Source organism: Bos taurus, chromosome 5 (assembly GCF_002263795.3).
Source record: "Bos taurus isolate L1 Dominette 01449 registration number 42190680 breed Hereford chromosome 5, ARS-UCD2.0, whole genome shotgun sequence".
Taxonomy (NCBI): domain Eukaryota; kingdom Metazoa; phylum Chordata; class Mammalia; order Artiodactyla; family Bovidae; genus Bos; species Bos taurus.
In genome coordinates, this window is record NC_037332.1 from 102,209,192 (window position 1) to 102,348,344 (window position 139,153).

Below are 139,153 nucleotides of genomic sequence, written 5' to 3' on the forward strand. Positions count from 1 at the left end.
TGTGCCCTCAGTCCACCTTGGCTTCCATTCTTGCTGCCACCTTTCCTCTTAAACTCAGAATGAATGAACCGTCTTCTCTTTTCTGCTTCATTCGCCTCTTCTTTGCCCCTTGCCTGCAGCCACTGTGCAGCAGAATACTTTCTATTTATCCTTCTGTCTGGGGGCAGTTCTGTTAAATAATATTTTGCATCTACTTTAGCTATGGCTTATAATACAAGTGGGTTCTGAATCCTATCAAACCAAACTCTCAATATCCAAAGGGGAAAAATGTGAAGTTTAGAAAATGTTAATCTTTCTAAGCTACATATTTTCTTCTAGAGATCCCCACTCCTATTTTGGAGGGCTAGAGTTGAATAATGACTACTACTTTTTCTTTGTTTCCTATAACAGCAATCTCTTTCTCTCCTGAAGCATCATTTGTTGAATAGCTGAAAGGGGTATTTCACATAAAATGAAATTCAGTAAACAGAAAGGGATTTAGCATGTGTGAAAATCCCTTATAGGGCTTCCCAGGTGGTTCAGCAATAAAGAACCCGCCTGCCAATGCAGGAGGCACAGGAGACCCCTGGGTTGGGAAGATACCCTCGAGAAGGAAATGGCAACACACTCCAGTATTCTTGCCTGTGAAAGCCTACGGACAGGAGAGCCTGGTGGGTTACAGTCCAGGGGTCACAAAGAGTAGGACACAATTAAGCACACATGCATCTTCTCCAGGACCCAGTGTACAGATCATTCTGAAAAGAGACCTACAATCTCATCCCTTTAACTTAGCGGTTTCCATTTTACCCTCTCCATGGTCTGTGACTTTCTGCAATCCTTGTCCTCATTTTCTTCTGCCCTGACAAGTATTCTTGTATTTCAAACCTTCTTCTAGTACTTGGCTTCCACCCTGAGCTCAGTACTTGGAAGATCAGTGCTTGATTCCATTAGAGTTATTCCCTGCGGGCCAATTGATTCCACAACCTGACTCTGAAATCTCACAGTCCTTGAGGATCAGCCAGGGTGATCAGAGGAAAGAAAGGTAGTCATAGTTTTCTACGCTAGCCCTGATTATGGGGCCTGGCTCTCAGGACCACGGAAGCAGGAGGTCAAAGGACCGTGTTGCTCATATAAGGAGATGTTGAAGATTCAGAAGCTCATTGGTGTCTGAGCTGCAGAAAGAGGCAGATGCAGCCTTCGATAGTGCCTGAAATGGTGAGAGGTGTCGCTATTGGCTCGCAGGAGGGAGAGTGTAAGGGGTGGTCTATATAGACCCCGGTCGGTACCCTGATGCCTCCTCACAGGCTGATCCTGCAGCTGGGACTGTGACCTTGAGGATGTGGGGTCAGGATGGCTCTGGGCAGACACCTCTCCCTGTGGGGAATCTGTGTCCTCCTCCTCGGCACCGTGGTGAGTGGTCAAGGTAAGAGCTGCCCCTCTGTCCTGGATCCACACCATGCAGTGGATGCCTATGTGAAGGGAAAGGTTTCTGGAGTTCTGGAACTAAGCCTCAGTGTTTTTGACTAAAAAGAAGCCACACTGACTGTGAATATTGGTCCCTCTCTTGTGGGTGGTCCACTGGTCATAGTGGCAGATTTTACGGAGCAGTGAGGTTTGGTCTGGACTGAGCTGGGTCAGCCTGAGTCCCTCCACTGTCTCCCTTGTTCTCAGGAAGCTTCTAGAGTCCCAGTGGCTCCCAGTGTGAGGAAGTTCCAGCGACTGACCTCAGCTGGGACTCTGGGCTGTTCCCACACACTCCATGTGCCTGGTGTGTGAGCATTGCCCCTGTGTCCCTGTGTTTCTTGTCTATGCTCCTGTGGGCTTTGTGCTTGTATGAGTGTATGTGAGGGTGAGTGAGGAGTGTGTAAGGGTGTGTTTGTGTGAAGGTGTGTGAGAGTGTGTGTGTGGGGTGTGTGAGAGTGTGTGTGAGGGGGTGTGTGAGAGTGTGTGTGTGAGGGTGTGTGTGTGTGTGTGTGTGTGTCTCAGGGTGTGTGAAGCCTGTCTATGTGAGAGGACTGGGGCTGCTGAGCAGAAACTGAGTCTGTTAGTCTGTGAAGCACACAGGGTCCCACAGGGCTGGGTTACTGCATGTTACCAGATCAGAGACAATCGTGCACCTGCCTGCCTCTCTAGCTCCTCTTCCCCATCCCCCAGGCTCCGCTTTGCTTGTTGCCCTGTCTGCCCAGCACTGGGCTCTGTAAGAGGCTCTGCCTGCTAGCCTCACCTGTTCCTACCAGGTGTCCATTGTGGAGCAGAGGAGCCAGCAGCCAGGAGAGGGGACCTCTTGTCTGTAGAGATCAGTTGATGTGCAGCCCCAAGTGTATACGTTCCCGAGTCTCTGCCTCGGTTCCCGTTACTTGTTTCCTGATGTGCTGGGGGCCTGGGATCGTTCTTTGCTTCCCTCCCAGAATCTTCTGTGACTCTGTAGGGAATACTTTCTCATGCCCTCTCCGGTCTCTTGCTGGAGCTGGTTTCCCTGAGTGAGAGAATGTTGCGTGTCAGGGCTGGGGCTGCAGAGAATCTGGTCTCCAGCCTGGAGGAGGTGGCTCTCTCAGATGTGGGTGCTGGTCCGCTGAAACTCAGTGCAGCCCTGTCTCATCCCAGTCTGCAACTCTCCTTGGGAAACCCCCTCCTTCTTTGTCTCTGCTCCTTGAGTGCTGGGTGCTGGGCAGATGCTGGTGAAGCATCTCTTCCTGAGGGCTCTGGAAGACAGAGGTGAATTTTGTACCCCTGAAAGGGGAGACAACTTGTGTTCTTTGCAAGGCATCCACTCTTACTAGGAAACTAGGAAATTTCTTTAGAAGTTATTTATGAAGCAAGACAGTTTTGCCAAAGGAAGTGTTCTTCTCATTTTGTTGTTTCAGTGAAACAACACTGTTCAGTATTATTCTACCGAGAATTTATTCTTATTCTACTTCATACGACATTGGTCTTGTATAACAGTGGTCTCCTTGTATAACAATATTCCTGGCTTCTGTGAGCATTTGATGATTTCTGGGTTTGGCACACATTATAGGAGTCTCCACCATGAAATCCATGATGGGCATTGGTGGAAAATGGTCCCTTCAAGCACAACTGATGTCCTTATACACAATAACATAGACCCTCAAGATTAGGTAATTCAGTATATATTATTTTGTAACCTGGTTTTAAAAGTTAACAATATATTTTGCACATATTTCTATATCATTATGGGCTTCCCTGGTGGTTCAAATGTTAAAGAATCTGCCTGCAGCCAGAGACCAGGCTTCAACCCCTGGGTCAGGAATATTCCCTGGAGAAGGGAATGACTACCCACTCCAGTGCGCTTGCCTGGAGAATCCCATGGACAGAGGAGGCTGTCAGGCTACACAGTTCATGGGGTGGTAAAGAGCTGGGCACGACTGAATGACTAACACTTTTATATCATTAAGTATTCTTTCACTCAATAAAAATGTTTAATCATAGTATTACAAAAATATAAGATATTCCAGGGAAAATATGGAAATTTTAAATTTCCTCCAATTATTTTGCTACATAATTGAAATGCAATATACTCACCTAATCACCTGTATTACACATATCAAAAAAAATTCAATTAACAATCAAGTTATGGAGGGAAAAAAAGAATTTTATTCCACCCACACTGAAGCTAATAATCTTGGAAGCAGATATTTGGAAAAACTCTGGGTAATCTTCATGTTAGAAGATGAAGGTATAGTCATATACAGTTTTGAGACAAAGTATCATACTGATATTTTGCATAAAGTTCACCAAGGATATATATGTTAGTTAAGCATCAAGTCACCATGACCCCCAACAGAACTGAGTAAGAATGCTATTCTTTTAACAAGTTACTATTGTTATTATGCTATTATCATTAGAAATGTGCTATTATCAGAAGAAAAAAAATAATTCATCTTCAAGGCCGAGAAGGCACTCCCATACTTGAGAAGTCCTGGTTACTCTGCAATACAGATGCACACTGCACATTAGGAGGAGGACCAAATAAACATACAGAGACAATTTTATTTAATGTTTTTTGTCCTGCCTTAAAAGATAAATTTTGTTTTGTCAGGCATTTAGTAGTTCCCGACATTTCTGCCATCATGAAAAAAGTTGCTCTGAACTTTTCTGTATTTAAATATAAGGACCATTCATAATTATTTCTCAACAATATTTTCTGGCTGGAATTGCTGTTTTATAGGCTATGAATATCTTCAAGCCTTTTGGTACATAGAGATTAAGTGCCTTTTGAAATGTTTGCACTGAATTTTATTTCCACTATTATTGTGTGAGCCTATTAGATTCCACTTATCCCCACTAACATTTGCTTTTTACCAAGTTTTAAAATCTTACCCAGTTTCATAGGCAAAAACTAGTGTGTATTCACTAATTTAATGGTTCATGTACTCCTTCATTGCTTGCTCACAACATTTGTGCTTTTTAAGTTGTGATGTTTGTCATTTTGTTATATGGGAGCTCTTTACACTATCACTGTGACTACTACGCTACCAGGTGCCTATATGAACTTGACTGTGCAACAGTCCTACTAGGCAGGATATCTTTATCTCAAAAAATATTTCAGGAAACTAAGGCAAAGCAAAGTTAAATCACTTGCCTAAATAATACAGGTAAGGCAATGTCAAAGAATGTTCAAACTACCACACAATTGCACTCATCTCACATGCTAGTAAAGTAACGCTCAAAATTCTCCAAGCCAGGCTTCAGCAATACATGAACTGTGAACTTCCAGATGTTCAAGCTGGTCTTAGAAAAGGTAGAGGAACCAGAGATCAAATTGCCAACATCCGCTGGATCATGGAAAAAGCAAGAGAGTTCCAGAAAAACATCTATTTCTGCTTTATTGACTATGCCAAAGCCTTTGACTGTGTGGGTCACAATAAACTGTGGAAAATTCTGAAAGAGATGGGAATACCAGACCACCTGACCTGCCTCTTGAGAAACATATAGGTCAGGAAGCTTGAGAAAGCAGGTCAGGAAGCAACAATTAAAACTGGACATGGAACAACAGACTGGTTCCAAATAGGAAAAGGAGTAAGTCAAGGCTGTATATTGTCACCCTGTTTATTTAACTTCTATGCAGAGTACATCATGAGAAATGCTGAGCTGGAAGAAGCACAATCTGGAATCAAGATTGCCAGGAGAAATATCAGCCTCAGATATGCAGATGACACCATCTTTATGGCAGAAAGTGAAGAGGAACTAAAAAGCCTCTTGATGAAAGTTAAAGAGGAGAGTGAAAAAGTTGGCTTAAAGCTCAACATTCAGAAAACGAAGATCATGGCATCTGGTCCCATCACTTTCAAGAGTCTTCTCCAACACCACAGCTCAAAAGCATCAATTCTTCAGTGCTCAGCTTTCTTTGTAGTTCAACTCTCACATCCATACATGACTACTGGAAAAATCATAGCTTTGACTAGATGGACCTTTGTTGGTAAAGTAATGTTCTTGCTTTTTAATATGCTGTCTAGGTTGGTCATAACTTCTCTTCCAAGGAGCAAGCTTTAATTTCATGGCCTGCAGTCACCATCTGCAGTGATTTTGGAGCCCCCCAAAATAAAGTCTGACATTGTTTCCCCATCTATTTGCCATGAAGTGATGGGACCAGATGCCATGATCTTCATTTTCTGAATGTTGAGCTTTAAGCCAACATTTTCACTCTCCTCTTTTACTTTCATCAAGAGGCTCTTTAGTTCTTCTTCACTTTCTGACATAAGGGTGGTGTCATCTGAATATCTGAAGTTATTGATATTTCTCCCAGCAATCTTGATTCTAGCTTCTGCTTTATCCAGTCCAACATTTCTCATGATGTATTCTGCATATAAGTTAAATTAGCAGGGTGATAATATACAGCCTTGACATACTCCTTTCCTTATTTGGAACCAGTCTGTTGTTACATGTCCAGTTCTAACTGCTGCTTCCTGACCTGGATGCAGATTTCTCAAGAGGCAGGTCAGCTGGTCTGGTATTTCCATCTCTTTCAGAATTTTCCACAGTTTGTTGTGGTCCACACAGTCAGAGGCTTTGGCATAGTCAATAAAGCAGAAATAGATGTTTCTCTGGAACTCTCTAACTTTTTTGATTATCCAACGGACAACGCCCCTTTTCCCTAGGCAACATAATTCTCCTAAAAGAAAAGGGGGGGATGAGAAGGTAACAGGCAGGAAGGCCAGGGGTCTCCAAACGGAGGAAATAGCCTTGAAGCGTCAGACATTTTTATCTCTCTTAAGCAGCAGGAGGAAACAACTAGGGATATTTTTTCCTTCTCTATACAAATTTAAAAGGAGTTTTCTCTTAAAATACTGTGTTGCCATAATGACATCTGGTTTGGCCTGAAGTTAATTGTTCTCAAACCTAGAGATAACCAATGTCTTTTTCTTATGTAAATGTTTGTCTTAAGCTATGCTAATGTACTATGCATTAACCCCAAACTTTGTCTTCAAAGTCCTTTCCACTTCTTGGCTCAGAACCTACTTGACAAACCAGTATGTTATACTCAGATATTGTTCCCCTAATCTATGTAAATGAAACTATTTGTATGGTGGTCTGCCCTTCTTCAAGATTCAAGTTAATCATTTTATGGCCCAGGATAAACCATTTGGTGCCAAGATTATCCCCAAAGCATCTTATGGGTGAGGGGCCTGGTGCCATTCTGAATTTTAAGACATTCCTTTCCTTCATTAACAGACTGCTAGTGACTATATAACATCCAGCTAAAGACTAGCAGGGGCAGGGCAGGGGGGTGGTATTCTTCTGACCCCTTCTGATGCCTATGTCAGAAGCTTTCTCTATCTCCTTTATACTTTAATAAAACTTTATTACACAAATGCTCTGAGCGATCAAGCCTCGTCTCTGGCCCGGGATTGAATTCTTCTCCTCCGGGGGCCAAGAATCCCAGTGTCTTTGCGTGATTCAACAACAACCTTTCACAATGGATATTGGCAATTTAATCTCTGGTTCCTCTGCCTTTTCTAAATCCAGCTTGAACATCTGGAAATTCATGGTTCATGTACTGTTGAAGCCTGGCTTGGAGAATTTTGAGCATTACTTTACTAGCATGTGAGATGAATGCAATTGTGCAGTAGTTTGAGCATTCTTTGGCATTGCCTTTCTTTAGGACTGGAATGAAAACTGACCTTTTCCAGTCCTGTGGCCACTGCTGAGTTTTCCAAATTTGCTGGCATAATGAGTGCAGCACTTTCACAGCATCATCTTTCAGAATTTGAAATAGCTCAACTGAAATTTTGTCACCTCCCCTAGCTTCGTTTGTAGTGATGCTTCCTAAGGCCCACTTGACTTCGCATTCCAGGATGTCTGGCTCTAGGTTAGTGATCACACCACTGTGATTATCTGGCTCATGAAGATCTTTGTTGTATAGTTCTTCTGTGTATTCTTCCCACATCTTCTTAATATCTTCTGCTTCTGTTAGGTCCATACTATTTCTGTCCTTTATTGTACCCATCTTTGTTTTTTTTTGTTTGTTTTTTTGATCTTATCTTTTCCAAGACATTACACTAACATAGTCCAGATCTCCTTGTTTTTACCCCACACCATACCCTTTTGGGCTAGTCTCAGGAACAATCAGCACGTGCATAGGCAGCATTCATGCCTGATGCTTACCCTATGTTCCAAGGTCCATGCTTTCATGATCCCAGTCATACTCCCTTCTGGGTCTGGCCTTGGGGTTTCTAACAAGGAGATTATTCTTAAAAAACACAGTTTCTTAATATATGCTGTTTTTCCAGGTGCAATTTCTGTGAAATTTCTCAAGGCTGTGAAAGTACATTATTAGGAATTCCCACTACACTGAACAATGAGCATAGCCAATTAACAATGTTATGACAGTTTCAGGTGAACAGCAAAGAAACTCAGCCATACAGATCCGTGTATCCATTCTCTTCTAAATTACCCTCCCATCCAGGCTGCCACATAACACTCAGTAGAGTTCCTTGTGCTGTATAGTAGGTCCTTGTTGATTATCCACTTTAAATATAGCAGTGTGTAGGAGTTGATCCCAAATTCCCTAACTCTCCCTTCACCCTATTATTTCCCCTTAACAAACACAGGTTCAGTTCTCTAGATCTGTGAGTCTGTTTCTCTTTTGTAAATAAGTTCACTTTTTTTCATTTCTTTTTAGATTCATATATAAGGGATGTCATATGATATTTCTACTTTTCTGATGGTCAAGACTGTTTTTGATGCTCTGTACTGAATTCTTCAGTTCACTAATTTATTATTCATCTCCAGAATTTCTGGTTAGTTTTACTTTCTTTCTTTCTTTTTTTATGTTTTCTATCTCTTTGAATCTCAGAGAATTTACATGTTCCCTTCAGAGTTGGCCCAATTTTCCCTTTCTACTTTATCAGGTCTTTAATGCTTTTAAGATAATTTTTAGTAAATTACTTATACTTTTTTAAAAGAAGAAATATCCTCAATAAGCAAGCCCACCATTACTGAGAAAATCTAGAACTTTTCACAGTAATGAAATCATCTCATTGTTTGTGTCATGAACTAGATAAACTACATGTAGGCAAGGACATTGTCTTATTATATTCTGTATTTACAGTACTTAAAAAAACCTGGACCTCTCCAGGTCTATGGACTGAACTGTGATGCTCCATAATTAATATGTTGAATCCTAGCCCCTAGTTTGACCCCATTGGAAATAGGGTCTTTAGGAAGTCAGTTCAGTTCACTCGCTCAGTTGTGTCTGATTCTTTGCCACCCCATGAATTGCAGCACGCCAGGCCTCCCTGTCTATCACCAACTCCCCGAGTTCACTCAGACTCATGTCCATTGAGTCAGTGATGCCATCCAGCCATCTCATCCTCTGTCGTTCCCTTCTCCTCCTGCTCCCAACCCCTCCCAGCATCAGAGTCCTTTCCAATGAGTCAACTCTGCATGAGGTGGCCAAAGTACTGGAGTTTCAGCTTTAGCATCATTCCTTCCAAAGAAATTCCAGGGCTGATCTCCTTCAGAATGGACTGGTTGGATCTCCTTGCAGTCCAAGGGACTCTCAAGAGTTTTCTCCAACACCACAGTTGAAAAGCATCCATTCTTCGGCTCTCAGCCTTCTTCACAGTCCAACTCTCACATCTATACATGACCACAGGAAAAACCATAGCCTTGACTAGACGGACCTTTGTTGGCAAAGTAATGTCTCTGCTTTTGAATATGCTATCTAGGTTGGTCATAACGTTCCTTCCAAGGAGTAAACATCTTTTAATTTCATGGCTGCAGTCACCATCTGCAGTGATTTTGGAGCCCAGAAAAATAAAGTCTGACACTGTTTCCAATGTTTCCCCATCTATTCCCATGAAGTGATGGGACCAAATGCCATGATCTTCGTTTTCTGAATGTTGAGCTTTAAGCCAACTTTTTCACTCTCCACTTTCACTTTCATCAAGAGGCTTTTGAGTTCCTCTTCACTTTCTGCCATAAGGGTGGTGTCATCTGCATATCTAAGGTTATTGACATTTCTCCCAGCAATCTTGATTCCAGCTTGTGCTTCTTCCAGCTCAGCGTTTGTCATGATGTACTCTGCATAGAAGTTAAATAAGTAGATGACAATATACAGCCTTGACGTACTCCTTTTCCTATTTGGAACCAGTCTGTTGTTCCATGTCCAATTCTAACTGTGGCTTCCTGACCTGCATACAGGTTTCTCAAGAGGCAGGTCAGGTGATCTGGTATTCCCATCTCTTTCAGAATTTTCCACAGTGTATTGTGATCCACACAGTCAAAGGCTTTGGCATAGTCAATAAAGCAGAAATAGATGTTTTTCTGGAACTCTCTTGCTTTTTCCATGATCCAGCGGATGTTGGCAATTTGATCTCTGGTTCCTCTACCTTTTCTAAGACCAGCTTGAACATCTGGAAGTTCACGGTTCACGTATTACTGAAGCCTGGCTTGGAGAATTTTGAGCATTACTTTACTAGCGTGTGAGATGAGTGTAATTGTGTGGTAGTTTGAACATTCTTTGGCATAGGATTGGGATTGGAATTAAAACTGACCTTTTCCAGTCCTGTGGCCACTCCTGAGTTTTCCAAATTTGCTGGCATATTCAGTGCAGCACTTTCACAGCATCATCTTTCAGGATTTGTAATAGCTCTACTGGAATTCCATCACCTCCACTAGCTTTGTTCATAGTGATGCTTTCTAAGGCCCACTTGACTTCACATTCCAGGATGTCTGGCTCTAGGTGAGTGATCACACCATCATGATTATCTGGGTTGTGAAAATCTGTTTTGTACAGTTCTTCTGTGTATTCTTGCCACCTCTTCGGCTTCCCTGGTGGCTCAGTGATAAAGAATCCTCTTTTCAATGCAGGAGAGGTGAGTTTGATCCCTGGGTTGGAGAGATCCCCTGGAGAAGGAAATGGCTATCCACTCCAGTATTCTTGCCTGGGAAATTCCATGGTCAGAGGAGCCTGGCAGGCCATGAGGTCACAAGAGCTGGACATGACTTAGTAACTAAACCACCACCAACAACGTTAAATAAGATCATAAGGATGTGGCCCTAATCTAATAGGTGACTTTATAAGAAGAAGAAGAGACAGATCTCCCTCCCTCTTTTACAGATCTCTCTCCCTCTCTCCCTGCGTACAAGTCCTGAGGAAAGACCAGTTAAGCACACAGTGAGGGAGCCATGGCCTGCAAGCCAAGAGCAGAAGTCTCATAATGAACAGAGCCTTGCAAGCACCTTGATCTTGACTTACCAGCCTCCAGAACTGTGATAAGATAAATGCATTTCTGTTGTTTAACCAGTCAGGTTGTGATATCTTGCTGTGGCCACCTGCTTGAGCCGACTACACACCAGGATCTCCAGTTCAGCATTTCCCCAGATGTTCCCTCTGTGATACATCACTTCTGTTTCCAGGGTGAGAGCACATGGGGTGGATCATATACCTGAGCAGTGTGAATCGTATGCCAGGGACCACTTCTCCTTAGACTATAAGAAAGATTCTCATTTTCTGACCCAAGTTAAAAGCTAATGGAGCTGATTCATGGAAACTCACTTCTCAGTTCCCAGCAGGAAGGCAGGAGTCTGGGACATGGGGTGAAACCTGATGTGACAGAGAGAAATGGTTTGGGTCCCAGTTACAGGTGGGACCAAGCAGCAGACCTGCTCACACGGAAAGAAGTCTCATCTGGGTGAGGCAGTGAGGGCTCATGTATAACCCCCCAGCTTGTTGACCCCTGTCTTCTGACTATGGAGGGAAGCCATGCATTAGTTATATGTCGTTGAGCAAAAAATTAGTTCTGAAGTTGGCAGCTGAAGTCAGCAAATGCCTAGTTACCGGGGTCCAGCCCCAGTTGGATCCAGGGATTCCCTCAGGAGGATGGCGTTGGTGACTGAGAGAAATAAAGAAAGAGATAAGGAAAGAATTTTGCAGTTAAGAACATAGAGGAGAGAAAAGAGGCTGATATTCCTTGGTTTACACAAAAATCCAATAAAACCCAGCACGGGATTTGCTCTGTTCATGTAGGCTGCAGGTGCCCTCTCAAATAGCTGAAGGTGCCCCACCTTAGGCACCTTCACGAGTGGGTCTTAGAAGCCCAGGCAGGAAAGTGAATGCAGAGGGCCCCTGTGCTCCAGGGAATCAGCCTGAAAAGGAAAAGGAAAGAGAAAGAGCAACATGGGGAGACCAAGCTTCGGTGAGCAAGACCCACATTTTATTTTCCGAAGTGGTAAAAATCCTTATACACCTTAAGGTATAAAAACTTATACCTTAAGGTATAAAAATCCTTATCGAAGCCAGGCTTTCTTTATGCAAACTTATCATATGCACAAGTTTTAGGTGATTTACATCATCTTCTGGCCAGGAGGCCTGTTAACATTTTATGACCCTTTTCCAGAAAACTTATTTTTCTATAAAGGTGATTATTCTAAAGTCAGGCGCCACCCTCCGAAAGCATTAGATAACGTTGAATTCCTATAGGGCAAAAGTGTGGTGGGCTATAACAAGAAAAAATTAACTCAAGAGTCCAAGGTTACAAACATTAAAGCTACTACTTACATTTCTATACACCAACTATATTAATCAATACACTCCCAGGGACACAGTAGGTAAGGGATATGGAAACTTGGCAGCAAGCATTAGCTCAACAAAGAAATCCTCTACTAGTTCTATTTTACCAATTTTAACTCTCTGAGAAGCTGTGCATTGTTAGAATATCTTAAGCTTCCCGTGCCTCTCATGGTTGGGAGGCTGTGAATCTGAACAAACCTGTCAGGCAAGCTAGAAAGTCATCAGAGGGGTTTGAATTGAAACACTCCTATTATGCCCAGGAGACTTATTAACTAGAGTTTTAAGTTGATTTTCTTGCAAAGAAAGGTGGTTGGGGATAGCTCCCCATTAATATCAGAAGAGTTGGTGAAAATCGTGAAATAGTAAAATGGGGTAGATGCTCAGGCAGGTCCGGGAGCAGCGAGGGGAACCCTCGAGTCCTAACTCACCTTTGCATATCAGGCCTCTCCTCATGACCTTTGTGATGGGTGGGAACTCCTGAACTGGCTCCCGGCATCTAGTATCTCATGCTTTCTGTGAGCCAGGAATTGACATGTCCTGTCTGGGTTCTCTGACTCATTTCGTATCTTGCAAGGATGCAGTCATCTGAAGGTTCAACTAGGCATTGTTATCGCCCAAGAATACTCACCTGGATTTTGGCAGCATCCAGACCTTGGTGGACTGTTGAACTGAGAGACTTAGTCCCTTGCTGATTGCTGGCTAGGGGCCTGCCTCCTTTCCTTGTCACTAGGGTCTCTCAACAAGTAGTTCACATGTGGCAGTTGGCTTATTCAGAGCAAGAGAGAGAGAGCAAGATAGGTCACCAAAGGAAAAACCAGAGTCATCTTGAAGCATAATCTCTTCAGTGATATATCATTTTTGCCATATTCTATTTGTTACGTGCATGTTACTATATGCCAGGGTCCAGCCCGGGTGGATCCAGGGAATTTGAAGTGGGGATGGCGTGGACGAACTGGATACAATAGCTTTAATTAAATATTAATTAGAGGTATAAAGAGTAATAGAATAAGGATAACTCAGTAGGAAAATTCAGTGGAGAAAAGAGGCTGAATAACTTGGTTTATGTGGAAAGCTAATAAAATTCCAGGACAAGGAATTTGCATCACCTACGTAGGCTGCAGGTGTCCTCCTGTTCTCCCGAAGGAGAGGAGTCACTAAGGCCTCCCTGGTCAGATCTTAGAAGCCCAGGCATAATTAGTAGGCTTGACGAGCCTCCACATTCCAGATGGGAATTCAGCCAGAAAGTGAGAGAAAGAACGACATGGGGAGACCAGTCTTTCTAGGAACTGATCCCATTCTTCATTTTCCAGGGTCTGCTTTTATACACAGAGATATAATACAAAAGTCACGTGGGGTCAGCAGTCCTGACTTTTATCAAAATCAGGTGCTTCATACAAATGTATACAAAGGTCTTAGGGGTGTTACATCATCTTCTGGCCAGGGGGCCTGCTGACAATTTATGACCCTCTCCTTGTGACAGTGGTCAGTCAACCAGAACACTTATTTTCAGGAGTGATTATTCTTAAAACAGACGCCACCTTCCGAAAGCACCAGATAAGGTTACATTCTTATAGGGTGAGGGTGTAGTGGGTTTTAATTTAAAAAAGAATTTGCCTAGCCTAAGGTCTAACGTGATTAATATCAAAGGTTAATACTTATTTCTTCTATATATTCATTAATGTGTATAAGGGCAGGGGATGTGGAGACTTAGCAGCAAACGTTGGCCCAACCAATGAAAGCCCTTCACTAATACAATTTCTAATCAGCCCACTATACTACACTAATAATTTCCTAACTTCTCAAAAGAATCTGTTTTTAGAAGGTTTAAAGCATCTCGTGCCTCTCACGGTTGGGAGGCTGTGAACAATCACATGTGGCTGGACAAACCTGTCAGGCAGGCTAGAAAACCTTCAGAGGAGTCTGTAGATTAAAACACTCCTGTCACGCCCAGAAATTATTATTAACTGGAGCTCTAAGCTAACTCCTTTCTCCAAGAGAGGTGATGGGGGATAGCCCCCCTTAAAGTCAGAGGTGTAGGTGATAGCACAAAGCAGTAAAGTAGGCAGACTCTGGTTTTGGGAGTAGATGCTCGAAAATTTCCAGGGGGACTTCTGAGGCTTGATCCCACCTTTGCATATGCCGAGCCTCCTTCCTCATGACCTTTGCCACGGGCGGAGGTCCTCACGCTGGCTCCCGGCAACTATGTACATTCCAGTGTGGGGATTACACAAGGACGTGAACACCAGGCAACAGGAATAACTGGGACACTTTAGAGCCTGTTACCAAGCCCTCTGTTCCTAGGCTGGGTGAGATGCTCCCTATGGACAGGGAATGAGAGGGAGGATTCCTCCTTAGATTCTGGGCCATGAGCTGTAACTGAGATGGGGAAGCTTGGCCCTTGTAACCTTGAGCACATCTATAGGGAGGGCAGCATCCAGAGTCTGTGAAGGCCTCTCCTTGGTGGTGTCCCTGGAGCTGGTTCTGCAGGCTCATGAGAAATACCTGATGCCTCCTTTCCTGCTCCAGGTTCAGTGATAGCACATTGGGAGCTTTGAGTTGGCCATTGTAGGAATATTTATACCACAGAAATCAAGAAATGCTATTCACAAGGATTTTCTTTTTCAGAGATCAGAGTATTCATTTTTTTAATTACTTGCCAGTATACTACTGTGGTATCCTAAAATCTCTCCTGTGTCTCTGTCTCTTACAGCTGCAAGTCTGAGGCTGAAGAATGGAGGTCGCCGCTGTGAGGGGAGAGTGGAAGTGAAACACCAAGGAAAATGGGGCACAGTGAATGATCACAAGTGGAGCTTAGAAGAGGCATCTGTGGTGTGCAGACGGCTGGGGTGTGGAGCTGCTATTGATGCTCCCCAAGGATCTTATTTTGGACCAGCATTTGGCCCCATTTGGTTTTCTTATATTTCCTGCAGAGGGACAGAGTCAGCTCTCAAGCAGTGTAGGAGTTCTACATTGAAAGACTATTGTCCTCAGGGTTACTCCCATGCCCATGATGCTGGAGCAGTTTGCTCAGGTAAGTCCTGTCTGATATAGGATGGGATAACCAGCAAGAAAAGCCTCAGTCTTATTCCCAAAGTAACTATAAGAATACAGATCACAGCCTTTAGTACATTCTTGGGTGAAGATTCCAGTCACACAGTTATTCCTAGAGCATTAGGAGTTGAAGGGAGCATAAGGGCTTGTTTGCCCCTGGAAGTAAAGGCTCCAGATCTGATCCATTGGTCACTAGGCCCTTCAGGTCTAGGTGATATGTCACAGGAGGCAGGGAGGTGAGGCCAAATATTTCATACAGGTACAGCTGCCTGGTTGAACCTACATTAATTATGTTCATCATGGTAGCTTGTTGTATTCTTTCATGGGATGGTCAGACAAGTGCCGCTATAAGAGGGGATATAGGAAAGGTGCAGGCAAGGAGAGGTGTGAGTTTATTATACTCACAGCTCCTAGAGAGACAAAGTATTAGCAAGTGAGTACTTGGGAGAGTTGCCAATAGAACCTGCTGATCCAAGCAGTGGTGCCCTCCAAATGAGGTGTTAAGACCCATGGACAAGTGACAATACATATATATGGGTCTTGTTTTTGTTTTCATCCAGCCAGTCTGTCTTTTGGTTGGAGTACTGAATCAGTTTAAATTTAAGGTAATTATAGATATGTGTGTTCTTACTGACATTGTTAATTGCTTTGTATTTTTTTAGTAGGTCTTTTTTTCCTCTCTTCCTCTTTGATTCTCTTCTCTTATGATTTGATAGCTATTTTAATACTGTGTTTGGATTCCTTTTCTTTTTTGTGTGAATATATATTGTAGATTTTTGGTTTGTGGTTTCCATGAGGTTTTGATATGCAGCCTATTGTAAGTTGCTGGTCTTCTAATTTCCAAAGCATTTCCAATAGTTTGCATTTTAACTCTCCTCCTGATTGCTAGTTTTGGTATCGTATTTATGTGTGAATGTTTTTCTACCTTTACTGTATGTTTGCCCTTACTGGTATGCTTTCTCATTCATAATTTTTTTTTTCTTCTATGTCTTTATTTTCTTCCTAGAGAAGTTCCTTTAGAATTTTTTGTAAGCTGGTTTAGTGATGTTGGATTCTTTTAGCTTTTTCTTGTCTGTAAAGCTTTTGATTTCTTCATAGAAACTGAACAAGAGCCTTGCTGGGTAGAGGATTTTTGATGGCAGGTTCCCCCTTTTATCAGTTTAAATATATCATGCCACTCTCTTTTGGCCTGCAAAGTTTCTGCTGAAAATCAGCTGATAAACATATGAGGATTCCTTGTAAGCTATTTGTTGCTTTTAATAGTTTGTCTTTAGATTTTGTCAGTTTGATTAATGTGTGTCTTGACATGTGCCTTGTTGGGTTTCCACTGGACTTCAGTGGCTATTTCCCTTCCCATATTAGGAAAACTTTCAGCTATTATCTCTTTAAATATTTTCTCAGGCCTCTTCTCCTTCAGGAGCCCCTAAAATGTGCATGTTTGTGCATTTAATGTTGTCCCAGAGGTTTCTTAATGTTGTCCCAATGATTGTCCTCACATTTTTACATTCTTTTTTCTGTCCTACAACAGTGATATTCACCATTCTGTCTTCTAGCTCACTTATCTGTTTTTCTGCCTCATTTATTCTGCTTTTGATTCCTACTAGCATATTTTTCATTTCTTTTACTGCATTCTTCAACTTTGTTCTGTGTATCTTCTAGTGCTGTTAAATATTTCTTGTATCATCTCATTCCATGCCTCCATTCTTTTTCCAAAATCTTGGATCATCTTTACTATCATTACTCTGCATTCTTTTTCAGGCAGATTGCCTATTTCAACTTCACTTAGTTGTTCTTCTGGGATTTTATTTTGTATCTTTGTCTGGAATATTTTCTTCTGCTATCTCATTTTCTGTAACTTTCTGTGTTTATGGTCACTCTTCCACAGGCTGGAGGATTGTCCTTCTTCTTCCTTTTGGTGTCTGTCCCCTGGTGGGTGAGATCATCTAGAGGCTTGTGCAGACTTCCTGGTGGGAGTGACTGGTGTCTGATGACTAGTGGGTGGAGCTAGTTCTTGATCTTCTGTGGGCAGGGTCATGTTAAAAGGTGTTCATAGAGGCAGCTGTGAGGTCAGGAAGAGTTTCAGTTCAGTTCAGTCACTCATTCATGTCAGACTCTTTGTGACCTCATGGACTGCAGCACAACAGGCCTCCCTGTCCATCACCAACTCCTGGAATTTACTCAAACTCATGTCCATTGAGTCAGTGATGCCATCCAACCATCTCATCCTCTGTTGTCCCCTTCTCCTCCTGCCTTCAATCTTTCTCAGCATCAGGGTCTCTTCAAATGAGTCAGCTCTTCACATGAGGTGGCCAAAGTATTGGAGTTTCAGCTTCAACATTAGTCCTTCCAATGAATCTCAGGACTTATTTCCTTTAGGATGGACTGGTTTTATCTCCTTGCAGTCCAAGGGACTCTGAGGAGTCTTCTCCAACACCACAGCTCAAAAGCATCAATTCTTTTGTGCTCAGATTTCTTTATAGTCCAACTCTCACATCCATACATGACTACTGTAAAAACCATAGCCTTGACTAGATGGACCTTTGTTGGCAAAGGAATGTCTCTGCTTTTTAATATGCTGTCTAGGTTGGTCACAACTTTTCTTCCAAGAAGTAAGCGTCTTTTACTTTCTTTTACTTTATCATTTGAAGCCCCCCCCCCCCCCCCAAAATAAAGATTTTAGAGCCCCCCAAAATAAAGTCTGTCACTGTTTCCACTGTTTCCCCATCTATTTGTCATGAAGTGATGGGACCAGATGCCATGATCTTAGTTTTCAGAATGTTGAGTTTTAAGCCAACTTTTTCACTCTCCTCTTTCACTTTTATCAAGAAGTTCTTTAGTTCTTCTTTGCTTTCTGCCATAAGGGTGGTATCATGTGCATACCTGAGGTTACTGATTCCAGAACAAGCTGGAATCAAGATTGCTGAGAGAAATATCAATAACCTCAGGAAGAGCTATGGGCTTCCCTCATAGCTCAGTCGGTAAAGCATCTGCCTGCAATGCTTTACCCCTTGATCCCTGGGTCGGGAAGATCCTCTGGAGAAGGAAATGGCAATTGACTCCAGTATTCTTGCCTGGAAAATCCCATTGACAGAGGAGCCTGGTGGGCTACAGTCCATGGGGCCACAAGAGTTGGACATGACTTAGTGACTAAACCACCACCACAGGAAGAGTTTAGACTGCCTATCTGCTAATGGGCAGGGCTGTGTTCCTGCCCTTTGGGTTGTTTGACCTGAGGCATCCCAGCACTGGAGCCTGCAGGCTGTTGGGTGGGGCCAGATCTTTGTTATAAAATGGCAGCATCCAGGGGATCTCACACCAATGAATACACCCTGGTACCTCTACCACCAATGTCCTTGTCTCTGCAGTGAGCCACAGCTGCCCCCACCTCCCCAGAAGACCCTATAAGACAAGCAGGTAGGTCTGGTCTTCACTTCTGTGAAGTCATGACTTTTTCCCTGGGCCCCAGTGGGCTTCCATGGGAGCTAGCTGGTAAAGAATCTGCCTACCATGCAGGAGATCCTGGTTCCATTCCTGGGTTGGGAAGATCTGCTGGAGAAGGGATAGGTTACCCACTCCAGTATTCTTGGGCTTACCTGGTGGCTCAGACAGTAAAGAATCTGCCTGCAGTGCGTGAGACCTGGGTTCAATCCCTGGGTTGAGAAGATCCCTTGGAGGAGAGAAAGGCTATCCACTCCAGTATTCTGGCCTGAAGAGTTCCATGGACAGAGGAGCCTGGCAGGCTACAGTTCATGGGGTCACAAAGAGTTGGACATGACTGAGTGACTTTCACTTCCCTTCCCTTCCCTTCCCTTCCCTTCCCTTCCCTTCCCTTGTTCCTGTGGAGTTCCTATGATCAAGCCCCCTGTCCTTCAAAATCAAGTGCTCTCAGGGCTGCTCTTCCTTATGCCAGACCGCCAGGGTGGGGAGCTTGACCTGAGTTTCAGAAACATTCTGTGGGGAATCTGTCATATAATTATTTTCCAGTTTGTGGACCACTCACCTGGTGGGTATGAGATTTCATTATATTGTAAATTCACCCCTCTTACCATCTTATTGTGGCTTCTTTGTCTTTGGATGTAGAGTATCTTTTTTGATAGGTTACATGCTTTTTTAACTGCTGTTTATCAGTTAGTTATGATTTTGGTGCTTTTGTAAGAGGAGGTGAGCTCAAGTCCTTATACTGATCCATCTTGCACATTTTACCTTAACATGATAAGTGAAAACTGAAAATCACTCAGTCATGTCCAACTCTTTGTGAACCCACGGACTATATAGTCCATGGAATTCTCCAGGCCAGAACACTGGAGTGCGTTAGCCTTTCCCTTCTCCAGGGGATCTTCCCAACCCAGTGATCAAAACCAGGTCTCCTGCGTAGCAGGTGGATTCTTTACAATTCTAAGAAGGGAAGCCTAAGAATACTGAAGTGGGTAGCCTATCCTTTCTCCATCAGATCTTCCCAACTCAGGAATCGAATCAGGGTCTTCTGCATTGCAGGTATATTCTTTACCAACTGAACAATCAAGGAAGCCCTTAAAATAATAGCTTGTCACTTAACAAATAATGAAACAAATTAATAAATCTTATAAAATGTTGTGGCTATTTTTGCCTTAAATATTCTATTATTTAAAAAACGTGCAATAGTTTTTGTATTTACCCATAGAATTATCATTTAGAGCAGTCTTCATAGCTTTGGGCATTTTCCTTTAGTTTGAATGGCTTACTGTAACATTTTTTTGTGTAGTGATGGTCTGGTGGTCTCAAACTCTATCACCTTTTTAATATTAAAACATTTTAACTATTAATAATTTTTAAAAATATTTTCACCAGTGACTGAATTCTAGTTTAGAAAATTTCACCACACTACCTTAAATATGCTTTTACATTGGCCTATGAAAAGTTGCTGCTGCTGCTAAGTTGCTTCAGTCATGCCCGACTCTGTGCAACCCCATAGATGGCAGCCCACCAGGCTCCCTCATCCCTGGGATTCTCCAGGCAAGAACACTGGAGTGGGTTGCCATTTCCTTCTCCAATGCATGAAAGTGAAAAGTGAAAGTGAAGTCGCTCAGTTGTATCCGACTCTTAGTGACCACATGGACTGCAGCCTACCAGGCTCCTGCGTCCATGGGATTTTCCAGGCAAGAATACTGGAGTGGGGTGCCATGTTAGGAACAACCTAGATAGTAGATTGAAAAACAGAGACATTACTTTGTCAACAAAGGTCGGTCTAGTCAAGGCTATAATGTTTCCAGTGGTCATGTATGGATGTTAGAGTTGGACTGTGAAGAAAGCTGAGCACTGAAGAATTGATGCTTTTGAACTGTGGTGTTGGAGAAGACTCCTGAGAGTCCCTTGGACTGCAAGGAGATCCAGCCAGTCCATTCTGAAGGAGATCAGCTCTGGGATTTCTTTGGAAGGAATGATGCTAAAGCTGAAACTCCAGTACTTTGGCCACCTCATGTGAAGGGTTGACTCATTGGAAAAGACTCTGATGCTGGGAGGGATTGGGGGCAGGAGGAGAAGGGGACGACAAAGAATGAGATGGCTGGATGGCATCATTGATTCGATGCATGTGAGTCTGAGTGAACTCTAGGAGTTGGTGATGGACAGGGAGGCCTGGCATGCTATGATTCATTGGGTCGCAAAGAGTCGGACACGACTGAGCGACTGAACTGAACTGATATGTATATGTGTGTATATATATATATATATATATATATATATATATATATTGCTTGTGGTATCCCATATGCAGTATGTATTCTGTTCACTGTATTTTCGTTTTGTTTTTCTAACTTGATAATTTCAAATGGAATGTCTTCAAGCTTACTGATTCTTTGATTTCCATGATAGAGTTTGCTTGATGCTTTCCTTTGGATTTTTAATTCAATTATTGAATCCTTAAGCTCCAGAATTTCTGTTTGGTTCTTTTTTTTTTTTTTTTTAATTGTTTTCTAGTTCTTTATGAAGCTCCTCATTTTCTCATTTTTATAGTTTTGTCTATAATTGTTCATGTATACTTGTGTTTATTTGTCTCTCTTCATTCTCTTGTAGGCCATTGAGCTTCGAAACAATGAATTTGAATTTTGTATCAAGCAGTTCACAGATCTCTATTTTCTTAGGATCAGTTTTGTCGCTGGGGGTACCCTGTTTCTGTGAGACAATGAGAGAAGGGGAATCTCCTTTTCTGTCATCTTGATGTCAAATATAAATACAGAATAAGCACAATAACAGAATTAAAATCAGTTAAATATCACCCCTTATCATTTTCTATGATTCCTGTCTCAGAAGAAAAATCTGTAACAGGAACTGTTTGGCAAACTCACAGTCCTGAAACTTCCAATCAGAACTCTCTCCCAAGTTCATTGACAAATCCTGGGGTTTCAAAAGAGATGGTTAGGACCACACCACCTCTTCTATGATTCTCAGAGCTTTCTCAACTCATGTTCTTTCCCACTGAAGTCACCTGAGAAATTCCTGGAATTTTTGCCATTAAAAATTATCAGAAAAATATAATACAAAAACCATAAAAGTTGATTATTTACAATGTCTATATTTCTTCTCTCAGACAACCTCTCTACAGAGTGGCATACACTCATGGATCCTCCTTCATGATTTTCCTTACCTAAGTCACTTGAAGACTAGCTCCTGGGAGAGAAATCTATTCAAAATAATAGCCTCACAAGTCTCAGGAAGGTTTTCTAACTTTGTCTGGATGACAGATCTGTATACTGATATAGTCCATGTCTCTCTGGGGTGGTTCTGTTTTTCATATCTCTGCATTCATGTTTGAGCACCAAAACATTATGCAATTTCCTTGAGCTCTGTAGTCCTGGGCTCCTAAAGGTGAAATTCACTTCTCCAATCAATGATAAATTATATGTTCCTGGTATTCAGTCATTTCTGATGATATGTCTTGGGCTCTGTAGTTTCCAGGCCTGTAGATAAGGAATTCATATTTCTAAACAATCTCAGAGTATCCATTGTTGGGATACAGTCATCCCAAACTGATCCTGCAAATTCTTCTGAATTTCTCTTCAGATTCTTGCTCATGAAAAGGCAATTCTGACACCAACTATCAAATTCTCTCTCCATGTCCACTCCTGGAAAAGAAAAGCATTCACATCGTTGCCTGTGATGTGTTGTTTCCATTTGTCAAGTCAGGATCAAGAACACTCACTGGGTTTCATTGTTTGTTTCTCTTAGGATTTATGCGTCTAGCTGAAGGAGATGGACCCTGCTCAGGGCGAGTAGAAGTTCATTCTGGAGAAGACTGGACCACAGTGTCTGATAGAAACTTTACATTCCCCACTGCCCAGGTCATCTGTGCAGAGCTGGGATGTGGCAAGGTTGTGTCTGTCCTGGGACACGTGCCCTTCGGAGAGTCAGGTGGCCAGGTCTGGGCTGAAGAGTTCAGGTGTAAAGGGGAGGAGCCTGAGCTCTGGTCCTGCCCGAGAGTGCCCTGTCCAGGAGGCACTTGTCACCACAGTGGAGTTGCCCAGGTTGTCTGTTCAGGTGAGATGTAGATCAGGTTTATAACCTCTCTGCTTACCTTGTTCAGGTGAGAAAATCAGACTTTGTTGAAACCCTGTCTTCTTCTACCAATGTACACAGAAGTCCGACTCATGAAAAATGGCTCCTCTCAGTGTGAGGGGCAAGTGGAGATGAATATTTCTGGACGATGGAGAGCACTCTGTGCCTCCCACTGGAGTCTGGCCAATGCCAATGTTGTCTGTCGTCAGCTCGGCTGTGGAGTCGCCATCTCCACCCCCAGAGGACCACACTTTGTGGAAGGAGGTGATCAGATCTCAACAGCCCGGTTTCACTGCTCAGGGGCTGAGTCCTTCCTGTGGAGTTGCCCTGTGACTGCCCTGGGTGGTTTTGACTGTTCTTATGGAAACACGGCCTCTGTGATCTGCTCAGGTAAGAGAGGGTGAAGGGCTACTGGTACTCAGGATGCTCCTGGAGTGAAATGTCCTGTAGAGCAGAGTGACAGGAAACTGGCATCAAAAGTCAGATATTTCATGGTGAAATGTGGTTCTCTCATTGTTCATTCATTTTCCAAGTCAGGACAAGAAGTAGAAAGGGAAATATGTATTTTTAAGCAACAATATTATTTGTATCATTTAAATATAATAATTGAAAACAATGTATAAGCATTAAGTGGAGACTTCAGTCATGTACTCAGATCAGCAAAGAGAACATTCCCAGAACCACAGTCACTGTTGTCTCCCCATAACTGTGTCTCCCTCTTCTCCAGTTAAGACTGCTCACCTAACTTCTTCTACCATAGAGTGTTTTATCGTTTGAACTGTATATAAAATTATGCAGTATATTTTCTTTTGTGTATAACTTTGAGTCACCATTATATTTGAGATTCACTCATGATGCTGCTTAAAGAAGCATTTTATTCATTTTTATTTCTGTAGAGTAGATCTTTGAATGATCACATGACCATGAGTTGATCCATTCCACAATAGATAGTAGAGATTTGAGTTGTTTCCTATTCTTGACTAATGCAAATATGATGCTACAACTTACCATGACAATGACTCTGGGTACAAAGATGTTATTTATCTAGTGTGTTTAACCTTTGGTCTTTCATTTTCATTTTTTTAATGGTATGGTGTCTTTTGGTGAGCCAAGTTCTTAATCTTAAGAAATTATAACTTACCAACTTCTTTCTTTACTTTTAACACTTCTTATATCCTTTAAAAAGAACTTTGTCTACTCCAAGACCATAAAAGCATTCTCAAAGAGTATCTCATAGAAGGTTAATAATTTTTCTCTTGCATAGAATTGTGCATCCCTTTTGCAATTGATATCTGTGTAAGATAAGATCAAGTTTCATATGACATCCAATTGACTCAGAATCTTTTTCTGAAAAGACTCTTTTCCCCACTGCAGTGCCACCTTTGTCATAAGAAGAAAAGCATATGTCTGAGTGTTTTTTAAGACTCTCTATTTTATTCCATTGTTTCATTGTCTATCCTTGCACCAATACTGCATTTTCTTAATTATTATAATGTCCGTCCTGGGTGTTCTTTGGAAGGAATGATGCTAAAGCTGAAACTCCAGTATTTTGGCCACCTCATGCGAAGAGTTGACTCATTGGAAAAGACTCTGATGCTGGGAGGGATTGGGGGTAGGAGGAGAAGGGGGCGACAGAGGATGAGATGGCTGGATGGCATCACTGACTCAATGGACATGAGTTTGAGTGAACTCCGGGAGTTGGTGATGGACAGGGAGGCCAGGCGTGCTGCAATTCATGGGGTTGCAAAGAGTTGGACACGACTGAGTGACTGAACTGAATTGAAGTCTGGATAATTTTAATGTAAAGAGTTTATATTATTAACTCTTCTACCTTTGTTGTTTTTTTTGGTCAACTGTGTTGGTCATTCTTGTTCTTTTGTACTGTATTTCAATTTTGGAATCAGCTTTTCATTTTCTTAAAAATATTACATATTTACTGTGTTGGGTGTTAGTTGCAGCATATGGATCTTCATTATGTCTTGTGGGATCTTCTGTTATGACACATGGAGTGCCTAGTTGTGAGGTTCCAGCTCAGATGCTCTGTGGCATGTGGGATCTTAGTTCTCACATCAGGGATCGAACCTGAGTCCTCTGCATTGCATGGCTGATTCTCAACCATTGGACCAGGAGAGAAATCCCCCAGCTTGTCATTTTTCACCAAAAAAAAAAAAAAAAGAGAGAGCATAAACATATTTTGTTTGAGAAGAGTTAATCTTCACAGAAATTGGAGGTGATTGACTGACAATGTTGAGTTTTCCGATTTATTGACATTATATATGTTTATCCCTCCATTCAGTTAGGTCTCCAATTTCTCTCAGAGGTTTTGCTCATCTTCTGCTAGATTTTTCTCCTAGACATTTATGTTTTTGATGTCATAAGCATTTCTTTTAGTGGAAGTGTCCTAGGAATGATTTATCTCTGACTTGTTTTTACCTTTCCTTTTTTTAATTTTGATGTAATTTGAGACTAAAAGCTGTAAGAATAATATAAAAATCCAGAATACCTTTAGCTCGATTTCCCAATGTTAGTATTCTGCTTTAATCTCTCCCTCCAGTTGACATTTCTCTCTATCTCTGTTTCGGTCTTTCCTTCTTTGTCCCTCTCCCACCACATTTCTCTATGAATATGTAAAATCCTTCTGAATTAGATTGCAGACATGATGTCTCTTTACCTCTAAAATGCTTCAAGGGATTTCCTTATGTAACCACACTTCAGTCAAGTCATCAGACTGCTTCAGCCCCAGATGATATCTAAGTGCAACCACTGAAAGACTCTAAGACAGAACTGCCAAGTAGGATCTTTCGGAAATTATTTACCCAGGAAGTCTTAAGCAAAATGAGGTATATATTTTTTTGCTTAAGTGGCTAAGCTTTATGGGCAAATTTATTATACAGCAAATAACCAGGACACGCTTCCCTGGTGGCTCAGTGGTAAAGAACCCACCTGCCAAGTCAGGAAACCTGAGTTCCACCTGGGGGACTTGACAATCCCCTGGAGAAAAAAATGGAAACCCACTCCAATATTATTGCCTGAGAAATCCCATGAACAGAGGAACCTGGTGGGCTACAGTCCATATGATCGCCAAAAAAATCAGACATGATTGTTTGACTAAACAACAACTATAGCAACCAGGACACTTATTACGTGACCTGCATCTCTGAATAGAAGACCATTTGTCCTCTGATCTTCTATTTACTGTTTCTACCTTATGCCGAGCTAATGTGCTGAAACGCTCATCCTTTACTTAATATCGGCTGTTAAGTTTTTCAGCTCTATAATTTTTATCTGTTGTTATTTTGTCAATTTCTTTTGTCAGTTAATTCCATGAGGCCTTCAATAGTGCTGAGTTAAATTCTCCATCAGATAACTCTAGCAACTGAATAACTTGGGAAATTCTTTCTAATGTCTTTTTCTTCCTGGTTTTCCATGAGATCTCTATGTGTATTGTTTTTATTTTTTGAAATTTTTTAAAAATTTTATTTTATTTTTAAACTTTATGTAATTGTATTAGTTTTGCCAAATATCAAAATGAATCCACCGCAGGTATACATGTGTTCCCCATCCTGAACCCTCCTCCCTCCTCCCTCCCCATACCATCCCTCTGGGTCGTCCCAGTGCACTAGCCCCAAGCATCCAGTATCGTGCATTGAACCTGGACTGGCATCTGGTTTCATACATGATATTTTACATGTTTCAATGCCATTCTCCCAAATCTTCCCACCCTCTCCCTCTCCCATAGAGTCCATAAGACTGTTCTATACATCAGTGTCTCTTTTGCTGTCTCGTACACAGGGTTATTGTTACCATCTTTCTAAATTCCATATATATGCGTTAGTATACTGTATTGGTGTTTTTCCTTCTGGCTTACTTCACTCTGTATAATAGGCTCCAGTTTCATCCACCTCATTAGAACTGATTCAAATGTTTTCTTTTTAATGGCTGAGTAATACTCCATTGTGTATATGTACCACAGCTTTCTTATCCAGTCATCTGCTGATGGACATCTAGGTTGCTTCCATGTCCTGGCTATTATAAACAGTGCTGTGATGAACATTGGGGTACACGTGTCTCTTTCCCTTCTGGTTTCCTCAGTGTGTATGCCCAGCAGTGGGATTGCTGGATCATAAGGCAGTTCTATTTCCAGGTTTTTAAGGAATCTCCACACTGTTCTCCATAGTGGCTGTACTAGTTTGCATTCCCACCAACAGTGTAGGAGGGTTCCCTTTTCTCCACACCCTCTCCAGCATTTATTGCTTGTAGACTTTTGGATCGCAGCCATTCTGACTGGTGTGAAATGGTACCTCATTGTGGTTTTGATTTGCATTTCTCTGATAATGAGTGATGTTGAGCATCTTTTCATGTGTTTGTTAGCCATCTGTATGTCTTCTTTGGAGAAATGTCTGTTTAGTTCTTTGGCCCATTTTTTGATTGGGCCATTTATTTTTCTGGAATTGAGCTGTAGGAGTTGCTTGTATATTTTTGAGATTAGTTGTTTGTCAGTTGCTTCATTTGCTATTATTTTCTCCCATTCTGAAGGCTGTCTTTTCACCTTGCTAATAGTTTCCTTTGATGTGCAGAAGCTTTTAAGGTTAATTAGGTCCCATTTGTTTATTTTTGCTTTTATTTCCAATATTCTTGGAGGTGGGTCATAGAGGATCCTGCTGTGATGTATGTCAGAGAGTGTTTTGCCTATGTTCTCCTCTAGGAATTTTATAGTTTCTGGTCTTAAGTTTAGATCTTTAATCCATTTTGAGTTTATTTTTGTGTATGGTGTTAGAAAGTGTTCTAGTTTCATTCTTTTACAAGTGGTTGACCAGATTTCCCAGCACCACTTGTTAAAGAGATTGTCTTTAATGCACTGTATATTCTTGCTTCCTTTGTCAAAGATAAGTGTATTGTTTTTAATAACAGACATTGTAGATTAAAAAGTGGTAGAATCCCTTTGGAAAAGATTTTATTCTGCTTTTCCCATTTACGCATAGATTTAGAAACAAAACAGCTTACTTAACTCACTCTTAGTGCAATGGTTAACTGAAAACAATTGTGGCACTGTCAGAAGAACTCTCCCTGCTGTTGCTGCTGCTAAGTTGCTTCAGTCGTGTCCGACTCTGTGCGACCCCATGGATGGCAGCCCACAAGGCTCCCCCATCCCTGGGGTTCTCCAGGCAAGAGTACTGGAGTGGGTTGCCATTGTCTTCTCCACAGAACTCTCCCTAGAGAAGGTGAATCCTAAGATTATGATAACCTTACTGTTATGTTAACATTGTTTATCTTAGACTTCATCACTAGGTCATTATTTAACTTAATTCAATTTATTGTTCTTCAACCCACAAACCCTCTGATCACTGCTGTTTCTGCAGGAAACCAGACCCAGGTGCTGCCCCAGTGCAACGACTCCCGCTCGGAACCAGCAGGCTCTGCAGCCTCAGATGAGAGCGCCCCCTACTGCTCAGGTAAGGGTCCCACAAGACAGAAGACCATTCTCATCCCCCAGGTCAACGCCCAATTGTTCCTTTTCTCTCTTCTCAGACAGCAGACAGCTCCGCCTGGTGGAAGGAGGCGGTCCCTGCGCCGGGAGAGTGGAGATCCTTGACCAGGGCTCCTGGGGCACCATCTGTGATGATGGCTGGGACCTAGACGATGCCCGCGTGGTGTGCAGGCAGCTGGGCTGTGGAGAAGCCCTCAATGCCCCAGGGTCTGCTCACTTTGGGGCAGGATCAGGACCCATCTGGCTGGGCGACCTGAACTGTACAGGAAATGAGTCTCATGTGTGGAGGTGCCCTTCCCAGGGTTGGGGGCGGCACAACTGCAGACACAAGCAGGATGCGGGGGTCATCTGCTCAGGTCTGTGCTGCACACTGTCCACAGTCTAGGGGAGGGGTGATAGCCCTGGAGAAGGGGTGGTCTGAACCCTGAGGAAAAGGTGTTGGAAGGACTACAGAAGGAAGCTTCCTCCCATGGAGCCTGTCTTTCCAGCAGATGTGAAGACGAGGTGCTTTCATTTCCTCCTGCAGCAGCTGATGTTCTAGTCCTTTCTTCTCAGCAGTGTTTCCTGACAGAGCCAGTTCTTACAACTCCAGTTGAAAGTTGGGCTTACCTTGCCTTACATATGGGACGAAAATCTTAAGTCCATGGTACTAGTTCCTGTTTGCTTCTGTAACAAATTGCCACATAGTGGTTTAAAACAACATCTATTTATTTCCTTAAAGTTCTCTAGGTTCGATGTTCAGCAGTATCTCCCTGGGTTGGAATCAAGGTTTCAGCAGGGACACATCACTTCGGAGGCTTTGGTGAAGAATCCCATTTCTTATATCAAGTTTCTTTTCAAACCACCTTAATTCCTTGGCTCATAGACCCCCTTCATCCATCATCAAACCAGCAATGCTGCACATCTTTAATCATTATCCAGAGTCACATCTCTCTCTAGTCAGAGCCAAGAAAGAGTGCTTCTATTGGTTTGGCCAAAAGTTTCCTTCATTTTTTCTGTAAGATGGTCTAGTAATACTTAGCTGTCTTTCACTTCATTTGAAACAATTATGTTAGATTGTATTTTGGCAGCTATCATATCAGCACACATATATATTTTTTGAACGATCAAAATTAGTGAATTTTTATGTAGCCACTTTAACATTGAAAATGGAATAAAAAAAGCAACATTTTCTTCCTATCATTCTTTATTATTTCAAGAAAAGTTAGAAACACAACCGAAATGCAAAACAAATTTGTGGAGTGTATGGAAGTACGGTGAGTGAAAAAACTCATCAAAAGTGGTTTATGAAGTTTTGTGTTGGAGATTTCTCACTGGACAGTACTGCAGAGTAGGGTAGACAAGATGAAGTTGATCACAGTCAAACTGAAATATTATTTGAAGACAATGTTATACAATGCAGGAGATAGGCAACATACTCAAAATATCCAAAGCAAGCATTGAAAGTCATTTGTACCAGTTCGGTTAAATTAATTGCTTTGATGTTTGAGTTTCACATAAGTGAAAAAAACCTTCACGGTAGTATTTCTACATGAGATTCTCTACTTAAACATAAAGAAAACATTTTGCTTTTGAAACAAATTGTGATGGGTGATGAAAAGTGGATATTTCACAATAATGTGGAATGGAAGAGATTGTGGGGCATGTGAAATGAACCACCACCAACCACACCAAAGGCCAGTCTTCTTCCAAAGAAGGTGATGTTGTATATGTGGTGGTATTGGAAGGGAGTCCTCTCTTAAGGGAGTACCTTCCAGAAAATTGAATGATAATTCCAACAAGTACTGTTCCCCATTAGACCAACTGAAAATAGCACTTGATGAAAAGCATTCAGAATTAATCCAAAAAAATGCATAATCTTCCATCAGGATAATGCAATACCACATATTTCTTTGCAAGCTAGGCAAAAACTGCCACAGTTTGGCTAGTTCTGATTCATCAGCTGTGTTTACCAGACATTGCAGTTTTGGATTTCCATTTATTTAGATTTTTAAAAAATTCTCTTAATGGAAAAAATTTAAATTCACTGTAAGACTATAAAATGCACTTGGATTAGTTCTTTGCTTAGAAAGATAAAAGTTTTGGGAAGAGGGAATTATGAAGTTGCCTGAAAATGGCACAAGGTAGTAGAACAAAATGATGAATATGCTGTTCAATAAAGTTCTGAGTGAACATGAAAAATGTCTTTTATTTTGACTTAAAACCCAAAGAAACTTTCTGGCCAACCAAATAAGAATGTGATTAGACTGAGTTCACATAGTTAATCCACAATAGTTCAACTTAATTTCACCATCCCATGATTCTTACCTTAATCATATCTGTGAAATCCCTTTTGCCAGGCTAGGTAACATATTCATGGTTCCAGGGACTTGGATGAGACTTCTGTGTGTTCATTATCCTGCCACTGCCCCAATATCCATATCACATCCCTTTCACATTCTCTTAGAGGTTTGGTCAGGAAAAAGAATTCAGCTCTCCTCCCTGAAGGTGCCCAGGTTGCTCTTCCTCTCTGCTCATATTCACTACATCATGGTGGTAGAAACGTTTAAAAAGATAGACACAAATGGACAAAGTCAGGTAAAAGGGAGACAACTTTCACTCATATTACCTAATGGGTATCTCTTCAGCTGGTTGAGGGATGAATGGGCACTATTTCTAGGAGAGAGGAAAACCCAGAGCACTGAGTGAAGTTCTCACCAGTCCTGATTTCTCCCTTTCAATCTTACAGTTCCTGGCCCTCAGAATTGTGAGTGAGGATAAGCAGTGTGCTGGGTGGCTGGAAGTTTTCTACAACGGGACCTGGGGCAGTGTCTGCCGAAGCTCCATGAAAGACATCACTGTGTCCATCATCTGCAGTCAGCTTGGCTGTGGGGACAGTGGAAGTCTCAACTCTTCTGTTGCTCTTAGAGAAGGTTCTAGACCCCGGTGGGTAGATGGAATCCAGTGTCGGAACACTGATACCTCTCTCTGGCAGTGTCCTTCTGACCCTTGGAATTGCAGTTCATGCTCTCCAAAGGAGGAAGCCTACATCTCATGTGCAGGTGAATTACTGTCTGTTTCTGTGTCTGTCTTAAACCTGTAGAATGTTAATAATGATACTTTATATTTTCATAATTAACTAATGAATTTAACATTGGTCCACAAAATGAAGTTAAGACCAGCTCAGTTCAGTCGATCAGCTGTGACCAACTCCTTGCAATCCCATGGACTGCAGCATGCCAAGCTCCCCTGTCCAACACCAACTCCAGGAGCCTACTTAAAATCATGTCCATCGCATTGGTGATGCCATCCAACCATCTCATCCACTGCCATCCCCTTCTCCTCTTGCCTTCAGTCTTTCCCAGCATCAGTGTCTTTTCCAATGAGTCCGTTCTTCCCAAAAGGTGGCCAAAGTATTGGAGTTTCTGCTTCAGCATCAGTCCTTCCAGTGAGTATTCAGGACTGATTTCCTTTAGAATTGACTGGATTTATCTCCTTGCAGTTTAAGGGACTCTCAAGAGTCTTCTCAAATGCAACAGTTCAAAAGCATCAATTCTTTGGTGCTCAGCTTTCTTTATAGTCCATCTCTCACATTCATACTGGACTAATGGGAAAACCATAGCTTTGAGTAGATGAACCTTTTTTGGTAAAGTAATGTCTCTGCTTTTTAATATGCTGTCTAGTTGGTCACAGATTTTCTTCCAAGGAGCAAGTTTCTTTCAATTTCATGACTGAAACCACTATCTGCAGTGATTTTAGAGGCCCCCCAAATAAAGTCTATCATCTATTTGCCATGAAGTGATGGGACTGGATGCCATGATCTTAGTTTTCTGAATGTTGAGTTTTAAGCCAAACTCAAACTCAAATGTTGAGTTTTAAGAGAGTTTTATCACTCTCTTCTTTCACTTCCATCAAAAGGCTCTTTAGTTCTTCTTTGCTTTCTGCAATAAGGGTGGTGTCATCTGTGTATCTGAGGTTACTGATATTTTTCCTGGCAATCTTGATTCCAGCTTGTGCTTCATCCAGCCTGGCATTTCACATGATGATGTACTCTGCAATAAGTTAAATAAGCAGGGTGACAATATACAGCCTTGGTGTACTCCTTTCCCAATTTGGAATCTGTCTGTTGTCCCATGTCCAGTTCTAACTGTTGCTTCTTGACCTGCATTACAGATTTCTCAAGAGGCACATCAGGTGGTCTGGTATTCCCAAGTCTTTCAGAATTTTCCACAGTTTGTTGTGATCCACACAGTCAAGGCTTTGGCATAGTCAGTAAAGCGAAAATAGCCATTTTTCTGGAACTCTCTTGCTTTTTCAATGATCCAGCAGATGTTGGCAATGTGATCTCTGGTTCCTCTGCCTTCTCTAAATACAGCTTGAACATCTGGAAGTTCACGGTTCACATATTGCTGAAGCCTAGCTTGGAGGATTTTGAGCATTACTTTGCTAACTTGTGAGATGAGTCCAATTGTGCTCTAGTTTGAACATTCTTTGGCATTGCCTTTCTTTGGGATTGGAATGAAAACTGACCTTTTCCAGTCCTATGGCCACTGCTGAGTTTTCCAAATTCGCTGGCATATTGAGTGCAGCACTTTCACAGCATCATATTTTAGAATTTGAAATAGCTCAACTGGAATTTCATCACCTCCACTAGCTTTGTTTGTAGTGATGCTTTCTAAGGCCGACTTGACTTCACATTCCAGGATGTCTGGCTCTAGGTGAGTGATCACACCATTGTGGTTTTCTGGGTCATCAAGATCTTTTTCTTATAGTTCTTCTGTGTATTCTTGCCACCTCTTCTTAATATCTTCTGCTTCTGTTAGGTCCATGCCATTTCTGTCCTTTATTGTGCTCATCTTTGCATGAAACATTCCCTTAGTGTCTCTAATTTTCTTGAAGAGATCTCTAGTCTTTCCCATTCTTTGTTTTCATCTATTTTTTTTTTTTTTTGCATTGATTGCTGATAAAGGCTTTCTGATCTCTCCTTGCTACTCTTTGGAACCCTGCATTCAAATGGGTATATCTTTCCTTTTCTCCTTTGCCTTTAGCTTCTCTTCTTTTCTCGGCTATTTGTAAGGCCTCCTCAGACAACCATTTTGCCTTTTTGCATTTCTTTTTCTTGAGGACTGTCTTGATCACTGCCTCCTGTAGAATGTCACAAACCTCCATCCATAGTTCTTCAGGCACTCTGTCTGTCAGGTCTAATCCCTTGAATCTATTTGTCACTTCCACTGTATAATGATAAGGGATTTGACTTAGGTCATACCTGAATGATCTAGTGGTTTTCCCTACAGAGACTGAGCCAGAACTATGTCTGAGTGTCTCCTGTGGAGGTGTGGGTCAACAGTGGCCTGCCACAGAGGCTCTGGGTGCAGCAGACCTGGGTATAGCATAAGCCCTTTTGGAGGAGGTCGCCATTAACTCTACCATAGAACCAACAGAAATCACAAAGGACTTGGGAAACAGACTCTTGGAGGGCAGAAACAAAACCTGTGCGCACCAGGACCCAGGAGAAAGGAGCAGTGACCCCACAGGAGACTGACTCAGATATGCCCGTGAGTGTCCAGGAGCCTCTGACAGAGGTGTATGTTGGCAGTGGCTTGCTTCATATTCAGAGGCACCGAGTGCAGCAGTCAGTGAAGGGGACCTTTTGAAGGAAATCACCATTATCTTCATTACCTCCACCATAGTTTGGCCTCAGGTCAAGCATCAGGGAGGAAACAACCCCACCCATCAACAGAAAATTGGATGAAAAATTTACTGAATATGCCCCTGCCCATCAGAACAAGACCCAGTTTCCCCCTCAGTCAGTCTCTCTCATCAGGAAGCTTCCATTAGCCTCTTAACCCTATCCATCAGAGGGCAGAGAGAATGAAAACTACAGTCACAGAAAACTAACCAAACTGATCATATGGACCACAGCCTTGCCTAGCTCAATGAAACTATGAGCCATGCCGTGTAGGGCCATCCAAGACAGACAGGTCATGGCGGAGAGTTCTGACAAAATGTGGTCCACTGGAGAAAGGAATGGCAAACCACTTCAGTATTCATGCCTTGAGAACCCCATGAACAGTATGAAAAGGCAAAAAGGTATGACACTGAAAGATGATCTCCCCAGGTTGTTAGGTACCCAATACACTACTGGAGAAGTGTGGAGATATAACTCCAGAAAGAATGACGAGACAGAGACAAAGCAAAAACAACACCCAGTTGTGGATGTGAATGGGTGATGGAAGTAAAGTCCATTGCTGTAAAGAGCAATATTGCATAAGAACCTGGAATGTTAGGTCCATGAATCAAGGCAAATTGTAAGTGGTCAAACAGGACATGGCAAGAGTGAACATAAATGTTTTAAGAATCAGTGAACTAAAATGGAAGGGAATGGGTGAATTTAACTCAGAAGTTAAGATGAAGCTGATTTAATCCACATGTTCCAACACTACTTTTTAAAATTTGTAGTTGACATGTAATTCACATTACAATATTAGCATTAGTTTCAGGTGTACAACATAATGCTTATGTATTTGTTCAGTTCAGTTAAGTTCATTTCAGTCACTCAGTCGTGTCCGACTCTTTGCAACCCCATGAACCACAGCACTCCAAGCCTCCCTTTCCATCACCAACTCCCGGAGTCCACCCAAACCTATGTCCATCGAGTCGGTGATGCCATCCAACGATGTCATCCTCTGTTGTCCCCTTCTCCTCCTGCCTTCAATCTTTCCCAGAATCAGGGTCTTTTCAAATGAGTCAGTTCTTCATATGAGGTGACCAAAATATTGGAGTTTCAGCTTTAGCATCAGTCCTTCCAATGAACACCCAGGACTGATCTCCTTTAGGATGGACTGGTTGGATCTCCTTGCAGCCCAAGGGACTCTCAGGAGTCTTCTCCAACACCACAGTTCAAAAGCATCAGTTCTTTGGTGCTCAGCTTTCTTCACAGTCCAACTCTCATATCCGTACATGACCACTGGAAAAACCATAACCTTGACTAGACAGACCTTTGTTGGGAAAGTAATGTCTCTGCTTTTGAATATGCTGTCTAGGTGTCTTTTAAGTTCATGGCTGCAGTCACCATCTGCAGTGATTTTGGAGCACAGAAAAATAAAGTCAGCCACTGTTGCCACTGTTTCCCTATCTATTTCCCATGAAGTGATGGGACCAGATGCCATGATCTTAGTTTTCTGAATGTTGAGCTTTAAGCCAACTTTTTCACTCTCCTGTTTCACTTTCATCAAGAGGCTTTTGAGTTCCTCTTCACTTTCTGCCATAAGGGTGGTGTCATCTGCATATCTGAAGTTATTGATATTTCTCCTGGCAATCTTGATTCCAGCTTGTGCTTTCTCCAGCCCAGCGTTTCTCATGATGTGCTCTGCATATAAGTTAAATAAGTGATAAAGAATCCCCATTGCCAATGCAGGAGACATAAGAGATGTGGGTTCCCTCCCTGGGTTGTGAAGATCCCCTGGAGGGGGAAATGGCAACCGTACTCCAGTATTCTTGCCTGGGAAATCCCATGGATAGAGAAGCCTCTCAGGCTACAGTCCATAGAGTCACAAACAGATGGACAGGACTGAGCACACACACCCACACCCACATTAACTGTACGCCCCATACTGTACACTACATCCTCATGACATTAATTTTAGTGCTGGAAGTTTACACCTTTTGACTACCTTCATCCATTTTGCCCACATCAACCCCAACCCACCTCTGGCAACCACCGAATTGCTCTTTGCATCTCTGAAAGCTTTAAAAAAAAATCTATTTTAAGATTCCACATATAAATGAGATCATATGATATTTTTCTTTAACCATCTGGTTTAGCTCACTTAACATAATGCCTTCAAGGTACATTCATGTGTTGCAAATGATGGGAATTTCTATTTTTGGTGACTGTATGTATATATAAAGATTATATATATAAATATAAACATTATATATAATTTTATATATTATTTATATATAATATATATTATATCTTATATATAATATAATATAATATAATATATATTTACATATAAATATATATTATGTATAAACATTATATGCTGCTGCTAAGTCGCTTCAGTCGTGTCCAACTCTGTGCGACCCCAAAGACAGCAGCCCATCAGGCTCCACCGTCCCTGGGATTCTCCAGGCAAGAACACTGGAGTGGGTTGCCATTTCCTTCTCCAATGCATGAAAGTGAAAAGTGAAAGTGAAGTCGCTCAGTCGTGTCCGACTCTTAGCGACCCCATGGACTGCAGCCTACTGGATTCCTCCATCCATGGGATTTTCCAGGCAAGAGTGCTGGAGTGGGGTGCCATCACCTTCTCCTATATATATATATATATATATATATATATATATATATATAAACTATTTCTTTATCCATTCATCAGTCAATGAAGGCTTACATTATCTGATTATTGTAAATAATTCTGCAGTGAACATTGGGTTGCACATATATTTTCAAGTTAGTGTTTTCATTTCCTTCAGATAAATACTCGAAAGGAAAATTTCTAAATCATACAGCAGTTCTGTTTTTAATTTTTTGGAAACCTCAAAACTTTTCCATAGGGGATGCTCAACTTACATTCCCTGCAACTGTGTATAAACTTTTTCTTCTCTTCACATTATCACCAACTCTTGTTATTTCTTGTCTTTTTGATAAAAGCAATTCTGTGAGGTGATATCTTATTGTGGTTTTGATTTACATTGACCTGGTGACTAGTAATATTGTGCACCTTTTCATGTACCTATTGGCCAAATGGATGTTTTCTGTGAAAAACATGTCTATTCAGGTCCTCTGTCCATTTTGAAATCAGACTTTTTTTTTTTTCTGCTATTGAGTTGTGTGCATTCTTTAAATATTAATAGTTTGGATATTAACCTTTTTCAGGTACATATAATTTACTAATATCTTCTCTAATTCCACAGATAGTCTCTTCATTCTTCATATCATTTCCTTTGTTGTGAAGAAGTTTTTAAGTTTTATGTAGTTTCACTTGGCTATTTTGGTCTTCTTGCCTTTGTTTTTGGCATCAAATCCAAAATATCATCACAAAGACTGAGGTCAAGGACATTTTTCCCTTACTTTTTCTTCTAGGATTTTTATGACTTCAGTACTTATGATTAAGTCTTTAATCCATTTTGAGTTGAGTTTTGTGAATGGTGTATGGACAGTGATGCCATTGCATCTTTTGCATGTAGCAGTCTAATTTTTATAACACCGTTCATTGAAGAGACTGTCATTTCCCCATTGTAGATTCTTGGCTCCTTTGTCAAAAGCTAATTGACTGTATATATTTGGATTTATTTCTGGGCTGTCTATTCTGTTATGTTGATCTCTGTGTCCATTTTTATATGAATACCATACTGTTTTGATTAGTATAACTTTGTAATATAGTTTGAAATCAGGATGCATGACACCTCCAGCATTGTTCTTCTTTCTCAAGATTGATTTTGATATTCAGGGTCTTTTGTGGTTCCATAGAAACTTTAGGATTGTTTATTCCATATGTGTGAAAATTTCCACTTGGATTTTGTTAAGGATTACAGTGGATCTGTAGATTTCTTTGTGTAGCATGAGCATTTTAACAATATAAGGTCTTCCAACCCATGATCACAGATTATCTTTCCATTTATTTGTGTTTTCTTCAATATCATTCATCAGTGTCCTATAGCTTTCACCATTCAAGATTTTTACCTCCTTTGTTAAATTTATCCCCAAGTATTTTATTGGTTTTGTACAGTTGCCCACGTTTCATACTGAATAATAGATAAGAGTAGCTTAGAATCTATTTAATAATTTTCCTTTAACATTATGTAAGTGAAATTTTGAATATAAATTAATTCTGTACTTAGAGACAAACTAATTTTGTGTTGTTGTTTAGTCACTAAGTTGTGTTCAACTCTTTCCCACCCCATGGACTGTAGCCTGCCAGGCTCTTCTATCCATAGGATTTTCCAGGCAAGAATACTGGAGTGGGTTGCCATTTCCTTCTCCAGGGGATCTTCCTGACCCAGACATCAAACCTGCATCTCCTGCATTTCTAGCAGATTCCTAACCACTGAGAAACTGGGGAAACCCAACAATGCCTACCTAATAGCAATGCTGTGTGGTAAATTAAACTTATTTTTAATATGCACTATTTATTTTCACAAACCATTACTTTTAATTTACATTTACTTTACTATTAATATTTCACTGATTAGCATGAAGCTAAAGGACTTCTGTTTCACTGAATTTTATTGTCTACACATTCATTCAATAAATATTTATTAAGCAACTATCAAGGTATTTAGAAAAGGTTCTCCATCTACATACTTGTTGAATCTTGTTGAATGAGTGCATACAATATGTAGGCACTGTCCTAATAGTAGAAAAACAGGGTAAATAAGATATGGAAAGTCCTTCGTCTAGTAAAACTTTAATTCAGGTAGGGGTGTGTGTATGTGTGTGTTCACATTTGTAGATGTCTGTATGTCTGTTTTTATATTTGTTATTAGATGCAGGGAGTGATAAACAAGTAAATATTTAAAGTTATTTTAGAAGACTTTATGATAGCTTTCACTACCATTTTTATTTTTCTCTAGAATGTTTAAAATTTTCTTATTTATCAGTCAGTTCAGTCACTCAGTCATGTCTGACTCTTTATGACCCCCATGGACTGCAGCATGCCAGGCTTCCCTGTCCATCACTAACTCCCCGAGCTTGCTCAAACTCATGTCCGTTGAGTCAGTGATACCATCCAACCATCTCTTCCTCTGTCATCCCCTTCTCCTCCTGCATTCAATCTTTCCCAGCATCAAGGTCTTTTCCAACGACTCAGTTCTTCGCATCAGGTGGCCAAAGTATTTGAGTTTCAGCTTCAGCATCAGTCCTTCCAATGAATAATCAAGACTAATATCCTTTAGGATGGACTGATTGGATCTCCTTGCAGTCCAAGGCACTCTTAAGAGTCTTCTCCAACACCACAGCTCAAAAGCATCAATTCTTCAGTGCTCAGCTTTCTTTATAGTCCAACTCTCACATCCATACATGACTACAGGAAAATCCATAGCTTTGGCTAGACAGACCTTTGCTGGGTTTCCCTGGTGGCTTAGTGTTAAAGATAGATATCTATCTATCTATCTATCTTTAGATAAAGATAAAGTTAAAGATAGATAAAATCTAAAGAGAAAGTTAAAGATAGATAAAATCTATCTACCAGTGCAGGAATGCCCAGTTGCTTGATGGGTTGGGAAGATCCCCTGGAGAAGGAAATGGCAACCCACTCCAGTATTCTTGCCTGGGAAATCCCACGGACAGAGAAGCCTGCTGGACTACTGTCCATGTAGTCACAAGAGAGTTAGATACGACTTGGTGACTCAAAAACAACAATGCAGAACTCTACAAATCAGAAGGTTAATATCGATAGGACTTGGGTAACATCATATGTCTCACACTACTCAATAGAGTAATATTTCCTATTTTTGCCCATTTTCGACCTTATTATTCTCATTGCTGCTATAAGAAACCTGACCCAGATGCTTGCCGGAGTGCAAAAACCCCATTTCTCAACCAGCAGGCTCTGCAGCCTCAGAGGAGACTCAGGACCCGAAGACTCTTCTCATCCCCACCACCCGGTCCCAGGCCCCAAAGCCCGGTCAACCGCCCATTGTCTCATTTCTCTCTCCTCAGGCAGCAGACAGCTCCGCCTGGTGGACGGAGGCGGTCCCTGCGCCGGGAGAGTGGAGATCCTTGACCAGGGCGCCTGGGGCACCATCTGTGATGACGGCTGGGACTTGGAAGATGCCCATGTGGTGTGCAGGCAGCTGGGCTGTGGAGGAGCCCTCGATGCCTTGAAATCTGCTCAATTAGGTCAGGGATCAGGGCCCATCTGGCTGGATGAACTGAACTGCGGAGGAAAGGAGTCCCACGTGTGGAGGTGCCCTTCCCGGGGCTGGGGGCAGCACGACTGTGGACATGCAGAGGATGCTGGGGTCATCTGCTCAGGTACGGTCAGTGCATTGTCCATGGGCTGAGAAAGTAGAAAGTTCCAAGGAAGTTGGTGTCTGATCACCTGGGCAATAGAAGACGACTGAGTTACAGAGGTATAAGACATCTACCCATTCTCCCTGCGGGCACATTTATCTGTGAGCAATGGGCTTCAACTACTTTCCTCTTGTCAGTCTCTGATATTTCTTCTCCAATGATCTTAACTGACAGGGTTTAATCTATTATTTACATTTATAATTGATCTTCATAATTTTTTTAAATTTAATTTTATTTTTAAACTTTACAATATTGTATTAGTTTTGCCAAATATCGAAATGAATCCGCCACAGGTATACCTGTGTTCCCCATCCTGAATCCTCCTCCCTCCTCCCTCCCCTACCCTCCCTCTGGGTCGTCCCAGTGCACCAGCCCCAAGCATCCAGTATTGTGCATCGAACCTGGACTGGCGACTCGTTTCATACATGATATTATACATGTTTCAATGCCATTCTCCCAAATCTCCCCACCCTCTCCCTCTCCCACAGAGTCCATAAGACTGATCTATACATCCGTGTCTCTTTTGCTGTCTCGTACACAGGGTTATTGTTACCATCTTTCTAAATTCCATATATATGCATTAGTATACTGTATTGGAGTTTTTCTTTCTGGCTTACTTCACTCTGTATAATAAGTTCCAGTTTCATCCATCTCATTAGAACTGATTCAAATGTATTCTTTAATATAATTTTTGGAAGAGTGAAATACTTGCAAATCACCACACACAGGCCTCTTTGCACAGTGAACCCATAGGAGGGAGGGACAAGAATGAGGATGCAGCTCCCTGGGTGGAGTTGTTTCCATAGTTACCCTATGACACGCTATTTTGCACTAGGTCAGTAGGAGTGGAGGCACAGGGGACATCATTAAACAAATCAGAAAGCAATTTAGGGATTTATGCCAAATTTCAAGTCTCCTTTGCAAATTTAAATGTAAATATTTATAGCCATTTGGCTAGTAGGACCCGAGAACTATTGATAAAATGCTCTGAGTCATAGCTTCTCCTTCCATTGTTATTAGAAAAAATTCTTTGTCCATGTTTTCTTTTAAGACATCAGCATAAACCAAAACTTTGAAAGAACACTTAGCTGTGCATTGACACATCAGTGGTAGAGATAATGATAATTGATTCTGTGCTTTACAGTAAGAGATTATATAGTTTACACCTGATGATTTCAGTGATATAAGAGAATCACACTTGTGAGTTTATTTGATAGGAATAGAAGTAAGGGGACAAATATAATTTTTGAAGAAGCTGGAAGAGAGTTATCATAGCTAGGAGGGATGGAAGGGCAATGGGAGCTGACAAAGTCACCAGTGGGGTTCTCTGAGCAGCACTGAGAGCCCAGGTGTGGTGTGGAGGATGCTATGTGTGCCTAAGGACACAGAATGTCTGTATAGCAAGAAACCAGACAAGGATATATCTGACCACAGTTTCATTTTGCCTTTGTTGCAGTTGATTCATATAAATAAATGACCCTTTAGAAGGGCAATTTCCCTTTCTTTGATTATCCAAGTCTTTTAAACATTTTGGAGAGCTTTAAACGGTCTACTTGTTTTTCTCCTGTACTTCTAAGAAGATAAGGGCATTGTTTTATTGTGACTTACATTCCCAACATTGGCCAAAATTCCTGAATATAACAGACTCTAAAAAGGTGCTTGTATTTGTAATAAACCACATGAAAATAGATTCTCAATATTACCTTCAAATAACATCCTCCTAATTAAATATCAGATCTCTGCAGAGGATTCAGATATGACTCCCTTGTAGCCTCGCCTCTCTCTCCATTTCATTTCCCAATCAGAGGTTCTATTTCTGGGCCTCTAGGGACACACTCTCCTTGACCTTTCCTGCACCTTGATGGAAAGGTCACAATGATCCCCTCTGGCTTTCAGAGGGGAATGGGCAGCCCAAGGGTTGAGGCAGCTTTGGTCTTCCAGGAAAATACTTGATCTTTGTGGATCTCTGAGAGGCCACATACCTCACCCAACAAGGGTATTTCCTATACCTCAGGCCACACAATGCTCTGTTCCAGCCAAACCAGAAGGAGTCCAGAGTGATGGGTGAAGAACCAGAGGGTCCAGGGTCAGGTCAGGCTGAAGGTCAGAGGGCTGAGAGTTGGTCTGGAGGCAGATGCATCACAGCTACAAGGAGAAGAGAGGAGGCCACCTTGGTCAGAGGGAGAAAAACAAGGATGTGATCTACATGAACGATGATGAAAACCCACCAGGTCCCTCTTACTCTCGTGGTTCCCTGGATAAAATCCAGCCCCAAAGCTATAACAGTGAGATTGCCTCTGGGACAAAGGACCCTAAGCAGAAGCTGAGATACAGAAAATTGGGGCTCTCCCAGGGTCAGGCACAGGTGCAAAGAGAATCCTTTCCTGACAACCTGGCCCCTGAAGTCCCTCCTATGGCTCAGGTTGATGTCCCTTTTGTAAATGGACTAAACCTGGAAAATGGGGGCCAAAAAGTGTTTCAGCACTATTTATTGAGCAGTCTATCTTCTCTAATGATATAAAATATCATCTTCTTCAAATACTAAATTTCTCTGTGTGTATGTCTTTGTGTCTGTTAGATATTTATATTCTGCCCCATTCTCTCTATTGTTATACAAGGACATAGTTGATTTTATTATTTTTAATAACTTATCCTCTCACATCAGCATTCTCATTCATAAATTTTCTTGCAATGTTCACACACTTATTTTTCTATGTAAAATTTAAAAGCAAATATAAAGTAAAAAAGAAATAATAATTTGTCTTGGGAGACTATTCTGATGTGTATAATATTTTGTTCTGAATATATCTGAGTATCTAACATGTGTCAGGCTATCTACAGTAACACGTAAGCAATATTTATTCTTTCTAACTTCGTAATCTGGTGGGATTAATACAGAAACTAACAAGGTGTTGAGTAAAAATTATTTAATTAGAATGAGTAACCTGTGACCAAGCTCCCCATCAGACCAATTTGATCTCTTTCAGTTTTATATTCCATCCACTTCCAGTTTAATCTATCACAGATCCCACCCACATTCCACTCATACAGAAGTTCTTCCATTCCAGAGTCTCCTTTTCATCCATTTGTAGCTTTCAAGACTGTTCTCTTGTCTGCAGTGGGTAAAATGAGAAAGGGTAGCAGGGTTAGGTGGCCAGATGGGAGGAGCACAGTGGATAAAATCTGTCAAAAACTGGACAAATATTGTCCTCAAGTCTGTCTATCTTTCATCCATATTGAGGTTTTGCATTTGGAAATCTCTAAATTACAAATGGCTTGTTTGCTCTCTGCTCTCTTTCTCTCCCTCTCTCCGCCCCCTTTTTTAACTGCAGGCTGGCTATTTCTCAAGAATCCAAATAGGAAAGGAATACGCAGTTAGCATACACATAGGATTAAAATACATTGTTATCATCATTTCTTAGTATTTGCTAAGATTCCCATGTCTAGTAGAAAGTAATCAAACTCAGCTGATTTGCATAGTCCCATTTAAAACTTATTCTCTCCTTTGATAAACCCTAGTCCTAGTCCTGCATTGGAGAAGGAAACAGCAACCCACTCCAGTGTTCTTGCCTGGAGGATCCCAGGGATGGGGAAGCCTGGTGGGCTGCCATCTATGGGGTCACACAGAGTTGGACACAACCGAAGTGACTTAGCAACAGTCTTTCAAGAAAGATGGCTAGGACCAGCCCTTCCCTCTCCTATGACTTTCTGAACTTTCTTAATATTCAGACTCATCTATGGACGACTTCTTTTCACAATCAAGAAATTCTGGGATTTTTCACCATTAAGAATTATGAGAAATATATGTGAAGTCATAATAGGCTTGTTATAATATACATCAAATCATAATAGACTTGTAGACTTGGTATGATGTCTAGCTTTCCTCCTATGAGCCATAAGTCTGTCTACAATCTAGCCTGAATTAATAGATCTCCAGCCACGATGTTCCCTGTCCTCAGTGACTTGATTATTGGCTCCTGAGAGAAAACTGGCTAGAATTCTAGCTCCAGAAATCTCAGATGGCCTTCTAACCTTGTCTGGCTCTTAGTCCTCTAAACTATTGAATCCCATGGACCTACTTCACTCTGGGTTAGTTCCGCTCTGCGCTCAAGTCTGATGCCAACTGCAGTCCAGTTTCCTTGGGCCGTGTCATTTCCAGGTCCCTAGATGAGGAATTCTCATCCTAACTGACCTCAAAATATGCATTCTTGGTAATCAGCCATTGCAAACTGACCACAAATCTTTCTGGGTTTCTTTTCATAAACTTGCTCATGAAAACGCTAATACAATTCTGACACTAACTGTCAAATTCTCTCTCCATGCCCCACTCCTAGAGATGAAATGCTTTAACATCCTTGCCTATGATGTGCTGTTTCCAATGCCAAGCAAGGACTATGAACACTCACAGGGTTTGTTGCTACTGTTGACTGTTCTCCTTAGGATTTGTGCGTCTGGCTGGAGGAGAAGGACCCTGCTCAGGGCAAGTAGAAGTGCATTCTGGAGAAGACTGGACCCCAGTGTCTGATGGAAACTTCACACTTCCCACTGCCCAGGTCATCTGTGCAGAACTGGGATGTGGCAAGGCTGTGTCTGTCCTGGGACATGTGCCCTTCAGAGAGTCTGATGGCCAGGTCTGGGCTGAAGAGTTCAGGTGTAAAGGGGAGGAGCCTAAACTCTGGTCCTGCCCCAGAGTGCCCTGTCCAGGGGGTGCTTGTCACCACAGTGGAGTTGCTCAGGTTGTCTGTTCAGGTGAGATGCACATCAGGACTTAACCACCCTGCACACTCTGTTCAGGTTTTTTAAAAAAATGAGATTTTGCTGACATCCTGTCTTCTTCTACCAGTGTATGCAGAAGTCCGGCTCATGACAAACGGGACCTCTCAGTGTGAGGGGCAGGTGGAGATGAACATTTCTGGACGATGGAGAGCACTCTGTGCCTCCCACTGGACTCTGGCCAATGCCAATGTTGTCTGTCATCAGCTCGGCTGTGGAGTTGCTATCTCCACCCCTAGAGGACCACGCTTTGTAGAAGGAGGAGATCAGATCTCAACAGTCCGATTTCACTGCTCGGGGGCTGAGTCCGTCTTATGGATGTGCCCTGTGACTGCCCTGGGTGGTTTTGACTGTTCCCTTGGAAACACAGCCTATGTGATCTGCTCAGGTAAGAGAGGGGGGAAGGGCTACTGGTACTTGTGGAGTGAGATGTCCCCAAGAGCAGAAAGTGAGGGAAACCTGGCTTCAAAAATCAGATATTTCATGGTGAAATATGCTTCCTCTCATTGTTCATTCATTTTTAAGGTCAGGACAAGAAGTGTGAAGGGGAATAATATATTTTTAAGTAACATTATTATTTACAAATAATCATAGAAAACAATGTACAAACAATAAATGTAGACCTCAGTCATGATCCCCAACCCAGATAAGCCAAGAGAACATTCCCAGAACTACAGAGTCACTGTTGCCTCCCAGTAACATTCAGGAAGCTAAGATCATGTCATTACCCTGACAATGACTTTGGGTGAAAATCTATGCTATTTATTTAATCCTTGGTCTTTTATTTTCATTTTCTTAATGGTACCATGTCCTTAGATGAGCTAAGTTCTTAATCTTAAGGAAATATAACTTAGCTTTTCCCTGTATATTTAGTACTTTTTATATCCTTTTGAAAAGAACTTTGCTTATTCCAAGACCATAAAAACATTCTTCAATAGTATCTTATAGAAGTTTATTTTTCTCTTGCATAAATTGTATATTCCTCTTGAGATTGATATCTATATAAGATAAGAGTCAAGTTTCATTTGGATATCTAACTGACTCATAATCTTTTTCAGAAAAGATTTTGTTTCCACTGTGTGCCACCTTTGCCATAAGCAGAAGGGCATGTGTGTCTAAGACTTTTTGAGACTTTCTACTATATTCCATTGTACCATTTGTCTATCCTTGCACCAATAATGTATTTTATTAATTATTATAATTTTATAGTAACTTTGGGCTTCCCTGGTGGCCTAGAGGTTAAAGCGTCTGCCTCTAATGCAGGAGACCTGGGTTCAATCCCTGGGACAGGAAGATCCCCTGGAGAAGGAAATGGCAACCCACTCCAGTATTCTTGCCTGGAGAATCCCATGGACGGAGGAGCCTGGTGGGCTACAGTCCATGGGGTCGCAAAGAGTTGGACACGACTGAGCGACATAAATAACTAGCTAGTTTATAAGAGTTACTTTATATTAACTAACCATATTGCCTTTCTTGCCAACTGTGTTGGTCATTCTTGGCCTTTTATGTTTTGAAAAAAGTTTTGGAATTAATTTGTTATTTTTCAGCAAAAGAAACTTCATAAATGTGTTTTGATTGATATTATATTTAGTCTACACAGAAATTTGAGGATAATTGACTTTGACAATTTTGAGTCTCCCAATTCATTGACATGACATATCCCTCCATTCAGTTAGGTCTATCAGAGGTTTTGCCCATCTTTTACTAGGTTTTCTCCTAGGTGTTTCATGCTTTTGAAATTATTTGTAATCCTTTTAGTGCAAGTGTCCTAAGAATGAATTCTTTCTGATTTATTTTCACCTTTTAATTTTTTTTTAATTTTGACCTAATTTGAGACCTGAAAGTTGCAAAAATAATATAAAAATTCCCAGAACACTTTTACATGGATCTCCCAATATCAGTATTTTGCTTTATTTAAAAAAAAAAATTATTTATTTTTAAAATAAATATATTTAAATTGGAGGCTAATTACTTTACAATATTGTAGTGGTTTTGCCATACATTGACATGAATCTGCCACTGGTATACATGTATTCCCCATTCTGAAACCCCCTCCCACCTCCCTCCCCATACCATCCCTCTGGGTCATCCCAGTGTACCAGCCCTGAGCACCCTGTCTCATGCATCGAACCTGGACTGGTGATCCGTTTCACATACGATAATATACATGTTTCAATGCCATTCTCCCAAATCATCCCACCCTTGCCCTCTCCCACAGAATCCAAAAGACTATTCTATACATCTGTGTCTCTTTTGCTGTCTTGCATTTAGGGTTATCATTACCATCTTTCTAAATTCCATATATATGTGTTGCTGCTGCTACTGCTGCTAAGTTGCTTCAGTCATGTCCAACTGTGTGTGACCCCATAGACAACAGCCCACCAGGTTCCCCCATCCCTGAGATTCTCCAGGCAAGAATACTGGAGTGGGTTGCCATTTCCTTCTCCAATACATGAAAGTGAAAATTGAAAGTGAAGTCACTCAGTAGTGTCTGACTCTTAGTGACCCCATGGACTACAGCCTACCAGATTCCCCCATTCATGGGATTTTCCAGGCAAGAGTACTGGAGTGAGTTGCCACTGCCTTCTTAATATATATGCATTAGTATACTGTATTGGTGTTTTCCTTTCTGGCTTACTTCACTCCGTTTAATAGGCTCCAGTTTCATCCACCTCATTAGAACCGATTCAAATGTATTCTTTTTAATGTCTGAGTAATATTCCATTGTGTATATGTACCACAGCTTTCTTATCCATTCGTCTGCTGATGTACATCTAGGTTGCTTCCATGTCCTGGCTATTATAAACAGTGCTGTGATGAACATTGGAGTACACGTGTCTCTTTGAATTCTGGTTTCCTCGGTGTGTATGCCCAGCAGTGGGATTGCTGGGTCATATGCAGTATTTTGCTTTAATCTCCCTCACTTTCTCTCTCTCTGTGTCCCCTTCTGGGCTCATTTCTCCATGGATACATAAAGTATTTCTGAATTAGGTTGCAGTCATGATGCCCCTTTATCCCTAAAATACTTCAAGAAATTTCCTTATTAACCAAAGTTCAGTCAAGTCCTCAGTTGACTTCAACCCCAGATGACATCTAAGTGCAACCACATGAAAGACCCCAAGACAGAACTGCCAGGTTGGGTCTTTCTCAAATTACTGACCCAGGAAGTCTTAAGAAAATGAAGAGTGTGGATATATATATATATCAGTTCAGTTCAGTTCAGTTCAGTCGCTCAGTCATGTCTGCAACCCCATGAATCACAGCATGCCAGGCCTTCCTGTCCGTCACCAACTCCCGGAGTTCACTCAGACTCACGTCCATCGAGTCAGTGATGCCATCCAGCCATCTCATCCTCTGTTGTCCCCTTCTCCTCCTGCCCCCAATCCCTCCCAGCATCATAGTCTTTTCCAATGAGTCTACTCTTCACATGAGGTGGCCAAAGTACTGGAATTCCAGCTTCAGCATCGTTCCCTCCAAAGAAATCCCAGGGCTGATCTCCTTCAGAATGGACTGGTTGGATCTCCTTGCATTCCAAGGGACTCTCAAGAGTCTTCTCCTACAGACAGTCTCTTTAACAAGTAGTGCTGGGAAAACCGGTCAACCACTTGTAAAAGAATGAAACTAGAACACTTTCTAACACTATACACAAAAATAAACTCAAAATGGATTAAAGATCTAAACATAAGACCAGAAACTATAAAACTCCTAGAGGAGAACATAGGCAAAACACTCTCCAACATAAATAACAGCAGGATCCTCTATGATCCACCTCCAAGAATATTGGAAATAAAAGCAAAAATAAACAAATGGGACGTAATTAAACTTAAAAGCTTCTCCACCACAAAGGAAACTATCAGCAAGGTGAAAAGACAGCCTTCAGAATGGGAGAAAATAATAGCAAATGAAGCAACTGACAAACAACTAATCTCAAAAATATACAAGCAACTCCTACAGCTCAACTCCAGAAAAATAAATGGCCCAATCAAAAAATGGGCCAAAGAACTAAACAGACATTTCTCCAAAGAAGACATACAGATGGCTAACAAACACATGAAAAGATGCTCAACATCACTCATTATCAGAGAAATGCAAATCAAAACCACAATGAGGTACCATTTCATGCCAGTCAGAATGGCTGCGATCCAAAAGTCTACAAGCAATAAATGCTGGAGAGGGTGTGGAGAAAAGGGAACCCTCTTACACTGTTGGTGGGAATGCAAACTAGTACAGCCACTATGGAGAACAGTGTGGAGATTCCTTAAAAACCTGGAAATAGAACTGCCTTATGATCCAGCAATCCCACTGCTGGGCATACACACTGAGGAAACCAGAATTGAAAGAGACATGTGTACCCCAATGTTCATCACAGCACTGTTTATAATAGCCAGGACATGGAAGCAACCTAGATGCCCATCAGCAGATGAATGGATAAGAAAGCTGTGGTACATACACAATGGAGTATTACTCAGCCATTAAAAAGAATACATTTGAATCAGTTCTAATGAGGTGGATGAAACTGGAGCCCATTATACTGAGTGAGTTAAGCCAGAAAGAAAAACACCAATACAGTATACTAATGTATATATATGGAATTTAGAAAGAAGGTAACAATAACCCTGTATGTGAGACAGCAAAAGAGACATAGATGTATAGAACAGTCTTTTGGACTCTGTGGGAGAGGGTGAGGGTGGGATGATTTAGGAGAATGGCATTGAAACGTGTATAATATCATATATGAAACAAAAATAAAATAAATGCAAAAAAAAAAAAAAAAGAGTATTCTCCAACACCACAGTTCAAAAGCATCAGTTCTTCAGTGCTCAGCTTTCTTCACAGTCCAACTCTCACATCCATACACGACCACTGGAAAAACCATAGCCTTGACTAGATGGACCTTTGTTGCCAAAGTAATGTCTCTGCTTTTGAATATGCTATCTAGGTTGGTCATAACTTTCCTTCCAAGGAGTAAGCGTCTTTTAATTTCTTGGCTGCAGTCACCATATGCAGTGATTTTAGAGCCCCCAAAATAAAGTCAGCCACTGTTTCCACTGTTTCCCCATCTATTTCCCATGAAGTGATGGGACCAGATGCCATGATCTTCGTTTTCTGAATGTTGAGCTTTAAGCCAACTTTTTCACTCTCCACTTTCACTTTCATCAAGAGACTTTTTAGTTCCTCTTCACTTTCTGCCATAAGGGTGGTGTCATCTGCATATCTGAGGTTATTAATATTTCTCCTGGCAATCTTTATTCCAGCTTGTGCTTCTTACAGCCCAGCATTTCTCATGATGTACTCTGCATATAAGTTAAATAAACAGGGTGACAATATACAGCCTTGATGTACTCCTTTTCCTATTTGGAACCAGTCTGTTGTTCCATGTCCAATTCATATGTGTATATATGTATATTTATATATTGCTTTAGAGGCTAAGTTTTTTGGGATAATTTGTTATACAGCAGTGTAATCGGGGCACTTACCATGTGGCCTGCCTTTCTAAATAGAGGTGTATTTGTCCTATGATCTTCTACTTTATTGATTCTCCCTTATGCTGAGCTAATGTGCTGATATGCTCATTCTTTAGTTCTTAGTAAGTTTTTCAGCTCTAGAATTTTTATTTGTTTTTGTTGTTGTTGTTATCATTGTTTGTTTTTTTCCATCAGGGTGCACATTTTTTTTTTTTTTAAGTTTCATGCAAAGGTGAATGGTTTTATTTGTTTAATTCTAAAATTCTTTTTTTTTTTTATTCCTTTATTTCTCATGTGTTCCCCATCCTGAACCCTCCTCCCTCCTCCCTCCCCATACCATCCCTCTAGGGTGCACATTTTTGTCAGTTAATTCCATGGGCACCTTAATCAAGGCTCTGTAAATTCTGTCAAGTAACTCTAGTAGCTCAGTACTCTGGCGGATTGTTTCTAATGTCTACATGTCCTCTTGGTTTTTCATGAGATATAGTTTACATAAAAATTTTTAAAAGGACAGACACTGTAGATGAAAAATTGTAGAAATACTTCAGAAAGTGTTTTATTTTGTTTCTTCTATTTAGGGATAGATTTAGGGACATAACTTATTTAACTCATTCTTAGTGCTTGAGACAAAAACTGTGGCACTGTCAGAAGCAGAACTCTCCATAGTGAAGATGAACACTACATTTATGAAAATTTTACCTCTATGTTAACTTGGGGTTCTCTGGAGGCTCAGTGGTAAAGAATCTGCTGGCCAGTGCAGGAAATACAGGAGATGACTTTTCGATTCCTGGTTGGGAAAGATCCCCTGGAGGAGGAAAAGGCAATCCATTCCAGTATTCTTGCCTGGAGAATCCCATGGACAGAGGAGCCTGGAGTACTACAGTCCATAAGGTCACAAAGAGTTGGACGCTACTGAGCAACTAAACAACTACAAAAACTGCTATGTTACAGCTTTTTTTCTCAGACCCCACTGCTTGTCATTATTTCGTTTAATTCAGTTTCCTGTTTTTCAACCACCAACACTTTGATCATTGCTGCTTTTGCAGGAAATCAGACCCAGGCATTGCCCCAGTGCAATGACTCCCTGTCAGAACCAGCAGGCTCTGCAGCCTCAGAGGAGAGCGCCCTCTATTGCTCAGGTGAGGGTCCCAAAGGACAGAAGACCCTTTACATCTCCCCTGTCACTGCCCCATTGTTCAATATTTCTCTCCTCAGACAGCAGACTGCTCCGCCTGGTGGATGGGGGCGGTCACTGTGCTGGGAGAGTGGAGATCCTTGACCAGGGCTCCTGGGGTACCATCTGTGATGACGGCTGGGACCTGGACGATGCCCATGTGGTGTGCAGGCAGCTGGGCTGTGGAGAAGCCCTCAATGCTACGAGCTCTGCTCACTTTGGGGCAGGATCAGGGCCCATCTGGCTGGATGACCTGAACTGCACAGGAAATGAGTCTCACTTGTGGAGGTGCCCTTCCCGAGGCTGGGGGCAGCACGACTGCAGACACAAGGAAGATGCAGGGGTCATCTGCTCAGGTCTGTGCTGTACACTGTCCACAGTCTGGGAGATGGGTGGAACTCGAGTACGGGGGTCTGAGCCCTGAGGGAGAGATGCTGAAAGGACCAGAGTAGGAGGCTTCCTCCCATGGAGCCAGTCTTTCCAGCAGACGTGAAGACAAGGTGCTTTCACTTTCTCCTACAGCAGCTGAGATTCTGGTCCTATCTTCTCACCAGTATTTCCTGGCAGAGCCATTCCTTACAGTTAACACTTGAAAGCAGGGCTCATTCTGCAGTTACCTGTGGTAGTAACACCTTGAAATCCTGGGCTTCCCAAGTTACACTAGTGGTAAAGAACCTGCCTGCCAATGTAGGACATGTAAGAGATGTGGGTTCAGTCCCTGGGTTAGAAAGATCCCCTGGAGGAGGGCATGGCAACCCATTCAAGTATTCTTCCTCTTCCATGGACAGAGGAACCTGACATAGTGAAAGCTCAGATTTTTCCTTTACAGTTCTGTTTGCTAGGAGTCTGAAGAGAGTCTCCATGGGCCAACATCCCAGTGGTCACAGGGCTGTGTTCTTCCTGCAGTCTCTGGGGAGGACTCCTTTCCCAGCCTTTTGTGGTTTCTGTGTGGCCTCATTTCTTGGCTCAGGACCCTCTTTATTCTTCTTCAGACAACAGTGCCTCTTCCTGTTCTCCCTCACTCACATTTCCCTTTGACTGGAGCTGGGAAAGATGATGCATTTCTCATTGTAGTGAGTTTAAAGATGTGTTAGGTTGGGCTCACATAGTTAATCCACAATATTTGAGCTTTATCTATCCATCCCAAGGTCCTTATTAATCACATCTGTAAGATCCCTTTTGAAATGTAAGGTAACATATCACAGGTTCCAGGATTAGGCTGTGGACATCTCTGGGGGTCCATTATTCTGTTGACCACCTCACTGTCCACATCACTTTCCATTATTTTAGAAGTTTTGTCAGGAAGTAGAAAACAACTCTTGTTACTGCAGGTGCCCAAGTTGGCCATGCTCTCCATTCATATCTACATCATTGTGGTAGAAATAGGTATATAGACATTAATGGAAAAGTCAGGCGAAAGGTGAAAAGTCAGTCTTGTCATCCAGTGGGCATCTCCTCCACTGGGTCAGGGATGTATGGTCACAACTTCTGGGGGTGAGGGAAACCCCAGAGCACTGAGTGTAATGCTCACTCTGTCCTATCTCCTCCCTTTCAATCTTAGAGTTCGTGGCCTTCCGGATGGTGAGCGAGGACCAGCAGTGTGCTGGGTGGCTGGAAGTTTTCTACAACGGGACCTGGGGCAGTGTCTGCCGCAGCCCCATGGAAGACATCACTGTGTCCATCATCTGCAGACAGCTTGGCTGTGGGGACAGTGGAAGTCTCAACTCCTCTGTTGCTCTTAGGGAAGGTTCGAGACCCCACTGGGTAGATGGAATCCAGTGTCGGAAAACTGATACCTCTCTCTGGCACTGTCCTTCTGACTTTTGGAATTACAACTCATGCTCTCCAAAGGAGGAAGCCTACATCTCGTGTGCAGGTGACTTACTGTCTGTTTCTGTGTCACTCCCAACCATGTAGGATGTCGTTAGTATGATTTTATATTTTCAAATCTAATTGATAGGTTTTGGTTGAGTCTACAAAATGTAGGTGTATGTTTATATTTGTCTCTGTGTCTGTTTGTTTCCTTTTGTTATGGGATGTGGAGTCTGGTAAACTACTAATTAGATAAAGTAATTTCAGCTGCTGGTAAGATGCAGTGACCCTCTCATTCAGGTAGATGATGAAGGTTCTATTGTCTCTTGTCATTTGACTGTTACAAAAAACCTTATATACTCATGTATGGGGACAAGACCTCCCCCAGCTATCCCTGATCCAGAGCTTCCCATCATTGTTTCTTCAGGAAGAAGACCCGAGAGCTGTCCAACTGCTGCCCCCTGCACAGGTACATCAGCCCCCTCTCCTGTGGCTCCCAGGGGCTCCTTCCTCCTGCCAGGGGCAGTCACAGGAGGGGCTGCTGCCTTTTCAGACAGAGAGAAGCTCCGGCTCAGGGGAGGAGACACCGAGTGCTCTGGGCGGGTGGAGGTCTGGCACAGCGGCTCCTGGGGCACTGTGTGCGATGACTCCTGGAGCCTGGCAGAGGCTGAGGTGGTGTGTCAGCAGCTGGGCTGTGGCCAGGCCCTGGAAGCCATGCAGGCCGCGACATTCGGCCCTGGAAATGGGAGCATCTGGCTGGACGAGGTGCGGTGCAGGGGCCAGGAGTCCTCCCTGTGGGACTGTGCTTTGGAGCCCTGGGGGCAGAGCGACTGCAAGCATGAGGAGGATGCTGGTGTGAGGTGCTCTGGTGAGTGAGGGGCTCGAGGTCCACCCTGGGTGAGCTGGGGCATTGCAGGGGCAGTGAGCTTGGCTGGGAGTGGTGGGGAGTTTGTATTCAGACAGTGTCCGGGTGATAGGGCTCTGATATAGGGTGGGGGAGCTGGGAGGACTGGACACTGATGTTGTGTGGAGACTCGGGGGTGATTTCAGGCTCAGGAGGGGAAAATGGGCTGCCCTGCATTCTGACCAATCACCCTGTTCCAATCTGTTTTTGTTCTCTTTAGGTGCAAGGACAACATTGCCCCCAAGTACTGCAGGTACTGTGGTCCATCCACGGGCAGGAGAGAATACTCAAATACTGGGGACCTGTTCCATGGGCTCTTTGACAGCTCAGGAGAGGAAGAGCCTGAGGAGCCCTGGCTGGTGGGGTGGAGCCGGGGTATTACTTTGGGGAAATCCCCTGCTTTGGTTCCCGGGGTCAGAAGGTTCTTATGCCCGGGATCCAAGTGAGTCTAAGTTCCCATGGTACAGATTCTAAGGTTCTCGCACCTGCCCCTGAGTGTTGATCCTCATCTCTGAGGTGCGGGTCCTGGGACTGTTTGACACTCTGTCTCCTGAAGCCCAAGGAGAGGGGATGAGCCGGGTCCTCAAAGGCTGTCTTGGCAGGGCATCTCCTTGACAATCCCTGGCTATGCCTCAACTGGAGTGGAGTTGACTCATCTCAGGACAAGACCTGGAGAACCCCAGTCACTGTCAGTGCACTTGTATCTGAGGCTGGGACGCTGTTGTCCGGAGCTCCTTGGAAATGCTGGCACAGGGGTTTCTCTGTGCCTCTCTGTGACCTTCTCCATACCCACTTGCCTTGTTCTCCTTAGGGACAAGAACAACCTCAAATCCTCTCCCTGGCATCTTCTCCCTGCCTGGGGTCCTCTGCCTCATCCTGGGGGCCCTTCTCTTCCTGGTCCTCATCATCCTGGTGACTCAGTTGCTCAGATGGAGAGCAGAGCGCAGAGGTGGGTTGCAGGGGGAACTGGGGACCAGGGAGAGTGTGTGGAGGCAGGAGATGGGGCAGGTGTGAGGAGGGGAACCTGGGCTAGGTCTCTGTTCTGAGTTGCAGAACTCCATGTGCTCTGTGATGAGCTCTTATGGCTGAGTATACTGAGGTTCTTAGGACTGGGGTGTGAACTTTCATAAGTCATGGCCTGTCCTATGAGACTAGACAGAGTTGGAGCTGAGCTATGGATTCAGGTCAGACAGGGGAGAAGGTGCTGACACGGTGCACAGGGTGGGAGGTTAAGCCAAGGCCTTGGCAAGCCCCATGTGAGCACTGGGGAGATGAAGGTGGGCTCCTGGATGGGAGTGTTTTGGGCAGCATCTCTGACCTTCTCGGGGATCTCTCAGCCTTATCCAGCTATGAAGATGTTCTTGCTGAAGCTGTGTATGAGGAGCTCGATTACCTTGTGACTCAGAAGGAGGGTCTTCTGGGCAGCCCAGGTGGGTGTCTCTTCTGCCCTCCTGGGACCTTTGGTTGTCACCACCCACTCGCTGTGTGGGTCTTCTCAGCATCTTCAGACCCAATGCGTGCCCCACACTCACAGAGGCAGCTCCTATAAAGTGGTAGGATGGCCTCTCAGAGCCCTGAAAGCCCCCAGGCTACACTGCAGGAGCCAGGTCTGTCCCTTCCCAGCCTTAATACAGGTCCTGTGTGTGTGGGGAGGGTCATTCTGTGTGTTGTGTGATGTTTGTCTCCACATTAGCCTTCCTGTCAGATGGTGAGGACAACAATGACTCCAGATCCACTCCAGGTAATAAAGGTGGACCCGCCTCAGCTGGGCTTTGGGAAGGAGAGTTTCCCTCATAGATATGAGATGCAAGGGGGAACAGTCTTCATTTGCTGGACCAGAGGCATCCCTTGTGTCTAGATGGGGTCCGTTCTTCCCCTTCTCTGGCTGTTCTGTGATATCTCACATTGGGGCTGGGCTCTCTGTGTCCAGAATCACAACTGGCACATAATGTTTTTAAAAATGACATCTGGAAAGCACAACTTATCAAAATAGTTTAGTAATGCTCAGTGGTATGAGTTTCTTTGAGAAAGATGTGTAAAATCATGTTTTGGTTTATGGACACTTCAAACTGAAACATGATCTTAGAGAAAAAAATCTTTTGAAACAAGGTGCCTCTATTTAGTGGCTCAGAAACTCTGGGTCAGAAGGGATCTTAGTCATTTCCCAGACCAGCCCACTTACTTTGCTTTCATCTGACCCCTGCTCTGCCCTTGGAAGCCCCAGATCAGAGGATTGATGCCCCTGGTGAGGATTACGATGATGCTGAAGAGGTACCAGTGCTTGGGGTTCCTCTTGCTTCACAGGGGAGGGAAGAGGAAGAGCTCCCAGAGAAGGAAGATGGGATCAGGCCCTTTCAGACAGGTGAGTGGTGGTAGCTGATCTCCTGCAATCTTTTCTTTCTGTCCTGGAAAGGGTGAATTTGAGCTTCTCAATTCCCAGCTTCTCTAGAGTTTTAAATTTGGGTAATCTCATGCATTCAATGGCTCATACGGTAAAGAATCTGCCTGCAGTGCAGGAAACCTTGGTTTGATCACCAGATGAGAAGATCCCCTGGAGAAGGGAATGGCAACCCACTACAATATTCTTACCTGGAGAATCCCATGGACAGAGGAACCTGGTGGGCTATAGTCCATAAGGTCACAAAAAGTTGGACATGACTGAGTGACTAACACTTCACTTCTCAACAATATGCTGTCTTTAATGGTGTCATACTCCTTGACAGTGAGGACTCACTCTACTTTTGGCATTTATGTCTCCGTACTACAACATAAATTATGTGTTATGCTTGCATTAGAATTTACAGTTTAGGGCATTTCCTGACAAAACAGTGGTTAGGACTCTGCACTTTCACTGCTGAGACCTGAGTTCAATCCCTGGTCAAGCAACGAAGATCCCACAAGCATTCATTGCTCAGTGGCCAAAAGGAAAAGAAAACATAGGTTAATTGAGCCGCCGCCGCCGCCGCCAAGTTGCTTCAGTTGTGTCCGACTCTGTGCGACCCCACGGACTGCAGCCTACCAGGCTTCTCTATCCATGGGATTCTCTAGGCAAGAACACTGGAGTGGGTTGCCATTTCCTTCTCCAGATTAATTGAGCATATTTACGAAATCCAAAACTAGAACAAGTGTTTTGATAACACCTCTGTGCTGTCTTATACATGAAAGTTAGCTAGAGATTTTAAAAAATGTACTGTAGTATTGAATTTGTGAGGCATTCTGATAATCTAAGATGATCTCTGTTTATATGTCAGCATCTATGATACACAGTGGCCTTAGCATTAAGTCAATTTGGTGGGTCATGGACTCAGAGTCTGAGGTCAGCTGAAGTCTGATTTGCTCCAGACATTTCAGTAGCCTAGAGAAGACACTCATTCTCTGGAGAAAAACATTTCTCCCCATCTGAGGGCCCATGTGGTCCCTGGGGAGGGGCCTCTGTGGCTGCACCTGTGATAGCATTTGTGGACATTTGGGAACAGGAGTCAAGTTAACTAAGAGCAGAACTGGTTTGTAAGTGAGGAACTCAGGTTTTCCTTTCTCCACTCTTCCTCTCATTGTGATTTCACATCTGTCTGTTGTAAGAGGAGAACATTTAAATACATTGTTATGATCCTTACCGTTCTTGGGCATCTCCTTGCTGATTGTGTAGTTTGGAGGCAGGTCTTCCCAGAGCTCCTGTGATGCAGGATTTCCACATGAACTGAGGCCCCAGAGACCACATGGACTGGATCTGAGAGGACAGCCAGGATCTATCCTCACTGTAACTGATGAGAAATAGCCTGAGCCTCCCTCCTACCTGGGTCCCAGGGATGCTTTGTCATCACCACATGCTTAACTCACTTCCACCACACTGTCTGGTCCCCTTGTCTCAGTTCTAATTATATTTCTCTTTCCTCTTTCAGGCTCTTTTCTAAATGTCTCTAGAGAGGAAGCTAATCCTGGGGAAGGAGAAGAGAGCCCCTGGCTGCTCCAGGGGGAGAAAGGGGACCCTGGGTATGATGATGTTGAACTCAGTGTCCCGGGAACATCTTCAGTGACTTTCTCGTGATGTTGTATTAAATATGAGATGAAGCCTCAGATATTCTAATTGTTTGTATTTCAATAGAGTAATGCTGACCTGTAGTTGTGTTACATGAAAATTGCTCAAAATGAAATATTCTGAATAAAGTAACGTTTTTGCTTTGTTGATAATTTAGCAAGCTCCATGTCAGATGCTTTTAGATGATTGGTCCTCAAACACCATTTTCCTCAAAGGAAATACACGATGAGTGCACTGCCCTGTTTTCTCACATCCTTCAAAGGCTAATGAGGGCATGACTTTGCCTGGGATCACAAATCCTCCAGGTCACTCTTACTTAGAAAAAAGAGTCTAAACTTGGTCCACATTCACACCCTTCTTCCTAGCATGATGAACTTCTCAACCAAAAACTATAGTCAGAACCTGAAAGTAGCATTATTTTATTTGGTGGGAATGTTCAGGACTCCAGGCCCTGGAGACAGCATCTCAGTAACTCTGAGTAAACTGCTCCACAAAGGCAGGAAGGCAAGTCAGGCTATACATGAGTTTGCAACAACGGGAGCAGGCAGTCTGAAGATCAGGTACCAAGTTAAGGAATTTAGTATTCTATGTATGGGAAGATGCAAGCCTCTGGACTCACTGAATTCAACTCTTCCATATGCAGTTCAGCTATCTGGGGCCAACCCTGTTTCCCCATTCACCTTAAGGTGTGGCAGATGGCTGCTTCTTGCATTCCCCCAGCTCCTCAGCAATCACCATGGAGGGTGGCAGCACCCCACAATCAAAGTTTTAGGACCCCTCACTTACATTTGGAGGCCAGAAATCATTGATGACTGTGACATTTCTTGTTTATTCATATGGCAGGAAATGTTTTTTTCCATTCTTTCCTCTCCATCACTTCCTACTATTTATTCAGGATGCTGCTATTTCTTGTCTCTCTAGTTATCTCTCCTTCTAAGTGAATTATATCAGCTTACATATCTCTTCAAATTGATGCGGGAAAATTGCTGCTCACCCATACCCTGCATCCAGGTCAGACAGGAGGGCAAGAAAGACCTAAGCAGATGAGATCTAGAAGAAGAAATGTAGACAGAATGATCTCGAACATTTAGCTACTTGTTTCACAGATGTGGATGGAGGAGTCTGATATGACTAAACTCTTACAGGAAGAATTTCAGACTAATGGGCTTCTCTGAAAACATGCTGTTTCAAGATTGCCTTAATCTGACTACTACTGAAAATATAAACATGATCCTGCTGTGATTCCTCAGGGTAGAGAGAGCTGTCATGTAGGAGTGCCTAAGTAAAGATTACATTTATCCACCCACCCACACCCATTCCATTGTGGACATGTGGAGAAGCTGTTGTTCTAACATAAAACCTGAGAGTGGTGGCCTGGATGTGAGCTGAACCAACCCAGTTACTTCGTTGATGGCTTGCATGGTATCCAGGGCTCTGACATACACTCATGCCTTCAGTCCTCATAGTTCTAGGCTGTGCTTGGGGATGGGTAGATGCCCAGGACTTCACTCAGTGCAGCTCACATGGCCGTTCACCATTGAGAGTTGATGAAATAAATGACACTTGATGAAAGAAATAAATTTTATCTGTTAGGTAGTTAGAATAGGACAAAAGAGTCCAAAATCAGTTCAGTTCAGTTCAGTTCAGTTGCTCAGTAATGTCTGACTCTTTGCGACCCCATGAACAGCAGCATGCCAGGCCTCCCTGTCTATCACCAACTCCCAGAGTCCACCCAAACCCATGTCCATTGCATCCTTGATGCCATCCAACCATCTCATCCTCTGTTGTCCCCTTCTCCTCCTGCCCTCAAACACTCTCAGCATCAGGGTCTTTTCAAATGAATCAGCTCTCCGCATCAGGTGGCCAAAGAACTGGAGTTTCAGCTTCAACATCAGTCCCTCCAATGAACACCGAGGACTGATCTCCTTTAGGATGGACTGGTTAGATTTCCTTGCAGTCCAAGGGACTCTCAAGAGTCTTCTCCAACACCACAGTTCAAAAGCATCAACAATCTTCGGTGCTCAGCTTTCTTTATAGTCTCACATCCATACATGACCACTGGAAAAACCATAGCCTTGACTAGACGGACCTTTGTTGGCAAAGTAATATCTCTGCTTTTGAATATGCTATCTAGGTTGGTCATAACTTTCCTTCCAAGGAGTAAGCGTATTTTAATTTCATGGCTGCAATCACCATCCGTAGTGATTTTGGAGCCCAGAAAATAGTCAGCCACTGTTTCCCCATCTATTTCCCATGAAGTGATGGGACCAGATGCCATGATCTTCGTTTTCTGAAGGTTGAGCTTTAAGCCAATTTTTTCACTCTCCTCTTTCACTTTCATCAAGAGGCTTTTGAGTTCCTCTTCACTTTCTGCCATAAGGGTGGTGTCATCTGCATACCTGAGGTTATTGATATTTCTCCCAGCAATCTTGATTCCAGCTTGTGCTTCTTCCAGCCCAGCATTTCTCATGATGTACTCTACATAGAAGTTAAATAAGCAGGGTGACAGTATACAGCCTTGACATACTCCTTTTCCTATTTGGAACCAGTCTGTTGTTCCATGTCCAGTTCTAACTGTTGCTTCCTGACCTGTATACAGGTTTCTCAAGAGGTGGGTCAGGTGGTCTGATATCTCTTTCAGAATTTTTCACAGTTTATTGTGATCCACAGAGTCAAAGGCTTTGGCATAGCCAATAAAGCAGAAATAGATGTTTTTCTGGAACTCTCTTGCTTTTTCGATGATCCGAAGATGTTGGCAATTTGATCTCTGGTTCCTCTGCCTTTTCTAAAACCAGCTTGAACATCTGGAAATTTACATTTCGCATATTGCTGAAGCCTGGCTTGGAGAATTTTGAGCATTACTTTAGTAGCGTGTGAGATGAGTGCAATTGTGCAGTAGTTTAAGCATTCTTTGGCATTACCTTTCTTTGGGATTGGAATGAAAACTGACCTTTTCCAGTCATGAGGCCCCTGCTGAGTTTTTCATGTTTTCTGACATATTGAGTGCAGCACTTTCACAGCATCATCTTTTAGAATTTGAAATAGCTCAACTGGAATTCCATTGCGTCCACTAGCTTTGTTCATAGTGATGCTTCCTAAGGCCCACCTGGCTTTACATTCCAGGATGTCTGGCTCTAGGTGAGTGTAAATGATCACACCTTTTGTGATTATCTGGGCCCTGAAGATCTTTTTTGTACAGTTCTTCTGTGTATTCTTGCCATTTCTTCTTAATATCTTCTGCTTCTGTTAGGTCCATACCATTTCTGTCCTTTATTGACCCTATCTTTGCATGAAATGTTCCTTTGGTATATCTAATTTTCTTGAAGAAATATCTAGTCTTTCCTATTCTATTGTTTTCCTCTATTTCTTTGCATTGTTTGCTGAGGAAGGCTTTCTTATCTCTCCTTGCTATTCTTTGGAACTCAATGTTCAAATGGGTATATCTTTCAATTTCTCCTTTGCTTTTTGCTTCTCTTGTTTTTACAGCTATTTGTAAGGCCTCCCCAGACAGCCATTTTGCTTTTTTGCATTTCTTTTCCATGGGGATGGTCTTGATCCCTGTCTCCTGTACAATGTCACGAACCTCCATCCATAGTTCATCAGGCACTCTGTCTATCAGATCTAGTCCCTTAAATCTATTTCTCACTTCCACTGTATAATCATAAGGGATTTGATTTAGGTCATACCTGAATGGTCTAGTGGTTTTCCCTACTTTCTTCAATTTAAGTCCGAATTTGGCAATCAGGAGTTCATGATCTAAGCCACAGTCAGCTCCCAGTCTTGTTTTTGTTGACTGTATAGAGCTTCTCCATCTTTGGCTAAAAAGGATATAATTAGTCTGATTTTGGTGTTGACCATCTGGTGATGTCCATGTGTGGAATCTTCTCCTGTGTTGTTAGAAGAGGGTGTTTGCTATGACCAATACGTTGTCTTGGCAGAACTCTGTTAGCCTTTGCTGAGCTTCATTCTGTACTCCAAGGCCAAATTTGCCTGTTACTCCAGGTGTTTCTTGACTTCCTACTTTTGCATTCCAGTCCCGGATAATGAAAAGGACATCTTTTTTGGGTATTAGTTCCAGCAGGTCTTGTAGATCTTCATAGAACTGTTCAACTTCAGCTTCTTCAACATTACTGGTCGGGGTTTAGATTTGGATTACCGTGATATTGAATGGTTTGCCTTTGAAATGAACAGAGGTCATTCTGTCATTTTTGAGATTGCACCCAAGTGTTGCATTTCGGACTCTTTTGTTTACTATGACTATGATGTCCAGAATTGCCGAGGACCAGCCCCGGCTGATCCAGGGTATTCGAAGGGGAGACGGCGTCGGCGACTATTTATATGCTAATTAGAGATATAGAGAACAATAGAATGAGGATAGCTCAGTAGGAAAATTCAGTGGAGAAAAGAAGCTGAGTAGCTTGGTTTACGTGGGAGACCAATAAAACTTCAAGACAAGAAGTTTGCACCACTTACGTAGGTCGCAGGCGCCCTCTCGAATAGCGGAAGGTGTCTCACCCTAGACACCTTCTCGAGTGGGTCTTAGAAGCCCAGGCATGATTAGTAAGCGTGGTGGGTTCCGCGCTCCAGATGGAGACTCAGCTGGAAGTTAAAAGAAAGAATGACATGGGGAGACCAAGCGTTGGTGAGCAAGGCCCGTAGCTTTATTTTTAACAGGGGCTTTTATACCCTAAGTTACACATAGAGGATAATAGGGGATGCAAAGTCAGCAGTCTTTGATTCTTATCAAAAACCAAGGTTTCTTTCCTGCAAATTTATCGTATACAAATGGTTTAGGTGATTTACATCATCTTCTGGCCAGAAGGCCTACTAACATTTTATGACTCTTGACAAGGACTTATCAACAAAGACTTACTTTCTCTAAGAGTAATTATTTTAAGGTTTGGCACCATCTTCCAAAGATAAAATTGCATTCCTATAGGGCAGATGTGTAATGGGTTTACAACAAAGAAAGAATTTATTACCTTAAGTGTCTAAAGTTACTAACACCAAGGCCACTACTTATTTTTTCTATATACCAACTATTAATTAATACACATTCAAGGATACAATTCAGGGGATGTGAAAACTTGGCAACAAGCATTGACTCATCAATGAAATCCTTTACTAGTTTATTCTGACAGTTTTTAACTCTCTGAGAGGCTCTAAGCTATTTGAATATCTTAAGCTTCCCGTGCCTCTGGAGGCTAGGAGACTGTAAACAATCGTATGCATAGCTGCAGGAGTCCGGGTAAACTTGTCAGGCGAGTTAGAGAGCCATCTGAGGGGTTTGGATTTAAACACTCCTAATTGCCCAGGAACTTTATTAATTGGAGCTGTAAGTTAACTCTTTGACACAGAGAGAGAGAGAGATGGTGGTAGGGGACAGCCCCCAGTAAAGTCAGAGGTGAGAGCACAAAGCAATGAAGTAGGCAGACTCTGGTTTTTTGGGGGAAAATGCTCGAGAATATCCGGGGGGACTCCTGAGGCTCGATCCCGCCTTTGCGTATGCCGAGCCTCCTTCCTCATGACCTTTGTCACGAGTGGAATGCCTCACCGGCTCCCCGCACAGAATGGCGGTTGCTAAAAGACAGGTAAGGGAAAAGCCCATGAAAATAGAACAAAGGAAGGCCTGATGACCAGACTGAAGACCTCAGGTAGAAAAAACAGCACTCCTTGCTAGCCCAATTTACATAGGGCAGGCCCAGGGAGAGGAGGAAAAAAAAAAAAAAAACATATAAAAAGAGAAGCCAAAGAGCTGGGGGCCTCTCTCCTTCTCTGCCTCTCTGCCTTTCTGCCTCTCTCCCTCTCCCCCTATCTCCCTCTCTGCCTCTCTCCCATGCTCTCCCATTCTCTCTTCTGCTTTCTCCCATGCACTCTCTCTCTCTCTTCTCTTCACGTCTTTTGGGATGGCATGCCTTCATGCCTCGAGGATGTATTTTCCTTTATTTTCTAAATAAAACTGAGATGTAACACGAAGCTGTAACACTGATTTGCCCGAGAGCTGTGACACAGTCTGTCCGAGGGCTGGTCCATTGCTTCAAATTTTTGTTGCGATAAGACTGAACCAAGGAAATTACACACTCCCCCGACATCTATGGTGCAGTGACTTTGATTTAACCTGGCTGAAACAACCTCAGCGGGGCCCCCTCAAGGAGGAGGCCAAGCACTGCAGAAGCCCAACTTGGCAAAAGCTCTCAAGGTGGAAGTGGAATGCGAAGAAAACCCAGCACAGTAAAAGTGACAAGAAGCCCAGCATGCTGGAAACCAGGACAATGAAAAATGAACTCAGCAGAAAGCTCACACAGCTCAGTCTCAGATTCCAGAAGACCTTTGGTTAAGGTAGGAGGTCTTCACTCCTATGGCTGGAGGGACATATGCCTAACAAAATCTTAATTCCTTCACAATCTCTCGTTTCTTATTTCCTTGAACCCCCCGGGAGCAGGCAAGTGGCAGTGGGTGCAACTGAGGGACTCTGGAGAGGCTACTCCTTAGTATGTCCCAAAGGCTTCACAATCTGCTGAGCCCTAGTAGCTGTTACTTAAGCTGGTGAAGGTTCTTCTGTCCTTAATCTTCTTCATGTCAAGGATCAGGCCAATGAAATCTGTGAGCACAGGTCAGGTATTTAACAGATTTTCCAGCAAGCTATGAAGAGGATTCCATGGCACATTTTCCCCACTGCTTTTTCCTCCTGTTCTTCAGATCCTCTTTCCTTGGACTTGAGCCCAGACAAAACCCATGACTCCTGGCTTCAGGACCTAATGAAGGTCAGGCTCGGATGTCTCATTGCAAAAATTCAGTTAGAGATGCAGCAACCGATAAGAGATGGATTTGTTAGGATTCAGAGAGAAGCACACTCCACAGGGTGTGGGCCATTGCAGAGGGAAAGGGCTTCTGCCATAGAATGTGGTCTGGCTAGGTTTTGAAAGCTGGGTGAATTCATAGATCATCCCAACCATTGGGGAACCACCGACTCCTCCATCCTTTGACAGTGCCTTGGAGCTGTCCTGCCACTTCTGGGTACGTCATTTAGCTTACAGATTGGGGATTAAGGTTTACTTGAATTTGACTTGTCATCTTGGACCCAATTGCTTTTAATCAGTTTGTGTTATGCCTTTGTGCTATTTCATTGTTTCAAAATTTGTGCCCTGCCCTCTTCCCTCCTGTTTCATGCTCTTTTCCTGAGCTCCATCCAGGCCCACAATGTTGCCTCTACAATCCTCTGGAGGGATAACCAGAAAATAGCTGGCTCTTGGAAGGAAAATACTGTATAATATCCAATCCCTCTAGATATTCAGGCCTTCATCTTCCATGTTTCCTACAACATGTGCAATGTCAGCACCTCTCAGTGAACCTGCTAGGGTGGGGACAGGCAAACAATGCCTGCTAGAAGTCCATCTATTGGCATTCCTTCAAAGGCAATTGGGCTTCCAGAGATAATGTTTGCCACTTTGGGAGTTAGCCCTGCAGACCGTTTGGGCCCAAATCCTTACCACCCTTCTCCTAAAGTTACAAACATATCCCTGGATCAAATCTCCACTCCACTTTTATGGAACATCTGCTCTGTTGCCTCTTACCATTTTTTTCTTAAGCCAATTACTAACTCCTACAACCAGGACCCTGCCCCCTTGTAGGCAACATTGCTCCACCCAGCCTGTTATTAAATTAATGTCCCTAACAGGGCCAGATAACCCACTCCTTTGTCATTACTTCTGTTACTACTTAAAGTGGGTCTATGACAATGAAATGTTTACCTTTGGAGACACCCTAACCTGCTCTTATGGAGGGCTAGGGGAGGAAATCAGTGACTTACAATCCCTTAGAGCTGTAAGAGGAGAAGTTTCCCAGTCTCAGGGCACAGGCTTGGTTTGTTTTACATCATAATATCTATTCCCATCTGCCGGGGACCAGCCCCGGCTGATCCAGGGTATTCGAAGGAGAGACGGCATAGGCGAGGATCAGGATACAATAGCTTCAATTAGATATTAATTAAAGATATAAAGAGTAATAGAATAAGGATAGCTCAGTAGGAAAATTCAGTGGAGAAAAGAGGCTGAGTAGCTTGGTTTACGCGGGAGACCAATAAAACTTCAAGACAAGAAGTTTGCACCACTTACGTAGGCCGCAGGCGTCCTTCCGTTCTCCCGAAGGAGAGGAGACACTGAGGCCTCCCCCGTCGGATCTTAGAAGCCCAGGCATAATTAGTAAGCATGGTGGGTTCCGCGCTCCAGATGGAGACTCAGCCAGAGTGAGAGAGAGAGCGACATGGGGAGACCAGTATTTCGAGAAACTGATCCCAATTCTTTATTTTCCAGAGTCTGTTTTTATACACTAAGATGTTATACAAAAGTCACGTGGGGACAGCAGTCCTGACTTTTATTAAAGTCAGGTGCTTCACACAAATGTATACAGAGGTCTTAGGGGTGTTACATCATCTTCTGGCCAGGGCGGCCTGCTGACAATTTACGACCCTCTCCTTGTGACAGCGGTCAGTCAATCAGGACACTTATTTCTCCAGGGCTGATTATTCTCAAAACAGATGCCACCCAAGTAAAGTTACATTCCTACAGGGTGAGGGTGTAGTGGGTTTTACTTAAGGAAAGAATTTACTTAGCCTAAGGTCTAATGTGATTAATATCAAAGGTTAATTCTATATATTCATTAATGTGTGTAAGGGCAGGGGATGTGGAGACTTAGCAACAAACATTGGCTCAACAAATGAAAAACCCTTCACCAACACAATTTCTAATCAGCCCATTATACTTATACTAATAGTTTTCTACTTCTCTAAAGAACCTGTTTTTAGAGGGTTTAAAGCATCTTGTGCCTCTCACGGTTGGGAGGCTGTGAGCAATCACATGTGGCTGGACGAGCCTGTCAGGCAGGCTAGAGAACCTTCAGAGGAGTTTGTAGGTTAAAACACTCTTGTCACACCCAAGAGTTTTTATTGACTGGAGCTCTAGGTTAACTCCTTCTCCGAAAGAGGTGGTGGGGGACAGCCCCCCGTAAAGTCAGAGGTGTAGGTAAGAGCACAAAGTAGTAAAGTAGGCAGGTTCTGGTTATGGGGGTAGACGCTCGAGGATTTCCAGGGGGACTCCTGAGGCTCGATCCCGCCTTTGCGTATGTTGAGCCTCCTTCCTCATGACCTTTGCCATGGGCGGAGTACCTCACTCTGGCCCCCAACACCCATCTGCAGTGAACAAACTGGCAATGAGTTAAAATGACAATCCCTTAATCAAGCCCAGCACTGGTCATGCTGGAGACCTTGGGGATGCCCAACTCCAGTCTAGGGAGTCTAAGGAGGTCAGTCTACCTTGACCTGCATAGGGATCTGGTCCTTGAAAGGTTGTTATGCCTCAACCTGCTCAGGGATCTGCCAGTCCAGGGGTCCCAGAAGGTCATCATGCCTTGACCTGCAGGGACCCAATTCTAGGGAGGCCAACCTGCCTTGACCTGCCAGGGGATTCAATCTCCAGGAGGCTGTCATGCTTCAGCTTGCATGAGGATATGCACCCTGACCTGGGGACTCCTGGTTCTCAGGTTGCAACACTACTGGGTAGGATAAGTCTCAAAAAGACTCACCCCTAAGGAAGTTCACCCATGGAAATAGTTCAGTCATGGAAATGGAAGGAAGCCTATTACTTGTGAGACTGTGCCCAGTCTCAGCTATAACTCAGCAACCCAATGAGAACCCCATTGCCTTTTTGGAAAGGCTAAAAGAGGCCCTCCAAAAGTTTACTCAGACTCTTATGAGGGACAGGTTATTTTAAAGAAAAATTCTTGTCCCAATCCACATCAGACATCAGAATAAAGTTACAACAGTTACAGCAGCAGAACCCTGCTGCCTCTTTAGATGAGATGGTCCAGACAGCCACCAGTATCTTTTATAACAGAGAACAGGTGAGGGAGGCCAAGGCCCAGGAGAGGGAGAAAAGGGAAAAGACAAGCCATGCCAAGATGCTGGCCACCCTCCAGGGAAGCCCTATGGCAAACCCCGAGTCCTTGAAGGACAAGGAAGGAGGCAAATGCCTAATCTGTAGACAGGCGGGGCATTGGGCCAAAAAGTGTCCAAACCATGACAAGTGTCCTAAAACAGCTTGCTACAAATGCCATCAACTAGGACATTGGACGGCACTCTGTCTTGGGACCCAAGAGCCTCAAGGTCAAGTGCCAAGCCTCCCCTCGCAATGGTTCAACAGGACTGAAGTGGCCCACTCCAGCCAGCCAGCCGTCCTGTCACAGATCAGGGGCTGGAGCCAAGGGTGAAACTGAATGTGGCAGGTAGGTCTGAGATTTCTTGGTTGACACAGGGACTACCTACTCTGTCCTGACCTCCTACTCCACAGCCTTCTCTTCCCAAACCTATACCATTTTGGGTGCTACAGGACAATTACGAAAGATTCACCTGAGCACTTTGTTGCTAGGAGGGACAAATATTCTCCCACCAGTTCCTAGTGGTCCCTGACTGTCCTCCTCCCTTACTGGGAAGAAATCTCTCCCTGCCTTTGAAACCTTGCAGCTATTGCAGTCCTGATAGAACATGCTTTAAAACTCTCTTTTGGGGGCAAACTAACTATTTTTTACCAGCCACCAAGTGAAACAACTCCTAAGTAGGAGAGGCCATTTATGGATGTCTGAGCGAAGAATCCTCAGATATCAAGTAGTGCTGATGGAAAATCCAAACCTGACTATATCCTCTTGTGAGGTTCTTAACCCAGCCACCCTCTTGCCTACCTCCGAGGGCTCTCTCCCCTTTCACTCTTGCCTAGAAACCTTGGACCACTGGACAAAACCCGAAGAGGGATTTTCAGAAGATCCTCTGACCAATTCTGAGGAAATCTGGTAAACTGATGGAAGCAACTTCATCTTGGATGGAAAAAGAAGAGCTGGGTATGCAGTAGTGTCCAATTTTGAGACCATAGAGGCTAAACCTTTGCCATCAGGTCAGAAAGCTGCAACATGCAGTGCCAGTTCAACAAGGATATATAAAACTACAGCCGACCACAGAAAATATCACTCACTCTTAGATGGACACCACTATAAGGACTCTGAGGCCTGAGACTAGCAAGAGCAGGAGGCCCAATGCCCCTCACCATCCCAGTTCAGCAGGAAGTAGCCAGAAAGACCTCAACGCCCCTATTCCCAAAGAATTGGGCCTCCCATCTCTTGCGGGGGGCGGGGTGGAGGGATGTTAGGTAGTTAGAATAGGACAAAAGAGTCCAGAATGGCGGTGGCTAAAAGACAAGTAAGGGAAAAGCCCATGAAAATAGAACAAAGGAAGGTCTGAGGACCCGACTGAGGACTTCAGGTAGAACAAACAGCACTCCTGGCTAGCCCAATTTACATAAGGCAGGCTCAGGGGGAAGAGGAAAAAAACACACAAAAAGAGGAGCCAAAGGGCTGGGGGCCTCTCTCCCTTTCTGCCTCTCTGCCTCTCTCCCTCTGTCCCTCTGTCCCTCTCTCCCTCACTCCCTCTCTGCCTGTCTGCTCTCTTCCTCTCTCCCATGCTCTCCCGCTCTCTCTCTCTTTCTTCTCTTTGCGTCTTTTGGGTCGGCATGCCTTCATGCCTCAAGGATGTATTTTCCTTTATTTTCTAAATAAAACTGAGAAGTAACACGGAGCTGTAACACTGATCTGCCCGAGAGCTGTGACACAGTCTGTCCGAGGGCTGGTCCATCGCTTCAAATTTTTGTTATGATGAGACAGAATTGAGGAAATTACACACTCCCCTGACATATCCAACAAGAAATTCAGTGAACTCCAAGAAAACACAAATATGCTATTAAACAAATTCATGAAGAGACTATGTGAATAAAATAAGATTAAAAACATTACATATTATCATTATTATTGTTGTTTTTAATTTTTGGTTGCACTTGGTCTTTGTTGCTGCCACCAGCATTCTCTAGTTGTGGCAAGCAGAGGCTACTCTTCTTTGTGGCTTCTCTATACAGTGGCTTCTCTTGTTGCTAAGCACAGCTTCTAGACAAGCAGGTTTCAGTAGTTTCAGGATGCAAGCTCATATTTGTGGCTCAAAGGTCCTAGAGCATGGATTCAGTATTTGTTGTGCACAGGCTGAGTTACTCTGCAGAATAAATTCAGTTTTTTTTTTTTTCTTTACAGAGATAGAAATCATAAAAAAGGAAGCAAACAGGGAGTTTACTGATGGTTTAGTGGTTAGGATTCTATGCGTTTACTGCCGTGGCTGGGTTCAGTCCTGGTCAGGGAACTGAGATCCCTCAAGCTGTGCAGTGAGGCAAAGAAAAAAAAAAAAATAACCAAACAAAAATTCTGTTGCTTAAGATTACAGTGTATGAAATGCAACAAAATAAAAAATGCTACAGAGAGCATAAGCAACAGCAGAAGACTCTGTAAGGCTGAAGACAAGAGAATTAGATTACCCAGCCAGGGGACAAAAAAGAAAAAAAATTTTTTTGAAAGAATCTGTGTGGACAATGGGATAACATTCACAGGAACAACATTATTGGAGTCCCAGAAGAAGAAGAGAGGGAGAAAGGGACAGTGACTGTACTTAAAGAAATAATACCAGATAAGTTACACATCTGATGATATATATAAAAATATAAAGTTCATGTAGCTAATAGGTCACCTCTTGGAGTTCATTCAAAATGACTGTCTCCAATACACAGTGTTTATAATCAACACAAAGAGAGCATTTTAAAAGCATCAAGAGAAAAGCAAATGCTCACAAAAGAGAAATTACCTCAAGAATACCAGTGGACTTCTGAGAAGAAACCTGTCAAGCCAGGAGAGAAAGGGATGATATATTCAAACTTATGAAAGCAAACCTGCTAGCCAAGAATACTTTTTTTTTTTCTTCAGGAAGCTTGTCTTTCAGAAATGAAGACAAGATAAAGACGTTCCCAAACAAACAACAATTGAGGGAGTTCACCAAAACAGGTTTGCCTTACAAGATTGCTGAAGGGAGTTCTTCAACCTAAATGAAGGATGTTAATTATTATAGGAAAGAAGTGAAAATATACAACACACTTGTAAATGTAAACATGTAATCCAATTCAGAATACTCTTAACACTGTAATATGGTGTGCTAACCAATTGACTCTAGTCTAAAGGAAGTATTAAAATAACTATAGAAAAAATATTTTGTTACTGGATATACAGTATAAAGAGAGGTAAATTCTGATATCAAATACAGGAAATATAGGACGGGATAAAAATGTAGAGCTTTAGTATGAGATTGAAATTAATTTGTTATCAATATTATATAGACTGTTGTGTCTATGTGTGTTTTTCTTGCTCAGTCATGTCCAACTTTTTGCAACCCCAGGGGCTGTAACCTGCCAGCCTCCCCTGTCCATGAATTCTCCAGGCAAGAATACTGGAGTGAGTTGCCATTTCCTTCTCCAGGGATCCCAACCCAGGGATCAAACCTGGGTCTCCTGCATTGCAGGCAGACTCTTTAACTTTTGAACCACTAGTTGTGTCTACAAGATGTTTCATGTGAGCCTCATGGCAACAAAAATGTAAAAACCTACAGTAGATTCACAAAAAGTAAAGAGAAGGAATCAAAGCACGGCATTATCCAAAATTATCAGTTCACAGTTCTAACCATTGTGCAGAAAAGTTGAGTTGACCCAGTCTCTTAAAACATCATTCAATATCAGCAGAAGAGGACTTTCCTTACACAATGTGAAAAACTAATCAGGCTGTTTGTGTTTTTTTGAGCCAAAGAACTCTTTCTGCAGCTCATCTCCTTTATGTCATACAGACAGTGTGGCTGTACTTTTTTATTTTCAAATTTTCTTCCTGTGATATTCTTGGGTGGTTTTATTGAAAAACTGCCAAATGATAAATCATACGAATACCCTTTCTTCTCTGTTGGTCATGATTAAGACTTAATAAGAAGTCATATGTTAGTATGTTGTGGTTTGTCTTGTGTATCCTTAAAGATAGAGATTTGCAGAGTTCATTGTGACATGTCTGTTGGTGACAATCTCCTTCTTTTTGAAAATCAAATTTTGCCTTGATAATTGCTGAAAACATTTGCCTTTAAAACGAAAATATCAAGAAGCTAAATGATGTCTTCAAAAATATTTCTTTATATTTGTGATCAGTTCAGTTCAGTTCTGTAGCTCAGTCGTGTCCGACTCTTTGCGACCCCATGAATCACAGCACACCAGGCCTCTCTGCCCCCACCAACTCCCGGAATTTACCCAAACTCATGTCCATCGAGTCAGTGATGCCATCCAGCCATCTCATTCTCTGTCGTACACTTCTCCTCCCGCCCCCAATCCCTCCCAGCATCAGGGTTTTTTCCAATGAGTCAACTCTTCGCATAAGGTGGCCAAAGTATTGGAGTTTCAGCCTCAGCATCAGTCCTTCCAGTGAACACCCAGGAGTGATCTCCTTTAGGATGGACTGGTTGGCTCTCCTTGCAGTCCAAGGGACTCTCAAGAGTCTTCTCCAACACCACAGTTCAAAAGCATCAATTCTTCGGCACTCAGCTTTCTTCACAGTCCAACTCTCACATCCATACATGACCACTGGAAAAACAATAGCCTTGACTAGATGGACCTTTGTTGGCAAAGTAATATCTGTGCTTTTTACTAAGCTATCTAGGTTGGTCATAACTTTCTTTTTAATGAGTAAGTGTCTTTTAATTTCATGGCTGCAATCACCATCTGCAGTGGTTTTCGAGCCCCCAAAATAAAGTCTGACACTGTTTGCACTGTTTCCCCATCAATTTCCCATGAAGTGATGGGACCAGATGCCATGACCTTCATTTTCTGAATGTTGAGCTTTAAGCCAACTTTTTCAGTCTCCTCTTTCACTTTCATCAAGAAGCTTTTTAGTTCCTCTTCATTTTCTGCCATAAGGGTGGTGTCATCTGCATATCTGAGGTTGTTAATATTTCTCCCGGCAATCTTGATTCCTACAGAATTTACATATGCATAAATATAGTATTTTCTGTTTTTATAATTGATTTCATCTTGCACACTAGTAAAGGATATTTGTGCGTATTAAAAGTGTCCATAAAGTTAACACAGACTCTCTCATTTAAAATGTGTCCTTTCACTTAATTTAGTAATAATTATCTCACTAATTCTAGATTCAAGCTCCCTGCCAGAATTGGTTTTTCAGCAGATATCTTCCCTGTTTCTCTTCCGAAGATGGTGTCTGAGACAAAGTGCTTTCTTACTCTCCATTGGGAGTGGGGAAGGGTCCTTGGTCTTCATGCTCTCCATATAGATTCAGCTTATCTTTGATTTAGTAGCTTTGAGCTGTTCTGGTGTCTGGGCATCAGAAGCTGGGCCTGTGGAGAAATGAATGAAGCCAATTCAGTGCCAAGCTCTTTGTTACATGTTGCTGATCTTGTTCAGCAAAGGGCTGAACAAGAAAGATAGGCAAATGAAGCAATGGACAAACAACTAATCTCAAAAATATACAAGCAATTCCTACAGCTCAATTCCAGAAAAATAAATGACCCAATCAAAAAATGGGCCAAAGAATTAAATAGACATTTCTCCAAAGAAGACATACAGATGGCTAACAAACACATGAAAAGATGCTCAACATCACTCATTATTAGAGAAATGCAAATCAAAACCACTGTGAGGTACCATTTCACCCCAGTCAGAATGGCTGTGATCCAAGTCTACAAGCAATAAATGCTGGAGAGGGTGTGGAGAAAAGGGAACCCTCTTACACTGTTGGTGGGAATGCAAACTAGTACAGCCACTATGGAGAACAGTGTGGAGATTCCTTAAAGAACTGGAAATAGAACTGCCTTATGATCCAGCAATCCCACTGCTGGGCGTACACACTGAGGAAACCAGAAGGGAAAGAGACACGTGTACCTCAATGTTCATCGCAGCACTGTTTATAATAGCCAGGACATGGAAGCAACCTAGATGTCCATCGGCAGCTGAATGGATAAGAAAGCTGTGGTACATATACACAATGGAGTATTACTCAGCCATTAAAAAGAATACATTTGAATCAGTTCTAATGAGGTGGATGAAACTGGAGCCTATTATACAGAGTGAAGTAAGCCAGAAAGAAAAACACCAATACAGTATACTAACACATATATATGGAATTTAGAAAGATGGTAACAATAACCCTGTATATGAGACAGCAAAAGAGACACTGATGTATAGAACAGTCTTTTGGACTCTATGGGAGAGGGGGAGGGTGGGAAGATTTGGGAGAATGGCATTGAAACATGTATAATATCAGGTATGAAACGAGTTGCCAGTCCAGGTTCAATGCACGATACTGGATGCTTGGGGCTGGTGCACTGGGACGACCCAGAAGGATGGTATGGGGAGGGAGGAGGGAGGAGGGTTCAGGATGGGGAACACATGTATACCTGTGGCGGATTCATTTTGATATTTGGCAAAACCAATATTGTAAAGTTTAAAAATAAAATAAAATTAAAAAAAAAAAAAACAAGAAAGAAAGATAGGCTGGACCTCAGCGAGCTCATGACCTTGCTCTTTCCTTCATGCCTTTTTGATGAAGTGGTTGTTGGTAAAGGAGCCTTTATGAAACATTGTAATACCCATGCAAAGATGGATATGGTGAGTGAGTTTCCAATGCTTTGGTGAATCAACTTGGCAGCTCAGCAGTAAAAGTATGGAGTCCTAACCACTGGACCACCTGGGAATTCCTTAATGTTGTATAGATCAATTTTAATTCAAAACTATTTTGTATTTTAGTCACTCTGATTCATCCTAAGGAAATGCCATTTTTGCAGAGATGTTTAATTATTGATTTCCCCAGAAAACAGATTAACTAAGCCTCTTAAACCTCCATTTTCTTATTGTAAATTGAGAATAATAATGCTACCTTGCAATGCTGCTGTAATGTACTGAATTGCTTTACAATCCATAATGCCAATTAACAGTTATCCTCAGTGAAAGAATGGAATTCTTTCTGCTCTTTATTTCTGCACTTCTAATTCACTATAGAAGTTGTTGAACTTTTTTGTTTTATATTTAATTTTTGGAATTTTAATTTTTTTAATTGAAAGATAATTGATTTACAGAATTTTGTTGTTTTCTGTTAAACCTCAGCCTTAATCAGCCATAGGTATACGTATATCTCCTCCCTTTTGAACCTCCCTCCATCTCCCTCCCCATTCCACCCCTCTGGTTGCTACAGAGCCCCTGTTTCAGTGTCCTGAGCCATACAGCAAATTCCCACTGGCTATCTATTTTACAATGGTAATGTAAATTTCCATGTTATTCTCTCCATACATCTCACCCTCTTCTCCCCTCTCCCCATGTCCAGAAATCTGTTCTCTATGTATGTTTCTCCATTGCTGCCCTGCAAATAAATTCCTCAGTATCATTTTACTAGATTCTGTATATATGCATGTCTATATTTATCTTTCTCTTTCTGACTGACTTCACTCTGTCTAATGAGGTTCATCCACCTCATTAGAACTGACTCAAATGCATTCCTTTTCATGGCTGAGTAATATTCCATTGTGTATATGTACAACAACTTCTTAATCTATTCATCTGTCGATGAACATCTAGGTTGCTTCCATGTTCTAGCTATTGTAAATAGTGCTGCAGTGAACAATGGGATACATGTGTCTTTTTCAGTTTTGGTTTCGTCAGGGTATATGCCTAGGAGTGGGATTGCTGGGTCATAAGATGGTTTTATTCCTAGTTTTTAAAGGAATCTCCATACCGTCTTCCATAGTGGCTGGATCAATTTACATTCCCACCAACAGTGCAAGAGCATTCCCTTTTTTCCACACCCTCTCCAGCATTTATTGTTTGTAGACTTTTTAGTGATGGCCATTTTGACCAGTGTGAGGTTATATCTCATTGTAGTTTTGATTTGCATTTCTCTAATAATGAGCAATGTTAAGTGTCTTTTCATGTGTTTGTTAGCTATCTGCATGTCTTCCTTGGAGAAATGTCTGTTTAGGTTTTTTCCCCACTTTTTGATGGGTTGTTTTTCTGGTATTGAGTTGTATAAGCTGCTTATATATTTTGGAAATTAATCCTTTGTCAGTTGTTTCATTTGCTATTATTTTCTCCCACTCTGAGGGTTGTCTTTTCATCTTGCTTATAGTTTCCTTTGCTGTGCAAAAGCTTTTAAGTTTAATCATGTTCCACTTGTTTATTTTTGTTTTTATTTCCATTACTCTAGGAGGTGGGTTATAGAGGATTTTGCTTTGATTTATTCCATCCAGTGTTCTGCCTATATTTTCCTCTAAGAGTTTTATAGTTTCTTGTCTTACATTTAGGTCCTTAATCCATTTTGAGTTTATCTTTGTGTATGGTGTTAGAAAGTGTTCTAATTTCATTCTTTTACATGTATCTGTCCAGTTTTCCCAGCACCATTTATTGAAGAGGCTGTCTTTGCCCTATTGTATATTCTTGCTTCCTTTGTAAAAAAAAATAGGTACCCATATGTGCATGGGTTTATTTCTGGACTTTCTATCTTGTTCCACTGGTCTATATCTCTGTTTTTGTGCCAGTACCATACTGTCTCGATGACTATAGCTTTGTAGTATAATCTGAAGTCAGGAAGGTTGGTTCCTCCAGCTCCATTCTTTTTCAAGACTGCTTTGGCTATTTAGGGTCTTTCGTGTTTCCATATGAATTGTGAATTTTTTTGTTCTAGTTCTGTGAAAAATGCCATTGGTAATTTGATAGGGATCTCATTGAATCTGTAGATTGTGTTTGGTAGCACAGTCATTTTCACAATATTGATTCTTCCTACTCAGAAACATGGAACATTTCTCCATCTGTTTATATCATCTTTGATTTCTTTCATCAGTGTCTTATAATTTTCTGTATACAGTTCTTTTGTCTCCTTAGGTAAGTTTATTCCTAGATATTTTATTCTTTTTGTTGCAATGGTGAATGCAATTGAGTCCTTAATTTATTTTTCTGATTTTTCTTTGTTAGTATATAGAAGTGCAAGTGATTTCTGTGTTTTGATTTTGTATCCTGCAACTTTGCTATATTCACTGATTAGCTCTAGTAATTTTCTGATACTATCTTTAGAGTTTTCTATGTACAGTATCATGTGATCTGCAAACAGTGAGATCTTTACTTCTTTTCTGATCTGGATTCCTTTTATTTCCTTTTCTTCTCTGATTGCTGTAGCTAGGACTTCCAAAACTATGTTGAGTAATAGTGGTGAAAGTGGACATCATTGTCTTTTCCTGATCTTAATGGGAATGGTTTAAGTTTTTCACTATTGAGAATAATGTTTGTGGTAAGCTTATCATATATGGCTTTTACTATGTTGAGGTAGGCTCCTTCCATGCCCATTTTTTGAAGAGCTTTAATCATAAATGGATGCTGAATTTTGTCATAGGCTTTTTCTGCATCTATTGAGATTATCATATGGTTCTAATCTTTCAATTTGTTAATATGGTGTATCACATTTATTGACTTGCATATATTGAAGAATTCTTGCATCCATGGAATAATTCCAACTTGATCATGGTGTATGAGTTTTTTAATTTGTTGTTGAATTCTGTTTGCTAAAATTTTGTTGAGGAATTTTGCATCTATGTTCATCAGTGATATTGGCTTGCAGTTTTCTTTTTCTTTTTGCATTGTCTTTGTTTGATTTTGGTATCAGGGTGATGGTGGCCTCATAGGATTAATTTGGAAGTGTTTCTTCCTCTGCAATTTTTTGAAAGAGTTTTAGAAGGATAAGAATTAGCTCTTCTCTAAATGTTTGATAGAATTCATCCTGGGCTTTCGTTTTTTGGGGAGATTTTTTTTTATCACAGTCTCAATTTCAGTGCCTGTAATTGTGTTGTTCATAATTTCTATTTATTTCTTTTTTATTTTTAATGTAAGTTTGTTTATTTTAATTGGAGGCTAATTACTTTACAATATTGTATTGGTTTTGCCATACATCAACATGAACCTGCCACAGGTATACACGTGTTCCCCATCCTGAACACCCCTCCCTCCACCCTCCCCGTATCATCCCTCTGGGTCGTCCCAGTGCACCAGTCCCAAGCAACCAGTATCATGCATCGAACTTGGACTGGCGATTTGTTTCATATATGATATTATACATGTTTCAATGCCATTCTCCCAAAACATCCCATCCTCTCCCTCTCCCACAGAGTCCAAAAGACTGTTCTATACACCTTTGTCTCTTTTGCTGTCTCGCATACAGGGTTATTGTCTTACTGGTTCATTCTTGGAAGATTGAACTTTTCTAAGAATCTGTCCATTTCTTCCAAGTTATCCATTTTATTGCCATATAGTTGTTCTTAATAGTCTCTTATAATCCTTTGTATTTCTGCATTGTCTGTTGTAACCTCTCTTTTTTCAATTTTAATTTTGTTGATTTGATTCTTTTCTCTTTTTTTCTTGATGAGTCTGGCTAAAGGTTTGTCAATTTTCTTTATCTTCTCAAAGAACCAGCTTTAGTTTTATTAATCTTGGCTGCAACTGGTGCATTTAGTGTGGGCGGCTGTGACCGGCACTTAGCACAGCCGAGAGGAGCTACCCCACGTCCGAGATCAGGGGCAGAAGCCGGGAGGACCCCATGCCTGAGAGGAGGCGGCCAAGAGGAGCTACCCCATGTCCGAGGCTAAGGGCGGTGGCCGGGAGGAGCAACCCCACCTCCAAGGAGCGGTGGCTGCATGGGCACAGGAGGGCCTAGAGGAGCTATTCCACATTCAAGGTCAGAAGGGGTGGCAGTGAGGAGATACCCCTCATCCAAGGTAAGGAGCAGCGGCTGCACTTTGCTGGAGCAGCCGTGAAGAGATACCCTACATCCAAGGTAAGAGAAACCCAAGTAAGATGGTAGGTGTTGCAAGAGGGCATCAGAGGGCAGACACACTGAAACCATAATCACAGAAAACTAGTCAATCTAATCACTAGGACCACAGCCTTGTCTAACTCAATGAAACTAAGCCATGCCCGTGGGGCCACCCAAGACAGGCGAGTCATGGTGGAGAGGTCTGACAGAATGTGGTCCACTTGAGAAGGGAATGGCAAACCACTTCAGTATTCTTGCCTTGAGAACACCATGAACAGTATGAAAAGGCAAAATGATAGGATACAAAAGAGGAACTCCCTAGGTTGGTAAGTGCCCAATATGCTACTGGACATAAGTGGAGAAATAACTCCAGAAAGAATGAAGGGATGGAGCTAAAGCAAAAACAATACTCATTTGCGGATGTGACTAGTAATAGAAGCAAGGTCCGATGCTGTAAAGAGCAATATTGCATATGAACCTAGAATGTTAGGTCCATGAATCAAGGCAAATTGGAAGTGGTCAAACAGGAGATGGCAAGAGTGAACGTCGACATTATAGGAATCAGCGAACTAAAATGGAATGGAATGGGTGAATTTAACTCAGATGACCATTATATCTACTACTGTGGGCAGGAATCCCTCAGAAGAAATTGGAGTAGCCATCATAGTCAACAAAAGAGTCCGAAATGCAGTACTTGGATGCAATCTCAAAAACGACGGAATGATCTCTGTTTGTTTCCAAGCCATACCATTCAATATCACAGTAATCCAAGTCTATGCCCCAACCAGTAACACGGAAGAAGCTGAAGTTGAACAGTTCTATGAAGACCTACAAGGCCTTTTAGAACTAACACCCAAAAAAGATGTCCTTTTTATTATAGGGGACTGGAATGCAAAAGTAGGAAGTCAAGAAACACTTGGAGTAACAGGCAAATTTGGCCTTGGAATACAGAATGAAGCAGGGTAAAGACTAATAGAGTTTTGCCAAGAAAATGCACTGGTCATAACAAACACCCTCTTCCAACAACACAAGAGAAGACTCTACCATGGACATCACCAGATGGTCAACACTGAAATCAGATTGATTATATTCTTTGCAGCCAAAGATGGAGAAGGTCTATACAGTCAACAAAAACAAGACCAGGAGCTGACTGTGGCTCAGACCATGAACTCCTAATTGCCAAATTCAGACTTAAATTGAAGAAAGTAGGGAAAACCCCTATACCATTCACGTATGACCTAAATCAAATCCCTTATGATTATACAGTGGAAGTGAGAAATAGATTTAAGGGCTTAGATCTGATAGATAGAGTGCCTGATGAACTATGGACGGAGGTTTGTGACACTGTACAGGAGACAGGGATCAAGACCATCCCCATGGAAAAGAAATGCACAAAAGCAAAATGGCTGTCTGGGGAGGCCTTACAATTAGCTGTGAAAAGAAGAGAAGCGAAAAGCAAAGGAGAAAAGGAAAGATATAAGCATCTGAATGCAGAGTTCCAAAGAATAGCAAGGAGAGATAAGAAAGCCTTCTTTAGTGATCAATGCAAAGAAATAGAGTAAAACAAAAGAATGGGAAAGACTAGAGATCTCTTCAAGAAAATTAGAGATACCAAGGGAATATTTCATGCAAAGATGGGCTCGATAAAGCACAGAAATAGTATGGACCTAACAGAAGCAGAAGATATTAAGAAGAGGTGGCAAGAATACACAGAGAAACTGTTCAAAAAAGATCTTCACGATCCAGATAATCACTATGGTGTGATCACTGATCTAGAGCCAGACATCTTGGAATGAGAAGTCAAGTGGGCCTTAGAAAGCATCACTACAAACAAAGCTAGTGGAGGTGACGGGATTACAGTTGAGCTATTTCAAATCCTGAAAGATGATGCTGTGAAAGTGCTGCACTCAATATGCCAGCAAATTTGGAAAACTCAGCAGTGGCCACAGGACTGGAAAAGGTCAGTTTTCATTCCAATCCCAAAGAAAGGCAATGCCAAAGAATGCTCAAACTACCGCACAATTGCACTCATCTCACACACTAGTAAAGTAATGCTCAAAATTCTCCAAGCCAGGCTTCAGCAATACGTGAACCATGAACTTCCAGATTGTCAAGCTGGTTTTATAAAAGGCAGAGGAACCAGAGACCAAATTGTCAACACCCGCTGGATCATGGAAAAAGCAAGAGAGTTCCAGAAACACATCTATTTCTGCTTTATTGACTATGCCAAAGTCTTTGACTGTGTGGATCACAATAAACTGTGGAAAATTCTGAAAGAAATGGGAATACCAGACCACCTGACCTGCCTCTTGAGACACCTATATGCAGGTCAGGAAGCAACAGTTAGAATTGGACATGGAACAACAGACTAGTTCCAAATAGGAAAAGGAGTACATCAAGGCTGTATATTGTCACCCTGCTTTTTTAACTTCTATGCAGAGTACATTATGAGAAACGCTGGACTGGAAGAAGCACAAGCTGGAATCAAGATTGCTGGGAGAAATATCAATAACTTCAGATATGGATGACCCCACCGTATGGCAGAAAGTGAAGAGGAACTAAAAAGCCTCTTGATGAAGGTGAAAGAGGAGAGTGAAAAAGTTGGCTTAAAACTCAACATTCAGAAAACGAAGATCATGGCATCTGGTCCCATCACTTCATGGGAAATAGATGGGGAAACAGTGGAAACAGTGTCAGACTTTATTTTGGGGGCTCCAAAATCACTGCAGATGGTGATTGCAGCCATGAAATTAAAAGACGCTTTCTCCTTGGAAGAAAAGTTATGACCAGCCTAGATAGCATATTCAAAAGCAGAGACATTACTTTGCCAACAAAGGTCCGTCTAGTCAAGGCTACGGTTTTTCCTGTGGTCATGTATGAATGTGAGAGTTGGACTGTGAAGAAGGCTGAGCACAAAAGAATTGATACTTATGAACTGTGGTGTTGGAGAAGACTCTTGAGAGTCCCTTGGACTGCAAGGAGATCCAACCAGTCCATTCTGAAGGAGATCAGCCCTGGGATTTCTTTGGAAGGAATGATGCTAAAGCTGAAACTCCAGTACTTTGGCCACCTTATGTGAAGAGTTGACTCATTGGAAAAGACTCTGATGCTGGGAGGAATTGGGGGCAGGAGGAGAAGGGGACGACAGAGGATGAGATGGCTGGATGGCATCACTGATTCGATGGAAGTGAGTCTGGATGAACTCCGGGAGTTGGTGATGGACAGGTAGGCCTAGGGTGCTGCGATTCATGGTGTCGCAAAGAGTCGGACACGACTGAGTGACTGAACTGAACTGAACTGATTGCCATTTTCTTAATTGTTTGGGGTTTGACTTTATAGATCTTTTTCTTCTCTTATGTTTCTTGACTATATACGTCTGTTTAACATTTGTTGTAAAGCTGGTTTAGTGGTACTGAATTCTCTTTACTTTCACTTGTCTGAAAAGCTTTTGATTTCTCTATTGATTTTGAATGAGATCCTTGCTGAGTAGAGTAATCTTGGTTGTAGATTTTTCCCTGTCCGTACTTTAAATATATCCTGCCATTCCCTTCTGGCCTACAGAGTTTCTGCTGAAAGATCAGCTGTTAAATATATGGGATTTCCCTTGTATATTAATTGTTGCTTTTCCCTTGATGCTCTTAATATTTTTTCTTCGTGATTGATCTCTCTTAGCTTGATTTGTATGTGTCTTGGTGTGTTTCTTCTTGGGTTTATCCTGTATAGGACTCTGTATTTCTTGGACTTGTTTGACTATTTCCTTTTCCATGCTGGGGAAATTTTCAACTATAATCTCTTCAAAAATTTTCTCATATCCTTTCTTTTTTTCTTCTTCTTCCCAGACCCCTATAATTTGAATGTTGGTGCATTTGATACTGTCCAAAGCTCTCTGATACCATCCTCAGTTCTTTTCATTCTTTTTACTTTATTCTGCTCTTCAGAAGTTACTTTCAGCATTTGTCTTCCAGCTCACTGATTCTTTCCTCTGCTTCAGATATTCTTAATTTCAGAATTGTGTTGTTTGTCTCTGTATGTTTATTCTTTAATTCTTCTAGTTCTTTGTTGTTTGATTCTTGCATTTTCTCCATTCTGTTCTCAAGGTCTTTGATCATCTTTAGTATCATTATTCTGAATTATTTTTCAGGTAGTTTGCCAATTTCCTCTTCATTTACTTGGACTTGTGTCTTTCTAGTTTGTTCCTTCATTTGTGCAATATTTCTCCACCTTTTCATTATTATTATTATTATTTAGACTTATTGTGTTTGAGGTCTCCTTTTCCTGGGATTCAGGGTTGAAGTCTTTCTTCTTTTTGGTTTCTCCTCTCCTAAGGTTGGTGCAGTGTTTTGTATAAGCTTCATATAGTGTGAGGTTTGTGCTAATTTTGTGTGTGTGTGTGTTTTGTTTGTTTTTCCTCTGATGGGCAAGGCTGAGTGAGGTGGTAATCCTGTCTGCTGAAGATTGGATTTATATTTTTGTTTTATGTGTTGTTTAGATGAGATGTCCTGCACAGGGTGCTACTGGTGGTTGGATGATGCCGGCTCTTGTATTCAAGTGTTGCCTTTGTGGGAGTTCTCACTATTTGATACTCCCTAGGGTTAGTTCTCTGGTAGTCTAGGGTCTTGGTGTCAGTGTGCCCACTCCAAAGACTCAGAGCTTGATCTCTGGTCAGGAACAAATATTCCACAAGTGGTTTGTTGTGGCATTAATTGAGATTAAAACAAATACCCCAAAAATGAGCAACCAAAGATGAACCCCAGACAAATGGCAGTTACAAAATCAGGCAAATTATAATTAAAATAATGGAATATATGTATATACATATACACCCACAAGCAAAATCAAAACAGTCCAACAAAAATAAAGTACAACAGACTGACCCAGCAAACAAAGGAAACCAAAAATTATATCTACCAATTGAGAATAAAACTAAGTAAAACAGAAACTGGAAAACAAAGCTAAAGCATGGTGCCAAGTGGGAAATAAAGCAATGAAAACAAAACTAACAAATATGTTGAAAGGAAAGGAGAGAAAGAAAAGAAAGAAAGAATATATATGTAAAGTTAAATAGAGGTAAACAAAGATTTATATACATTAAAACTTAACTGCAAGGGGAAAAGAATCATAGGAAAAGCAAACAAAGGAATACATGTAGAAAAAAATAACAACTGTTTTTTAAATATTAAGATAAAAAGAGAGAGAAAAAAAAGAGGAAGGGAAAAAAGAACAACAAAAAAGGGAAAACTCCACAGAACTGCAAAAGCCCAATGTAGATAGAAACAGGTTTATAACAAAAATAAAAATGTGATTAAAAAAAAAAAAAACAACTAAAAAGCTTAATTAGATTTCATAGTGCTAATAAAATTGACAACTACAACAGAGGCATGGAAAAAAAGGGGGAAAAAAGGAGGGGAGGGAAATCCAAAAGAAACTACCAAACAAGTCAAACCATAAGAATAATGTGTTTTTCTTGAGTCACTGCTGTCAGGGTCTTTTCCCTCGCTCGGCGTCATGGTCCATCTCACCTCCCTAGGATGCCCTCCAACACTGTGTTGTCTCTGGACCTGCTGTCTGTGCAGCTCAGGTTCTAATCTGGTCTACTCCTCTGTGTTCTTGCCTTCAATGTCTACAACTATCAGAACTAGTATATTTTCTTTTGTGGGAGCTTTCAATGTCCTTTTCTATATTCTGTAGACTTAGGGTCTGTCTAGTTGATTGTGTGGATTTAATCTGTAGCTTGTATAGTCGGTGGGAAGGTTTTGGGTCTTCTTTCTTAGCCACACTGCCCCTGGGTTTCAATTGTGGTTTTATTTCCACCTCTGCATGTGGGTCATCCACTGGGTTTGCTCCTGAGGCTGCTCTGGAGGATTTGAATCTGCCCCAGAGAGGGCCAGGTGTGGAGGTGGTGCAGTTGCTTGGGTCACAAGGCTTCTGGCAGCACCAGGTACTCAAGGGAGTTGGCAGCTAGGGCAGCAAGAAATATAGTGATCTAGAAGGGTATGGCAACCAGTACTGGCCAATGCACTCCAGTAATCTTGCCTGGAGAGCCCCCCTGACAGAGAAGCTTGGCAGGCCACAGTCCACATGGTGCAAGGAGTTGAACATGACTGAAGTGACCCCTCATGCATAGATGCAAGACTTTTTTTTTTTTTTGCCTATGGCAGCTCTGTCCCAGTGAGGGTTGAGCATGAAGGTGGTGCAGCTGCTTGTGTCACAGGGACCCTGGCAGCACCAAGTGTGCAGGGACGTGGACTGCTGCAGCCACAGGAATTATGGCCCTGTCAAAGTCTTCTTATGAGCCTTTAGTAGCTGGTGATTAGAAGGCCTCTCTGGCTAGTCTTTCTCTGTAGCTCTGCCCTTTCAGGCACATTCAGGGCTCCCTTGCCTGGGGTCCTTCTCTGTTGTTCCGCACATCAGGCACATAGAGACCCCCCCCCCCTCCCCGCCACCGCCCTGGCTGGGGTCCTACTCTGTAGATCAGCTCATCAGGCACTTAAAGGGGCATGCTTTAAGAGTAGGGTGGGGTCCTACTCTGTAGTTTGGCATCAGGTACTTAATGGGCCAGCCTCTTTATTGTTCAGCTGCTGATGCTGGTGATGCTGGCTTGTGGAGAAAGAGAGGCTATGGTGATGACTCCACCTGCAATGCGAGACTCAGCAGTATTGCCTTGCTTCTATGGCTGCCTGGCTGCCTGGCTTTCCTCCACAGGCATTTCCCACCGCGATCTCCTCCCTCATGTCCCCTCCGTACATCTCTCCACAGTCAACAGCAACCCTCACCCTGGGATTGCTCCACAATCCCTAAGCTCCAGCTCCCAGCCGCTACACCTTCTAAGGGACCTGCAGACCTCTGCAGGGTGTGTATGGCTGCGGCAAGGACTGTCTGCTTCTCATTCTATTTAGGCTGCCACAGATCAGCTGCTTCACTTTCAGCCTTAAATGTTTCTTTGACTCAGACAGTTGCCCTGATGTGGGGATCAGACCCCTGCTTCAGTTCCCACACCCACCGAGGGCAGGTCCAGTCCTAGTAACACTGTTTTCCTCCCTAGTTCCTTTGGCCTACCGAGATTTTGCGTGTTTCTATATATTCTTTTCACTCGTCAAGTACTCCCGTCTGCTCCCAACTGGTGTTCTGCATGCACTTCTGTGTCTGAAGGTGTATTCCTGATGTATCCCTGGAGAGAGATGTACTCCATGTCCACCTATCCATCCACCATCTTATTCTCTCTCTGCTGAACTTTTTCATAACAAAATTTTCTTCCTGTTTCAGTTGTGTGTTGTTTTTATTGAAAATGTGCCTAATGATAAATATATCAACATCCTGCCCACTTTGTCATATCTGATTAAGACCAGAGCATGAGACTTCATCATCTTGACCTGTCAGTATGCTGTGGTTTTTCTTCTGTATCTTCAGATACAAGGAAATTTGCAGTATCTATACATTTTTAGAACTGGCTGTCTCAACACTGCTCTGGAAATGGCTGTGTTCCTTCCCAGATGTTGGAATTTACTGCATTCATTGCAGAAAGGTTTTGTTGTGACCCATACTTAGCTCATTTCTTTTAATAGTTTTGAAATATCTTTACAGCAAATGATGCAACTTGCATCGTGTTGTCCCCACAACAAGTTGAATTCTGTTCTCAAAACAACTCTTTTTGATAGGAATGATTTGTGTAAAACATCTACTAGAGTATTGTTCATTTATTCATTTATTTATTAGACATAGTTTGGCATTTTAAATTAGCCAGGCATTGGGGATATGGAGGTGAATTAGACACAGAACTTTTACCAAGTAAATTCCAGCTTATAAAGTAAAATTAGCAAGTAAACAATTTAATTCACTATGGTAGGGTCAAGGTTCATGAGCAGTAGAATGGGGGCACAGGGAGAAGGGGTGATGTGTGAAAGACTCACAACTCTGACTGGCACCAATGACCATCACAACATGTGGTTCCTGGGAGAGTTCTGATAGCTCCAGTCAAGGCTCCAGGTTCAGTTCAGTTCAGTTCAGTTGCTCAGTCGTGTCCGACTCTTTGCGACCCCATGAATCGCAGCACCCCAGGCCTCCCTGTCCAACACCAACTCCCGGAGTTCACTCAAACTCATGTCCATCGAGTCGGTGATGCCATCCAGCCATCTCATCCTCTGTTGTCCCCTTCTCCTCCTGCTCCCAATCCCTCCCAGCATCAGAGTCTTTTCCAATGAGTCAACTCTTCGCATGAGGTGGACAAAGTACTGGATTTTCAGCTTCAGCATCATTCCCTCCAAAGAAATCCCAGGGCTGATCTCCTTCAGAATGGACTGGTTGGATCTCCTTGCAGTCCAAGGGACTCTCAAGAGTCTTCTCCAACACCACAGTTCAAAAGCATTAATTCTTCGGCGCTCAGCCATCTTCACAGTCCAACTCTCATATCCATACATGACTGCAGGAAAAACCATAGCCTTGACTAGACGGACCTTTGTTGGCAAAGTAATGTCTCTGCTTTTGAATATGCTATCTAGGTTGGTCATAACTTTCCTTCCAAGGAGTAAGCATCTTTTAATTTCATGGCTCCAGGTAATAGAATTTAATTCGTGTTCTAGAGTGCTGTGATTCCCAGGATGAGATGGAGAGAGATGCCCTAATACTGTTTCTCTACCACTACTATGTTCTACTGCTAACTAGTGATTATAATATCACTAATGCCAACTTATGTAATCCTCACCCAAACTCTGTTATCTAGGCATGATCAACACCCTTCTTTGGTAAGAGGAAGCCACTACACAGAGAGAGTGTAAGAACCCTGTTCAAGGTTTCACACATGGTATGTGGCTGGGCTGTGAGTGAAGACAGGGCAGACTGGCTCCCAAGCCTGTTCTCCTGACCCCTGGAGTTCACTGTGAACACAGCTGGGTTAGTGTCCTCCCTAAAGCTTTTCTCCTTCAAATCTTCGATGAGATTGGACACTGAGATTTCCTTATGTGTCAGAGAAGACTTAACTTCATCAGAGGGTGAGTTGGTTGATGCTGACCCTGCATCCCAAGCTCTGGGGTATAGGGTGCTGGGTATCCCATGCCAAACCCGAGTTAGCCCCTCCTTTCCAACCCAGTCCTCCCTATAACAGAGTCTAGAGTCCTAACAGTGTCTTACCTGTGAGCTCTCCATCCTGAGGTAAGTGAAATCATGTGTACCTGGTTCACTAAATGCATCCCTGTGTCATCCTGTGGGAGGGATGACTGGACCCCAGGAAGCATGTCCTGTGTTCTAGGTGTCTGGCTGGTGGTTTCTGGTGATGCTGTGGACTCCATAACTGGGTAAGGAATGATGAACCTGGGTTCATAGGAAGTAGAGCATCAACTCTAAGTGATTCAGCAGATCCTGGTCCTACTCTAGCACCTGAGTTTAAATTCTGGTTCTGACATTGATGATCAGTTATTATCATTAATGTGTTAAAGGCCCAGATATAGAAGGAAATAAGGTTCAGGTCCAGTCACGGGGCTTGGGAGTGAGAGGACCAGATGACAAGTAAGTGATTCCTGTATAAATAATGGGTAAATAGTAGCATATTTAGAGGGAGAAAAAAAATGTGTTCAGTTATCTTTTCTCCCTTTTCATTCACTAGAGGCTCAAGTAGGAAGGATGGGCATAGCAGGACAGAGAAGCTTTGTCTGCTGACCGGAATGAGAGGTCCTTCTGGTGGAGAATGTGACAGGGCTGTGGACTAGCTCATAGCTGCCCTCCATATTGACTCCACTGAGACCTTTAGGTGTGGGAAGGGGAGGGTGTGAAGCCATCTCTGAGTTCTGGTGGGGACTCTGGGGTGTGCGTGTCAAAGATGTGTCCTTCCCATGTCAGTGCTGAAATGATGAGAGTCAGGGTGAGGGGGCTTCAGGGGGGTTTGTGTCGGCTGCAGGGTTGCATCATGGGAATCCTGAGCCTGAGGGGCCGTGTGGAGTCGGGGTAGCATGTTGGTGACCTTGAATTTTGTCACTATCTTGTATCTCCTTACTGCCTTTCTCAGTCTCTCTACTCATCCCAGGGCTACTTTCCCAGGACTATCTGGGAGCTTCTCTAATCAGTGGAAACAGAAAAAGGCTGCAATGGCCACACTGGACATCAATCCCTTCTTCTTGGATCTGTCTTCTCAACCCACCAGGGCTTCCATTCTTGCCACCATCTTTCCTCTTAAATGCATAATAGGGGAGGCGGGGTCACTGATGGTTCCAGGCAGCATGAACCCCATCTCTTTCCACTTCACGTGAATCTTCTTTGCCCCCTGCTTTCAGCCACCTTCTAGCAGAAGATTTTCTATTTCCCCTTCTGTCTGGGGAAGCTCCCTTTAATTATATTTTGCATCTTCTTTAGTTATGGTTTATAATACAATTATGTTCAGGATCTTACCAAATGAAACTTTCAAAATACAATGGGGAAAATGGGAAGTTTAGAAACTCTTCATTTTTTCTAAACTATATATTTCCTTTTTGAGATTCCAAAATCCTATCTTGGAGGGCTAGAGTTGAACAATGACTCATACCTTCCCTCAGTTTCCTGTAACAGCAATCTTTCTCTCCCTGAAACCTCATTTGGAGACTAATTGAAATACAATAAAGGGAAAGGGATTTAGCATGTTTAAAAAGACCCTTATCCATTCATCTGCTGATGGACATCTAGGTTGCTTCCATGTCCTGGCTATTGTAAACAGTGCTGTGATGAACAGTGGGGTACACATGTCTCTTTCAATTCTGGTTTCCTCAGTGTGTATGCCCAGCAGTGGGGGAAAAAATAAAAATAAATAAAAAAAGAATAATTTAAAAAAACCAAAAAGCCCCTTATTGCATTCTATATTTACTTATCTATCTATTTATCTAGCACCATCATCACTGTCATAAATCCATCATCCATCTATTTTTTTGCTGTTCAGCTACTAAACAATGTCTGACTCACTAAGACCCCATGAACTTCAGCAAGCCAGGCTTCCCTGTCCTTCACTAGCTCCTAGAGCTTGCTCAAACTTATGTCCATTGAATCAGTGACACCATCCAACCATTTCATCTTCTGCTACCCATTTCTCATGTCCTCATTTTTTCCCAGCATCAGAGTCTTTTCTGATAAGTCAGCTCTTGGCATCAGATGGCCAAAGCTTTGGAGTTTCAAATTCAGCATCAGTCCTTCCAATGAATATTCAGGGTTGATCTATTTCTTTAGTGTCTATCTATATTTCTATTTTAATTAATTTTAGTAGTTCAAACAATGACTGTTGTCTTCATCATAGGCCATTCAAATATGTTTAAATATGAAAATAATATTATTTGTGATTCTTAAAAACATAAAAAGCACTTAAACTTTACTTGACTCTTCTGTTTCTGTTGTTGTCATTGTTACTCAGTCATTAAAGTCATGTCCAACTCTTTGTGACCCTATGGACTAGAGTACCCAAGGTTTTCCCATCCTTCACTATCTGAGTTTGCTTAACCTCATAACCATTGAGTTGGTGATGCTATCCAACCATCTCACCCCCTGTCACTCCCCTCTCCTCTTGCCTTCAATCTTTCCCAGCATCAGGGTCTTTTCCAACGAGTCAGCTTTTCTCAGCAGGTGGCCAAAGTATTAGAGCTTCAGTTTCAGCATCAGTCCTTCTAATGAATATTCAGGATTTATTTCCTTTAAGATTGACTGGTTTGATCTCCTTGCAATCCAAGGGACTCTCAAGAGTCTTCTACAGCACCATAGTTTAAAAGCATAAGTTCTTCAGCCCTCAGCCTTCCTTATGGTCCAACTCTCACATCCATACTTGAGTACAGAAAAAACCACAGCTTTGACTATCCAGACATTGTCGGCAAAGTGATGTTCCTGCTTTTTAATACACTGTCTAGGTTTGTCACAGCTTTCCTTCCAAGGAGCAAGCGTCTTTTAATTTCATGGCTCAGTTGCAGTCTGCAGTGATTTTTGAGCCCAAGAAAATAAAACCTGTGGCTCCAGTTTCCAGGAATTTGTCTTTTCCAGCTCTGCCACCCTGTTGTGATTCTGTAAACTGTAAACTTACAAAGTGGAACCTGATGGTCTTAGACAACCAACATTAGTGTAGAAGTGTAAATGTTCATATGTTGGACAAGAACTCTGCCTCTGCGCAGCTGCACAGAGAGGAGGCGTTGGGAGGGTCTATAAACACAGAAGACCACATCCTCTCTCACCCTGCAGAAGGGGAGTGTAGCCCAGGTGATATGTACCTGACGGACAGAGTGGTCTTCACTTCAGTTTAGTCTCTCAGTCATGTCCGACTCTTTCAGACCCCATGGACCACAACACGCCAGGCCTCCCTGTCCATCACCAACTCCCAGAGTTTACCCAAACTCATGTCCATTGAGTCAGTGATGTCATCCAACCATCTCATCCTCTGTCATTCCCTTCTCCTCCTGCCATCAATAGTTCCCAGCATCAGGGTCTTTTCAAATGAGTCAGCTCTTCGCATCAGGTGGCCTAAGTATAGGAGTTTCAGCTTCAGCATCAGTCCTTCCAGTGAATATTCAGGACTGATTTCCTTTAGGATCTCCTTGCAGTCCAAGGGGCTCTCAAGAGTCTTCTCCAACACCACAGTTCAAAAGTATCAATTCTTCGGCGCTCAGCCTTCTTCACAGTCCAACTCTCACATCCATACATGACCACAGGAAAAACCATAGCCTTGACTAGATGGAACTTTGTTGGCAAGGTAATATCTCTGCTTTTGAATATGCTATCTAGGTTGGTCATAACTTTCCTTCCAAGGAGTAAGTGTCTTTTTAAATTTCATGGCTGTAGTCACCATCTGCAGTGATTTTGGAGCCCAAAAAATAAAGTCTGAGACTGTTTCCACTGTTGCCCCATCCATTTCCCATGAAGTGATGGGACCAGATGCCATGATCTTCGTTTTCTGAATGTTGAGCTTTAAGCCAACTTTTTCACTCTCCACTTTCACTTTCATCAAGAGGCTTTTTAGTTCCTCTTCACTTTCAGCCATAAGGGTGGTGTCATCTGCATATCTGAGGTTATTGATATTTCTCCTGGCAATCTTGATTCCAGCTTGTGCTTCTTCCAGTCCAGTGTTTCTCATAATGTACTCTACATAGAAGTTAAATAAGCAGGGTGATAATATACAGCCTTGACATACTCTTTTTCCTATTTGGAACCAGTCTGTTGTTCCATGTCCAGTTCAAACTGTTGCTTCCTGACCTGCATATAGGTTTCTCAAGAGGCAGATCAGGTGGTCTGGTATCCCCATCTCTTGAAGAATTTTCCACAATTTATTGTGATCCACACAGTCAAAGACTTTGGCATAGTCAATAAAGCAGAAATAGATGTTTTTCTGGAACTCTCTTGCTTTTTCCATGATCCAGCGGATGTTGGCAATTTGATCTCTTGTTCCTCTGCCTTTTCTAAAACTAGCTTGAACATCAGGAAGTTCACGGTTCACATATTGTTAAAGCCTGGCTTGGAGAATTTTGAGCATTACTTTACTAGAGTGTGAGATGAGTGCAACTGAGCGGTAGTTTGAGCGTTCTTTGTCATTGCCTTTCTTTGGGATTGGAATGAAAACTGATCTTTTCCAGTCCTGTGGCCACTACTGAGTTTTCCAAATTTGCTGGCATATTGAGTGCAGCACTTTCACAGCATCATCTTTCAGGGTTTGAAATAGGTCAACTGGAATTCCATCACCTCCACTAACTTTGTTCACAGTGATGCTTACTAAGGCCCACATGACTTCACATTCCAGGATGTCTGGCTCTAGGTGAGTGATCACACCATCGTGATTATCTGGGTCATGAAGATCTTTTTTGTAGAGTTCTGTATATTCTTGCCACCTCTTCTTAATATCTTCTGCTTCTGTTAGGTCCATACCATTTCTGTCCTTTATTGAGCCCATCTTTGCATGAAATGTTCCCTTGGTATCTCTAATTTTCTTGAAGAGATCTCTAGTCTTTCCCATTCTGTTTTTTTCTTCTATTTCTTTGCACTGATCACTGAGGAAGGCTTTCTTATCTCTCCTTGCTATTCTTTGGAACTGTGCATTCAGATGCTTGTATCTTTCCTTTTCTCCTTTGCTTTCACTTCTCTTCTTTCACAGCTATTTGTAAGGCCTCCCCAAACAGCCATTTTGCTTTTTTGCAATTCTTTTCCATAGGAATGGTCTTGATCCCTGTTCTTGTTCCCTGTACAATGTCACAAACCTCATTCCATAGTTCATCAGGCACTCTATCAGATCTAGTTCCTTAAATCTATTTCTCACTTCCATTGTATAATCATAAGGGATTTTATTTAGGTCATGCCTGAATGGTCTAGTGGTTTTCCCTACTTTCTTCAATTTAAGTATGAATTTGGGAATAAGGAGTTCATGATATGAGCCACAGTTAGCTCCTGGTCTTGTTTTTGTTGAGTGTATAGAGCTTCTCCATCTTTGGCTGCAAAGAATATAATCAATCAGATTTCGGTGTTGACCATCTGGTGATGTCCATGTGTAGAGTCTTCTCTTGTGTTGTTGGAAGGTGTTGATGGAAGAGTGTGTTTGCCTTGAGAACCCCATGAACAGTATGAAAAGGCAAAATGATAGGATACTGAAAGAGGAACTCCCCAGGTCAGTAGGTGCTCAATATGCTACCGGAGGTCAGTGGAGAAATAACTCCAGAAAGAATGAAAGGATGGACCCAAAGCAAAAACAATACCCAGCTGTGAATGTGACTGGTGATAGAAGCAAGGTCAAATGCTGTAAAGAGCAATATTGCATAGGAACCTGGAATGTCAGGTCCATGAATCAAGGCAAATTGGAAGTGGTCAAACAGGAGATGACAAGAGTGACTGTAGACATTCTAGGAATCAGCGAACTGAAATGGACTGGAATGGGTGAATTCAACTCAGATGACCATTATATCTACTACTGTGGGCAGGAATCCCTCAGAAGAAATGGAGTAGCCATCATAGTCAACAAAAGAGTCTGAAATCCAATACTTGGATGCAATCTCAAAAACGACAGAATGATCTCTGTTCGTTTCCAAGCCAAACCATTCAATATCACAGTAACCCAAGTCTATGCCCCAACCAGTAACGCTGAAGAAGCTGAAGTTGAACGATTCTATGAAGACCTACAAGACATTTTAGAACTAACACCCAAAAAAGATGTCCTTTTTATTATAGGGGACTGGAATGCAAAAGTAGGAAATCAAGAAACACCTGGAGTAACAGGCAAATTTGGCCTTGGAATACGGAATGAAGCAGGGTAAAGACTAATAGAGTTTTGCCAAGAAAATGCACTGGTCATAGCAAACACCCTCTTCCAACAACACAAGAAAAATATTCCCTTAGTATCTCTAATTTTCTTGAAGAGATCTCTACTCTTTCCCATTCTATTGTTTTCCTCTATTTCTTTGCACTGATCACTGAGAAAGGCTTTCTTATCTCTCCTTGCTATTCTTTGGAACTCTGCATTCCAGGGGGTATATCTTTTCTTTTCTCCTTTGCTTTTCACTTCTCTTGTTTTCACAGCTTTGTAAGGCCTCCTCAGACAGCCATTTTTCTTTTTTCTTTTTCTTTTTCTTGGGGATGGTCTTGATCCCTGTCTCCTATACAATGTCACAAACCTCCATCCATAGTCCATCAGGCATTTTGTCTATCAGATCTAGTCCCTTAAATCTATTTCTCACTTCCACTGTATAATCATAAGGGGTTTGATTTAGGTATATACATATTATATGTAATATATATTTATATATTATATGTATATAGATATGTGCTTCCCTGGTGGTCAGAAGGTAAAGGATCTGCCTGCAATGTGGCAGACCTGGGTTCAATCCCAGCATTGGAAAGATCCCCTGGAGGAGGTCATGACAACACACTCCAGTATTCTTGCCTGGAGTATCTCCATGGACAGAGGAGCCTGGTGGGCTATGGGGTTGCAAAGGGTCTGACACGATTGAGCGACTAAGCAAACACACTCACACAGACACACCCACAGACACACCACAGACACACACACAAATATATATGAATATAATATATATACTTTTTGTTACACTTGATAAAGCATTGGGAAATAACATCAAAAAACAGAGATGGAGAAATTAGAAAACATAAATTAAATTAAATGAGAGCACTGAATGTGAAATGAAACAAACTAGGAAAAGATCGTATAATCCAGTTATTTTTAAACACGGCTGCTCATTAGAATTACATCTGAAGCTTTGGGGGAAAAAATAATACCTGGGCACTTGTATTTCTCAAAAAATTCTAAGATAATTCTAATGCACATCTGGATTTTAGAAACTGATTACAGATTTTTCTCTTAAATGTAGTTTTAGTGATATAGAAGTCTGTTACTTTCTGTTGACCAATCATGATACAGTGATATTAAAATGAATAATAGTTACATAACCACAATAGTAAAAGATGTTTATCAGTTTTCACAATCAATAGCCAGACAAAAATGAAAGATAATTACAATTTCAGGCCATAATAGAAACATGACTAGCCTAACAAGATAAAATAATTACATACAATTTGGGCAGTTAAATAGAGAGATGTGGTAAGTGGAAGTGCATACATGCACATGTTTTCATCAACCCAGCAGGTCTATTTTTGGATATGAGCACAGGTCCTTCATTTTCATTATTAATAAAAGTAACTTATCATGAACTTTCAAGACCCTATTTCAATCCTTTACTCTCACTTCAGTATCTGAGTCTAAAACATCTGAGTAAGCATCACAGGACATCTCCCTGTGTCTACTGTCTCTTCACCTCCTCCTCTTGTATAGTTATTTCCTTCTGAGAATGAGCTTACACAGGTTTATGGACTGAACTGTGTCCCTCCATAACATATATGTTAAAGACCTAGCCCCACAGTGATTGCGTAGGAGATAGGGCCTTTAGGAGGTATTTGAGGTTAATTAAAGTCAGAAGGATGTGGCCTTAATTTAACAGGTGACATTACAGGAAGAGGAAGAGACAGGCCTCCCCCTCTCTCTCTAAGTGCATATGTCCAAGGAAAGGCCAGGTAAGCACACAGTGAGAAAACTGTGGCTTGCAGCCAAAGGAAGAGGTTATAAATGAGCACTGCCTTGCCAGCACTGTGCCTTGGACTTACCACCCTCTAGAATTCTGATAAGATAAATGTATTTCTGCTGTTTAACCAGCCAGTCTGTGCTGTTTTGTGGTAGGTGCTGGCTTGAGTTGTCTACACACCAGGATCTTCTCCAGTTCAGCATTTCCCCAGATGTTCCCTCTGTAATGCACCACTTCTGTCTCCAGAGCACATGGGGTGGGGTGGAGACCTGAGCAGTGTGAATGGTGCCCCAGGGATCAAGTCTCTTTAGACTATAAGAAACATTCTCACATTCTGACCCTAATTCAGAGCTAACGAAGCCAATTCATGGTCACAGGAAACTCACTTCTCAGTTCCCAACTGGAAGATACCACCTGGGAAAATGGGTGAGACTTGATGTAACAGAGAGAAGTGGTTTGGGTCCCAGTTCCAGGTGGGACCAGGCAGCAGACCTGGTCACACAGGAAGGAGTCTCTTTTGGATGAAGCAGTAAAGGCTCATGTGTAAATCTCCAGCTTGTTCAACCCCTGTCTTCTGACTCTGGAGGGAAGCCCTACATTAGTCATGTGTTGTTGTGCAACAAACTATTGCTGAACTTGGCAGCTTAAGTCAGAAAACACCTAGTATCTCACACTTTCTGTGGACCAGGAATTGACATGGTTTACCTGGGTCTCTGACTCATGAGGTCTCACAAGGATGCAATCATCTGAAGGTTTAACCAGGGGTGGATATTATCCAAATGTACTCACCTGGATGTTGGCAGCATTCAGACCTTAATGGACTGTTGACCTGAGAGTCTCAGTGCCAGGCTGGTTGTTGGCTAGTGACCTCCCTCCATTGCTTGTCATGAGGGGTCTCACCATGAGTAGGTCACAAAGTGGTAGCTGTCTTCATTACAGCAAGAGAGAGAGTAAGATAGGTAAACAAGGGGAAATCACAGTCAATTGAAACCTAATCTAAGTGACTTCTCATCACTTTGACCAAATTACGTATCTTCAGTCAGTTCAATTCTGTTCAGTCACTCAGTCTTGTCTGACTCTTTGCGACCCCATGAATCCCAGCGCGCCAGGCCTCCCTGTCCATCACCAACTCTCAGAGTTGGTACATATACCAAACTCGTGTACATCGAGCTGGTGATGCCATCCAGCCATCTCATCCTCTGTTGTCCCCTTCTCCTCCTTCCTCCAATCCCTCCCAGCATCATGGTCTTTTCCAACGAGTCAACTCTTCGCATGAGGTGGCCAAAATATTGGAGTTTCAGCCTCAGCATCAGTCCTTCCAATGAATATTCAGGACTGATCTCGTTTAGGATGGATTGGTTGGATCTCCTTGCAGTTCAAGGAACTCTCAAGAGTCTTCTCCAACTCCACAGTTCAAAAGCATCAATTCTTCGGTGCTCAGCTTTCTTCACAGTCCTACTTTCACACCCATACATGACCACTGGAAAAACCGTAGCAGATGCATGTTGTTAGGTGTATTTTTTTGGAGGAGGGGGATTACAGAAGGATGTGAAGACCAGACTACAGGAATAACTGGGACACTTGAGAGCCTGTTACCCTAGCCCTCTGTTCCTGAGCTGGATGAGATGCTCCCTATGGACAGGAAGGGAGAGGGAGGATTCCTCCCTGGATTCTGGGCCATGAGCTGTAACTGAGATGGTGAAGCTGGGCCCCTGTTCTTGGGCACATCTACAGGGAGGGCAGCATCCAGAGTCTCTGAAGGCCTGTCCTGGGTGGTGTCCCTGGAGCTGGTTCTACAGGCTCGTGAGAAATACCTGGTGCCTCCCTTCCTGCTCCAGGTTCAGTGATGGCACATTGGGAGCCTCGAGTTGGCCATGGTGAGAATACTTATACCATAGAAGTCGAGAAATGTTATTCACAGGGATGTTTTTTCCCGAAGAGAGGAGATTTTTTTTTAATATTTAGCAGAACACTACTACACTGTCTCCTAAAATCTCTCCTGTGTCCTATGTCTGTGTCTCTCTTGCAGCTCTGGAGCTGAGACTAATGGATGAAGCCCACAGCTGTGAGGGAAGAGTGGAAGTGAAGCACCAAGGAGAACGGGGCACAGTGAATGACTACAACTGGAACATGAAGGAGGCAGCTGTGCAGACAGCTGAGGTGTGGACCTGAAGTTGATGCTCCCAAAGGGGCTAAATTTGGACTAGGAATTGGACCCATTTGGTTTCAGTATATTTACTACAAATGGACAGAGTCAGCTATCACTGAGTGTACTTATCCTCTTGTTAAAGACCATCATCCTGAGGGCCATTCTCATAACAAGGATGCTGGAGCAGTCTGCTCAGGTAAGCCTTATCTTGTCTGGGAATGGGGTCCCAGCAGGTTAGTTTCAGTTTTAGTCCCAGAGTAAATACGAGCATATGGATCACAGACTTTAGAACATACTTGGGAGAAGATTGTACTCACACTGTGATTTCTTGAAAGTTAGGTGCTCAAAGCAACATAAAGACTTGCTAGTCCCTGGAGAGAAAGGCTCCAGACCCATAGTCAGTGGTCCCTCCAGTCTCTGTGATGTGTCATAGAAGGCAGGGGGCTGAGTTCAAATGTTTCATGCAGGTACAACTGCTGGGTTGATCATCTATGAATTAGGTTCATCCTGGTAGCTTGTTGTTTTCTTGCATGAGATGGCCAGACAAGTGTAACTAAAAGAGAGGATATAGGAGAGTTGCAAGCAAGCATAGTTTATTATACTCACAGTTCCTAAAGAGAGTGTCATCAGGTGAGTATATGGGGGAGGTACCAATAGAACAGGCTCAGCCCAGAAGTGGTGATGTAAAATGGAGTGTGAAGACCCAAGAACAAGTGACAATGCTAAAAGTCAGTGTGAAGTTATAGAAAGTAAGGTGTGAGGGCTTTCACTGGTGAAAGGTCCTTAGGTCTTTTTGAAGGTCCTTAGGTCTCAGAGGAGGACAAGATGGGTGAGTTGGACAGGATCTAGTCTCATCACACAGGTGCACCTGCTCACCTGGGTGGGGAGCTCACATCCTATTTATGGGGATGCTAAGGGATCAGGAAAACCTGAGGTTTGACAATTACAACACGAAAGCTCGAGCAAAGCTAATGTAAGTAAGGTTAGGAAAACTTGAAATGATACAGAAGAAGGTCCCAGTGTTGTCTACATGTAATTGTCTGGCGACAAGATGGCAACTAGAATGTGATTGGGTAGTCAGAGTATTTGTTAGAGATGTTCCCAGTTGTTATCAGAATGTTGTTTGATGAATTTTCAAGGGCATAATCCCACCACAATAGCTGGAATGAGGAAGATATTACCAGATATCACAGCAAAGTCCCTAATAGAGGTGGATGGGTCTCAGGAAAGGATCAGTCCAGCTGCTGAGGTGGTGGGACAGGGGAACTCTGAGGAGTAAGTTCTTAGCAGGCACAGTTAATCAGCTCTCTGTGGTTTGTTGGGGAAGATCATTGGAAAAGTGATCTTTTTCAATCTCGCATTTAGCAGATCTTTGTTGATACTCTTGAAGCTGTTAAGAAAACAATTCTTTTCCTTTTATAAAACTCCTTTATTGAGGTTATGACTGATATGCAAAAAGCTATACATAGTTAATATTTACAACTTAATGAGTTTGGAGACCTGTATACATCTATGAAACCATTTCCACAATCTACGCTGTAAACCTGTCCATCTCCTCATCAGTTTCCTTCTGTCCTTTTTATTACAATGTTACCATTAAACATAATTATTGTCAAAGGACATTTGAGTTTCAGTATGAATTTTTGTTTTAAGAAAACCTATTTTATAACATTTCAAGTAATGCTGGAGCCATTTCCAGCAAAATGGTGAGATGATGATAATGTAACAACTGCAGGAGAGAAGCCTGGGATCACCCTCCAGGTCAGCTCCCATCCTAGGAGATGAAATGATGACGGTAAAATGACAATGTCTTTGTGTTTCTAAAATTTATTAAGAGGACTCCAGTTATGCCCAGAGATGTTTTGTTTGTGAAAAGCTGATTATTATTATTTTTTTTTAGCTGTTTAAACATTGATCTTTGTTGGGGTGGATGGAAGCTGCCAACCCTACATCATCAGTTTAGGGATATAATGTTCTGGGGCTTTACTATTTTAAAAAAAGTGTTTTTCAAGTATAGAGTTTTAGATGGCCTTTCTGGGAATAGCGTGAGAAAATGGATCACAGCCTTTTGTACATTCTGGGTGAAAACTCCAGTGATTCCTTGAATATTAGGTGCTCAAGGGAACATCAAGTGTTACTTATTTCTGGATAGAATGTCTCCAGACCCATTGTCCCTGGTCTCTCCAGTCTCTGTGATATGGAGGCAAGGTAGTGAGCTCTATTGTTTCATATGCAGAGCTGATGGGTTGGGCCTCTATGAATTAGGTTCACCAAGGTAGCCTATTGTACTTTTCCATGAGATGGTAAGACAAGTGTGATTATAAGAGGGGATAGAGGAGAGGTCAGGAAAACAAAGTTTATGATATTCGCAGATCCTAGAGAGACATCCTACAGAGTTTTATCAGGTGGGTACAAGGGGGGAGGTGCCAAGAGATCAGGCTCAGTGAAGCAGCTGTGACACATAAGAGAGTGAAGACCCATGGAGAAGTGATAATACCTGGGTCAGGGTGTAGTTATACTATGAAATGGTGTGAGGGGATATCATGGGTGCATTAGAAGGTCACTAGATCACAGGGGCGGAGAAGGCAATGGCACCCCCACTCCAGTACTCTTGCCTGGAAAATTGCATGGATGGAGGAGCCTGGTAGGCTGCAGTCCATGGGGTCGCTAAGAGTCACATGCTACTTCACTTTCATTTTTCACTTTCATGTATTAGAGAAGGCAATAGCAACCCACTGCAGTGTTCTTGCCTGGAGAATCCCAGGGGCAGGGGAGCCTGGTGGGCTACCATCTATGGGGTCGCACAGGGTCAGACACGACTGAAGTGACATAGCAGCAGCAGCAGCAGGTCACAGGGGAGGAAAAGATGGGGGATTTGTGTCAGGGGCTAGTCTCATCAATCTGGTTCATCTGATTGCACCAGTCACCTGGGTGGGGAGCTCACATCCTATTTGGGGGGATGTTGAGGGAACAGGAAAACCCGAGGTTTGACAATTACAACACAGAAGCTGAAGCAAAACTAAGGGCAGTGAGGCTAAGAAAATTTGAAATGATACATAATAATGGCTCAGTCTTGTCTAAATGTATTTGACCTGAACCAGGTTAGAAGCTAGAATGTGATTGAGTGGCACAGTGTTTGCCAGAGATGCTCCCAGGTGTTATCAGAATGTTTGATGAATTGTCCAGGATATTAACCCCATAAGAATAGTTGGAATTGAGGTATAAATTATCAGATATCACAACCAGTTCACTAATAGAGGTAGTGGGTCATAAAAAGGATTATGCCAGCTGCTGGTAACCCTGAGGACACTTGCACTAGGTCCTTAGCTACCACAGTGAATCAGCTCTTGGGTGTTAAGTTGGGGAAGATCACTGGTAAAGTGATATTACCAGCCTTCAGAATTATGATAAGATAAATACATTTCTGTTGTTTAACCAGCCGGTCTGTGGTGTCTTGTGGTAGGTAGCCTGAGCCTTCTAATACAGACAATCTTTTCCAGTTCAGTATTTCTCCACATGTTTCTTTCTTTGATTCACCACTCCTGGTTCCAGAGTGAAGCATATATGGGCCTGGGCATAGACCTGAGCAGGTGAATGATGCCCCAGAGACTGCATCTTGTTAAATTTTAAGAATTATTTCATTTTCTGACCTGAATTCAAAGCTAATGGTAATAATTCAAGGTCTCAATTGAGAATTGAGGAAACTCAATTCTCAGTTCCTGACAGGAAGGCAGGAACCTGGGACACTGGGTGAGACCTGATATGACAGAGAGAGGTGGTTTGAGTCCCAGTTTCAGGTGGGACCAGGCCTCAGACCTGGTCACACAGGAAGAAATCTCATCTGGATGAAGCAGTGAAGGAACTCGTATAAACCTCCAGTTTGTTCACCCCCAGTCTTTTGACCCTGGAAGAAGCCCTATATTAGTTATGTGTTGTTATGCAACAAATTAGTGCTGAACCTGGCAGCTTAAGTCAGCAGACACCTAGTATCTCACACTTTGTGGGGACCAGGAATGGACATGGCTTACCTGGGTCCTCGGACTCATGATTTCTCATAAGGATGTGATCATCTGAAGGTTCAACCAGGGATGGAGATCGTCCAAACATACTCACCTAGATGTTGGCAGCATTCAGAACTTGGTGGACTGTTGAACTTAGAACCTCAGTCCCTTGCTTGGCTGTTGGCTACAGTTCTGCCTCTGTTCCTTGTCATGTGAGTCTCTCCATAAGTTTTCACAACGTGGTGGCTGGTTTCATTAGAGCAAGAGAGGAAGTAAGACAGATCAATGATGGAGGAACCAGAGTCATCTTGAAACCTAATCTCTTAAGTGACTTCACTTAGGCAAATTTCTTTTGTTAGATGCATGATACTAGGTACATTCGGGGATTACATGGGGATTACACAAGAATGTGAACACAGGTAACAGAAACATTTAGGACACTTTAGAGCCTGTTACCCCAGACCTCTGTTCCTGAGTTGGATGAGATGCTCCCTATGGACAAGGAAGTAGAGGGAGGATTCCTCCCTGGATCCTGGGCCATGAGCTGTAAATGAGATGGAGAAGCTGAGCCCTAGTAGCCTTGGGCACATCTACAGGGAAGGCAGCATCCAGTCTCTGAAGGTCTGTCCTCTGTAGTGTCCCTGGAGCTGGTTCTACAGGCTCCTGAGAAAAACCTGGTGTGTCCCTTCTTGCTCCAGGTTCAGTGATGGCACATTGGGGGCTTTAAGTTGGCCATGGTTGGAATATTTTTACCACAGAAGTCAGGAAGTGTTATTCACAGAGGTCAGTTTTCAACATCTGAATTTTCTTTTAGTACTCACCAGTAAACTACTACATGGTCCCCTAAATCTCTCCTGTGTCCTGTGTCTGTGTCTGTCTTGCAGCTCTGGAGGTGAGGCTGAAGGATGGATCCCACAGCTGTGAAGGGAGAGTGGAGTGAAGCACCAAGGAGAATGGGGCACAGTGAATGATCACAACTGGAAACTGGAGGAGGCACAAGTGGTGTGCAGACAGCTGGGGTGTGGAGCTGCCACTGATGCTTCCAGAGGGGCTCCTTTTGGACCAGAGATAGGCCCCATTAGGTTTCATTCTACTTACTGCAATGGAAAAGAGTCAGTGCTCATGTCCTGTACTTATCCTATTCTTAAAGACTATCATCCTGAGGGCCTTTCCCATGACAGGGATGTTAGAGCAGTCTGCTCAGGTAAGTCCTATCTGGTCTTGGAAGGGATCCCCAGTAGGAAAAACCCTAGTCTCATTCCCAGAGTAACTATGAGACTATGGATCACAGAGTTTAGAACATTCTTGAGTGAAGGTTGCTTTTACACAGTGATTCCTTGAACATTATGTGCTCAAAGCAACATAAGGACTTGCTTGTCCCTGGAGACAAAGGCTCCAGACTCATCATCACTGGTCCCTCCAGTCTCTGTAATGTGTCACAGGATGCAGGGATGTGAGCTCAAATGCTTCATGCATGTACAGCTTCCAGGTTGGACTTTTATGAATTAGGTTCATCATGGTAGCTTTTTGTATTCTTTTATGACATGGTCAGACATCTGCAGCTGTAAGGAGGGATACAAGAGAGATGCAGGCTAAACAAGATTTATTTTGCTCATAGATCCCAGAGAGACAGGTATCATCAGGTGGGTAATGGGGGAGGTAATGATAGACAAGGATCAACCTAGCAGTGATGACTGCAGGAGGGAGTGGATACTCACGAGCAAGTGACAATACTAGGGGTCAGGGTGGAGTTACACAAGGAAAAGGCACAGGAAGATTTCACTGGTGCATTTGAAGGTTTCTAGGTCACAGTCAGGGGAGGACAAGATATGGGACTCGTGGCAGGGGCTAGTCTCATCACAGTGGTGCACCTGGTCACCTGAGTGGGGAGCTCACATCCTATTTGTGGGGTTGTTTCCACAAATAGCTCACATCCTATTTGTGGAAAATTCTTAAAGAGATGGGAATACCAGACCATCTTACCTGCCTCCTGAGAAATCTGTATGCAGGTCAAGCAACAACAGTTAGAACTGGAAATGGAGCAATGGATTGGTTCTAAATTGGGAAAGGAGTACATCAAGGCTATAAATTGCCACCCTGCTTATTTAACTTATATATAGAGTACATCATGTGAAATGCCGGGCTGGATGAAGCACAAGCTGGAATCAAGATTGCCTTGAGATATATTAATAATCTCAGATATGCAGATGACACCACCGTTATGGCAGAAAGCAAAGAGGAACTAAAGAGCCTCTTGATGAAAGTGAAAGAGGAGAGTGAAAAAGTTGGCTGAAAGCTCAACATTCAGAAAACTAAGATCATGGCATCTGGTCCCATGACTTCATGGCAAATAGATGGGGAAACAATGGTAAAAGTGTCAGACTTTATTTTGGAGGGCTCCAAAATCACTGCAGATGGTGACTGCAGCCATGAAATTAAAAGACGCTTGCTCCTTGGAAGAAAAGCTATGACCAACCTAGACAGCATTATAAAAAGAGACATTACTTTGCTGACAAAGGTACGTCTAGTGAAAGCTATGGTTTTTCCAGTAGTCATGTGCAGATGTGAGAGTTGGACCATAAAGAAAGCTAAGCACCAAAGAATTGATGCTATTGAACTGTGGTATTGAAGAAGTCTCTTGAGAGTCCCTGGACTACAAGGAGATCAAACCAGTCAATTCTAAAGGAAATCAGTTCTGAACATTCATTGGAAGGACTGATGGTGAAGATGAAACTCCAATACTTTAGACACCTGATGGGAAGAAGTGACTCATTGGAAGAGACCCTGATGCTGGGAAAGGTTGAAGGCAGGAGAAGGGGACGACAGAGGATGAGATGGTTGGATGGCATCACCGACTCAATGGACATGAATTTGAACAAGCTCTGGGAGTTGATGGACAGGGAAGCCTGGTGTGCTGGAGTCCATGGTGTCGCAAAGAGTTGGGCACAACTGAGTGACTGAAATGAGCTGAACTGAAGCTGCAAGAAAATCCAAAGTTTGACAATTACAAATGGTGGAGCAAACATAAGAACAATGAAGTTAAGAGAGCATGAAATAATACATAATAAGGCTCAATCCTGTCTAAATGTATTTGACCTAAGCTGAGTTTAAAACTAGAATGGTATTGTGTGGTCACATTGTTTGCCAGAGGTGCTCCCAGAAATTATCAGAATGTCTGATGAAGTTTCCAGGGCATACATATGTGAGTGCTCATTTCACTCTTTGCCACCCAATTGTCTGTAGCCTGCCAGGCTCCTCTCTCCATGGGATTTTCCAGGCAAGAATACTGGAGTGGATTGTCCTACCCTCCTCCAGGGGATCTTCCTGGCCCAGGAGTTGAACCTGTGTCTCCTATGTCTCCTGCATTGCAGGTGAATTTTTACAGCTGAGGCATTGGGGAAGCCCATACATGACATGAAATGCACCAAAATAGCAGCAGCAGCAGCTAAATGTGGAAGATAATATCAGATATCATGGCAAAGTCATTAATAGAGGTGGTTGGGTCTCAGGAAAGGCTCCTCCCAGCTGCTGAGGTTGTGAGACGGGGGAGCTCTGAGGATACCTGCAGTAGGTCCTTCTCCAGCACAGCCAATAAGCTCTCTGTGTTTTGTTGGGAAAGACCACTGGTAAAGTGATCTTTTCCAATCTCACCCTCAGCAGATCTTTGATGATACTCTTGAGGCTGTTAAGAAAACAACTCTTTTCCTTTTTAATAGCTCCTTTACTGAGGTATGACTGACATACCAAAAGCAATACACAATAAATATTTGCAACTTTTGACTTTGGAGATCAGTGTGTGTGTGTGTATATATATATATATATATATATATATATATATATATATCTATATCTGTGTAATCATTCCCACAATCTATGCCATAAACTTGTTCATCTCCCCAAAAGTTTTCTTCTATCCTCTTTAATACAGTGTTATGATTAAAAATAATTATTTTCAAAGGGCATTTGGTTTTACTTAGGAGTGTTTGGTTTAAGAAGTCTTGTTTTCTAGCATTTCCAGCATTCTCCTTATTGTCACAATGTCCTAATCATGGTTCCAAGTGTAGATAAACATGTGGAAACACTACAGGAAGACTTGCTTGATTTTGACAAATCAGAAATGAATAAAAAATGGATTGAACTGTTAAAATTTTGAGCCATATTGGAGCTTCTCATGTTACCATTTTAAGAAAATTTATGCTTTGTTATTAATTCCAGGTAGTATATTCTTTAAAATATAAGATTTGAGAGTGCTCTGGCATTTATTTATTTTTTTAAAAATTAAATTTATTTATTTTAATTAGAGGCTAATTACTTTACAATATTGTACTGGTTTTGTCATACATCAACATGAATCCACCATGTTCACGTGTTCCCCATCCTGAACCCCCCTCCCACCTCCCTCCCCATACCATCCCTCTGGGTAATCCCAATGCACCAGCCCCAAGCTTCGTGTATCCTGCATCAAACCTGGACTGGCAATTCATTTCTTATATGATATTATACATGTTTCAATGCCAATCTCCCAAATCATTCCCCGCTCCCTCTCCCACAGAGTCCAAAAGACTGTTCTATACATCAGTGTCTCTTTTGCTGTCTCCCATACAGGGTTATACCATGATTGCAGTTTCTACTCTCTGATCACCTTGCTATACTGTATACTCTGACATTTTCATGAAGTATTCCAGTTTTCTTCTATTAATCTACTCTCCAGTTTCTTCCTACAGGTTTGCTTTTTCTATATTTTCAGGAACATGTGTTAGTGCTGGCAAGTAAACCTAGCAGTAATTCAGCAAAGATAAGATTAGAATAGCATTGTTATTCTAATTTTAATAAGGTCGATATTTTCATTATTTTAATTGAAATTGAACTCTTGGAGTTTTTTCCTCTCAGTTTGAGGAGTTGGGTATGGAAGAGAAATTTTATCCTCTGTAGTGAATTGTTGGAAGTCGTGAACTGTGTTTAGGAGGAATCCAGTTGTAGAAACAATGACATGCTACAGCCAATGGATTCACAAAGAGCTGGACACGACTGAGCAGTTGAACAACAACAATAATGTAGAGGAGCTTGTATGACATAAAGAGTAGACTTCAGGGGGTTCTGGAGAAAGATTTGTGAGGTGCTTCACTAGTTGAAAAAGACTGAGGTACTGAGGTACAGAATGGGGAAGGGCTGAATTTGCAAGAATTGCTGGAGGGAAGACTGGCATTTCTGATGCAGGCCAGGTCAACTCCCATATTCACCACAGCCTCTGTGCTACGTTTCCTTCCTGCTCTTACTCCTTCCCGCCCTTTCTTCCTTTATCTGGATGTGGGAATTGTTTCTGAGCTCTGTGGAAGTGCTGGCCTTTGAAGGTTGGGGTACTTTTTGTGAGCACTTTTAATAATATGAAATCTACTTCTTTAGCAAATATAAAATTTCTCCTATATGTCTCTCTCTCTCTCTTTTTTTGGTACCAGATTTAACCCATCCTTCTTAAATTGGAGAATTTCCATTTTACCTGCAGCTTTGGTCTGACATTTTGTTCTCACCTTGTCAGCTCTTTGTCACTTTTAAGGTGATTTTTCGGAATTTATTCCACTTTGTTTTCAGCAGACGAAATAGCTTCAATACCTAGCCTACCATAATGTGATGATCTCTCGGAACTTATCACAATAATGAGATCATCTACTTGTTTGTTTGTGTCCTCAACTAGATAAAAGGTACATGAAACCAGGAACATGGTCTTACTATTTTCTGCATTTACAGCACAAGATGTGCCTCCAACATAAAATTTTAATACTAACAAAGGTACCTTCTTTTGTACTTTTACTATCCCATTTCAATCCTCTACACTCATCTCAGTGTCAGATTATAAAAAGTCTGAGTAAGCATCACAGCATGGCTCCCTATATCTACTGTATTATTTACCTCTTCACTATTATCTTTATTTCCTTCCTAGATGAGATGTACAGGTCCATGGATGGAACTATGTCCCTCCAAAGTTCATATACTTAAGCCCTACCCCTCACAGTGACCAAGTAGGAGACAGGGCCTTTAGGATGTAAGTAAGCATAAACAAGGTCATAAGGATGTGGCCCTAATGCGATATGTGACCTTATGAGAAGAGGATGAGACGCCTCTTCCTCCCTCTCTCCAGATGCTCATGTAACTGGAAAGCCCAGGTGAGCACACAGTGAGGGAGCCATGGCCAGAAAGTCAAGAGAAGAGGTCTCACAATGAGACCTTGTGAGCACCTTGCCAGCACATTGATCATGGACTTACCAGCCTCCAGAACTGTGATAAGATAAATACATTTCTGTTGTTTAAACAGTCAGGCTGCGGTATCTTGTTGTGACCACCTGCCTGAGCCGACTACACACCAGGATCTTCTCCAGTTCAGCATTTCCCCAGATATTCCCTCTGTGATGCATCACTTCTGTTTCCCTTGTGTGAGAGCACATGGGGTGGGGGATGGGGTAAGGTGGTGGAGACCTGAGCAGTGTGAATGGTGGCCCAGGGATCACATCTCATTAGAATATAAGAAAGAGTCTCACTTTCTGACCCAAATTCAGAGCTAATGGAACCAATTCATGGTCACAGGAAAGTCAGTTCCTGACAGCCAAGCAGGAGCCTGGGGCATGGTGTGAGAACCTGATGTAACAGAGAAAGGTGGTTTGGGCCCCAGTTCCAGGTTGTAGGAACCCCCAGTGACCACGCAGCAGACCTGATCACACAGGAGGAAGTCTCATCTGGATGAAGCAGTGAAGGCTCATGTATAACCCTCCAGCTTGTTCAGCCCTGTCTTCTGACTCTGGAGGGAAGCCCTACATTAGTTATGTGTTGTTCTGCTACAAATTACTGCTGAACTTGGAAGCTTAAGTCAGCAAACACCTGGTTTCTCACACTTTCTGTAAGTCAGGAATTGACATGACTTACCTGGGTCCCCTGACTCATGATGTCTCACAAGGATGTAATCATCTGAATGTTTAATCATGGATACATATTGCTAAAAGTGCTCACCTGGCTATTAGCAGCATTCAGACCTTGGTGAACTGTTTAGCTGAGAGTCTCAATCCTTTGCTGGTTGTTGCCTAGAGGCCTTGCTTGTTTCCTTGTCTTGCTAGTCTCACCATTCACAGCTCACAGCATGGCAGCTCGCTTCATTAAAGCAAGAGAGAAAGAGTAAGATAGGTCACCAAGGGGAAACCAGAATCACCTTGAAACCTAATCTAACTGACATCTCAACACTTTGTCAATTGCATTTGTTAGATGCATGTTACTCGTTACATTTTAGTCAGAAGATTACACAAGGACATACATACCAGCCAACAGGAATAACTTGGACACTTCAGAGCTTATTACCCCAGCCCTCTGTTCCTAAGCTGGATGAGATGCTCCCTATGGACAGGGAAGGAGAGGGAGCATTCTTCCCTGGATTCCAGGCTGTGAGCTGAAACTGAGATGGGGAAGCTGGGCCCTAGTAGCCTTGGGCATATTTAAAGAGAGGGCAGCATCCAGAGGATTTATTTTAAAAAATACTTGTCAGTATACTACTACATGATCTCCTAAAATCTCTCTCATGTCCTGTGTCTGTGTCTGTCTTGCAGATCTGGAGGTGAGGCTGAAGGATGGAGCCCACAGCTGTGAGGGGAGAGTGGAAGTGAAGCACCAAGGAGCATGGGGCACAGTGAATAATCACAAGTGGAGCATAGAGGAGGCAGCTGTGGTGTGGAGACAGCTGGGGTGTGGAGGTGCTGTTGATACTCCCAAAGGGGATAAATTTGAACTAGGAATCGGCCCCATTTGATTTCATCATATTTACTGCAAAGGGCCAAAATCAGTTATCACAAAGTGTAGTTATCCTACTGTGAAAGACCATCATCCTGAGGGCCATTCCCATGAAAAGGATGCTGGGGCAATCTGCTCAGGTAAGAGCTCTTTGGCATATAAAGGAATTTTATATGGGTTTGATGGGTTTCCCCATCAGGAGAAACCTCAGTCTCATTCCCAGAATAATTATGAGAATATGGATCGCAGCCTTTAGAACACTCTTGGGTGAAAATTCCAGTGAGCCAGTGACTCCTTGAATGTTAGGTGTTCAAGGGAGAAGAAGGGCTTGATTGTCCCTGGAGAGAAAGTCTCCATACCCATTGGTCACTGGATGCTTCAGGTCTCAGTGGTGTTCATAGGAGACAGGGAGGTGAGGTCAAATGCTTCTTACATATATAACTGCCAGGCTGGACTTCTATGAATTAAGTTCATCATGGTAGCTTGCATTCTTTCATGGGGTGGTCAGACATGTGCAGTTACAAGAGGGGATTTGGAGGGGTGCAGGAAAACAAAGTATTTTATACTCACAGTTCCTAGAGAGACAGAGTACCAGCACTGGGTACAAGGGAGAGGGATCAATAGAAAAGGCTTAAACCAGGACTGCTGACCCAAAATGGGGTGTGCAGACCCATGAACAAGGGAAAGTACTGGAGGTCAGGTGGAGTTACACAAGAAAAAGACATAAGGGGATTTCCATGGTGTATTTGAATGTCACTAGGTCATAGTCAGGGGAGGACAAGAAGAGGGTTTGTGTCAGGGTCTAGTCTCATCACACTGGTGCACCTGCTCACCTGGGCGGGGAGCTCACATCCTATCTGTGGGGATGCTGAGGCTGCAGGAAAACCTGACACTTGACAATTGCAACACAGAAGCTAGAGCAAAACTGAGAGCAGTGAGGATAAGAGAACTTGAAATGATACATAATAAGGGCTCAATCCTGTCTAAGTATTTGATCTGAGCCAACGTGGATATGCCAGCAAATGTGGAAAACTCAGCAGTGGCCACAGGACTGGAAAAGGTCAGCTTTCATTACAACCCAAAGAAAGGCAATGCCAAAGAATGTTCAAACTATTGCACAATTGTACTCATTTCACTCACTGTCAAAGTAATGCTCAAAATTCTCCAAGCTAGGTTTCAACAGCACATGAACTGAGAACTTCCATGTATTTCAGCTGGATTTAGAAAAGGCAGAGGAACCAGAGATCAAATTGCCAATATCCATTGGATTATAGAAAAAGCAAGATAATTCTAGAAAAACATACATTTCTGCTTTACTGACTAGGCTAAAGCCTTTGACTATGTTGATCATAAGAAACTGGAAAGTTCTTAAAGAGATGAAAACGCCAGACCACGTTACCTGTATACAGTTCAAAAGCAACAGTTAGAACCGGACACAAAACAATGGACTGACATGGACATGAAACAATGGTTCTAAATTGGGAAAGGAGTACATCAAGGCTGTATATTGTCACCTGCTTATTTAACTTCTATGCAGGGTACATCATGCCAGGCTGGATGAAGCACAAGCTGGAATCAAGACTGCTTGGAGAAATATTAATAACCTCAGATATGCAGATGACACCACCCTTACAACAGAAAGTGAAGAGTAACTAAAGAGCCTCTTGATGAAGGTGAAAGAGGAGAGTAAAAAAGTTCGCTTAATACTCAACATTCAAAAAATGAAAATCATGGCATCCAGTCCCACCACTTTATGGCAAATAGATGGGGAAACAATGGAAACAGTGAGAGACTTTATTTTCTTGGGCTCCAAAATCACTGCAGATGGTGACTGCAGCCATGAAATTAAAAGATGCTGGCTCCTTGGAAGAAAAGGTATGACCAACCTGGACAGTATATTAAAAAGTAGAGACATTACTTTGCCAACAAAGGTACATCTAGTAAAAGCTATGGTTTTCCCAGTAGTCATGTATGGATGTGAGAGTTGTACCATAAAGGCTGAGCATCAAAGAATTGATGCTTTTGAACTGTGGTGTTGGAGAAGACTCTTGAGAGTCCCTTGGACTGCAAGGAGATCAAACCAGTGAATCCTAGAGGAAATCAATGCTGAATATTCATTGGAAGAACTGATGCTGAAGCTCCAATAATTTGGCCACCTGATGCAAAGAGCTGATTTATTAGAAAAGACCCTGATGCTGGGAAAGATTGAAGGCAGGAGGAGAAGGGAACAGCAGAGGATGAGATGGTTGGATGGCATCAACGGTTCAATGGACATGAGTTTGTACAAGCTCTGGGAGATACTGAAGGAGAGGGAAGCCTGGCATGCCGCAGTCCATGGGGTTGCAAAGAGTCAGACATGACTGAGCGACTGAACAAATGAACAAAAGCTAGAAATTAAAATGGCATAGGATGGATACTGTATTTGTCAGAGATATTTTCAATTGTTACAGGAATGTTTGATGAATTGTTCAGGACATTAATCACCTGACAATAGCTGGAATTGAGGAAAATATTATCATGTATCTCCACAGATTCTCTAGTACTGGTGGCTGGTCTTGGGAAAGGATCATCCCATGTGATCAAATGGTGGGACAGGGGGGCCCTGAGGACATCTGTAGTAGGTCTTTAGCAACCGCAGTCTATCAGCTCTCTGTTTTGTTGAGGAAGATCATTGGAAGAGTGATTTTTTTTCCCAACACTTTTAGCAGATCTTTGATGATACTCTTGAGGACTCAAGGTTGCTAAGGAAACAGTTCTTTCCTTTTTAAAAACTCCTTTATTGAGGTATGCTGACATTAAAAATACATAGTTAATATTTACAACTTGATAAGTTTGGAGATCAGTATACATCTGTGTAACCATTACCACAATCTATGCCATAAACCTGTTCATCTCCTCAAAAATTTTCCTTCATCCTCTTTATTACAGTGTTCAGATTAAAAATAATTGTTTTCTAAAGGCATTTGATTTTAGTTAGGGATTTTTAGTTTAAAAAACTTGTTTTCTAGCATTTCAAGTAGCTGCCCTTATGGTCACAATGTCGTGATCATGGCTCCAACTGTAGATAAACTTGTGGAAACACTATAGGCAGCACTGCCTTATTTTGATTAATTAGCGAGTGAATAATAATGGACTGAGCTTTTGAAATTTTAAGCCATATTGGAGCTTCTAATGTTACAGTTTTAAGAAAATTTATGTTTTGATGTTAACTCCAGGTAGGATATACTTTTAAAATATCAGGATTTGAGAGTGCTCTTCTGGCATTTAAACCTGGACTGTGGTTTTTACTCCCTGATCACCTTCCTCTAGCTTAGGCTCTGACATTTTTATGAACTGCTCCAGTTTCCTTCTATTAATTTTTGTCATTAGGTTCCTCCTACTGGTTTGTTTTTTCTGTATCTTCAGGAACATCTGTTAGTGATGTGATGGTAAGTGAACGTGGTGGTGATGCAGCAGAGCTAAGATCAGAACAGCACAACTTTTCATTACTTTAGTTGAAATTGAACCCTTGGAGTTTCTTCCTCTCCATCTTAGGAGTCGGATATGCAAGAGAAATTTCAACCCCTTCCAACAGAGTATATTATTGGAAGTGATTAACAGTGTTTGGGAGAACTGTGGTTGTAGAAACAATGACCCGAGAAGAATATAAAGGAGCCTGTAGGAAATGAGGAGTAGATTTCAGGGGGTTCAGGAAAAAGATTTGGGAGGTTTTTCACTAGCTTAAAAAGACTCAGGTACTGAGGTGCAGAATGGTGAGGGGATGAAGATGCAAAGACTGCAGGAGGGGAGGGTGTGATCACACACCCACACATTCATCACAGCTTCTGTGTTACACTTCCTTCCTGCCCTCATTACTTCCTGCCCTCTCTTCCTTTATCTTGATGTGGGAGTTGTTTCAGAGCTCTCTGGGTATTTTGGCCTTTGAAGGATGCAGTTTTCTTTGTGAGAACTTCTTATATATGAAATCTATTTCTTTAACAAATATAGGACAACTCCTATATGTCTGTCTGTCTGTCTGTCTCTCTCTCTCTTTTTTTTTTTTTTTTTTGGTACCAGATTTAACCCATCCTTCTCAAACTGGAGAATTTCCATTTTACCTGAAGCTTTGGCCTGATATTTTGTTCCCATCTTGTCAGCTCTTTGTCACTTTTAAGGTAATTTTTGTGAATTTATTCCACTTTGTTTTTGGCAGATGAAATAGCTTTAATACCCAGCCTACTGTTAATGATATGATGTGTTGGAACTTATCACAGTAATGAAATCATCTACTTGTTAGTTTGTGTCATCAACTAGATAAAAGGTACATGAAGCCAGGAACAGGCTTACTATTTTCTGCATTTACAGCACAAGATGTGTCTCCAACATATAATTTTAATACTAATAAAATTACCTTCTTGTGTACTTTACTATCCGATTTCAATCCTTTACACTCATCTCAGGATCGCAAGATAAGAAATCTGAGTAAGCATCACAGGATGGCTCCCTGTGTCTAATGTCTCCTTCACCTCCTCCCCATATATCTTTATTTCCTTTCTTGATGAGACTCTCAGGTCTATGGACTGAACTGTGTTGCTCCAAAGTTTATATATTGAAGTCCTACTTCCCACTGTGACTGCACTGGAGATAGAGCCTTTAGGAGTTAAATGAGGTTAAATATAGCCATATGGATGTGGCCTTAATCCAATATGTGACATTATAAGAAGTGGATGAGACACAGCTTCCTCCCTCTCTCCAGGTACCCATATCCTAAAAGGCCAGGTGAGCACACAGTGAGGGAGTCGTGGCCTGCATGCCAAGAGAAGAGCACTCAGAATGAGACCTGGCCAGCCCTGTGACCATGGACTTACCAGCCTCCAGAACTGTGATAATAGAAATACATTTCTGTTGTTTAGCCAGCCAGTCTGTGGTATCTTGTTGTGATCACCTGCCTGAGCCAACTATACACCAGGATCTTCTCCAGTTCATCATTTCCCCAGATGTTCCCTCTGTGACGCACTACCTCTGTTACCAGAGTGAGAACACATGGAGCAGGGCGGAGACCTGAGAAGTGTAAATGGTGCCCCAGGGATCAAGTCTCATTAGATTATAAGAAGATTCTCATTTGCTAACCTGAATTTAAAGCTAATGGATCTGATTCAAGGTCTCAGGAATCTCACTTCTCAGTTCTCGACAGGAAGGCAGGAGCCTGGGACACTGGATGAGACCTGATGTGACAGAGATTATTTGGGTCCCAGTTCCAGGTGGGACCAGGCAGCCGACCTGGTCACACAGGAAGAACTCTCGTCTGGATGAAGCAGTGAAGAAACACATCTAACCCTCCAGCTTGTTCACTCTGGTCTTCTGACTCTGGAAGGGAGCTCTGCATTAGTTACATGCTGTTGTGCAACAAGTTAGCACTGAACTTGGCAGCTTCAGTCAGCAAACACCTAGTATCTCACATCTTCTGTAGGCCAGGAATGGACATGGCTTACCTGGGTCCTCTGACTCAGGATGTCTACAAGGATGCAATCATCTGAAGGTGCAACCAGGGGTGGATATCTTCCAAACATACTCACCTTGATGTTAGCAGCATTCAGGCTGTGGCAGACTGTTGAGCTGAGAGCCTCTGTCCCATGCTGGCTGTTAGCTAGAGGCCTGCCTCCAGTGCTTATCATGAGGGTCTCTCCCTACACTGCTCACTATGTGGCAGCTTGCTTCATCAGAGCAAGACAGAGAGAGCAAGACAGGTCAATGAGGGAGAAACCAGAGTCATCTTGAAACCTAATATAATTGACATTTCATCACTTTCGCCAAATTCCATTTGTTAGACTCATGTTACTAGATACACACAAGTGTGGGGATTACACAAGGACATGAATACCAGGTGGCAGGAATAAGAGGAACACTTCAGAGCCTTTAACACCAGCCCTCTGTTCCTGAGCTGGATGAGATGCTCCGTATGGACAGGAAGGAGAGGGAGGATTCTTCCTTGGATCCCAGGCCATGAGCTGTAACTGAGATGGGGGAGCTGGGCCCTAGTAGCCTTGGGCACATCTACAGGAGGGAAGCATCCAGAGTCTCTGGAGGCCTGTCCTCAGTGGTGTCCCTGGAGCCTGTTCTACAGGCTCTTGAGAAACACCTGGTGCCTCCCTTCATGATCCAGGTTCAGTGACGGAACATGGATGCTTAGAGTTGGCTAGAGTGGGAATGCTTATACCATAGAAGTCAACAAATGCTGTTCACAGGGATTTTTTTTTTCAAAGATCAAAGTTTTCACACGTTAATAATTATCAGTACTCCACAGCATGCTCTGCTAAAATCTCTCCTGAGTCCCGTGTCTGTGTTTATCTTGCAGCTCTGGAGCTGAGGCTGAAGGATGGAGCCCACCCCTGTGAGGGGAGAGTGGAAGCGAAGCATCAAGGAGTATGAGGCACAGTGAATGATCACAACTGGAGCATGAAGGAGGCAGCTGTGGTGTGCAGACAGCTGGGGTGTGGAGTTGCTGTTGGTAATCCCCAAAGGGCTAAATTTGGACCAGGAATTGGACCCGTTTGGTTTCATTATATTTACTGCAAAGGGCAGGAGTCAGCTATCACCAAGTGTAGTTATCCTGCTGTGAAAGATCATCGTCCAGAGGGCCATTCCCATGACAAGTGTGCTGGAGCAGTCTGCTCAGGTAAGTCCTGTCTGGTCCGAAAGGGAATCCCCAACAGGAGAAGCTTCAGTCTCATTCCCAGAATAACTATGAGAATATGGATCGCAGCCTTAGAACATTCTTGGGTAAAAATTCCACTGAGCCAATGATGCCTTCAATGATAGGTGCTCAAGGGAGCAGAAGAGCTTGACAGGCCCTGGAGAGAAAGTCTCCACACCTATTGGTCACTGAGCACTTTCAGTCTCTGTGGTCTTCATAGGAGGTGAGGTCAAATGCTTCATGCAGGTACAGCTGCCAGGCTGGACCTTTATTGAATTAGATTCATCATGGTAGCTTGTATTCTTTCATGGGATGGCCAGTCAAGTGCAGCTACAAGAGAGGATGTAGGAAGGTGCAGGCAAACAAAGTGTATTATAGTCACAGGTCCTAGAGAGTCAGAGTACCAGTAGATGGGTACGTGGGGGAGGTGCCAATAGAAAAGGTTTAAACCAGGAGTAGTGACCCCAAATGGACCCCAAATGTGTAGACCCATGAACAAGTGACAATAATTGGGGGTCTGGGTGTAGTTACGGTATGTGCAGGTTTGAGGGGATTTCCCTGGTGCATTTGAAGGTCACTAGGTCACAGGGAAGGACACGATGGGGGCATTGGGCAGGAGTCTCATCACACTGGTGCACCTGCTTACCTAGGTGGGGAGCTCACATCCTATTTGTGGGGATGTTGAGGCTGCAGCAAAACATGAAGTTTAACAATTACAACATAGAGACTGGGTAGTGAGGTGAAAAGTGTATGACATTGTACATAAAAAGGGCTCAATCCTGACTAAGCATATTTGACCTGGGCCAAGATGGAAATGAGAATGGGATTGAATGGTTACAATATTTGGCAAAGATATTTTTCAGTTGTTATAAGAATGTTTGATGAATTGTCCAGGACAGTAATCCCATGACAATAGGCGGAATTGAGGTAGATATTATCGTATCACCACAAGTTCTCTCATGTAGGTCTTAGGAAAGGATCCTCCCAACTGCTGAAGTGGTGGGACAGGGGAGCTCTGAGGACATCTGCAGTGGGTTCTTAGAAAGCACAGCCAGTCAGCTCTCTGGTGTTTTGTTGAGGAAGATCATTGGGAAAGTGCTCTTTTCCTATCTCCCCTTCAGCAGACTTTTGATTATATTAGTTGAGGCTATTAAGAAAATAATTCTTTTCCATTTTAAAAACTGCTTCATTGAGATATGATTGACATACAAAAACTGAGTTTGGAGATCTGTGGAACCATCACCACTCCTATGCCATGAACTGGTTCATCTCCTCAAAAGTTTCTTTTACTCTATGATTACTATCAAAAGTAACTATTTTTTTTAAATTTTATTTTATTTTTAAACTTTACGATATTGTATTAGTTTTGCCAAATATCGAAATGAATCCGCCACAGGTATACCCGCGTTCCCCATCCTGAACCCTCCGCCCTCCTCCCTCCCCTCTCCTCTCTCTGGGTCGTTCCAGTGCACCAGCCCCAAGCATCCAGTATTGTGCATCAAACCTGGACTGGCGACTCATTTCATACATGATATTATATATGTTTCAATGTTATTTTCCCAAACCTCCCCACCCTCTCCCTCTCCCACAGAGTCCATAAGACTGATCTATACCCCAATGTTCATCGCAGCACTGTTTATAATAGCCAGGACATGGAAGCAACCTAGATGCCCATCAGCAGATGAATGGATAAGAAAGCTGTGGTACATATACACAATGGAGTATTACTCAGCCATTAAAAAGAATACAAAAGTAACTATTTTTGCACGATACCGGATGCTTGGGGCTGGTGCACTGGGACAACCCAGAGGGATGGTATGGGGAAGGAGGAGGGTTCAGGATGGGGAACACGTGTATACCTGTGGCAGATTCATGTTGATATTTGGCAAAACCAACACAATATTGAAAAGTTAAAAAATGAAGTAAAATAAAATAATTTTAAAAAGCAACAATTTTCAAAGGATCATTTGATTTGTAGTTAGACACTGCTTTTCATTATGTATTTATTCATGTTTGTTGCTCTGGGTCTTTGTTGCTGGGTGTGGGCTTTCTCTAATTGTGGCAAGTGGGAGCCATTCTCCAGCTGCAGTGTGTGGGCTTCTCATTGCGGTGGCTTCTCTTGTTGCAAAGCACTGGCTCTAGGCATGTGGGCTCAGTAGTTGTGGTGCACAGGCTTAGTTGCCCCATTGCATGTGAAATCTTCTCAGACCAGAGATTGAGCTCATGTCCCCTGCATTGGCAGGCAGATTCTTAACCACTGGACCACCAGGGAAATCCAGAAATTTCTATTTTAAGAAAACCTGTTTTCAAGTAACAACTCTTATTATCATGATGTCCTAATTGTGATTTCAACTGCAGATAAGCTTGTGAAACACTACAGGAGTCCCTGCCTTATTTTGAGGCATCATCATCGGAGAAGGCAATGGCACCCCATTCCAGTACTCTTGCCTGGAAAATCCCATGGATGGAGGAGCCTGGAAGGCTGCAGTCCAAGGGGTTGCTGAGGGTCGGACACGACCGAGTGACTTCAGTTTCACATTTCACCTTCTTGCATTGGAGAAGGAAATGGCAACCCACTCCAGCGTTCTTGCCTGGAGAATCCCAGGGACGGGGGAGCCGTCTATGGGGTCGCACAGAGTTGGACACGACTGAAGTGACTTAGCAGCAGTAGCAGCATCTGAATAAAAATGGAATGTGTGTGATATTGGAGCTTCTAGTGTTATCACTTCAAGAAAATTGATGTCTTGATATCAATTCCAGTTAAGATACTCTTAAAAATAAAAAGATTTGAGAGTGCTCTGGCATTTAAACACTAATTGTGGTTTGTACTCTGAGTACCATTGCACTAACTCAGGCTCTTAAATTTTTATGAATTGTTCCAGTTTTCTTTCTTTTTTTAAATCTATTTGCTACCAGTTTCCTCCCACTGCTTTGTCTTTTCTGTATGTTCAGACATGTTTTGCTACTAATAATGTGAAGATTAGCCAAAGTGGTGTTGGTGCAGCAGAGATAAGAATAGAATAGCACGTCTTTTCAGTTTTCTCGCTGAAATTCAACTCTTGCTTCTTCTCAACTGTAGGAATCGAGTATGGAAGAGAAATTTCAGCTTCTTTTAGTGGATTGTTGGATGTGATGAACTGTGTTTAGGAGAACTCTAGAGCAGAAACAATGACCTAGAACAATGTAGAGGAGCTTGTGGGAAATAAAGAGGAGACTTCAGGAGAAAGATTTATGAGGGACTTCATTAGTCAAAAAAGACTGAAGTGCAGAATGGTGAGGGGATGAAGATGCAAGGACTCCAGGAGGGGAGGGGAGGATCAACATCCATGACAACTCGTATATTCATCACAGCTCCTGTGTTACACTTCCTTCCTGCTCTCAATCATTGCTTCCTTCTCTGTATCTTGATGTGGGAGACGTTTCTGAGCTTGGTGGAAGTGCTGGCATTTGAAGGTTACAGTTTTCTTTGTGGGAATTTTTTTTTTTTTTTATCATACCATATCTATAAATAGCTGAGGAAAGAAGAGAAGCAAAGACAAGGGAGAAGGGGAAAGATATACCTAGCTGAATGTAGAGTTTCAGAGAATTGAAGGAGAGATAAGAAAGCCTTCTTAAATGAACAATGTAAAGAAATAGAGGAAAACAATGGAATGGGAAAGACTAGAGTTCTCTTTAAGAAAACTGGAGATACCAAGGGAACATTTCATGAAATGCAGGATAAAGGACAAAACATCAAATATCTAACAGAAGCAGATGAAACCAAGAAGACGTGGGAGGAATACACAGAATAACTGTATAAAAAAGATCTAAATGGCCCAGATAACCATGATGGTATGATCACTCACTTAGAGTCAGACATCTCTGGAGTGCAAAGTCAAGTGGACCCCAGGAAACATTAGTACAAAAAAAAGCTAGTGGAGGTGATGGAATTCCAGATGAACTATTTAAAATCCTAAAACATGATGCTGATAAGTGCTGGACTCAGTATGTCAGCAGGTTTGGAAAAAAGCAATGGCCACAGGACTGGAAAAGGTCACTTTTCATTCCAATCCCAAAGAAGGGCAATGTCAAAGAACATTCAAACTACTGTACAGTCGTGCTCATTTCACATGCTAGTAAGGTTATGCTCAAAATCCTTCATGGTAGGCTTAAGCAGTATGTGAACGGAGAGCTTCCAGATGTACAAGCTGGGTTTAGAAAAGGCAGAGGAGTCAGAGATCAAATAGCCAACATTTCATTGGATCATAGAGAAAGCAAGAGAATTCCAAAAAATCCCATCTACTTCGGCTTCATTGACTATGGTAAGGCCTCTGATGTGTGGATCACAACAAACTGGAAAATTCTTCAAGATGTGGGAATACCAGACCACCTTGCCTGTCCCCTGAGAAACCTGTATGCAGGTCAATAAGCAACAGTTAGAACTGGACATGAAATAATTGACTGATTCAAAATTGCGAAAGGAGTACATCAAGCCTATATATTGTCACCCTGCTTATTTGACTTATATGCAGAGTACATCATGTAAATGCTGAGCTGGATGAAGCTCAAGCTGAAATCAAGATTGCTGGGAGAAATATCAATAACCTCAGATATGCAGATGACACCACTCTTATGGCAGAGGCGAAGAGGAGCTAAACAGCCTCTTGATGAAGGTGAAAGAGGAGAGTGAAAAGGCTGGCTTAAAACTCACATTCAAAAAACTAATATGTCATCCAGTCCCATTACTTCATGGCAAATAGAAGAGGAAAAAGTAGAAGCAGTGACAGATTTTATTTCCTTGGGCTCCAAAATCACTGCAGATGGTGACTGCAGCATTGAAAATAAAAGATGCTTGCTCCTTGGAAGACAAGCTATGACAAACCTAGACAATGTATTTAACAGCAGAGAGATCACTTTGCTGACAAAAGTCTATATAGACAAAGCTATGGTTTTTCAAGTAGTTATGAATGAATGCAGAAGTAGGACCATAAAGAAGGCTGAACGCTGAAGAACTGAAACTTTTGAACTGTGGTGCTGGAGAAGACTCTTGAGATTCCCTTGGACTGCAAGGAGATAAAACCAATCATTCCTAAAGGAAATAAACCCTGAATACTCACTGGAAAGACTGATGTTGAAGCTGAAGCTCCAACACTTTGGCCACCTGATGAGAAGAGCCGACTCATTGGATAAGACTCTGATGCTAGGAAAGATTGAGGGCAAGAGGAGATAGTGGAAACAGAGGATGAGATGGTTGGATGGCATCACTGACTCAATGGACATGAGTTTAAGCAAACTCAGGGAAATAGTTAAGGACAGGGAAGCCTGGCGTGCTGCAGTTCATGGGGTCACAAAGAGCCAGACATAACTTAGCAAATGAACAACAAAAAAAATCACACTTTACCTTGAGGTCACATTTTGTCACAACACACAATGTCTAACCTACTACATTAAACTTCCACTTCCCTGTTCTTGCCATTTGTGCTATTGTTGTTATACATTCTTTTAGTTAAATTATGAGTCCTATAATATGTTGCTATTATTTTTGCCTTAAATATTCTAGTATTTTAAAATTGAGAGAAAACATTTTTATATGTACCCACATAATTTCTGTTTAGTGCAGTGTCCATAGCTTTGGGCGGATCCACATTTTCATCTTTTATCACTCGCTTTAGCCTGAAGACCTTTCTATAGCAGTTTTGTGCAGGGTATATCTGGTGTCCTTAAATTCTATCATCATTTATTTGTCATTTAAATTTTCATTCAGTTTTAAAAAGTATTTTCATAGGTAACTGAATTCCAGGTTAGCACCTCTCTACCCACCCCAATGCTTTAAAGATTTTTTACTTTGTTACGGGACTTACATTGCCTCCATCAAAAAGCCAGGACAACTTTTCTTTGTTTCTTGTATATAGTGTGTCATTGGAAAAGACTCTGATGCTGGGAGGGATTGGGGGCAAGAGGAGAAGGGGACGACAGAGGATGAGATGGCTGGATGGCATCACTGACTCAATGGATGTGAGTCTGGGTGAACTCTGGGAGTTGGTGATGGACAGGGAGGCCTGGGGTGCTGCGATTCATGGGGTCGCAAAGAGTCGGACACGACTGAGTGACTGATCTGATCTGATCTGATATGTGTCAAATTTTCTTTTTTTTTTTTTACTGCTTTTGAAGACTATTTATTTTTGTTTGTTTATCACTGCATTTCAGCAATTGTATTATAGGGTTTTATAAGAATGTTTTCATGATTTCATTTGGAGTTTGTTTAACCTCCTGGACAGTGGGTTTACAGTTTTCATTAAATTTGGAAGAATCTCATCTGTCATTTCTTAACATTTCCTCCTACTTATTTCTTATTCTGAATCTTCAAAAACACATATAATTTAATATTTTTCCACATGCCATTGAGTTTCCATTCATATTTTTCTTTTTTTCTATCTCTCCTTCTGCTTAGATAGTCCCTATTGCTATTTGTTTAACTTCCCAATTCTTTTATTCTGCAATGTCTAACCTCTTGTTAAGTTAATCCAAATACTTGTTCATTCCATATACTATATTTTTCAGTTTGACAAGTCCCATTTGTTTTATTTTTAGTTTCTCTCTCTGTTTATTTTTATGCTTCATTAAATGTGTTTGTCGGAGAAGGCAATGGCACCCCACTCCAGTACTCTTGCCTGGAAAATCCCATGGATGGAGGAGCCTGGTAGGCTGCAGTCCATGGGGTTGCTAAGAGTCGGACACGACTGAGCAACTTCACTTTCACTTTTCACTTTCATGAATTGGAGAAGGAAATGGCAACCCACTCCAGTGTTCTTGCCTGGAGAATCCCAGGGACGGGGGAGCCTGATGGGCTGCCATCTACAGGGGTGCGCAGAGTCGAACACGACTGAAGTGACTTAGCAGCAAATGTATTTGTATTAGTGGTTCAAAGATTTTATCAGCCAATTCAATCATCTCTGTCATTTCTGAATCTGTTCATAATGATTGCTTTTTAGAAAGCTTGTTATGGGTTCCTTTTTCTTTTTTTAGGTATTGTAGTAATTTTTGACTGGATGCTGGAGACTGTGAGACAATCCTTTACCAGTAAGAACTATAACAATAAATAATCAGCACACACTCAGGAACCAGGGAGTTTTATTTGAAAAATTAAAATTTTTTAATTGGGTTAACTTCATTCTCTTCAAAATGTGTTCCTTTGATGACCACCTTTGATGAATTTTTATTTTGGTTTTCCTCCTCTAGTTTCAAAACTTCCTGTGATCCCACCTTATCTGCCACATGCCTCACTTATACTTCACTTTTACAGCAGTTTCTTCCTTTTTAAATTTTTTTAAATTTTATTTTATTTTTAAACTTTATTGTATTGGTTTTGCCAAACATCGAAATGAATCCACCACAGATATACACGTTTTGATTTTTTCCATCCATCTGTGTCTTTTAAAATGGTGTTTACTTGTCTGAAGTGGAAGAAATGAAAAAGGATACCAGCGTTAGGTGGTAGACAGGAAAAGCAGAGGGAGATGTTATATCTAGAAACTTATTCAACTAGTATTTTCCCAAATATTTATATGTTTTATCCATATTGAAGCTTTTTTAACTTGGAACTCTCCAAATTATGGCTTTCTTGCTCACTGCCTTCCTCTCATTCTCTTCCTCCTTCTCCTTTCTAATATTTTCCTTTTTTTTTTTTTTTGCAGTGTGTCAGTTTCTTTTAGAATGACAAAACATTCATGAATGAAATTTTTTAAAAAAACTACAAATAAATGGAAAGTCATCCTATGTTCACAGATTGGAAGAATCAATATTGTTAAAATGTCTATACTACTCAAAATTATGTACGGATTTGATGCAATCCCTATCAAAATTCCAGTGGCATTGTTCATGGAAATGGAAAAGCAATCCTCAAATAGGAGTGTATTGTTTAATTTTTATGCATTTGTTAATTTTCCCATTTTCTTATCATCACTGATTTTTAGTTTCACTTCACTGTGGTCATAAAAGATACTTGAAATGATTTCAATCTTCTTGAATTTGTTAGGACTGGCTACAGCCTCACATGTCATATAGTCTGGAGAACATGCCATGTGTGCCTAAGAAGAATGCTTATTTTTCTGTGAATAGGGATATATAATTAGTATAATGATAGTATTAAAATCAATCACTATCACCTCTTAGCATTTTCTATGACTCCTGTCTTAGAAGAAAAACCTCTAATAGGAAGTGATCTGCAAACTCAGCTGTCTGGGAAACTCCCACTGAGAACTCCCTCTCTCCCTGGTTTATTGACAAATTCAAGGATATCAAGAGAGGTCAGGACCACCTCCATCTCGAGACTCTCTGAGCTTTTTTAACTCATCATCTTTCCCACTGAGGTCACCTAATAAATTCTTAGATTTTTTTCCATAAATATATGGGAAAAACAAAATGCAATGCTATAAAAATGAATTAGTGGTGGTGTCTATACTTCTTATCTGGGTCATTATCTGTTTACAGGTTGGAATGCCCTCACGGATCCAGCCACATTATTTTCCCTAACCTAAGTCACATGAGGACTAACTCCTAGGAGAGAAAATTGATCAGAATATTAGCTCCACAAGTCCCAGGAAATCTTTCTAACCTTGTCTGGATGATACATCTCTAATCTCATAGCCCATGTCCCTCTGGGTGGCTTCTGTTCTGCATATCTCTGCATTGAAGTTTAAGCGCCTGCATATTATGTAGTTTCCTTGGGTCTGTAGGTCCCAGGCTTCTAAATGAGAAATTTACTTCTCCAACCAACTCTGAAATATGTGTTCCTGGTATTCAGTCACTCCAATGATCTGTCTTAGGCTTTGTAGTTTCCAGGCTCCTAAACCAAGGAATTCACATTTCTAACCAATGTCAAAGTATACATTCTTGGGATGCAGCCATTCCTAATTGACCCTATAGATTTTTTTCTGGACTTGCAATTGTGACACTGTCAAATTCTCTCTCAACAATGATATGAGCTTTCACATCATTGCCCATGATGTGTTGTTTCCATTTGTCAAGCCGGGATCATGAAGACTCACTGGTTTGTTGTTGTTTTCACTTAGGGTTCGTTCATCTAGTTGGAGGGGATGGACCCTGCTCAGGGCGAGTAGAAGTGCATTCTTGAGAAGACTGGATCCCAGTATCTGATGGGAACTTCACACTCCTCACTGTCCAGGGCATCTGTGCAGAGCTGGGGTGTGGCAAGGCTGTGTCTGTCCTGGGACATGAGCTCTTCAGAGAGTCTGATGGCTGTGTCTGGGCTTAAGAGTTCAGGTGTGAGGGAGAGGAGCCTGAGCTCCGGGTTTGCCCCAGAGTGCCCTGTCCAGGGGGCACCTGTCACCACAGTGGAGCTGCTCAGGTTGTCTGTTCAGGTGAGATGCACATCAGGACTAACCTCCCTGCACTCTCTGTTGGGGTAAGAAAAGTATGAGATTCTGCTGAAATTCTGTCTTCTTATAGTGTACTCAGAAGTCCAGCTCATGACAAATGGGACCTCTCAGTGTGAGGGGCAGGTGGAGATGAACATTTCTGGACAATGGAGAGCGCTCTGTGCCTCCCACTGGAGTCTGGCCAATGCCAATGTTGTCTGCCATCAGCTCGGCTGTGGAGTCGCCATCTCCACCCCCGGAGGACCACACTTTGTGGAAGGAGGTGACCATATCACAGCAGTCTGATTTCACTGTTTAGGGGCTGAGTCCTTCCTGTGGAGTTGTCCTGTGAGGGCCTTGGGTGGTCATGACTGTTCCCATGACAACACAGCCTCTGTGATCTGCTCAGGTAAGTGACAGGATAGGGCTACTGGTACTCAGGATGCTCCTGGGGTGAAAATGTCCTCAAGAGCAGAGAGTGAGGGAAAAGTGGCTTCAAAAGTCAGATATTCTGTGGTGAAATGTAGTTCCTCTCAATGTTCATCCATTTTCAAGTCAGGGCAGAAATGTTAAGGAGGAATAATATGTTTAAAAATAAACATTATTATTTACCTACATATAAGGGTGGACTTTATTTTTGGGGGCTCTAAAATCACTGCAGATGGTGACTGCAGCCATGAAATTAAAAGACGCTTACTCCTTGGAAGGAAAGTTATGACCAACCTAGATAACATATTCAAAAGCAGAGACATTACTTTGCCAACAAAGGTCCGTCTAGTCAAGGCTATGGTTTTTCCTGTGGTCATGTATGGCTGTGAGAGTTGGACTGTGAAGAAAGCTGAGCACCGAGAATTGATGCTTTTGAACTGTGGCGTTGGAGAAGACTCTTGAGAGTCCCTTGGACTGAAAGGAGATCCAACCAGTCCATTCTGAAGGAGATCAGCCCTGGGATTTCTTTGAAAGGAATGATGCTAAAGCTGAAACTCCAGTACTTTGGCCACCTCATGCGAAGAGTTGACTCATTGGAAAAGACTCTGATGCTGAGAGGGATTGGGGGCAGGAGGAGAAGGGGACAACAGAGGATGGGATGGCTGGATGGCATCACTGACTCGATGGATGTGAGTCTGAGTGAACTCCGGGAGTTGGTGATGGACAGGGAGGCCTGGCGTGCTGTGATTCATGGGGTCACAAAGAGTCGGACACGACTGAGTGGCTGAACTGAACTGAACTGACCTGAAGGGTGGGCCTTGTCCAAGGTAATGAGCAGCAGCTGCGCTTTGCTGGAGCGGCCGTGAAGAGATACCCCACGTCCAAGGTAAGAGAAACCCAAGTGAGATGTCAGGTTTTATGAGAGGGCATCAGAGGGCAGACACACTGAAACCATAATCACAGAAAAACTAGCCAATCTGATCACATGGACCACAGCCTTTTATAACTCAATGAAAATAAACCATGCCGTGTGGGGCCGCCCAAGATGGACGGGTCATGGTGGACAGGTCTGACAGAATGTGGTCCACTGGAGAAGGGAATGGCAAACCAGTTCAGTATTCTTGCCTTGAGAACCCCATGAACAGTATGAAAAGGCAAAATGATAAGATATTGAAAGATGAACTCCCCAGGTCGATAGGTGCCCAATATGCTACAGGAAATCAGCAGAGAAATAACTCCAGAAATAATGAAGAGATGGAGCCAAAGCAAAAACAACACCCAGTTGTGAATGTGACGGGTGATGGAAGCAACGTCCCATGCTGTAAAGGGCAATGTTGCACAGGAACCTGGAATGTTAGGTCCATGAATCAAGGTAAATTGGAAGTGGTCAAACAGGAGATGGCAAGAGTGAACATCAACATTCTAGGGATCAGCAAACTAAAATGGACTGGAATGGGTGAATTTAACTCAGATGACCACTATATCTACTACTGTGGGCAGGAATCCCTTAGAAGAAATGTAGTAGCCATCATGGTCAACAAAAGAGTCCAAAATGCAGTACTTGGATGCAATCTCAAAAACAACAGAATGATTTATGTTCATTTCCAAGGCAAACCATTTGATATCATGGTGATCCGAGCCTTTGCCCCAACCAGTAACACCTAAGAAGCGGAAATTGAACTGTTCTATGAAGACCTACAAGACCTTTTAGAACTAACACCCAAAAAAGATGTCCTTTTCATTATAGAGGACTGGAATGCACAAGTAGGAAGTCAAGAAACACCTGGAGTAACAGGCAAATTTGGCCTTGGAGTATGGAATGAAGCAGGGCAAAGGCTAATAGAGTTTTGCCAACAGAACGCACTGGTTATAGCAAACAACCTCTTCCAACAACACACATGGACATCACCAGATGGTCAACACCAAAATCAGATTGATTATATTCTTTACAGCCAAAGACGGAGAAGCTCTATACAGTCAGCAAAAACAAGACTGGGAGCTGACTGTGGCTCAGATTGCCTTATTGCCAAATTCAGACTTAAACTGAAGACAGTAGGGAAAACCACTAGACCATTCAGGTATGACCTAAATCAAATCCCTTATGATTATACAGTAGAAGTGAGAAATAGATTTAAGGGCCTAGATCTGATAGACAGAGTGCCTGATGAACTATGGATGGAGGTTCGTGACATTGTACAGGAGACAGGGATCAAGACCATCCCCATGGAAAAGAAATGCAAAAAAGCAAAGTGGCTGTCTAAGGAGGTCTTACAAACAGCTGTGAAAAGAAGAGAAGTGAAAGCATAGGAGAAAAGGAAAGATATTCCCATTTGAATGCAGAGTTCCAAAGAATAGCAAGGAGAGATAAGAAAGCCTTCCTTAGCGGTCAATGCAAAGAAATAGAGGAAAACAACAGAATGGGAAAGACTAGAGATCTCTTCAAGAAAATTAGAGATACCAAGGGAACATGTCATGCAAAGATGGGCTCGAGAAAGGACAGAAATGGTATGGACCTAACAGAAGCAAAAGATATTAAGAAGAGGTGGCAAGAATACACAGAAGTACTGTACAAAAAAGATCTTCACGACCCAGATAACCACGATGGTGTGATCACTCACCTAGAGCCAGACATCCTGGAATGTGAAGTCAAGTGGGCCTTAGAAAGCATCACTATGAACAAAGCTAGTGGAGATGATGAAATTCCAGTTGAGCTATTTCAAATCCTGTAAGATGATGCTGTGAAAAGGCTGCACTCAGTATGCCAGCAATTTTGGAAAACTCAGCAGTGGCCACAGGACTGGAAAAGGTCAGTTTTCATTCCAATCTCAAAGAAAGGCAATGCCAAAGAATGCTCAAACTACCGCATAATTGCACTCATCTCACATGCTAGTAAAGTAATGCTCAAAATTCTCCAAGCCAGGTTTCAGCAATACATGAACCGTGAACTTCCAGATGTTCAAGCTGGTTTTAGAAAAGGCAGAGGAACGAGAGATCAAATTGCCAACATCCGCTGGATCATCAAAAAAGCAAGAGAGTTCCAGTTTCTGCTTATTGACTATGCCAAAGCCTTTGACTGTGTGGATCACAAAAAACTGTGGAAAATTCTGAAAGAGATGGGAATACCAGACCACCTGACCTGCCTCTTGAGAAACCTATATGCAGGCCAGGAAGCCACAGTTAGAACTGGACATGGAACAACAGACTGGTTCCAAATAGAAAAAGAAGTATATTGTATAGGAGTATATTGACAAAGCTGTATATTGTCACCCTGCTTATTTAACTTATATGCTAGGTACATTATGAGAAACGCTGGGGTGGATGAAGCACAAGCTGGAATCAAGATTTCTAGGAGAAATATCAATAATCTCAGATAGGCAGATAACACCACCCTTACAGCAGAAAGTGAAGAAGAACTAAAGAGCCTCTTGATCAATGTGACAGAGGAGAGCGAAAAAGTTGACTTAAAACTCAACATTCAGAAAACTAAGATCATGGTATCTGGTCCAATCACTTCATGGCATATAGATGGGGAAACAGTGGAAACAGTGACTTTATTTTTTTGGGCTCCAAGGTCACTGCAGATGGTGTATGCAGCCATGAAATTAGAAGATGCTTACTCCTTGGAAGGAAAGTTATGACCAATCTAGACAGCATATTAGAAAGAAGAGACATTACTTTGCCAAAAAAGGTCCATCTAGTCAAGGCTATGGTTTTTCTAGTTGTCATGTATGGATGTGAGAGTTGGACTATAATGAAAGCTGAGCACTGAAGACTGTATGCTTTTGAACTGTGGTGTTGGAGAAGACTCTTGAGAGTCTCTTGGACTGCAAGGAGATCCAACCAGTCCATCCTAAAGGAGATCAGTCCTGGGTGTTCTTTGGAGGGACTGATGTTGAAGTTCAAACTCCAGTACTTTGGCCACCTGATGGGGAGAGCTGATTCATTTGAAAAGACCCTGATGCTGGGAAAGTTTGAGGGCAGGAGGAGAAGGGGACGGCAGAGGATGAGATGGTTGGATGGCATCAATGACACCATTGACATGAGTTTAGGTAAACTCTGGGAGTTGGAGATGGACAGGGAGGACTGGCGTGCTGCAGTCCATGGGGTCACAGTCTCTGACATGACTGAGTCATTGAACTGAACTCAAGATTAAGTGTTTTATTACTAATGCTGCATAACCAAATTTCCCTGAAAACTTATCAGCTTAAACCTGTTTATTTTGTTCATGATTTTCTGCATAAGGAGTTTGGGAAGCCCTTAGATTGGCAGTTCTCTCTTAGGGTCTCTCTTGAGGCTGCAGTCAGATACTACCTGAAGCTGACATCATCTGAGGACCCACTGTGCTGAAAATCCAGGATGGTTCATGATCAAGCCTGGCAGCTAGAAGTTCACCTGGGCACAGACACATGACAGTCTCTGCAGGACGAGTCTCAACAGGGAAGACTTGCCCTAAAACAAAAGTCCTGAGTGATTTCAGGGGAGGCTGAACAGCCAAAGACCTAATGTTGTAGGGTGAGCAGTGCTATCTTCACTCCCTTCTACTGCTTACCAGGAATTCACGAAGGTCAGCAGAGATTCAAGGGAAGGAGGCATAGACATCACTTCTCGGTGGATGTTAAGATTTTGTGGGTGTTTAAAAACTACCAAGGTGTATAAAATGGGTAATTTTGGATTCTAAATTTCTACCTTTAGTTCTGTCAATTGTAGCTTTATGTTTCTAGGCCTTAGTATATAAAAATTACATCTTTTTAGCATCTTTATTTACATTTTTATATTTTCCAATTTGTTCTTGCTGTATTTCTGTCTGTGTACTTTAATATTCCTATCTGTGCTAGTGGAGTGTTGCACACATCCTCTGGGTTATTTCAAAAACTGACTTTTTTCAGTTCTAGAATTTTTATTAGTTTCTTTGCTATCATTTCTCTGACAAAATACTATCTTGTCATTTCATTATCTAACATTTCATTCATGGTGATTTCAACTTGCCAGGTAACTCCAAGAACTGGATGTCCTGTACATTTTTTTTCTAATGGATTTTTTTCTTTATACAGTTTTGTAATTTTTTTTAAAATCTTTTGTGATTGGGTGTTTTTGATTGACAGACATTATTGGGCTCTTCCTCCCAGGCAGACCCTGAATTGTGCTTCATGTTCCCTGAGCCTGTGCGTCTGGAAGAATTTCTGCTGAGCCTTTCAGAGACTCAGCTCTTACCTCTGAATAGCCAAAGGCATCAGAGAAGCACTCACTTCTGCCCTTTATTCTGAGAGCTTGGCTCCAAAAACTCTCACTGCTTTGGTAGCTCTACGTACAACAATATCAAAAGTATTGATAATTTCTCACTTTTGTAAATTTATTCTTAGCGCAGTGATTGGCTTAAATAAGAAATTTTGGCATTGTCAGACACAGAACTCTCCATAGAGAAGGAAAACTCTTAAATTTACGATAGTGTTACTGCTACCTTACAGCATTTATCTCCACCACTAGGTCATTATTTACCTTAATTCAGTTTTCTGTTCTTTAACCCTCTCAGCCCTGTAATCATTGCTGTTTCTGCAAGAAACCAGACTCAGGTGCTGTCCCAGTACAATGACTCCGTGTCCGAACCAGCAGGCTCTGCGGCCTTAGAGGAGGACGCCCCCTACTGCTCAGGTGAGGGTCCCACAGGACAGAAGGCCCTTCTCATTCCCCTGTCAACGCCCCATTGTCCCATTTCTCTCTCCTCAGACAGCAGACAGCTCCGCCCGGTGGATGGGGGCGGTCCCTGCGCCGGGAGAGTGGAGATCTTTAACAAGGGCTCCTGGGGCACCCTCTGTGATGATGGCTGGGACCTGGATGATGCCCGCGTGGTGTGCAGGCAGATGGGCTGTGGAGACACCCTCAGTGCCACGAGGTCTGCTCACTTCGGGGCAGGATCAGGGCCCATCTGGCTGGACGACCTGAAATGCACAGGAAATGAGTCCCACGTGTGGAGGTGCCCTTCCCGGGGCTGGGGGCGGCACGACTGCAGACACAAGGAGGACGCGGGGGTCATCTGCTCAGGTCTGCGCTGCACACTGTCCACAGGCTGGGGAATGGGCGGGGAGAGGGGGGATTGCTGGAAGACGGCAGTCTGAGCCTTGAGGGAGAGACGCTGAAAGGACCAGAGTAGGAGCCTCCCATGGAGCCTGTCTTTCCAGCAGACGTGAAGACAAGGTGCTTCCTCCTGCAGCAGCTGACATTCTGGTCCTTTATTCTCAGCAGTGTTTCCTGGCAGAGCCATTTCCTACAGCGTCTGCGTGAAAGCAGGGCTCTCTCTTCAGTTCCCTGTGGTAGTACAGTCTAGAGATTCTGTTGTTGTTTTAATGAAAGCACAGACTTACTCTGTTCAGTTCTCTATGCTAGAAGTCTGACCAGGGTCTCCTTGGGCCAACATTCTGGTGTCCACAGAGCTGCGTTCTTTCTGAAGGCACGAGAAGGACTCCTTTCCCAGCGTTTCCCGGTTCCTATGTGGCCTCATTCCTTGGCTCAGAGCCTCTTTCTTCTTCTTCAGACAACAATGCCTCTTCCAGCCGTTCTTCCTCACTCACATTTCCCTCTGACTGGAGCTGGGAAAAGTGATCCATTTCTGAGGATAGTGGGGCTAGGGAGGTGATTACACTGTGCTCAGGTGGTTAATCCACAATATTTCAGATTAATCTCACCATCCCAAGGTATTTACCTTTGTAATATCTATAAGGTCCCTTTTGAAATGTTAGGTAACATATTCACAGGTTCCAGGGATTAAGATTTAGACATATCTGATGTTCATTATTCTGTCTAGTTCTCCAATATCCACATTATACCCTTTCACACACTCTTGTACAGGTTTTGTCAGGAAGCAGGATTCAGCTCCCCTCCCTGCATGTGCCCAGGTTGGTCTTCCTCTCTGTTTGTATCCACTACATCATCATGGTAGAAATATTTAGAAATATAGACACAAATGGAGAAAGATAAGGAGACAAATTTCAGTCTTGTCACCTAGTGGGTACCTCCTCTTCTGGGTCAGGTGAATGTTCACAATTTATGGGAGAGAGGAAAACCCAGAGCACTGAGTGGAGTGCTCACTGTGTCCTGTTTCCTTTCTTTCAGTCTTAGATTTCCTGGCCCTCAGGATGGTCAGCGAGGACCAGCAGTGTGCTGGGTGGCTGGAAGTTTGCTACAACGGGACCTGGGGCAGTATCTGCCACAGCCCCATGGAAGACATCACTGTGTCCGTGATCTGCAGTCAGCTTGGCTGTGGGGACAGTGGAAGTCTCAACCCATCTGTTTCTCTTAGGGAAGGTTATAGACCCTAGTGGATAGATGGGATCCAGTGCAGGAGAACTGACACCTCTCTCTGGCAGTGTCCTTCTGACCCTTGGAAATACACATGCTCTCCATATCAGGAAGCCTATATCTCGTGTGCAGGTGACTTCCTGTCTGTTCCTGTGTCTGTCCCAACAACGTAGGACGTTGTTAGTGTAATTTTATATTTTCCTATCTAAGTAATGAGTTTAGGTTGAGTCTACAAAAAGCTGTGTATGCCTGTGTTTCTGTGTGTTGTATTTGTTGTGGGGTATGGAGACTTGTCCCTGGAGGAGAGTATGGCAACCCACTCCAGTATTCTTGCCTGGAGAATCCCCATGGACAGAGAAGCCTGCCCAACTATAGCCCATGAGGTGGCAAAGATTCTGACAAGACTGAGTGACTAAGCACAGCACAGCACGTGGAGACTTGTAAACAATAAACAAAGTTATTTCACCTGGTGATCAGAATCAGTGAATTTCTCAACCCAAGAGATAATGAGCCTGTGTTTTCACATGTCATTTGCACTGACCCAAGGACCTTAGATAATCTTATGTGGGGACAGGACCACCCCCACTGTCCCTGATCCACTGTTTCCATGTTGTTTGCAGGGAGAAGACCCAAGAGCTGTCCAACTGCTGCCCCCTGCACAGGTATGTCAGCACGCCCCCCTCCCCTGTGGCTCCCAGGGGCTTCTTCCTCCCATGAGGGGAGTCACAGGAGGGGCTGCTGCCTTTTCAGACAGAGAGAAGCTCCGGCTCAGGGGCGGAGACACCGAGTGCTCAAGGCAGGTGGAGGTCTGGCACAGCAGCTCCTGGGGCACCATGTGAGATGACTCCTGGAGCCTGGCAGAGGCCACAGTGGTGTATCAGCACCTGGGCTGTGGCCCAGCCCTGGAAGCCATGCGGGCTGCAGGGTTTGGCCCTGGAAATGGGAGCATCTGGCAGGTCGCGGTGCAGTGTGGGGGCTGGGAGTCCTTGTGAGACTGTGCTGCGGAGCCCTGGGGGCAGAGCGGCTGCAAGCACGAGGAGGATGCTGGTGTGAGGTGCTCTGGTGAGTGAGGGGCTCGGGGTCCACCTTGGGTGAGCTGGGGCAGCGTGGGGGCAGTGGGCTGGGCTGGGGGTGGTGGGGAGTTTGTGTTCAGACAGTGTCCTGGTGCTGAGGCTCTGATCTAGGACGGGGGAGCTAGGAGGACTGGACACTGATGTTGTGGAGACTGAAGGGTGATTTTAGGCTCAGGAGGGAAAAATGGGCTGCCTTGCATCTGGCCAATCACCCTGGTCCAAACAGCTGTTTTTCTCTTTGGGTGCCAGGACAACATTGCCCCTGACTACAGCAGGTACTGTGCCTTCATCTACGGTCAGGGGAGAATACTCAGATTCTTGGGACCTGTTCTGTGGGCTCTCTGACAACTCAGGAGAGGAAAGAGTCTGAGGAACTCCTGGATGGTGGCGGGGAGGTGGGTGGGGAAGCCAGGGCATTACGTTGGGGAACTCCCCTGCCTTGATTCCCAGGGTCAAAGGTTCTCATGCCCGGGGTCCAAGTGGGTCTGGTTCCCATGTTGCATAATCTAAGTTTCTCCCACGTGCCCCTGAGTGTTGCTCCTCATCAGTGAAGTGTGGGTCCCAGGACTGTTTGATGCTCTGTCTCCTGAAGCCCAAGGAGAGGGGATCAGCCAGGTCCTCAAACGCTGTCTTGACAGGGCAGCTCCCTGACAATCCCCAGCTCTGCCTTGGGACCACACTGGCCAGAGTGGAGTTGACTTGTCTCAGGACGAGACCCAGAGGAGCACAGTCTGTTAGCGTACTTGTCCCTGAGGCTGGGACACCATCGTCTGGAGCTTCTGGAAATGCTGGCAGGGGTTTCTCTGTGCCCAGGACCTTCTCCAACCCACTTCCCTTGTTCTTTTTAGGGATGAAACTCAAATCCCTGGCGTCTTCTCCCTGCCTGGGGTCCTCTGCCTCATCCTGGGGGCCCTTCTCTTCCTGGTCCTCATCATCCTGGTGACTCAGCTCCTCAGATGGAGAGCAGAGTGCAGAGGTGGGCTGCAGGTGGAACTGGGGATCAGGAAGAGTGTGTGGAGGCGGGAGATGGCACAGGTGTGAGGAGGGGAACCTGGGCAAGGTCTCTGTTCTGAGTCTGCAGAACTCCATGTTCTCCTCCATGGAACTCTAAGGGCTGAGTAGAAAGAGGACTAGGGTGTGAACTATCATAAGTCATGGCCACTCTTGTGAGACCAGACAGAGTTGGGGCTGAGCTGTATTCAGGGTCAGATGAGGTGAGAAGGTGCCGACACAATGCACTGGATGGGAGGTGATGCTGAGGTCCTGGCAGCCCCTGTGTGAACATTAGGGAGATGAATGTGGGCCTGCTGGATCGGGGTGTCTGGGGCAGCATCTCTGACTTTCTGGGGGATCTTTCAGCTCTATCCAGTTTCAAAGATGCTGTCAATGAAGGCATGTATGAGGAAGTTGATGATTTTGGAACACTGGCGCAGAAAGATCTTCAGGACAGCCCACGTGGGTGTCTCTGCCAGTCCTCCGGGGACCTCTGGTTGTTAGCACCCTCTGGCTGTAAGCTGTCTTCTGATTATCCGCAGACCCCACGTGTGCCCCAGACTCACAGAGGCGGCTCCTCCAAAGCAGTTGGATGGCCTCTTAGAGCCCCGTGAGACCCCAGCCTCTATCTACACTGCAGGAGCCAAGTCTGTCCCATCTCAGACTTAACACAGATCCTGTGGTGTGGGGAGGGTCGTTCTGTGTCTTGTGTGATGTTTGTCTCCACATTAAGCTTCCTTTCAAATGACTCAGGAAACAAGCTGCCATGTTACATGAGGGACAGTGAAGACAACAATGACTACAGATCCACTCCGGGTAATAGACATGGACCTGCCGTAGCTGGGTGTTGGGGAGGAGAGTTTCCTTCATAGAGACGAGATGCAAAGAAAACAGTCTTCTTTTGATGGACCAGAGGGATCCCCTGAGTCCAGACAGGGTCTGTCCTCCCCCTTCTCTGGCTGTTCTGTGATGTCTCATGCTGGGGCTGGGCTTTATATGTCCTTAGTCACCCTCATTCCATCACAACAGGTACACATTGCTTTAAGAAATAGCATCTGTAAAGCACAGTTTGTCAACTTATTTTAGTAATCCTCATTGGTGTAAGTGTTGCTTTGAAATATTTAATTTTAATAAAGAAATATTGATATTTTGGAATCATCTTTTGGTTTATGGACATATCAAAATGAAACATGGTCTTCAAGAAAAAAATGTATTGAAACAATGAGTGACTGGTGCTTCTGTTTAGTGGCTCAGAAACTCTGGTTCAGAAGGGATCTTAGGTCTTTTCCAGACCAACCCACTTATTGTAGTTTCATCTGACTCCCTGCTCTGCCCTCAGAAGCCCCAGATCAGAGGACTGATGCCCCTGGTGAGGATTATGATGATGCTGAAGAGGTACCAGTGCTTGGGGCTCCTCCTGCCACTCAGGGGAGCAAGGAGGAAGTGTTCCCAGAGAAGGAGGATAGGATTGAGACCCTCTCAGAGAGATGAGTGGGGTTAGCTGATCTCCTGCAGTCTTTGGTCTCTGTCCTGGAAAGGGTGAATTTGAGCTCCTCAATGCCCATCCTTCTTAGAGATTCCAAACTTGGATGACCTTGTGTATTTGATAGCATCACTTTGATCATATTCCTTTCTTTGTTCCTGTCAGGCTCCTTGGGCTCCTTGGGAGGGAGGAATCACTCTGTGTTCTTGGGATCTGTGTCTCCATAATGTTTGAGTAAATTTATCAATGCATCTTTGGTATATTTTTGTTAAGACTTGTAGATTAATTGAGTATATTTACCAAGTCTAAAAATGGAAAAACTATTTTGATAACATCTTTGCACTGTCTCATTCATGAAATGTAATTAGAGATTTAAAAAAAGATATTGCAGTAATGGTATTTGTGAAGCATTTTGATAATTTAAGATGTGTTGTGTTTGTATGTTACAGTAACATGTACAAAGTCTAAGATATACAGTGGCCTTAACATTAAGCCATGGTGGTGTATTATAGATTCAGAATCTATAACCTCTGGGCATATAAGGGTTTCTCAGATGGGTGGGCAGCTAAGGGCTTCCCAGGTGGCTTAGTGGTGAAGGATCTGCCTGCCAGTGCAGGAGATGGAGGAGATAGAGGTTCAGTCTTTGTGTTGGGAAGATCCCCTGGAGAAGGAAATGGCAGCACACTCCATTATTCTTGCCTAGAAACATCCACGGACAGAAGAACCTGGCAGGTTACAATCCATGCAAAAGAGTTGGGCACATCTGAGCATCCATGCACTCCACAGAGTCTAATCTGCTCCAGAAATTTAGTGGCGGGAGAAGACACTCATTCTCCAGAAAAGAATGTATCTCCATCTGAGGGCCCATGTAGTCCCTGGGGAGGGCCCACTATGGTGCAACCTGTGATCATATTTGTGGGTATTTGGGAACACACATCAGGGCAACCAACAGCAGAGTTGGATTGTCAGTGAGGAGTCAGATTGTTTCCGTCTTCAGTCTCCCTCTCATTGTGATTTCATGTCTGTCAGTTGTGAGAGGAGAAAATTTAAATTCGCTATTATGATTCTTACCATACCTGGGCATCTTCTTGCTGGTTATGTAGCTTGGAAACACGTTTTCCCAGAGCTCCTGTGTGAGCACAGTTCTCTTGTGATGCAGAATTTCCACATGAGCTAAGGCCTCAGAGAGCATGGACTGGATCTGAGAGGACAGCCCAGGTCCATCCTCACTGTAACTGATGTGAAATAGTCTGAGCCTCCTGCCCACACCTGGGTCCCAGGGATGCTTTGTCACCACCACTTGCTTAACTCGCTTCCACCACACTGTCCAGTTCCTTTGTCTCAGTTCTAATCAAACTTCTCTTTGCTATTTCAGGCTCTTCTCTGAACGTCTCTAGAGAGGAAGCTGATGCTGGGGAAAGAGAAGAAAGCCCCTGGCTGCTTCGGGGAGAGAAGTGGGACCCTGGTTATGATGACATTGAACTAAGTGCCCAGGGAATATCCACAGTGACTTTCCCATGATGTTATATTGAATATGAGATGAAACCTCAGAGAGTTTAATTGCCTGTGTTTCAATAGAGTAGTGCTGATCTATGATTGTGTTATATGGAAATTGTTCAAAATGAATGATTCTGAATAGAGTACCTTTTTTACTTTATTGATAATTTAGCAAGTTCCATGTCAAATGCTTTTTGAAGATCAGTCCTGAAACACCATTTCCTCAAAGGAAATACAAGATGATGAACTGACCTGCTTTCTCACCTCCCTCAGAGACTAAAGAAGGCATGATTTTGTCCAGAATCACAGATGCTCCAGGTCATTCTTACTTAAACAAGGGATCAAAACTTGGTCCTCACTCACACTCTTTCCTCCCAAAATGAACTCATTGAAAAATCCCAAGCCAGAACATTCATGTATGTTCTTCCCTGACATGTCATGTCTCCTGTTTTAACT

General features: G+C 42.7%; 1 protein-coding gene, 1 long non-coding RNA gene and 1 pseudogene across 3 annotated transcripts; 2 read left to right on the top strand and 1 right to left on the bottom strand.

The window, feature by feature from the left end:
• Nucleotides 1-1,240: 1,240 nt before the first annotated feature.
• WC1-12 (WC1 isolate DV10) lies at nucleotides 1,241-58,396 on the top strand. Of its 2 annotated transcripts, NM_001281917.1 has the most exon segments (23): nucleotides 1,330-1,402; nucleotides 14,724-15,044; nucleotides 22,268-22,576; nucleotides 22,676-22,984; nucleotides 27,955-28,047; nucleotides 28,124-28,440; nucleotides 30,811-31,123; nucleotides 39,727-39,816; nucleotides 44,521-44,829; nucleotides 44,924-45,241; nucleotides 51,365-51,457; nucleotides 51,534-51,848; nucleotides 53,054-53,368; nucleotides 53,732-53,773; nucleotides 53,858-54,172; nucleotides 54,429-54,461; nucleotides 55,020-55,157; nucleotides 55,546-55,638; nucleotides 55,902-55,949; nucleotides 56,427-56,570; nucleotides 58,108-58,189; nucleotides 58,192-58,200; nucleotides 58,202-58,253. In NM_001281917.1, coding segments are annotated over 23 exon segments (4,131 nt in total).
• Nucleotides 29,325-30,869, bottom strand: LOC132345384 (uncharacterized). Its single transcript, XR_009494735.1, has 3 exons — nucleotides 30,780-30,869; nucleotides 30,390-30,604; nucleotides 29,325-29,447 (listed from the first exon to the last, which is right to left on the bottom strand). It is a non-coding gene; the product is annotated as an uncharacterized lncRNA (long non-coding RNA).
• Nucleotides 58,397-96,405: 38,009 nt separating the features above from the next.
• Nucleotides 96,406-138,795, top strand: LOC100335428 (antigen WC1.1-like; annotated as a pseudogene).
• Nucleotides 138,796-139,153: the final 358 nt, after the last annotated feature.

What these genes read in the sequence shown, in the direction of transcription:
- WC1-12 (XM_059886239.1), top strand. Translation starts at nt 1,330, where the DNA reads ATGGCTCTGGGCAGACACCTCTCCCTGTGGGGAATCTGTGTCCTCCTC. An exon ending in GAGCGCCCCCTACTGCTCAG is followed by an intron (nt 28,048 to 28,123) that starts GTAAGGGTCCCA and finishes CTCTCTTCTCAG; the next exon opens with ACAGCAGACAGCTCCGCCTG. An exon ending in AGCCTACATCTCGTGTGCAG is followed by an intron (nt 53,369 to 53,731) that starts GTGACTTACTGT and finishes TTGTTTCTTCAG; the next exon opens with GAAGAAGACCCGAGAGCTGT.